Source organism: Ornithodoros turicata, chromosome 5 (genome assembly GCF_037126465.1).
Source record: "Ornithodoros turicata isolate Travis chromosome 5, ASM3712646v1, whole genome shotgun sequence".
Lineage (NCBI taxonomy): Eukaryota > Metazoa > Arthropoda > Arachnida > Ixodida > Argasidae > Ornithodoros > Ornithodoros turicata.
Window position 1 is genome coordinate 20638841 of NC_088205.1, and position 128274 is coordinate 20767114.

General features: G+C 46.4%; 2 protein-coding genes across 2 annotated transcripts; both read left to right on the top strand.

The window, feature by feature from the left end:
- Positions 1-5972: 5972 nt before the first annotated feature.
- LOC135395371 (solute carrier family 2, facilitated glucose transporter member 8-like) lies at positions 5973-7658 on the top strand. The gene has a single exon (XM_064626609.1). It carries the CDS (start codon positions 6058-6060, stop codon positions 7510-7512), a length of 1455 nt encoding a protein of 484 aa, XP_064482679.1. The 5' UTR covers positions 5973-6057; the 3' UTR covers positions 7513-7658.
- Positions 7659-10728: 3070 nt separating this feature from the next.
- On the top strand, positions 10729-118197 carry LOC135395372 (uncharacterized). Its single transcript, XM_064626610.1, has 4 exons — positions 10729-10860; positions 80717-80951; positions 105288-105412; positions 117952-118197. Exons 2-3 carry the CDS (start codon positions 80720-80722, stop codon positions 105395-105397), a joined length of 342 nt encoding a protein of 113 aa, XP_064482680.1. The 5' UTR covers positions 10729-10860; positions 80717-80719; the 3' UTR covers positions 105398-105412; positions 117952-118197.
- Positions 118198-128274: the final 10077 nt, after the last annotated feature.

Consider the following 128274-nt stretch of genomic DNA (forward strand, 5'->3'; position numbering starts at 1 on the left):
AACTTCATTGAAGTAATTAGAAAGTGGGTGCTCCTATATCAGTCATGGCCACATCAGGAAGGTACAGAAAGAAGCGGTCCGAAAGGAGAAGTGTTCTGTAGAGCCAGGACACGTTGTATTTCATTTCGACTTTTCAGAGAATTGGACCGTTATCCTGCCCAAGGAAGTTCAGAGCTACCACTGGCACAAAACTCAAGTTTCGATATTCACATGTGTGGCTACTAGGTCAACTTCAACTCGCTGTTATGCTGTTGTGCCCAACGACACCTTGCACAACAGCGCAGCAGCATTGCTTTCTCTTCTCAAGATCGAAGAACATATGGAGGACCACGAACGCCTGCATGGAAGCGCTGTATACATCTCTGATGGGGCAAGGGCGCATTTCAAAAACAGATTTTAGCACTATGAGCTCGGACGCAACACAACTGTAAAGAGGTGGCTTTTCTCAGCTCCAGGTCATTGAAAGAACGCCTGTGACGGAGTCGGAGGTGTTGTCAAATATGGCAAAAGGGCAAGGGTGCAGGCCAGCTGGTACATGGTGAAAAAATTTGGAACCCGAGAAGGGACAGAGGAGGGACGACACGACACGTTCTCAAGAACGTGTCGTGTCGTCCCTCCTCTGTCCCTTCTCGGGTTCCAAATTTTTTTCACCATTTTGTCAAATATGCTGCAACAATTTTCAACTTGTGCTTTCCATCAACGGAAGCAATACGAAATGTGTTTAAGTTCACTACCGCCGTGTCAAGACATTTCAAAAATGTGACTTTATTGCAACTTCCTTCGAAGATGTGAAAACCTGCAGGCAACAAAAAAGAAAATGAGTGGAAGAATGTACGTCCAGTGCTCGGCCTTCGTTCTCATTACGTGTGGGAAAAGGAAAGTGAGGCTCCCAACAGTGCAAAGTTGAAGAAGACTCAAGCAGATATCCCACCTTTGTTCTCATCCTGTGTTTTCCAGAGTTATACAAATTAAAAGTATGTTGCTCTGAGCCATAACCATGTTTTTAACTTGATCTCTCTGAATCGCGTCCGCCCTTGGCGACCGTATAACGCCGACCAGCTGCAGAAGAGTACCGCCTAGGGGTAGCGCGCAGCGCGCGTGCACACTGTCACTTTAAAAAATCGTAGCATCACCGAAAATCAAATACGAATCTCAAATTTTTTCTTTGTGTTAGGAAAGGGTTTCTGCGCAACATATAAAAAAATCGCGGCGACTTTTTGGTGGCCATTTTTTGCTAGCGCCGGCCGAAATACAGCTAAATCGCTATACCGCCTGTGGGATTGTTGCAATCTGCTTCTAGCAGATTAATACTAGAAGAATGAAAACGGTATCAACACATAGGGCATGCAATGACGAAATGAATGGCGTAGGTTTCATTATTCTCCAATAAACGGCGTCAGTACAAAAAGGCTCCGAAAAATGCCGTTTTTCGCGTTTTCTTGCGACTTTGCCATTTTTTTACGAAAAAAGTTTCAGTTACAAATGAGTAGGAAGAAGACAGCGTGTTGTCCATGTAGCAGTGAGCAGGTGAAAAATATTGTGGCTCTTAGAACCGCATACTTCTCAGTTGAGAAGTCCTCAAAGTAGCTCGAAATGACTAGGTCACATTTCGACCGGTTTCTTTCTCCCCCTCTCCCTCGAAAATGGCTGCAGATTGGGGCTTAAATATAGGCGCATTTGTCATCGTTTCCCGTTCCCTGAAGAATATATTTTTTTCACAAAAAATTGGATATGGTCAGGTTCCTCGCTTGTTCGAAATTCGCTGGAATTAGCCAGCTGCTATTACATTACAAGAGTATTCGGTATCTTGATTCGCACGTGGATATCTTGCTTCATACTCGGGTTGCGAACCCAAGCATATTGATTGCGATAAGAAGAATGCCTTTGAAACATCCTTAAACTGGCAGGATAATTCAGGACCCATGACTGTACAGAGAAATATACAGGGTGTTTGCTCTAACGTGTCCAGAAATTTTATTTAAAGCGAGCGAGAAAAGAGAAACGAGCGCTACTTTTCAGGTACTTGACTAAGAAACAGGGGCTACTGGTGAAGCAGTTCCTGTTTGTTACTCAAGTAGCAGAAACTCGCCTTGTCCTGATCGAGGCTTGTCACAGAGCTGTGAACGTGTGACGGAACAAGGAGCTGCCACATGTGGGAACCGTTCCCGCACAACAACCTGTATAGAAATGACGCACATACACAGGAAAAGGAAGATGCTGGGATAGCTGTTTATAAATAGCAGTGTCAACTGTCTTTCTTTAATTGAAGTGGGCGAGGCATACATGCGGCTTTTGCATTGTATGGCGTTATCAACCTCGTGCAACCTTTCAGTGAAACGGAAAAAATTCATGGCCCACGACGTTAAACGAGCGCCTCAGACGATGTTTATCGATCAACTGCTGGAGACTCAACGAATCGTAACTCAAATAAATACTAACGAAGAATGTCTTCCTCACGTTACGTTATTTTTTTTCTTCTTGTTATTGTTATGAAACGAATTAAGACGTACGCCAACCGAGTGTGTTGTCCGCTTTCTCGGGCAATTAGGCAAAAATCACTGGCGAGCGCCTTCTGCAATGGACAACAACTTTCTTCTAGTGTGGGACTGACACGTCCTGATTGTGAGGAAGGAATGGATAAGAAAAAGAAACAGTTTTTCTGTTAGAATGCTTTCGCGTAACACCGAACAAAACAGTTCAATGTTAGGCCCCCCTTTAAATGACGCCTTCTGTTCACCCATGTGGAGGAACGTAAGATAACAACCATGCATGAGCGACGAACACAAGAGGAGATACAAAGATAAATAAAGGATCAGTCCAATGCAAGATCCAACGCGCGGTGTTGAGCTGGACTTAAAAGTTTCGCCAATGAACTGTTCACGGATCCTCTCCCGCAGGCTCCGATTGAAAATAACTGGTTGATGCAGTGAACTGTTGTGCTTTAGGGCGCTTCCAAATGGAATATAGATTCCACGCTTTCCGCGTTGGGCGCAAACAGTTGTGCGTGAAAACGCAGGGGCTTCTTTGGCGTCTTGTATACATGAATGCGATACCTGTGCGTGCCATTTTGAGGGGCGCCTAGAGGTGGCTGTAAAACGGCCTTCCCGGTTTCCATGTCTGGGACCGATTAAAATGGAAGCACTATATAATATGGACAATACACAAGTTACCGCCGTTAGTTTTCATCAGTAAACCACCCCGATGCATTTCTCACACCACTTTTCTGTGGCTCCTCAATTATTAACCCGGTAAGCCACTACCACTTGCTGTTCGACTAATACGTACTGCGAGTATCATAAGCGTTTTTTCCCCATCATAAATGATGATAACCAGCGGCGTAAGCAAGCAATAGTTGCGGCGCCGAGAGGACCATGGAAGCTAGAGAGAGGTTTACTTTCTGCTCGTCGAGGCGACGCCATTTTAATAAGCCGCATCTACAGCTTATGGCCTTATTCCTTACGGGTGCGTTAGAAATGCAAAACTACAGTCGTGTTCAACCATCAAGTTAAACACCATTGCCGGCGCATTATTAATAACTGGACAGCATATAACGTTTCAAACGTAGCGCACGTAAATCCTCGTGTTATACTTATGTGCTCACGAGTGTGGTTTTCAAAAGTTAAATGTCATAACGAAATATAAAGCACGCCAGCTTCTTAGTTTGGATACGACTATACAATGGTCCGCACAAAATAAACGGGAACTGAAATTATAGAAAAAGCGGCCTTGATGATAGAACGTGTTTGTGTTTTCGATGTTGTTTTCGATGAAAATGTTTTCGAGAGGGTTTTCCCGAACACTATGGGGATGTTCTTTCTCTCTTTTTTAAGGAAAGGCTTGAGAACACTTCCAAATTATTTTTTGTGAACGTCAGCAGATTCCATTTCTTTTTAAGTGCATTAGAAAAATGTATCTCGACCCAGCCGAGTAAATACAATTCCAATGAGGCTTTATCTCGCGATTTTGCTCTGAAGAGCAAAAGACGACCTTTCCTTGCTGAACGAAAGTGGCGAAAACACTCTTCAGTCGTCATTTCTAAGATGCAAAGACGGAAGCAATGAAGCCACCAAAAAGTCAATCTAAGGAGTTATCGAATCGGTTGTAGAATAGAAAATGTTTTTAGATACCGTCGCACGAGCCTCATGAAACGTGACTTTATGGGAAAACTAATCAAAACGAGATGTGTGTCTCCACTATATAAGGATTCAAGTTGACCACTCAATTACTAATTAATAGCTCGGGGCTTTACGTCGCGAGACAACTGCGATCATGAGCGTCTCCACAGTGGTCGGGTCTGTCGATTAATTTTGCCATCCTGAGGGTTCTTTAACGTGCACCACATTTAACGTGCCTCGCGGAAGACGGCGTGTCTGAGCAACTTGTACCCTTCCACCAAGTTGCCACCGCCCTCGGCCGGGTTCGAACCCGCGATCTTGGCATCAGCAGGCGGACACGCTACGGACTGAGCCACCAAGGCCGGCTATACACTCTAAGAAAAAAAGGAGTAAAACGGGGAGTAATTGCAGCTTCTACTCCCCTAGTCTGCAATTACTCCCTATTTTAGTCCCCTAACCCGACATTTAATCCCGACATTTACTCCCCGGGAATGGTCTCTTGAATGCAACAGTCTACGTAAATATGTGCCCTTGGTCAATCTGAACGGCATGAGGCTGTATAACTCAGACAACGTAGCAATTTTCCAGCCACACAGAGTAAGAAACACCGAATCTTTCTTCGCAAATTGTGCCCTATGTATGGCGCAAGATTTTATATCACTCGATATATCACGGTTGACGGTTTGCTTCAAAGTATTTTCATGCATGCACACGAATGATGTACTTGGGACTCTTACAACAGCGCGTGAAATGCAGTCTCCCCTCTGTGACATTCATTTACTCCCGAAAGGGACTATTTTTGTGGCAACGCATTTAGTCTCCAAAAGGAGTAAAAGTACCCCTTTTTTTCTTAGAGTGTATAGTTAAACGCTCAAGACGTCGTATGTACAACTAATAATATTATCGAAACGGGGCTGAGAACGAAGAGCAATCCCTAGTCACAGAGTGACATTGCTATTACAAGAGAACATATTTGGGTATACTCAACTAAATCGGCCTTAGACGAGTTCGAACCACGTTGCTACAAATGTTCGCCGCTGCGAAATCGAGATCCGGTGTAGCAAATTTACTCCCCTGTGGGAGCAGCGGTCTCGAAAGGGCGATTGTTTACCTTTCTTTCTTCGCGAGAAAGCCCGTCTTCCGTGCTTACTCCTGGAGTATTAGAGAAAGAGCTTTCTATCGAGAGGTTTGCATTTCCTCACAGAGAAAGGATTTGCAACCCGGGTGACAGAGCGGCAAACAAACAACTTTCACTCTGTGTGTGAAGTGCTTGTACTTCTGTGAACCAGTTTATTTTTACTTTCCCTATTCTTGTCAGCCCATTTACATTTTGCTCCGTGTTAGCACCCCGAAGCAACTGTAGCCATGACGGGAAGTTTAAGATGCGTCTTTTACCGGGGGCCAGAAGACAGCCATCCGCTCCGATAGCATGACGTTGGAGCAAGGAGCCACTCGGTCACTGGTATCGTTAGTCACGTTGTTATCATTTCACAAGCTGTCTCATGTTTGATTACGTGTTACACGGCATCCATCCATCTCAAATACCCGCTTGCCCTTGCTTGTTAGCGACGCGACAGAAATAGAAGTGAGCATTTAAGAAAAGCCCGGATTTTAACTTGAATTTGTTGACAACGACGACGACGCTGTTGAGAGTATTGTGGGCCTCGCAGAGGTTGGCAACGTCACGACTGACGCCCTGGGGGAATGTGTGTCCTGGACCGACTTCTAAGGAAACGACGAATCAATCGCATGCTACATCTATTCGCATCCATTCTACATAGTTCAGTGTCCACGTAGCCAATTGCCAGTGAGCTATGCGCCACTTGTTTGAAGAAGAAAAAACAGAAGAAGTTGCACCCTTCGTGGATGACGGCCACTGCGCGTGTCAAGAAGAACCGACGTCATCCATTCAGAAAGAACTGAAGAACCATACCCAGACGACATGCCAGCGACAGAAAAAAGCAGGGGGGGCTTTGAGCTGTTCTACACAGCTACCTCCTCTGCATGGCTGGGTTCTGTGGCGATGGGCACATGCCTGGGATACTCCTCGCCAGCCATTCCCAGTCTACGCGAAGCCAATGGAACCAGCTCCATAATGCTCAGCGAAAGCGAAGAAAGCTGGTTCGGGTCCATCATGACGCTGGGAGCCCTGATCTGCAGCCCACTGGCCGGAATGTTGGTCGATTGGACGGGTCGAAGATGGGCAATGCTCATCACCTCGGCGGGCTTCCTCGTGGCGTGGCTGTTGATCGGATTCGCCGGCAACCTGGCTCTGCTCTACCTGGGCAGATTCCTGACTGGCTGCTTCACTGGCGTCATATCCCTGGCGGTGCCAGTTTACGTGTCCGAAATCAGCCGCCCCGAAGTGCGTGGTATCCTTGGTGCGGGTATCCAACTGTCCGTCACCCTAGGCATTCTGATGGTGTACATTTCTGGCAAGTACTTCGAGTGGAATGCGCTCGCTTTCATCTGCATTGGACCCCCTGGTGCCATGGCCTTGCTCATGACATTCATGGCGGAGTCCCCTCGGTGGCTTCTGCGGAAGGGCAGGCGTCAAGAAGCTCTGAAAGCCCTGCAGTTCCTCTACAGCAAGGATACGGATTACGAAGCTGAATGCCACCTCATCGAAGAGAACATAAGGATGAGTCCTAAGGAGCGATTTCATATTCGCGAACTTGGCCAACCGTACATATTCAAACCAATTCTGCTCAGTCTGTTTCTCATGTTCTCACAGCAGTACTCCGGGATCAATGCCATCATGTTTTACGCCGTGTCCATCTTCGAAGCGACGGGCGTTAACATTGATCCCAAAAACTGCATGATCATCATTGGCGTAGTGCAAGTAGGCGCTACCTTGGCAGCGACGCTGGTCATGGACTGTGTTGGCCGCCGGTTGTTGCTCCAATGCTCCCTGGGCTTGATTGGTGCCAGCCTTCTGGTACTGGGTGCCTTTCACTGGGAGAAATATACAAAAGGCGACGAAGCCGTCGCCGGCGTCACCTGGTTGCCTTTGTTATGTGTGTCCATATTTATTGTGGGATTTTCCTGTGGCATGGGCCCCGTACCTTGGCTCATGATGGGGGAACTTCTTCCTCTACGAGTGAGGGGATTTGCCACAGGCATCGCCACTTTCTTCAACTGGAGTATGGCGTTCCTCGTCACCAAAGGCTTCAACGACATGAGGCGTATCCTGCACGTTCATGGAACTTACTGGTTCTTTTTCGCCATCATGACGGTCTCCTTCGTAGTGGTCACTTTATTTTTGCCGGAAACCAAAGGAAAGACGCTGGAAGAAATCGAGCTGGCGTTTCGTGGGGACACCGTGGCTCTTCAAGCAGCCGTTGAGCCTCCGTTGGACTCTTTGCACGAAGAGCCAGTCAACCAGCCGGTTGCATGATGCTTACCACTACATGCCACTATTGACTTTTTCTTTTATGAAATTAATAATGTTACCAATAAAACCTGCCTGTTCTGCGCAGTTCATGTAAACAGATGGGAGTGTGAACTAGAACATAACCTCGCACCTAGGAAACCAGAACAGTGACGACGTGGGGATATTTGGTATCATATTGGTGCGATTTTTTGAAGCCACCCTCAAGCTTGTGGCGCTGTCTTGTCCTGGTCACACGCATTGTAATACAATTAAATGGACGTATTTTGATGGACGTTTCTTCATAATCGAAATTATATATTCCAGAAGCACCGGTATCGTTTAGTTGAGTGGCTATTTGCGTCTTTTATCTGCAAGGGGATCGGATAAAACTAGCGCGATCGAAAGGCGCAACAAAACGAAGCTCCCAAACAGAGTTGTTTCCAAAGGGTTCGGCCGTCATTTTTATGGCCAAGCACATGTGACCGTTTCAAGTGACGTGTCGATACGACTGGAGACAATGCTTAATCTCTCAAGTACGATTGCCCTGGAGCCGGTTCGTTCTGCGAGACGTTATATTTATTGAGACAACCGGTAGATGTTGACGCTCTTTACTAGAATTACTTGGTCGTATAACTAGAAGACAACAGCTTAGCTTAGTGTCGCCGTGCATACAGGATATCCAAGTGAGGACGCGAGAACCTCACTCATGAAAACAAAACAATGCAGCGCCCTAAAATGATCTCGTTCCAAAGGAGTTAAATAGACCCCTTGTCAGCGTGTATCCCGTGAAGACTAATGTCACTATTAATAACGTCTCGTTTTTGTATGACAGAGGAGATGTTGCTGAACCGAAAGGAGACGAGAGAATTTAAACCAAGAGCCGAAGTTACTGATGACGAGGACTGTCTTGCGGAGAAAGTTGACCCGACGACATGTTTGGGGCCGACGCTCCACTGTGCGAGCCGTGTGCCAGCCCAGCGTATGGAGGCACCCAGTCAAGAAGCGAGAGGAAGGAGGAACCTCCCAAGCAGCACAACATGTTGGTCCAATATTGAACTAATATTGGTCCAACCTTGTACCAATATTGGGACAACATGTTGTGCTGCTTGTGCTCATTTTGATCGTGCCAGTTTCCCTCAAATGAGAGAAACTTTTCTGGGGAAATTTCATAGCCGCTCTCGCAGCTGCGGCCTGCTAATATTGACACGTTACACTTTCATCTTGTGATCAGATCGCCTTCCTCCTGCAAGTACAGTCCCGTACCTTCCTTTCTAATCAATGATTATGACCGACAACACAATGGAACATTCATCTTGCTCGTCCGATGGTCAGCACACAGTCCCTTGAGCAAGAGGAGGTTCGACATTGGGATGAGTATACATGGTGAACCACAGCATGAGTAGGTGGATTGCCGGTCTTCCCGCTCTCTTTCTTTCACGAGCAGTGTTGCTACTTATTAACCACCTCAAGTCACCAAATTCTTGCAAAAAAGTCGCTGAATCTGAAATAGACGCGTAATTGTGCCAATATTATCGTCGTCCAACAAAACCTTGAGCTTGAGGACACGTAAGAGACGACACAATACGAACGGCTTCGTGTTGCGTCGTCTCTTATGTGTCCTCAAGCGCGAGGTTTTCTTACGCTACACCAGCCCCTCAGTTCTCTCAAGATTATCGACACCTATTTATTTATTGGTTTACCACATTACATGGTGGGACAGCAAAGCTAAAAGTTACCGAAAGTAACTTGACGAAGCTCTACCGCCCTATAGCTTCAGCTAATGGCTGTGATAACAATTTGATCAACGTCGTAGGCGGTGATCATAGCTTTCGTCACTATTTCGCAGAATGCCGTAAGTCATCATCTTTTTTTCAGCGCTAGGCACAAAGGTTGATGTTGCACTGTAATTATGGAGTCAAGAATTCCACACGAGGAATGTGTTACCAATAACTGTTTCGTTGATTGTGTTCGTTTACTCAGGGAACTGCTAATGGGGCCAGGTAAGGTACAGTATAATGACACAAATTCCCAGGAACCAGGATTTATGTAAAGGAAAACCAGCAACCTGTTAAGATCAGTGGGTTTCATCCAGTGCTTCCGCTTGGAGCGTGCAGTAATATCGATAGCATAAGTAGACCGTGTTAGTTAACATGATACATACTTAAGCGGAGAAGACACAACACTTGAACAGTGATTCTACGTTGTTTCAGCGTCTCATGGTGCAGGCCGATCCCGCTCGTCATTGAAATCCCCCAATGAGTTCCGGAAAGTTGCTAAACGAGTCGCAAATCCCGGTATTCGGAAACAAAGCCGTTAAGCACAGCCAAAACCACTAAATTTAGCGACGAAATCGCTAAAATCGCAGCCCTGTTCACATCCAATACGAGCGAATTCACCTGAAGCTCGGCGACAGGTCCCGCTGACAGGTTTCGTACGTTCATATCTCAAGTGAGAATCGGCTCGACGAATGATCGTCTCGTGACACCATCAATTATCAGCTATTTAACGATGACGCAGGAAGAAACACTAGACCGACATCTAAGTTCAATAATTAGCCTCATCGTATGGGCTCATCATATCACATTTCATATCATTATCTCGTATCTCATTGCTCCTGCAGTGAGAAAGGCTCCATCCTCCAGTCTTCAACAGAATATTATCAGGCTAGTTTTCAAAAGTGACCAAGCTTTCGAAATCTTTGGTCGATATCTGTCGATAAAATAATGGAGCCGATATGTAACGATCCATGTACCTTCCAATGATACTCGCTACGGCAATGAAGTTGGGCTAAACATAGACACCGACATTATTGGTTAACTTTGTTTCGTGCACGAATAACAAATATATATTTGCCCTAGTTTTATGCGCCGTCTTTATGGGCCAGTCATTCTTTACATATTATTGTTTACTAATTTAGTATAATCACAAAGCAAACAAACTGCACCGACTTCCCACTCTAACAGTCAATATAATAACGCGCCCACAAACAGTCAAAATAATGGATACATTTGTGAAGGAAAGGAGCAGGCGTCTTTGTACGAAAAACAAGAAATACATAACTCCAATTCTGTTACCTCGTACGCTCTTAGTCATCATGCATCAGTAGGCCGGAGCTTCTTGGCGCGACGCATCCGATTGGCCAGGACGGCGTCACGTGGGAGGGAGGGACGCAACATGGCGGAATGCTCCCACGCGTCGGCCTACAAAAAGAGTGGCCGGCGCGCAGTTGTGGTCTTTCGCCCTGCGACACAAGAAAGTTTCTTGCGCCGAGCACAAGTTTTGTTTTTGGCGCGGCGTTCTTCGGTGTGCGCACAATCCCGTCCCTGAGTTCTCCCCTTCGATTGCTACCGACTGAAAGATTCGCCCAAAGCAGTAAGTACATTGCTTCTCTCATTGCTTCCCTCAACCTCGACGTGGTGGGAATATATTGTGCGTCTTTTCTAATAGTAGGTAGCTCCTAATATTTGCTACAATGTCAGTAACTGAGTTGAACGGGACGAATTTTTGCGTGCGATGTCTACCTTCGAGAAGTGGGTCATGGTTGATATGGCAACCAGTACAGAGTTGGACGGCGTTATTATTCAGGAGCGTAGACGAACGGTAAGGCAGGCTTCTTACTGTTTTAGTACCAACGTAAGTGTTATTATCGTAGAGACGCTATATTTTTACACTTACTAAGATAGGAAGACGTAGATTCATTTGACAAACGCAACACAAAAGTAAAACATGCAGCCCACAGCGTGAAATCTTGTACCTAATAAAGGAAAGATTCGGCTTTATTCTTGTGTTCTATTACAACGGTAGAAAAGTGGCGGTGCATGTAAAAGACATAACTGGGAAACAGCTCCAACGAGAGATGTACTCCGTGGAAGGGTCATAAGACGCGTTTGTAAAGGACGCTTACCTGAGCAAAGTGAAACATCCTGGAATGGGAAAGTGGGAACGCAGGTAGAGGACACTACACGAGCTTCTATGAAAGCGCAAGCGAGATTCTTCCAAATTCAAATTCATTCTAATAACGCTCAACCAATGAAATAGGAAACATATCAATCCATCACCAAATAGACTACCACAGCGAGCTCAGTTAAGATATTTACTTGGTTACGTTTACAACGATTATTCGACAAGACTGGTATTTTCTGTTAGATTAGTTGCGCCATAACTGATGAATACGTGACTTGATCGAGAAATATAACGTAAATTAGCGAAGGTGTACTCACTAACTCAACGAGTACTGATTATTACAAGTTCCTCTCGATTACGCTGACTAATACACCGGACGCAAACCAAAATCGAGATTTGCAGGTTCACACGTATAGCGGATTAATTTTATTCACCTCTTGAGCAAGAAATTGAAGCGTATCAAGGACATCTTTAAAGCTGTGGCCGAGATGTGGTCGTAACTGTAAAGGTGGTTTCTCTGCGCACCGATCACAGCTGAGTCAGAGTAAACTTTACAGGAGATTGTTTTTAGCGGCCTTTTCGCTGTCTCTTCCGTCCGCGGGTGATTCGTTTTCACTTCTTTCCACTTTTTTGCAGTTTCAAGAATATACGAGGGGCAGTTTAAAAGTAACCTTAATGTTTTTTTTTTATTTAGAGAAAACACAAAATTAGATAAAAATAATTCGATCACTTTTCAATATAGTCCCCTTCGCGTTCACTGCACGTTTGCCATCAATTGACTAACGCACGAATTCAGGGAGAAAAGCATTCTTATTACTTTCGGTGGATGGATGGACGTGCGACCAGCTATGCACGGCTGCCGAGCGGTACGTTTCGGCGACAATGAAAGGCGCTGCAGTTTTCTGGCTCGCTTCGTCTCTACCTGAAAATAACGGGTCCAGCACTTGTCACTAGACTGTCGGCCTCACTGACGTCCACGCGACGTTGTTTTTTGTTCGGCGTGTCGAGCTGCCTTGGTACCCATCTGGCGAAGACTTTGCGGTAGTGCAGCTCGTCGTGAACGTTCTGGTGGGCCTAGCTATGACTAACCATAAATTCTTGAACAAGTTCGTAAATAGCCACCCGTCGGTTCCCGCCGGTTTTCGCGCACGATGGCCTCTATACTGCGGCGATAACTTCTGCTGCATCAAGTCGTCCGGAGCGACGTGCAGCAGTCAAAGTTCAGAACCCATACTTAAACGTTCTGCAATATCCATAAATCTGCTGGAGCGAAATACAGGCTGCGTTCCAGAACTCACCCGGGTCGACCCGAGAGTAGGGCGTAGCTACTCTTCGCGTTCCAAAACCTACTCGATGACGTCGCGACCCCCGTTCCAAAGGCGGGTTGCCTACTCGAGGTCGACTCGCTGTACCCCCTATCAGACGGGAGTAGGTACGGGTAGTGACGTCAGAGCTGTCGTCTGCATTGAAATCTACGGTCGTCTGCTTTTGCTGCTGCTTGTCTCGACAGCATCACAAAGGATGCAGGAAAGTTCCAGGGCCGATTTTGCGACCTGATGTTTTCTTCAGTGCAACATGCACGGAACCATACATATAACACACATCAGATCGTCGCATGTGAGGGTCGAAACCTGTTTCTATGCATTTTAGAGCTAGCTGCGGACGAGAACAGCGCTACCCTTTCTCGGAACGTGCGGTAAATACCCCTAATTCGTGGCGTGAATGCTTTACGAACCCACGCAGGTGACCAAAGTCAACAGCGTCACACTAAGGCGAAGCAGCCGACAGCGGTTCTTATGTCGCGGGGCCCAAATGTCAATGTCGTCTGCTGTCGCCATGTTGAGAATCGTACTCGCGCCCGTTCCACAACCTACCCGAGGGTTACCCTACCCCCATGGTCACGTGGTACAACTCTGTCACGTGACCAACTCCTACTCGAGGGTTAGTTGTGGAACGCACCCACAGTGTCGTCATCTTCCAATAAATGTTGTTTTTTTTTGGGGGGGGGGGGATATGTGTATTAAGAAAAAAAAAAAAAAAGAAAATGTTTTCAGGCTTTTCTCAGGTGCAAACCTCCAAGGGGACGGACAAAATTTTGTGACGTCACACTTTGCTTCCACGTGCTCTTCCGTCTAGTGTGACGTTTGAACATATTTAAAGATCCGCCGCGTACTACGCAATCTCACTTTTTCTTTGTCGCCATGTTAAGGGTACTTTTTGACTGCCCCTCTTACCTTAACGGAAACTACACCCTAAGAAAAGAGGTAGGCGCCACGACACGCTTTTGGGGTGTAGTCGATAGTCCCGTACGTGACGCCCAATAAGCGTCAAAGAACACCCCAGAACGAAGGGCACTCTTGTACACCCTCCATGAGGGAGTGCTAGTACACCTCCGTTTACCGGAGAATGTTCTTGTACACCCTCCCTGAGGAAGTGCTAGTACACCCCTGTTTCCCGGAGGCTGTTCTTGTACACCTTCATTCAGAGAGTGGCAGTACACCCCGTCTTACTGAAGGGTGTCTTTGTACACCATCCCCGAGGGAGTACTAGTACATCCCTTTTACTGAAGGGTGTTAGTACGCACCCCCAACCCTCCACAGGAGTGGTGGTTCACTACACCCATCAAAATTCAATCTACGTTGTGTAAACGAAACAGTACTTCATGCAAGTGAGTGTTTTCTGATACATGCAAAAAACGCAACAAGAAGCCACAACAAATGCAATGCTCATTGCAAAGAGTTTACTGCATATATTTGTACATTTGGTGGAATGTAGGACTGGAATACCGGAAGCTTTACGAAACAAAGAACTAAAACTGTTCTTTAATGTAATGTGTGGGTTGTGAGCAAATTATTGATTCGGAGTACGACAGTGGGGAGCATGAAAGTTTACCCTTATCGTCACGCCATACTCACCAATTGCTTGACACAGGTGAAATATTTTTGTGGTCACCTGTAGAGCATAAGGGTACATTTTGATCATGGTAAATTTCGCTCGACTATGGCAGTGCAGAGTTACAACGCAATATGTGCGAAGTCCATGGGCTAAATAATCACGTGGCAGCACTCCCATTAACAGATGATAGCCGATCAAACGCAGCACTCCAGGTGGCGATAGCTAGTCTACGGCTTCTGCTTTTGCCAAAGGCAAAAGAAAGACGTTTATTATACAAAATGATAACAAATAACATAATTATCAATCAAGATGCTATTGGATGCGCGCTCTTTGATACAGATACATCTCGTGAGCAACACCTCATCTGCTGTTATCAACGCTGCTACTTTGGTTTTTCTGCCATGAGACTTTGTGCGTTCTGCATTGTAACTCTGCATTGCGATGCTCGACTGGTTTGAAACTTAACACAATCAAAATAGAATAGGCCTTGCACAGGTGCACGCAAGTTCTCCATCTGCATCAAATAATTCGTGGGTATAGCATGCCGATAAGGGCCAAGTGTGCTATAGGTAGCTACGCCGTATGTCAGTGACCTTTAAAGGGACAGTCCGAGAAAACCGGAAGTTGATTTTTTCCAACTGCCACGGATGCTTACATGCTGGGTGGAAAGTGTCAGCTCACAAAATGGCGTGGTTTTCGAGATATCGAATAAAAAATACTCCTCTGAAGACATCCGGTTTCGTTTTTCTCCCTCGCATACTCCTCTATCCCCAAGGATCCTCTATGTACGTCAGCCGTCACGAGGGAATGACGTCCCCAATGGACAAAGTGGAGCGGAGGACTGTGCCGTTGCTGGGAACGCAGAGAGGTGTTTTTGTCCATGAGTGTACTGAACAGAAGGCTGCGTCGTGATACCTGTGTTTACATTGACGCTGCTCTGCATTTTAGTCTACATAACGCGTGATTGCTACTCAAAAACATCATAATGGACAAATGCTAGCACGCGACAATCAACTATCGCGCAAACAGGCATGCGCAGGTCACGTGCGGCATTGCTCTTATGCACGTCACGCGAGAGCTCGCTGCGGCCTTTACTCAGGACCAACTGCGGCATAGAAAAAAGTCGATTATAAATCGTGCGATACGATTTCTTCTGAAATATTTCGCACAGTTGTTGTGAGGAGTATTAGAAATCATAAGGCGGTGTTTCCCAGACCTATGTTTTCGACCGGACTGTCACTTTAATGTGCACGGAGTCCAGTTACCAGCAGTAGATGAATACAAGTTAGTGGCGTACGCTACACGCCCATCATTCTCTCTAACGTGGTAAGCGTATTTTACGGGGGATGTATGCTGAACGTTGAATACCCAATTAAAAATGGAAATTAATGGAATGGAAATTAACGAAGAAACTGCAGAAGTGACGTCTGGTACCTCAATTGTGGATCCCCGTGCTGTTACACTGACGCTTTGGCTTGTATGAGGGTCTTCTCCAGTGTATACTGCTGCTGGATATGGTTGTGCTTGGCCTAAGTCCTGAAATAGGAAACAACAAGACCTACATTATCGGCACGTAGAAAACTATATCACAGAGAAATTGGATTGCTTTCTGACACATTCTTCTACAGTTCCATAGTGCTGTCCTCGGTGGTTGAACAGCATTTAAACAAATCAAGGACTGTCTCGTGTTCAAAAAGCAGTACTGCAAAAGGGGGCTAGATGGGATCTGTGTGTTGTTGCTTACGTGCGGGACGGATCTTAGCTTGTTGGGTGCCCGCTGTTGTCGGATCTTTAACAGTGGCACACATTTTACTGTTAGGTCGACAAGCCAGTGCTGCTCAACGATGTTATAGTTTATTAATTGTCAGTTAATTATGGGATTCTTTGTCATACAGCTGGGATGAGTACAGATCCTTGAACCACGTCATGACTGTGTGCTGCGATGCTCAGTAACTTCACTCTTAAAAATGAACTTCACCGCATAGCACGCTCTTAGCCAACCATTATCTCGAATGATATCGCTATGTGCCCTGATTTGTTCAAAGCGGTAGGCGTACGCCTTTTCTGTGACACTTATGCGGTTCATAATTGTCACAAAAATGGCGTACGCCTCCCGTTTTCAACAAATCAGGGCAGATAACGATATCATTCGAGATAATGGTTGGCTAGGAGCGTGCTATGAGGTGAAGTTCATTTTTAAGAGTGTTGAAAACTCGCATGGAGGAAGCATAGCCATTAGAAATATATGCAGACACATGTGTTTTTCAACTGTATTTCATAATTAGTAAGCGCGATATGCCAATGTGGAGCACGTTTGTAGCACACCACACTTTTGGTAAGCCACTGCGAAACAATGAAAAGAAAAAGAACAGAAGGAAATAGAAAACCTGATGAGATAATGCAGAGGACGCAGAGGAGCAAGCAGTATGTGCTTCAATTTAAATTAGGGAGCTGTCTACACTGCAACACAAGCTCACTTGTAACGTCCTTTTTGTCTCAAAATTTCAATCAGTAACTTGGGCTCTTTAGTTTTTCTGATACTGTTACTGTTGTCCAGTTTCAAATTACGAGTAACTTCCCTCGCCATTATTTTCTTAGCGAAAATGAATAGAAGTACTGTTGGGGACGCGGTTAGCTAAAATCACCTTTCAGTACTTCGCCATCCCATATTACCTCTGTTGCGCTTGAAAGTGTTGTACCGATACTGTATTTGAAGGTGGACCATGTGCTGCGCGTGTTTATTACTCAAAAGAAATAGTCTTGCACCACCTGGAGATTTGAGATAAGATAAACCACGGAGTGCTGATTTTAGACAACCATGTCCCCCACAGTACATACTCTTTTGGAGACGTTTCGTAATATAGCTAGTATAGAAACAAATACGACAAACGAAGCATATAAATAACAACCGGGGTTGGACAGAACTGTTTTGAAACATCATCAATCTATTCTGACTTCAGTAATTGTAATAGGGCCGAAATTGGGAAAATCTGTAGCAGCAGAAACGCATGGGACGCAAATGCGAAAGCACACCGCACACACAGTTTTCTGGTCGACACTGGTGAAATGCTACTTCACGATGAACAGTTAATGTAAATACCACATTATGACACATGAAGTGTAGTACATGCCTAATGAGGCTGTCGGTTACGAGATCGACAAAAACGCAATTGCCTGTGCGCTTCGAAGACATAGCCACGTTTCCGTTCTCCGCGAATGATTATTTTCTTTCTGGCCATTCCGGTGTCACAAGGCAGACGACTTCCATTATTGCGATATGGTAAGTATATGGAAGCAAATAACATTGTTCATGCACTCTGCTGAACGCTAACACAGCTACCTTATCTGTGCGCTGCCGCGGCCAGTATCACACGAACGCTGTCAACCCCTGATGCTGCCACCCAGATTTACCTTGACTGAAACACGCATGACCTGCAACACTCACTCACGATAAGCTTTGTATGCGATTGAACGCGCAGTGTGAAAATAAACTTTCAAGCTTACCTGGCCGTTTACAAGGATAGTGAAGTTTGAACGCTGGACAATCTGAAGCCGTCAGCCATTTGCACTCAAATGTCACGCACGTCCCAAACTGCGTAATTGCCTTTTGCGCGTACCCACGTACTCCGCATGTTCTGCGCATGTCCACGTACTGCGCTTACGGGTGTAGCTGACAGGACATACACCCCATACTCATAAATTTTTCGAAAGGAAAAAACAGGTTCTACAGCGGTGTTCTCTGACACCACCGGGAGTACAGAGCAAGCGTGGGGTGTAAGTGGTGCTCTTTGCATCCAGAAAACACTTTTCTTAGAGTGTATTTTGGGTACTCGTTGGGCGAATATCTTGCAAGTTATCCATACCACGACATGAAACGCGACCTCCTTCCAGTAAATTCTTCCAGTAAATTCCGTTGGAAAGCGATCATGTCTCAAAGTCTCAAACACGGTTCACTACATCACTTTTCAACGAAGCAAACAAAAAGCTCAACCGTGTGCGATCCTAAATAGGGATGAAACCAATTTCAATAATTTCTATAACCGCCAGGCTCTCTTAGTAATTTCCGTAACACCTAAGATGGAATTGGTGTAGGTTTTACGTAAGATGGGGCTCCTCCGCTCTATCATGAAGTACGTATTGCAATTGAACGTATATAATAGGCTCTCATAATCGTAATATATTCTACGATCAATATCATAAAAGATTCTGACAAAGCGTTTCTCAATTTTTTTTTCACTGTTATTCCTCGAAATGATATTCCAAGACACGGAAGCAACCAAACGAAACTCTCCCTTTCAATAATATGCCCAAAGGATGTTAGCCATCTAAACAGTAGATTTTAACGTATCTTTAGTCCGGCTTTTGTAATGCCAACGAGGGTACGAGGACTGATCTATTTGTATTCAAAGCCTCCAATTATCTTTGGCCGGCGGGTGTTTCACTTTTCTTACAATAGGGGCGTTTAAATTGCCCTATGAGTGTGGAAACAAGTCCGTTTTACACCTGTTTCATCTGGGCTACGTCCGGACATTTGGCTTTCGAGAATACCGCATAATTTTCTCTTTCAGGAAACCTTGAGTTGAGTTTAGGCTTTTTCGCTAATTTTGAAGTCGAATCACCGACCTCGTGAGACTGACGGCAGGTTCCCAACCAATGTTACAAGCAAAACATAGAAGGCTTAACGTGGCTACTTTGTACTTTAACGATGCCAGACCGAGAGAGAGAGAGAGATACATGATGACGATGATATGGGGATGACTTCCACTCATTGAGCAGAATGCTACCCCATCGCTATGGGGGGAAAATGAGAGGATGGTGGTGAGGATGATGCTGACGACGCTGACGGGGTCTTAGAGGGAGTCGATCAGGCCGGTAGTTTCAACGAATTTGATAAAGGGTCGCAAGACGGACATCTTCTTTCATTTGTCCCATGGTCACGAAATGAGCCTGAGGTCAAGGGGTCGGCTGTCAATCCGCGTAAAGGCGTTTGCCAACAAGTGATGCTCCCTCCTGTAAGTGTCACATGCGATGATCACATGGTCCGCGGTCGCTGGCACACCGCACTCCGGGCACAGGTGGCTACTGGCACACCCTATCTTTAACGGCAGTACGGCGTAAAGGCAACATTCAGCCGTAAGCGGTGTAGGAGGGACTTAATGACGCGCGGTAAAGATGACGGGAAGCAGCACGAGAATGTTAGGTTCACCATTCCCAGTATCGTACTGACAAGGACATCTCGGCGCCATTTCTTGATGGATAAGGAGGCAGCCAAGTCACGAAGAAGGGACCGTCTGTCCCCCCTTTGGGAGTACAATCGGGACGCACTTGCGCTGGTGGTGAGCGTCCGCTGCCGCAGCGTCCGCAACGTGGTTGCCAGAGATTCCGCAATGACCATTGACCGCAATGGCCGCAACCATTCCGAATGACCGCAATCCATTGAAAAGCGATGGTGTGGTCGTGGGCAGTTATGGACTTCAGTAGGCGTAGAATATTTATCACAAGTGTGGCCAGTGAGCCGCGGAGACCTACGGTTTTCAGGCATCGAAGAGCTGACTTGGAGTCCGTATACAGACTACCCATCGCCGTGGGTCGCAGTTGGCCGCATATTGTAAAAACAGAAGGATTCCGTACAGCTCGGCTGAGGTCGAAGAGGTGCGATGGGACAACCGGCAGCCCCGGGTGAGCGGTATCGAGGGTATCACAAAAGATGAGGATGACGAAGTTTCGTTGGGGAGCCATCCGTGAAGACAGTGCAGAACCCGTCATATGCGGTGCCGATGAAATCCATAGTCAGTTGCTGTAGTACAGGCGGAATAAAGAGTATACCGTGAATCTGACGGTGCGTGCTTCTCATCATATGCCAAGCAACACAACAGGAAGTGTCCACGGGGCCGTGATATGAGCCGCGGGGCTGATCACGAATTTCGGAAGACGTGATTTGAATGACATTATACATCCGTGGATCGGCGTGCTTCGCCTTAACCGAAGTTTCCGGATGAGCGGGTGGTGGCGATGGTGTGCAATCAGGCGGAGATACTGGCGTACAGTTTCTGTGTTTCGGAGAACTTCAAAAGGGATGCACGGGCTTCCGCAACCACTAACCTTGTCTCGGCCCCGCGGGGGACGCCGAGGCACACCCGTAGGCTCCGTGCCAGCATAGCGCGGATTCTCTGTGCTAAGGTGCTGGGGAGATCGTGAAGCACAGGAAGACTGTAGGCGACTGTGGCCCGGATCAAGGCGTTATGCAGCATCAGGAGGTCCTTTTCATCGCGTCCGCGCCTCATTCCAGCGAAGTGACGGATGACAGCGGTCCAGCGCTTAAATTTCTTCTCCGTGCCATCGATGTGACGTTTCCAAGAAAGGCTAGTGGTTAGAGTCACGCTGAGTAATTTGTGATGCTGGACATTTATAAGTGGCCTGTCCCCAATGTGCAGACGGCATTGCTGCATGGGTTTGCGGGAGTAGGCGAGCGTCGCACTTTTCTCCGCGGATATTTCCATCCCTGCTCGGGGCAGGTAAATGTGAATGTCGTCCAGTGTAGCCTGGAGGCGTTGTCGAATGGCAGGGCGAGATGTACCAGTGGACCAGACGCATATGTCGTCGGCGTAATGGGACAAATTGACCTTACTTCGAATGCAACCCTTAATGCCCGCTATTACAACATTAAATAAGAGCGGGCTCAGGACGAATACCCTGAGGGACCGGGAACAAATCGGTGTCGCCTTGTGTTGTGCGGGCGAAGACGGAACATTTTTGGAGAAAGTCCTTAAGCCAACGGAGAGTACGACACGAGAGGCCGGCTTGGTACATATTATGCAAGATGGATGATATGTACTGACTGACTGTTAGTGATGATGTGACTGATAGTGTCATACGTCCTTTTGGCATCAAGAAAAACGGCGACGGAAATCTTCCTGCGCTGTTTACCAACTTGCACAGCTGTGACGAGGTCAACGACAGGGTCCATTGAGTTACGGTAACGGCGAACGGCCGCTCTGCTCCTGGGGAAACAATCCATGGCCCTCAAGCCACCAGTCTAGTCTCCGCAGGACCATTCGTTCCAGGACTTTGCCCAAACAACTGGTGAGGGTAACCGGGCGAAATGAAGACAGCTGAGACGGGTGCTTTCCTGGTTTCAACAGCGGCACCACGTGGTCTACTTTCCACTCCAAAGGTACCTGTCCGCTTCTCCACGAATGGTTGTACATGACTAACACAGCCTTGAGGGACAGAGTGTCCAGGTTCCTAATAGCAGCGTGGGTGATACCGTCCGGGCTAGGAGATGACTATCTACTCGAAGATGATATCGCCGTGAGTAATTCCTCCATGGTGAAATCCATGTCGAGAAAGGGTATTGACGGCATGGTCGCATGTTCGAGGGTAGACGTCAAGCAATCTGTGCCGGCCCGGTACTCAGCGCAACGACATACGTCCGCAGCTTTCGTAATCAGATGACAAAATTCCGAGGCAACCAGCTTCTCTGAAGAGGATGTGAATAATGCCTAGGCCCCTAAAGAATTCCTAACTGGATGAATTTCCTTCAGGCTACGTGCAAGCGGGATACGGGCAGGGCTCGCAAATGGGGACAGTGTCATGAAAATTGGCGCCAACGCTGACGGTCAATGTCCCGGAGTGCCTTCTGTACCTGTTTGTTTGCGCGTCTTGCTTCCTGGATGTCATGAATGTCGCTAGTCCGCCTAGCTCTACGCTCTGCCCGTTGCCGGAGAGCTCGGAGCTGTTCCACACGGGGGTTAGTGCCTAGGCGACCAGGGATCAAGCGGACTGACTTGGTAGAGAGCGCCAAAGAGCGAACAATCAGCTTTCCGACGTCGTTTACCGAACGTAAAGATTCAGTGTGTTCCGCACAGGGTGTCCGGAAAGCGTGACAGTCTGTTATCTTCACCATTCTGCAGCCAGATGCCGGGGGATAACGGTTATATGTTATGTAAATGGGGATATGATCGCTGCCTCTTAGAATCTAGGACGGTGTACCAGTGTAAGTCCCGACAAATATCTTTAGAGCAAAGAGAGACATCCAGGACGTCAGTATAGAGAACGATCTACCGATGAATGTTGGGGAGCCGTCGTTAAGTAGATGAAGGTCAAATCTCTCAATGATATCCAGCCAGATCTTCTCTATGCGATCGGTCTTCGGGCGGCTCCATGCAGGGTGATGCGCGTTTATGTCACCAACCACCAGAAAATGCGGATCTAAGTCGTCCAAGATGGTCATCAGATCAGTCTTCGAAAGCGGGACCGATGGTGGTATGTAGAGGCCAACAACGGTAAGAGTGATCTTGCCGAGACGAACCTTACACTTTACGCAGTCAAAAGGCAGACACTGTGACATTGGCACAACTGTAGACACGACCACCGACCGACCGACCAGACCGACTTTTAACTTGAGCACCTAAGAAATAGAACTTAATTTTTATCCCCGCGTTCAACCAAAGCAGCGGTTTACTTACACTATACTTACTTACTTATGCACAGCGTGATTGTTCGCACCTAATTTTGTTCATGGCAGTTTCAATAACACGATAAAGTTGCACGATATAGGTTTTATGACATAGTTGTATAAAGGTGGATTCCCACCACTTTACAGCAATACATTATTACTTTATACACAAGGATTGCAACGTGAACGGGTTGCAACACACAAATGTTCTCCAACATAATACGTTTGGACGAGGCACTGGGGCTGTCGTTCGATCGATAAATTAGTATCGGTACAACTTTACATTAACTCAACTCGGAAGGTGTATGTCCAGAGGCATGTCGCAAACGCGTAGTTCCAAATAAAGTGGTCTCGTGTAATTACGCTCTTTCGGAGATATTTCGTTACTGCGGCGGATTTTCAAACACACCACGTTTGCTACCTACTAATGAAACAACGATGACATGATTTACACCACAGTTGCCTAGAATTACGTCGTAGGAACCCTCTTAGTGGTGTCCAACTTTGATCATGGGCGTTGCGCTGGGCAGACTTAAAACGGCCAAAACAGCTTGCCGCGATAACGACGGATCCATTCATCCACTTTGCTTTGGGGTTGAGTGCCTTTCACAAAACAGGTGTGGAAATATAATTGCTATTTGCTAATTTATATCTGAGGTGAAACGGTAATCATCCCTAAATTTTTTTTTCCTTTTCATTTTTGTTTACATTTTCCTTTTCGGTTAACAAGAACAACAATAGATGCTGACGGTGACATGGGGTGTTTTCAGTCAACATATATGCAACGCACGTATGGGAAAATGCGTGTGTACAACTACGCTTTGTGCTGTACAATATGTTGCACGCTCGTACAGCAACAGTAAGATCTGTCAGAACTTTTCAGATTAATATACGGCGCAAATTGGTCCAGTGCTTTAGTATTTCTTCCAAATTGGGGAAAAAAAGATATATTTAATTGAATTAAGGCCAAAGCCTGTCCAAGGACTAAAAATCTGTAGAATCATGTCCCATCTAATCCCGTATTGTTTCCAGCAAAAAGAAAAGCGTCAGTCGTAATCCGATGGTGTCAATTAGAGCAATAACAACAACAACAACAACCAATAAGTAATGATGATGTAATGTGTAGAAACAGATTAGAGAAAGTACTAACGCACACAAAATGCCGTTCTACCATTCGTAGCACCCTAGATGCACGTGCGGCACAGTCATGAAAGTTATAGGATCCATTGACGTCATTATAGCGCTGTTGAGACAGCGCCTGGAACGAATTTTAAACGATGTAAGTAACAGTTTTTTCTTTCTTTTTTTTTTCTCGGTGAGAGTGATCGTTTAGTGATCTACGAGCGGTTCGTACGCAGTAATAACATTCCCTTTTCAGTCCAGTTGAAAAATGTGCTCGTATTGTGGCGAAGCTCGTACTTGTGGAAGGAGAATCGGTTCGCCAAGCAAGGAGAGCAATTCCAGTTTTGCCCAAGTTAAATTTATCAAAAATCATACCACTACTGGCGTCTCGGTACAATTGTGATCATAAGTGGATTAATTTTACCCACCTTTTTTAGCATCTCAACACACCATATTAACGTCCCTACTGCCACCAAGTTGCTGCTTGCCTCCACGGCTGCGATCGAACCCGTAATCTTGGGTTCAGTAAGTGGCAAACTCCGCCACCGGAAAGATGAGGCCGTTATATGTGGCTAGTGCCGTTAACTTTCCATGTAAATTATAGAGCTCGCTGTGCATTGTTTTCAGGGAGCAAAAACTAATATGTAACCAGGGGCTTGGCATATGGGCAGGAAGTTTTAGCAGGTGACAAGCTCCCCACGATAAAGCAAGCATCAAAGATGAGCCACTCCAAAGGCTTATCGCGTTTTTGAAACGAACGTACCGTTATCGCGAATACCTTCCAATCTACTAAAGCTCGTCTGAACGCAGTACTGCGCTCGAACGATGAAAAAAATTGGTGGGCACCAAGTTTAATCGTTTGTGGTATATGCTGGAGATGACACGTGATGTGTTTTGGTTTTTAGTTTTTTATTTATTACGTACAATTACACCACTAACATCAGAAACATAAAGCGGAGCACGGGAAATGATCCGTTTTGAAGGGTCCTCCATGAGGATAACTTAACATATAGTACTTGATGCACAAGGATAACCAGCAATAACAATATTAAGAAAAGTCAGGGGTATTACAACAATATGACAAAGTAAACCATATTGTGTAACTTGAATTACCTACGCAAAAGAAAATCCTTAATCTTACTCTCGAACAGATTCAGGTTCACACACTCATTCAATGCAGAAGGAAGACCATTCTATTCATTCACACTACGAAACCAAAATATTCATTTTACAGGTATTAGTTTTCAACATGGGTAGATGTAAAATGCCAGTTGTCTATGCCTGACTAACCTTTCCTCGCTTTTTTTTTTTTTTTTTCTTCAATAAACATATCCCTTCCCCCCTCAGTTGTTCGTGCTCGAGAAACTCCGTTTGGCCTAAGTTGAACGTAATTCAATAGTGGGAAGAGGGTAGTTGACTTTCGAGAAATATGATATCTACCTGATGGACGTATAGCGGGGTGAAATCGATCCAGAGGGCAACACTACTGATTGCACCCGTATGAGAGCCGGCTGAATTCTGTCGTCGAATCATCCCGTGTGAACAGAGCAGTACGGCAAAAATACCACTTTGATAACAATACACGACGTTCATGCAGTAAAAATGCCGTCCACAACGAAGGATCTTCCAGTGAGCTCTTACATTAGCTATACTGCATTCATCTTTCTCCTTGGCCAAGAAATAGGTCCCCAACAACTCTACACGAGGCACCATTAACGCATACCCGAGTACGGTCCAGAAGCTCTCGAGGAACGTCCACTATACGCATCTTTCCGTAATTTACGGTGTTTGCGTTCCTTGCATAATGCAATACGTACTGTGCCAGGTCTGGGTTAAGTAATAATAAATATTCGATGGTGGCGATCGACGTCGTTACCTGCATTCTATAGGTTTAGAGCCTGGTGCTCATCAAGGCCTTTCGTGGTCATATCGGGCCCATTTCCAATGCATAAGGGAACCTATACTGAGAAAGTCATTCCATTTTTGGCACGTACATTTATACAACCGGAACGGCTTTTCCCAAGTTTCCCGCAGCAGCCCGCTGTGGCGTCAGTACCCTTTATGACACAAAAACAACTTGTCGGCACGCGAAAAATATTACGAGAAATGGCGTGTCCGATCTACACAGCATTTCTCTTGCGCTGGAAACAACTCGCGCGAAGTAATACCAAAGACTATATAAACGGGGAAAGAAGGAAGAAGACACCGTTCAATGGATCTTTCAGTTTAAGAACATGTCCTGCGAGGCTGCGACTAAAGCACTTTTATTACGCGTCTGTAGAGCGTTGCGACCAGTCGCTGCAAAACAACTGCTGTGGCCACTATGTTTTCTCAGACGGCCATATAGAACATTCTCAACTGCCGGGACAGTAAACGAAGAAGCAGTCCAAAGAAGACACACGACGTCCGTTATCCGACATATACTCGGTCCAAGATGATGTAGTTACGAAAGGTTGCCAGCCTGATGGGGACGATGCGGCCATTATTTTTTAGTTCCGTGTTTGCGCCGCGAAGCAACTGTGGCTATGAGCGGCGTACACACGTTGACAGATGGAGAGAGGACGACAGGAACGAATGGGCGGCAGTGTTGTTAGTATGTGTCCTGGGCCGACTTCAGGGAGAACTGTGCTGACCTTCGTCTATGGAAAGTCCGCTGGAAAACCCAGGGAAAACCTGAGACAGCACAGCCGGTGCGGGGATTCGAACCCGCGTCACCTCCCAGTCTCGGTGTGGAAAGCGGTCATCCATCCTAACCGCTACGCCACGGGAGCATTAAATTGCTGCCATTCTCGGCGCCAACTTTGGAAGATGAGATTTAGCCTTTTTTGTGTTTCCAGGGGTCCGCGTGCTCACAATCCAATGGCGTTCGGCTCCTTCTTTGAGGCTTGAGGCTTCAGCAACTCTTCGCTCCTAAGTCAGTGCCCAATTTAAATATGATATAATTGGTGGCTTCACGTCGCGGACAACTACGATCGTGAGGATTAATTCTGCCCACCCAAGGGAACTCTTTCTACAGGCAGTGGATCCTCACGGACGGCTATAGTGCACAAAATTATAGAACCAGACGTCTGAGCCTTTTTTTCCTACCTCCTTTTATCCCTCCCCAGAGCAACGTGCCGCCAATCTAGGCAGACCGCCCGAACCACTACGTCTCCCCCCCCCCCTCCCCCAAGTGTTCTTTTTTTTTTTTACCTGCACCGAAATCTGAGCACACCCTCGCAGAAGCAACCTACACCCTGTCACCAAATTGCTATAGCGTCCGCGTTGGGGTTCGTACCCGCATTAGTAGGCGGAGCAACTGATCCGCCGAGGCATTTTCATCATTCCAAGCCATTCATTGGGCGGTACTTCTTACATAATTTGGATCAAAAAGAAAGCAATCGTAGCATAAATCTTCCTAATCATGTATCAAATCCTTATGCTTACCTTAAATTTCCTGCATGACATTCGACGTGACGCATTTCATTCTTGAGCTGGGAGAGCTACTAGGAGAAGCCATTCCTGTTCATCAGCACAACAGCAAGACTGACTCATTCCAGTACGGCGGTCCCTTCATGTCCCGAAAAGGAGTCTTCCCTGACAACAGCTAATGACACGCCTGACCGAAACACAAGACCACGTAACCAGCGAGAGAAATACAATAAAGGCACACCGGGGAAAATAACCAATACGAGGGAATTGTTGGGGGGTACGAATAAAATGCATTGTCTCTCGCCCTAACAAGAGAAACTGGGAGCGACGCCAGGAATGGATGAATATATTCCGACCGGGCCTAGTCGAGTTATCGCGAGTGGAAAAAACCATTTCCATTTCTTGCTTTACAGCAAAGGGGGTAACACTTGTCCAGCACCACGTCACGTGACCTCCGACAGAGGTCACGTGCTTACGAGGACCCATAGGAATGACCGAAGCTCCTGTGACGTCATATCTCGACCAGAGAGCGTGCTCCGCATCGCCCAAACTGCGACATGTACAAAAATATTCTTTCTTCCTCGTGCAGTGCAAGCGCTCATTCACGATAACCCATTGAAAGAAGCAGACTTTTATAGCCCTGGTATTTTGCTTCGCAAAATATATCAACACGTGCGCAGTCAATTCGAAATAGAACTTGAAATATTTAGGTTAGATCAGTTAAGGTTATGCTAGATTCGATTAGATGTAAAAAAAATATAACGTACGTATGATATTTTTCTTTTGTATATAATCTCATGTAACATTTAGCTTGCCCGAACCACGAATTATTGTTGACTTGATATTTGTCTTAGAGTCACCGTTCGTTCAGTGAAAACGTTGTGCATATTGCACCGCGAAGTCAACACCGATTAATGCCGATTTCACACTAACGTGACATTTTTCGCTTTTTCTCGGCGATCATCCGTGTGCTCACCGTGTTTGATACGTTTGCGTGTTTTGTCACTTTTCACAGGCTCCATTCAAGTTCATGTAGGTCATACACACTACCGTATTTCATCGCGAGTGGCGTATTCGCGAAGATAAATGTCCTCCACGTCCCATTCTAAGCGATTTTCACGGAACAAACTCGTCTTTATCTCCGGGAATTTTCAGACTACAGAGCTTTTTCCTCCGTCTCATATCGAAATTTGTAGTGGGTAGAAAACGGGCCAACATTGCTCAAGGCTGCTATTCAAACTGTCCGAGCCCGTGTGCCCGCTCCGTGAAAATTACTGCATGTCCGTGTTTCTCTGGCACCACACCCCCTTTCGATACATCTTCTGTGTTCTCCAGCTCCACAACGATATCAGGACGTTGGGGTCATGGGGTAACTTCGACAATAATCCTCGCGGTTACCGTGGCATAGGGGGCATCCCAATGAAGACTACTGAGGGATTCTCGCATGTTTTCTGTGGTGGGTAGTCCTCTTGGACTACCCAAATCCCAGAGCAAGAAGGTTTAGCACCCTCTCCCATGCCACCATCAACTCTCCCTTCCCTCTTCCTCCCTTCTCCCTCACCTGGGTGTACCGAGCATCCACTTCAGAGCAGGCTGATCGCACTTTCACCCTACAGCCCCCCCACCCCCCCACCCCCAGGTCGTTGGAATTTTGGTACCTCCCTGTTTTAAGTACGTATTGCTGTTGCTCCATTAGCGTTCATATCATGGATATTACGATATTTTGGGTATTTTTTACATATATTTTTATATGTACAAGTTATACTTTTGTCAATTGACAATAGACTGCAACATTTCTTTTCGTGAATCATTCGTCACAGAAACGGCAGGCATGACGCGGTATGAAGGTCTGAGAGTCACAGCTTGAAATCACGGAATGGCGAAACGGCACGCCAAGTAGACGGACCTTACACTCTACAGAAATTAAATTCTACAGAAACAGTAGGAACTGGTGCCTCGCCTAAGGCCGCTGTCCTTGAGGATGGCCTACGACAAATAACACTCTCTTCCCCTTCTTCATTTATCTCTTATTTTCATCTGTACCAGGATGCACACGGACGAGGAATTCGGTTGTGTTAAAGGACCCACCTACACGGCGAGCCGAATGCGTGAAAAAACGGGCCAGAATAGGACACGCTGTGAGTTTCTCGGCACTACGACCATCACCATCATTATTATCACCTCTGTTCTTCCTAGTCATCATCTCTTTATTTTCTTATCATCTCGTTATCTGTTTGTACTTTCTGTGTGTAAGCGTACTGGGGTAGCCAAGCCAGTTCGACTTCGTCGAAACTCGCATCCCCAATTTTTTTCTTTATCGTATCACATCACATCACATCACACTACTACCATACTAACTGCGTGGTTTCCATCTTTGGCTCTGCAGGAATGGCACCGAAACATCACGGCTCAATCTCTCATGTATTCGATAGATCCAAAGTTTTCGTTTTCTTTCCCTGCCCGTTTATTACGCCATGTTACCTCCCTCTGCGTAGAACTCCGCTTCAATGTGGCTTCCACCCCACAATTCAAGTGCATGCTCAGATGCTGTGACACAAGCGTCTGTTCCACCTGCGGAGTCATGGCGACCACCCAGCACATTCTTATAGAATGCGCACTCTACTGCCCGCAAAGGCGGATACTGTGTGACGAGCTTGCCCGTGTCAGCAAGAGGCGCCGCTCAATTTAGCTGCACCCATTGGCCCCTATGAGGATCCTGTGCTCCATCGTCATGTGCTTCACCTGTTCATGGACTTCCTGTCGTCCACCGGATTGCTCCAGACGCGTACTTCCTCGTATTTTCATCCTTCCTTCATCATCTTCATACAATGTTCCACGTGCAGTGGGGTAGGGTACCGCACCACCGCGGTGAAACATCCCATCTCAGCGTCATCTATTGTTGTTGTTGATGATGAACAACAACAACAACAACAACAACATTGTTGTTGTTGTGTCCTCGGTACGAATACACGGTCCGGGAACAAACGTGCATGTGTGAACAGCTGCATCAGAGACTTTAATGGGTCCGTTTCTCGCCCCTGATAAACACGGACAAGAAAACGTTAGTGTGAAACCGACCTAACATTTTTCCTTCAACCCATCGGAGTCAGGTGAACATTCTGCTACCAAAATCTTCAGCCTACTTTTCCTTTCTTCGGTGTTCAGGGTAGCTCCTCTTGAAACGGTAATTGAATTTCGGGTCACACGTAACAAGACGACGGTATTTTGAGGGGGAGGGGGGGCAGGGGGAGACCGCGCAGGAGGGACTTCTTTATAGCCGACTCTTTTGAAACGATCCTTAAAAGACTTTTACGACGCTGAGCTTCCTGTTTTTCCCGCTTCACGGCGCTGTCGATTGCCCACTCAGTGAAGCTCGTTGGCTCAGAAGGGGTTTATTAAGACGATTAGGAGTCGCATTTGTTAAGGTAAGTTTGGGGAGTTGCTTGCTCCGATAATGAAACTGTGGTTCGATTTCTTGTCGATTAGAGGCCGCGCGTAACAAGGAAAAGCCCACGCGTCAGCTAAGTAAGGACTGGATTTCGCTAGGATCTTGCAGGTTTTCCTCGCCCTTAATTATCGCTAAACTCTGTTAGAAAGAAATCTCCGTGACAAGCCAGAAAATTGTTTCAATACTCTCTATAATCTTTCCAACTTGGATGACAAAAACTTGTCTTTAAAACAGGGATATAAAATGACATTTTTACAATCATGGTAGTAACACAAGGTACTTAACTGCAACTGGTTAGTTTTTCATAAGCTAGTTACTTTTCTGCGAAAGTAACTTGTAAGGGTACGCAATCACTACTTTTCCTTACTCTTAAATTAACTGGAAAATGTAGCTGAATTACTCAGGTAGATATAAAGCATAAAGGAAGCATAAAGGAAAAATGGGAAAAGGAAAGGGGGAGACGTTAGGCACCGAGAAACACTCACTGGTTCATAATGTCAGAGTGTTTTTCCCTCTCTCTCTCTTTTCTGGCTCTATATTGTTCAACCCACAAACGGCACAAACGCCACAAACGGCAGGAGCGACCGTGGATGACGTGCACTATTCGATGTGTTCGTGGCACGGCACAACACCCGTTGGCAGAAACTGTTGATGAGCAGGGCAGATGATGGGTGATATCGTTGGGCGTCAGAGTCGAGCGTCGGAGCCGTGGCCTGGGGTGCCGCAACCGGCACGGGAGCGAGGGCTCGTAGAGTCGATCCCAGGAATAGTGAGGCTGCGTTAGCCGTGTCGGCTGCCGAGACGCCGGCTGAAAACGTGCCGTGGCGTCGGCTGCCGCGACTGCCGAAACCGGCAGGCGAGCACGTTGCTCTGGTGTCGCGGCCGGCAGGGGATGAGGAGAGTCGAGATGCATGAAATGAAGCGGTGGGTCGTGAGTGTGCCGGAGGCCGTGGATAGCGGTCCCTGGAAGCCCTGAATCGATGGTCTGTGGGCGGATGCGATGATCAGTGAGCGGCCGGGTCGTCGCGTGGTCGGTCGGGTCGAGCGGTGCGGGTCGGTGGGTCGTTGCGTGTCGGTCGGTCGGGTCGGCAGCGGATCGGAAGCGTGGACGGAAGTGGTCGGCGTGTTGATCGAGGGGCGAGCAGCGGTCGTGATGTCGTCGTGATGAGTCGAGTAATGGCGGGGGCTTCCAGGGAGAGCGTGCCGTGGTAGTGCTAGTCGATGGTGTTGTCAGAAATTTGGGATGGTCAAGGGCCTATTTGCGCCGAACGTGGTGTTCATAGTTCGGGTCACCAAATGTAGAGGAGGTAGAGTTCCTCTACATGAGTCCCGACCGACGATGATGGTATACCACGGAGAGGCGATGACGGTGGCCTATCTCAATGGCCGCGCCGGTGGAACTGAAGCCGGTGCTCCAGGCGCGTGGCCATCTTCGTTGTTGTCCACGGCCCGCTACAGCGTTTTGGTATAGCCAGTCCTGACTGGGTCGAGACTAACCTCTCCATATTTTTCTTTCATATCCTATCCAATCCAATTACTCAGGTATTACAACTTTTTTTTGCACGCGTCAGTTTGCTAAAGTCGTTTTGTCGTACAACGTTACATAGAGAATTATTTTATGATCTAATGGCATAATGTTTACAACCCTTTTCCCAGAAATTGCACAGAGTTTATCATATTATGCGAACACGGATTGTGTGGCCCATCCTCATACTGTTATGGGAATTCTGTGTTTATAATACGGCTTAACTATGATTGGACAGCACGGGTGCTAAAATAAAGTTTTGGAGAGTTGCGTTTGCTCGGCATTTTCATAAAAGATAACTGTAAAGTAAGTAAGTTATTTTAATGTGATCACTCCAAATATTTACATTTCGAAAAGAGTAACGTACCCACTGAGTGACATTTTGGAGCAAGCAGAGTCTGGTTCTGTTATAAGAAAATTTATTAACGTCACCGATTGGCTGGTTGCGCTGAACGTGGTCTGGTTGGTGTGAATTGGGGCTAGGTCTCGCTTCCTTCGGTACCTACGCTTTGTGCGTCTCTCTGCCTTCCCTTATTACTAAAACTTAGTCGTTTTGGCGTTTTCAAGGACAAACCCAAGTTAGTACGTTAAAAAATGATGCGGTACGATGAGTAAAGGTTGTTGAACTTGAGGAAGAGTCTGCAAAGCAACGTTCCAACATTGGGAGTCCAACTTTTTCTACTTTGTCAATTCACTGCTACTTTAGTTTTGCCTCTCCTGCTCGGGCGTCCTAACTAGGAGTCGGGTATGCAGGAATAAAATCATTTGACAGCTTCGAATTATCTCCAACAAGTTTTGGCTCTATCGTCATGATTCATGTTTTCCTTAGATAACACCAATATATATACAGGGTGCGCCAGCTAAATGCGAACATATCTTTTAAATATATATATATCTACGAGGGGTGTTCAAGTCAAACCGGGACTTTTCATTTTCCGCAAAAGTAAAATGAACTTACAGGCGAGAAATTAGTTTTATTTTTCAACGTAATCTCCAGCTGCACTGATGCACTTGTCACAGTGTTTCACGAGGGCTAGGATGCCAGCAGCGTAGTAATCCTTACCGGCGCGTAGCGGCCATGATCGGACCGCATTACTGACCTCGTCGTCGCAGCTGTGGCGGCCCCCAAGGAACGCCTTCAGTGGCCCGTAGAGATGGAAATCGCTGGAGGCGAGGTCTGGACTGTAAGGGGGATGTGGCAGCAACCCCCAGCCAAGTTCCTGTAGGGTGCGTGTCGTGAGATGCGCGGTATGCGGGCGTGCATTGTCCTGTACGAGGAGGACTCCTTTGGTGATGAGACCCGGCCGCTTTTGCTTCAGCGCCTTATGCACATCCTCTAGAACCTGGCAGTGATATGCACTATTGATGGTGGTGCCACTGGGCAGAAAATCAACATGAACAACGCCAGCCTTGTCCCAGAACACCATGGCCATGACCTTATCCGCAGACGGGGTGCTTCGGAACTTTTTGGGAGCTGGCGAGGCCGGATGCTTCCACTGTTTGATGCGCGTTTAGACTCAGGAGTGAAATAGTGCAACCACGTTTCATCGCACGTGATGCTCCGATCAAGGAACTGCTCTCCTTCAGTGTCGAAACGGTACCTTTGCTCTTGGGAGATTTCCAGTCTTCTCTGCCGGTCAAACACGGAGAGCTGCCTCGGGACCCAACGGGCACTAACTTTCCGAAACTGGAGGTGTTCATGAATGATAGTGTTCAACGTTCCCACAGAAAGGTCCGCCTTTCGAGTCAGTTCGAGACATGTTGTCCGTTGGTCCTTGAGGATCAGGCGCTCCACAAGTTGGATGTTCTCAGGAACTCTGACACTGGATTCTGAGCCACCCCGGCCGGTATCGTCCTGCAGTGATGTATGGCAGTCTCTGAACCGTTTGCACCACTCAAACGCTTTGCTGCGGCTAAGTGTATCGTGGCCAGCCTGAGCCTGAAGTCTTCTGTGAATTTCAGATGAGTTTACGCCTTCATTCACAAGAAACATCATGACAATTCGCTGTTCGGTGTGCGCGCTCACCTCATTGTCGGCCATCTTGTCCAGCACGTGTCTTCTGTTTTGCACAAACTTTGGACCACCACGTGGTGAACGCGGAGGCCTGTCGCGTGTGAAAATGACGAAAAACAAGTAGCGCGAGCCATTTGTACACTCATGAGACGGAAAGTCCCGGTTTGAGTTGAACACCCCTCGTATATCACTTTTTCGGAGATGAAATCAATTGTATTATAGCATAACTGAAAGGCACTCCTTAGGAGCCGGTCCTTCATATTTCGAGAAGGGCCCCTTGATAACGCGGTCCGCCCCCGGGTGTGCCGTGTCTTGGAATGCGCGGCCCGTAAAACGGTCGTCGGGGCAACATCGCTTGCGGTGTTGTTTCCGGGAAGATTTTTTCTAAAGAACTCCTTAGGAGGGCATTAGCAAACTCCTAAGGCAATGTCTTAATTAACTTTCAATAATTAACTTTTTAATTATAAAAGCTACGAAGTTGTCTCAATGAGAACATCTGGTCCCTTTGGTCACCTGATACCGGAGCCGTTCAAAGAGATACCGGAGCCGTTTTCAGAACAAAAATTCGTGAAGGATCACCTTTTTTTTGTTCATTGCGCACCTTCAGAGACGCGTCTTACCTTCACCCCCAATGTGAGAGGGCGAAAGAGCACACTAACGCCTCTTGCATCCTGGAAAAGGATTGAAAGAAAACAGAAAATGCAACCCAAGATAAGGCAGTTCCGATAGAGTCACCCGATACATTTGTTTTTGTTTTGTTTCCGCAAGTTAAAGCTAATCTTCGACGCATGAGGCGGCACTGTGCTCCTTCACCCTCTCATATTGGGGGTGAAGGAAAGACGCGTCTCCGAAGGTGCGCAATGAACAAAATAAAGAGAGAATAGTGTTTCTTCACGAATTTTTTGCGAACGATTTATCGAACGGATTTTTGTTCTGAAAACGGCTCCGGTATCAGATGACCAAAGGGACCAGATGTTCTCATTGGGACAACTTCGTAGCTTTTATAATTACAAAGTTAATTGTTGAAAGTTAATTAAGACATTGACTTAGGAGTTTGCTAATGCCCTCCTAAGGAGTGCCCTTCAGCCTATGCTATAATGCAATTGATTTCATCTCGGAAAAAGTGATATATATATATATATATTTTTTTAATATGTTCGCATTTAGCTGGGACACCCTATATATATAAGCAAAATAATAAGACGTGGACAACTGATTACAGGGAGGTTAACAAAAACTAGTTTGTTATGAGAATTTAACGCGAAAACTATAACATGCTATGAGACATTTAAGAAAACTGTCGATGTTTCGACAGTGGCACTGTCTGCGTCAGGTCCTGACGAAAAACATATAAAACACATTGTAGAGACATATATTCTACATGCTGCCAAAGAGCTTCGGCTACTTTTCTTCCCGATGTATACATATCAATCTTATAGCTCTCCTTCGAAGGCGCTTTTACTTTACACTACATCTTTGTTCGGTAGCTTAGTTTTTTTTTTTTTAACGTAGTAACAGGGGAGGCAATTAATGAAGGGCTGTTTATGACAGGGCGACCTCTGTTCAAGTAACCATCGTTCTTTAATGGCGATGAATATACCATACGTAATACCATCATCGTGTACCTTCTGTTGTTCCAGAGAGAGACTTTCTTTCTCCTCTCGGAGATACATTCCAATGCAAAAACAAAAATAAGCCAAACAGGAAACAGAAATGTCACATATGTTTTGTATTCCACGTTAGCGGCAATGCAGGAAAGGGGATAAAATTACAGCCTAAATTTATGATGTCCCCAAGAAGAGAGGAGAGCCCGTCCCAACATAGGATCGATGGGTGACCCAATCACCTGTTCGTATCAAGGGCCTCATGAGTAAACATCTCTCTCTCTCTCTCTCCTTACCAACACAGATCAAGTTCCTTTCTTGAAGGGACGGCGAAAACACGGTGTTGTACCCGAAACTAAGTAACCACTGGTCCAATCAGAGATAGCGCTATATTAGCGTCGCTACACATTTCAAAAGCAACGCGATATATCCGTTGCTGCAACATGGTCGTTTTGGGACCTTGTTGCCCAAAGTAGGTGGTTTCAAATATTATATTCAAAGAGTAATCGAGTGTAGAATTTTGGACCGATATATAATGGTCAAGAACGCGAAGCACTGACATGGTCATGTGGGCGATACCGAACTGCATTGTGGGTAGCATCTCGATTCCCAGTTTAATTCAAGACCACGCTGCAAAGCAGTCCTTCCGCTGCCGAAATGGATGTGATGAGAGACACAGGAATGTTCGTTCACCTGAACCTAATATCTAACGACGGCGTAATACCCCTGTCACACGGCAAATTGAATGTCATTCCCAGCGAATGACATTCGCACTGAATGACATTATTCGCCCAGCGAATGAGAATGGGAACTCATTCGATTTCCCCTCTCGCACCGGGGAGAGCGTAGCCTCGCAGTACAGAGCTGGCAAAAACAACAATGATAAACCGTTTGAAGAAATGAAAGACGTATGAAAAGTTGTACTCCAATATTTTATCACGAATTTCATAACTTTTGACACGAAGGAGGGAAGGCTAAACACTGTTTTTCGAAGAACTACCCTCGTTCCCAGTCACCACGTTGCCAAGTGTGGTGCACATATAGGCTTCTTAGTTGCCTTACCTTGTGGTACTTAGCCAATTAAGTGACTTTGAAAATGCAACGATTTTGTGAACTAATCTAATGCTTAGCTAGTTTCGAGCAAGAGAAATAAGTATAACTAATGTACCTGTATAATGCTTCATACGTTCTCCCCTGGTGTCTTAATTATCGACATTGACATCATTTGCGAATGACATTCTGTTACTTCGTGTAACTCGGTGCAAGGAAAACGAATGACATTCGGTGCGACTGTCATTCGCTTGGAATGCCATTCGGTTTGCCGTGTGACAGGGGCATAAGGCGCCTTTACATTGTCTGTTATCTTGAGCTTTAAGAGTGCTGTTCTGCAAAGGCACAGTTCGAAATATCCGCTGTCCCCAAATTTTCCTTAAGGTATACTCCCACACTCTATATTCTTCTTGCGTCAGCACAAGTAGGCCTTTTTTCGCGCGCTCCCAAAAAAAATGCTCTTCTCTCCTGCCACCCCTAATGGTTCAAAGATTCTTCATTGAAAAATGCACAAAGAACTAGTACAAAACGGGACAGTGAGGGCAAGCGCTAACGACTGAGAACATACGCTAGGCAATCTAGCAAACACTCACGACCTCTGCTTGGCTAACCTTTCCTTTTTGGTTTGAGCAACTTCCAGCAGATACAGCAGGCAGCCCGCTCAGTATCAACTTCACTCTGCTCTGCTAACTCGTGCCATTCCTGTGGAATTGATTTAAACGGATCAAATTTTTTTTATGACGAATTCCGTTGGTCGTCGTAGTGCAGAAAAAGTTACACTGGCTCGAACGTCACACGGCCGCTTCAATCCAACGCCGCGTTGCGCTTCATTCGTCCTTCCGTTCGCCCTTCGTTTGTTTCTAGGCTCCGCCGGCACTGTGGCTCAGTGGCTAGCTGCTTGCCATGTCACGTCGAGACCGGGAGGTACCCGGGTTCGAATCCCTTTGTCGGCTGTTCTGTCTGGGATTTTTCCTGGATTCTCCTCAGACGCTGTCAGACATATGTCGGCACAGTTTATTTATTTATTATTTACTAGATACTACAGGTTATTTTTTTTTTAATAATTGGGAGTTTACGTCGCGAGACAACTGAGATCATGAGCGACGCCACAGCGGTCGGTCTGATACTACAAGTCCACAGGGGCCCAAGCAGGAGGGCGATATGCAAGACAAATTATGTTACACGTGGCAACAGAATAACAGATCGATATGGTAACAAATATGGTAGATTTAATCGATATAGATTATTCAAATAGATATGGCCTCGTCAGGCATTAAGTGCTTTTAGCTGTGCCTCCCAAGACAATCCGTCTTAAATATAAGATAACAGGCTTGGTCAATAATTTAGTGCAGAGTTAACAATATCCACAATGACAACAGTACTAATTAGCAACAATATCTAGCATCAAGACATAAGTTAAATGCACTTTCAGAACCAAAGCTTGTTGTAGGCAGATGATTCCATTCCTCAATTGTCCTTGAAAAATAAGAATATTTTAAGCTATATTTGTCTTCGCAAAAATAGGGTTCACTGCATGACAATTAGTATGTCTGCTTTGACGGTTGGACTTCGAAATGTATTTATGCGGATTTAATCTTAACTTATCGAAATAAAGAGCGTACATGAACTTCAGACGAGTACTCTTTCCCCGGTTAATTGGGGGAGGGGGGGGGGGAGTTCGGCTTGAAGCAACAATTGTGTTGGTGAGTTATGTCCGTTGTACTTGTCGTATATATAAATCGAACAGATAGCCCTTTGAATTTTCTCTAGCTTTATTATTTGCTTTTGAGTATAGGGATCCCATAGTATACAGGCATATTCCAGGACGGGTCCTACAAGTGGTACAAGTGTTTTGTGCGCTGTGTGCCTGAGTTGTGGACAAGCGTTTCTGAGGCGCCGTCTGAGAACTCCCAGCTTGCTGCGTGCCGAACAACATAGCATAGAGTATCAATATGCTTCGACCATGCCAAGTCCAGTGTCAGTGTCACTTCCAGGTATTTATATAGAAAAACACTATTGGGACATGATCGATTTCATAGGGGTATGTTAGGGGTTCTTTTTTGGCCGTCATACACATGAAAACAGTTTTTTCTAAGTTGACTATATCCCATATGTCACATCATCTCTTTAAGCGACATAATCCATGATTCAAATATTCCTGGTCAGCGATAGAGTTTACAGTTGAGAACAAAATGTAGTCATCTGCAAATAAGCGGAGAGAGAACGCGGGACTTTGGTGTTGGGCGAGGTCGCGTTGATATAAATCAAGGACAACAGGAGACCCAAAACGTATCGCTGGGGAACACCTGAGGTGTCCTCTAACGTTCGAGAGCAAGCCTCGTCTATTTCACCAAACTGCTTGCGGGTTCGCAGGTAAGAATGAATCCATTTAAGCAACTTGACGAGTGTTCCAACGGAGTAAAGCTTATGAAGTAATTTACTGTGAGAAACCTTATCAAATGTCTTGCACAGGTCAAGGAATATTACGTCAACCTGTCCGCCCTTATCGAGGGTCATCTGCAATTCATGGTCTGTGGTCACTAACTGATTCACTGTTGCCTCTCCTGTATCCATGTTGTACATTACTTTTAAGGTGGTTTTGGGCCAAGAAATGAGACGGTAGTGTGTTCCACGAACCTGCAAGGGATATACACGTGATCGAGATGTGGCGGTACTTGCTCACAGAAAGACGATCACCCTTTTTGAAAATTGGAATGATGCGTCCTGCTCTCCAATTTCGTGGTATACCTCGAACATCGATAGGGATCTGTCCCTAGATTTTTGTGAAACGCCCGGTATGAAGCCCAGATCCAAAATGTTAGACTCGAAACGTTCGGTCCACATTGGAGCGTTTGGCAAAGCAACAATACGTACGAGAGTAGTTCAATAAGGTGTCACGCGCAAAATGTTTACGCATTGTATTCTAAATACATACGGGTTCTGAGAAGCAATAAACTAACACGAAATAGAAATACAATATTAAAGGAATAAAAAAAAACACTAGGAAGGATACTTGTTGAGCTTTAGCTCGCGATTTTTTCTACAAAAACAAGCTACATATCTGACCTTTTGACTTGGAGACCCTCCAGGGAATTGTCAAACTGTCATGAGGTTACCTCAATTATGAATAGTTTGAAGAAATAATATAGAGAAAAAAAAAGAAACATAAAAAACCGTCAACGCTATAAAAAAAACACACAGAGTACAATACTACAAGGTCTCTAAAAATACGCACAGGTAACCCGACGACAGAGTGCAAAGAAAATAAGAGCCAAAACCAAAGTGAGCAGTTTGGTTGACGCAGAAGGGCGTTCGGGTCAAACTTAATTCGTGACAGTCTATTGACACATCGTCTCAACTCGTCGTCTCATTCAAACTCATCTGCTCCGTTTAATGCAGACAGAACTCTTATCCTATTCATACTCACGCGTAATCCCTCACATCGCACATAATAACGGCCAAACTTTGGGAAACATGCTCTTTGATGCACTGTCAGACATTTCCTCCCGTTGCTTAGCATCCTCCCGAATACGCAATAATGTGAGGCAAATCGTATAACGGATATTGGCTGACACAAGCAGACCCCATCAAAGGGGATCCTCTAAGTCGGCATAAAAGTTGACCACGTTCGCGTGCAATCGAAGGTACAAAGAGAGAGAGAGAGAGTCTGTGTGTGGACCTGTTGTTCATGTAGTCGATTATTGAAGCGAAATGTGTTATCCTAAAAACGGAATCTTCGTCCTTTTAACATACGAGGGGTGTTCAAGTCAAACCGGGACTTTTCATTTTTCGCAAAAGTAAAGTGAACTTACAGGCGAGAAACTAGTTTTATTTTTCAACGTAATCTCCAGCTGCACTAATGCACTTGTCCCAGCGTTTCACGAAGGCTTGGATGCCAGCAGCGTAGTAATCCTTACCGGCGCGTAGCAGCCATGGTCGGACCGCATTCTTGACCTCGTCGTCGCAGCTGAAGTGGTGGCCTCCAAGGAACGCCTTCAGTGGCCCGAAGAGATGGAAATCGCTGAGGGCGAGATCTGGACTGTAAGGTGGATGTGGCAGCAACTCCCAGCCAAGTTCCTGTAAGGTGCGTGTCGTGAGATGCGCGGTATGCGGGCGTGCATTGTCCTGTAAGAGGATGATTCCTTTGGTGATGAGGCCCGGCCGCTTTTGCTTCAGCGTCTTATGCACATCCCTGACAACCTTGCAGTAATATGCGCTATTGATTGTGGTACCACTGGGCAGAAAATCAACATAAACAACGCCAGCCTTGTCCAAGAAAACCGTGGAAAAACGTAGGATGTTCTCAGGAACTCTGACACTGGGCTCTGAGCCGCCCCGGCAGGGATCGTCCTGCACTGATGTACGGCCGTCTCGGAACCGTTTGCGCAACTCAAGCGCTTTGCTGCGGCTAAGTGTATCGTGGCCATACTGAGCCTGAAGTCTTCTGTGAATTTCAGATGACTTTGCGTCTTCATTCACGAGAAACTTCATGACAATTCGCTGTTCCATGTGCGCGCTCACGTCGTTGTCGGCCATCTTGTCCAGCACGTGTCTTCTGTTTTGCATAAACTTTGGACCACCACATGGTGAACGCGGAGGCCTGTCGTGTGTGAAAATGACGAAAAAAGAAGTAGCGCGAGCCATTTGTACACTCAAGAGACAGAAAGTCCCGGTTTGACTTGAACGCCCCTCGTAGGTTATCTCACCAGAAAATCCGTGCCATAATGGCTTTTGCTAGTAATTTCCCTTTATTAAAACAGCCAACGGCAATGTACAGATTAACTATATAGGTAGGGTTCCGCGTTTTCGGTTTTTCGGTTAAAACCGAAAAACACCGAAAAACGTACGCCGGTAACTTTTCTCTTCGTTCGGTTTTAACGGAAAAACGCCGAATACAAATGAATGTCTGGGGAAAAGTTAGGGGGATTATAAAGCGATAAGAACCGGGCTGTTTGGTGGTACATTTTAAAAGCGATAAAACTCCAGTGCAGGGGACACAAAAAGAACACACGCACGTGTGTGTGTGTGTGTGTGTGTGTGTGTGTGTGTGTGTGTGTGTGTGTGTGTGTGTGTGTGTGTGTGTGTGCGTGTGTGTGTGTGTGTGTGTGTGTGTGTGTGTGTGTGTGTGTGTGTGTGTGTGTGTGTGTGTGTGTGTGTGTGTGTGTGTGTGTGTGTGTGTGTGTGTGTGTGTGTGTGTGTGTGTGTGTGTGTGTGTGTGTGTGTGTGTGTGTGTGTGTGTGTGTGTGTGTGTGTGTGTGTGTGTGTGTGTGTGTGTGTGTGTGTGTGTGTGTGTGTGTGTGTGTGTGTGTGTGTGTGTGTGTGTGTGTGTGTGTGTGTGTGTGTGTGTGTGTGTGTGTGTGTGTGTGTGTGTGTGTGTGTGTGTGTGTGTGTGTGTGTGTGTGTGTGTGTGTGTGTGTGTGTGTGTGTGTGTGTGTGTGTGTGTGTGTGTGTGTGTGTGTGTGTGTGTGTGTGTGTGTGTGTGTGTCCTCTGCACTGGGGTTTTATCGCTTTTAAAATAGGGGGATTAACCGCTGCACACGTCAAGTTTTGTGCAGCAGACTAGAATCCGGGCAAATACGCCTGCATCTATTACAATGAGCTTAAATGTGCCTAAAAGAGTAGCAAGCCAAGTACTGGCTGACCTCTCATAATACGTAACGAGAAGAAGAGCTCTGCTTTGTCAATTGCTCTGCTAATTTTGTATTGGTTCTAAGACTGCGCTGAGACGCACAGTTTTGAAATTACGCTGGGTTTCTCTATTCGCCTATAACTGTAGGGTAAACCATGTATACGGCCAGAAAAATCACCGAAAAACACCGATTTCACGAAAATAAATAAATGCCGAAAAACATACGCCGAACCCACACTAAAATAAAAACCGAAATCGCGGTTTTTATTTTAGCGCACATATTTGAACACAAGCGCATAACAGGGAGTTTTAGTGCATCGTACGCTATCGCCTTTGCGTACGTAAGGGATAGCGTTGAGTGTCCTGCGCACGCGCAAAACATAAAGAACGTTTCGCGCAATGCCCAGAACCAACAAGCTATTCCTTACGCAAAGGCGATTGCGTACGATGCACTACTGCTCACTAATGCCAGGGACAAACGTAAAAATTCTTATGGACTTCCGCTGGTGTTCTTTTTAGTCCTTCGTGTCGCCTTTTTCGCGTCCAAACGGTCCTGTTCTCTGAATAGAAATGTATATCTGTCCATTCTATAGCCGCAGCCTTTGGCAACGCAGGTTTTGAGTCAGTCAGTGATCTCGTCTTGGCTGTGTTCTTCGACTGACCATGTTGAACCATGAGCGGCTCAGCATGCTTTTCCATGAAATAAAAACACTGCGGCAAAGGCAGACACGTATTAGCATGACGGATGAGCTCGGGAAATGAAAGCTGGCAGGAATAAAACGTTCCGCGCGTGCTTTTTTTTACGTAAATTTGTGTCCTATGTAATTACGCGGCTCAAGAAATTTCACTGTGTAGCGGTTCTAGAGTTGGGGACCATAGCGTATCCGTGAACGCCAGAAAACCTGCAGATCAACCTTAGACGCCTGCGAGTTGTTCTCCAGATGCTTGAAAGTGATTAACATGACGAACCTGAAGGACCTTTCCATAAGGGAGGTAATTTTTCTCTCTGGGAAATATATTCGCTACCAGTCAATCGTTCTTTCTTTTCAATTTTTTCTTCCAAATTTCATTTTTAGCTACATTTCACTGCTCTTTTAATTTAATTTAAGGGAATCTCAACTTTCTGAAAAAAAAAAAGAACATCCCTCGTTTCGACTGCCAGGACCTGCACGATAACAAAAAGACTGACACACATAAATGGGATGATGATGTGGTGGGTCATTCTCTGCCGTTATGGCGGTACACTGCCCCACTGCGCTTGTGGAAGGGATGAGAAAGTTATGATGGGAAAGGTGTCCTATTAGAGTTCGTCCATTAGTCCAGTGCGGGAGAGGAACTCAGCAACAGCTCGTAGGCCTTGCGTCAGATGTGAGGGGTCCGACCATGGTGCGAGAATTTTGGCTATGTCGAACTTGCATTGATCGACGCGTTGGAGAGCAGTTTCCATGAAGGAGTGCTTGCGATCGTCATTTGAGAAGGCGTACATAAAAATATGACAATTGTGACATTAAAATCATTCGGCAATCCCACAGGAAGCATGACCGCCAAAATCATTTTGGTTAAGCTCCGCACGCGCGCGTAAAACAAAGCTCGTGAAAGGCGGGAAAAGAAAAGGAAGGCCACTCGGAGTCAATGCACGCGGATAGGACATGCGTAGGACATGCGTAGGACATGCATGTTTATAAGCACGGGGCTGACACTCGAGCACCTTCCGGTCTTTGCCACCAGTGACGACACAGTTGGTGGATGTGACATTCCGTCTCTTGTGTCCTGTCTACAGCCGTGCCCATTGTGCGCAAACGCTCCTCTTTTTCTTTCGTTGTATTTTCTTTTAGAAGAAAAGTTTCGATTAATCTTACTAGACTTGAGGAAAACTATCGCCACTTTTGGAGATCCTATTTACCGGAGGAATCGACACTCCAATACCTTGCGTTTCATTTCCTCTAAAATGCGTAAAAACGATGGCTCCCAAATCGCAAAAGGATTCCGAAATCCCCCTTCGATTTTTCCATGTCATCTCCTTTCTTCTCAAGCTAGGAACAGAACAGAAAGTAGAAAAGACTTTATTCCCGTGAGATTATACTCGAGCATTCGAGGAAGTCTATATTTGCAGCTTCCTGTATTCCAACTGACTTCCCCGCGACTTATATGCATTTGAGGAACATTTATTTACCACCGAAGAACTAATGGGTGCGTACACACGCACACACACAAAAAAAGAGTTGAATAATGCGTTAGACTTATTTTGACTTGCATTATATGTACTCGCTACCAGATTTTTGGGTTGGAATCCTGCGTGGAACTAAGTTACAGTTAGTCCACTTGGAAACGTAACTATAGTTATGGGTGATCGACGCTGACGGAAGATGTGCGCTTCTCAACACGCCTGACTCAAATCATTGTCACTCAGATGTTGGCGAGACGTCACAACAGAACGCCAGTGTCTGATGAATTTTGGGACAACGGGTGACCAAATGTTCAACAGAGAGGAGATGATATATTATGGGCAATTTTAGAGTTATCCACACGCACCGCCTCCGCAATTCCATCACCATGCTCGTTGCTTTACAATCTTCTCGTCTGAAAGCTTCCATCATGCAGTCCAAAAGAGACTTCTCGAGCGCTTCTCTCGTAATGACGTTCGAAAACTCAGAAAAAAGAAAAAGTACTTGATAACGAAGGGTTCATTGCTTCAATTAACCGATTATTAATTAATTTAAGACTTTCGAGTGCCTAACACTAGAAAATTCTCACACATATCAACTTTCAAACCAATACTGGCGAGTAGCGGTGCTTCTTCCCATACCGTTGTGCGTCCAATAGTCAGCGTGAAAAATTGTTTTGCAAGCAAGAAGACCAGATTGAGACGCTCACTTGTGACTTGAAAACTCCTCCGAAATGCCGCCACGAACACTGACACAAAGTAACAGACAGTCTTGATTCAAAGCAAAATATTTTCCTTCTGTCTGTCTGTCTGTTTGTTTGTTTGTTTCCTCCTATTTTTCTGCTTACAATTGACGGCGCGGTTCCAGGACTGCCCAATTTAGAGCGACCTTCACCTAAACACTCATAGCCATCGATGTTTACGGTTGGGAGTGCCTTTCCGTCGTTTTCTGCTGTGCATCAACTTGTTTTTAACGAGTGCGTCTGTCTCGAAGACATGTAAAGGCAAGGCATGAAGCCACGTCTAAAAGTCCCTGGTCGTTATGACCGGGAACCAGATTTTAATCAGGTTGTTACGGTAGGTCGGTATCGAAACTTCCCCGTGTAAGAGTCACATAAGAGATCCGGTCCAGACGGTAGTCCATTAGACCCTTCCTTTCTTCTACTACTTCTTGGTATTGCTTCTTCCTTTTGGCGTCCCTCTTTTAAAGGAGCACGGAAGGCACTTGGAACATATACCAGGTGATATTCAGCACACTACCGTCAAGGGGGGGGGGGCGGATATGTTGAATGCTGATGAAAAAAAAAAGAGAAAACAAAAGGGAAAGATTAACCATGATGTAGGCTCGCTATTCCCAAAAGCAAACAAACATACTAACTAACACTAACTATTTCCAGTGCCAATTTCTAGAGATTTTCCTCTAGAATTATAGATTTATAGATAGAATTATATATTATTATATATATAATTATAGAATTATAGATTTATCTCTTTTTGAGAATTACAAGAGTGGTGTCAATTTATAGAGAAAATTAGTTCACAAGAATGCGATCTCACCCATGCTATATACGTATACCCCTGGTGTATGGTGACACGAGCATTTTTTATTGGCTGGCGAGAATCGTCTGCTTAGCGAGAACGACCAGTCTCACGTCGAGACTGGGAGGTACCCGGGTTCGAATCACGGTGCCGGCTGTGTTGTCTGGGGTTTTTCCTGGGTTTTCCTCGGACGCTTTCAGACATATGTCGGCACAGTTCCCCTAGAAGTCGGCCCAGGACGCACATTTCCTCAGGGCGTCAGTCGTGACGTTGCCCACATACGTGAGGCCGACAACGGCAAGCCCTTTCAACATCACCACCACCACGGCACCACCACCACCAGCCGAGGCACGGAAAGAAAAAGAAGTCCCCCCATTTGGTGACTCACATGACGCAGCAGAGTGGCATCCTGACGCTGATTTAATTCTCACTTGCGCACCGAGGCTTCGGTCTGCTCGTCCTGACATATTTTACTTGAATGTTTGAGCATACGTCCTTCCGGTTCCAACTTGTTACTCGCAGAGTGTGTCCTGGCTGAGCACGAAATCTTGCCTCGTTACAGATACTATAGGTTACATACTACTATCCATTGCAACATGTGGAGGAGGAGAATTTATTGGCAGAAAGAAAGCAGAAAAAGGAAAGAAAATGAAGAAAGGTCAGCCATGCAGCACGCTGGCTCGCTATTAAAAAAAAAAAAAAAAACATGGGGGATATATTTATTAGAATAAAAAAGGGAGTAGAGGTCAACCAAACGGGACGTCGGCTTGCTATTCCGCAAAGAAAAAAGAAAAATAAATGAGAGAAAAATAAAATAAAGAAAGAATTAGGACATAAAGGCTAAACTAACAAACGGTGAAAGAAGGATGAGATGGATTCGAGAAAAATACGGCTTAAAAAAGATTAGGTTAATGCGTTGAGGGTGAGGGGTGGGGCACTGAAGGATGAGACTTGAGTTCACAGGCTGTTCATGATACCTGTGTCGCTCAGGAACGTCAAAACTGCTTTGGTCAGAGACAGCTGTGCAGAGGTGGGCACCCTCGCGAGGGCTTGTGAGGGTGAGGGCTCCCTCACCCTCACCTCACGGAATTTGAGGTGAGGTGAGGTGAGGAGCATCTTTTGGAGCAATGGTTGAGGTGAGGTGAGGAAAAATCTTCCTAGAAGACGCTGAGGTGAGGTGAGGGACATTTTCCTTGGGAAAGACTGAGGTGAGGTGAGGTGAGGAAAATTTTCTGAAATAATTTTGAGGTGAGGTGAGGTGAGGAAAATTTTCTGAAAAACTTTTTGAGGTGAGGTGAGGTGAGGAAATTTTTTCTCCAGAAAGCCTGAGGTGAGGTGGGATGAGATACATTTTCTGAAAAATTTTTGAGGTGAGGTGAGGGAAATTTTGTTAAAATTTTCTGAGGTGAGGATTCCTTTTTCATGTGAGATGAGGACTTTTTTTCGTGTGTCGAGAGAAGAAAAGGGAAAATTTGTCCGAAAATTTTTAGGTGATATGAGGCAAGTTGGCAAAAGGTAGTTGTTAGGGCTATCTTCTTTACTTTATTTGTTTTTTCGGTGACTGTTGTAAACCAAACGACGCGAGCCGTTGCACTTCACTATCAATAATCGCTGCTTATTGGCTGGTCCTGAGTCCTGACGATGGGTCTAGAGACTCTGGCTGCACATCCCACAAAAAGTAGGGGGCACGACATTGGGTGCACTGATGACGTGACACTCATACGATTATGATTCACAAAGCTGCGCTTCGACTCGACCACCACTGTAGCGCTCAAACTATCGGATGCCATGCGAAGGCGGTGAACGAGACAATTAGCAATGCACCTGCCATCCCACTAGCTGATGGCGAGCGGCCATGATATAATGCGTAGGACATGATCCGTAAATAATTTTAGCTATCATCGCCATTCATCAGGTACTCACCGCAGTCGTGGCGCTTTCTGGCCTTTGTTGCGCTTGCGCCACAAACACCTACAGTCACAATCTACCGCTGAAGCAGAGAGTCGGGACCTGATGCTTTAGTCTCGATACTTGCTTTACGCTGCGTACTTTCGTCATTTAAAAAAGTGAGAAGCGTCGACCTTGAGCAGGGAGGGGCACCCTCCTAACTGCAAGTGAGGTGAAGGCGCCTTGAACCCCCTCACCTCACGGAATTTGAGGTGAGGTGAGGGAAAATTTTTATGCAAGGCTGAGGTGAGGTGAGGTGAGGTGAGGGAAATTCTCTGAAAAGGTTTTGAGGTGAGGTCAGGTGAGGAAAGATTTTTTCAGGAAAGGCTGAGGTGAGGTGAGGTGAGGAAATGTTTCGGATAATGTTTTGAGGTGAGGTGAGGCGAGGAAAATTTTCTGAAAAATTATTTGAGGTGAGGGCAGGCGAGGAAAAATCTGTGAAATCGAGGTGAGGTGAGGTGAGGGAACTTCTCCGAAAAGTAGTTGAGGTGAGGTGAGGTGAGGACAAAGCTCCGTCCAGGAAAATTGAGGTGAGGACAAAGACCGTGAGGAGTTTTGCCCACCTCTGCTGCTGTGTGGGATGCCGTACTGAGCCGAGCAGGGTGGCCACTTGAAAGGTGTGTGCACCGCAGCTCGAGTAGGCGTCGTCTGAGTGTGGCTCGAGGGGTGTCGAATCTGTGACAGTTGAGGAGAAGATCTGGAATACCAGCTTCAACAGCGCAAGTAGGGCATTTGGGCGAGTGGAGAAGACTCATTTTAGAAGCAGAGGTATCCAGGCAACATTAAGTCGTAGTCGGTGTAGAATGGACGCTTCTCGACGCGAGCAGTGGTGTGCGGCAACAAAACGATAATCGTTCATTCGGGCAGCGTCCTCATGAGACTGTCGGGTGCCGCTCTGGCGGATTCGGCGTATCTGTAATCGACATGCTGAGGCTGAACGTGGTAGTTAACAGTTATTGAGGGTGACGTTCCTACGTGCACGACGTGCTAAGGCATCTGCGCGGGTGTTCCCGTGCAGGCCGGTGTGACTGGGTACCCATTAAGAAACATGGGTTGCATTACGAGATAGGCTTTTATAGGCTCCTCTGAGCTTCACACGCGACGGAAAAAATTGGCTTACGAAATGTCCTGAAGGATGTCAACTCTGTTTCATAGGTACTCATGACATGTCAGGTGTTTCCAAATGTAGGTTGTTATCCCATGCAGTAGTCTACCTGGCCGCCCATGCGCAAACCCTCCCTGGTGGTAGTGCTGGTGAAAGGGTTCGAGAGTCCCTGGGGAAATGTGCGCGGCGTCTAAGGGAACTGTGCCGACATACGTCTGAGACCGTCTGAGGAAAGCCCAGGAAAAAACCCAGACAGCACAGCCGGCACCAGCATTCGAACCCGGGTACCTCTCAGTCTCGACATGATGTGGCCAGCACGCTAACCACTGAGCCACCCGAGCTGACGGATGCCAAGTCCGCTCAATGAATGCTCCACTGAGAAGCTCACATAATCGAAGACAGCTTTGTTGCGTGTCTTCACTCCGCGCTGTCATTGGACGGGTTTTCAACCAAGAAGGAAGATGATCAATCAGTCGGAGCCTGTAGGAACATCAGAGGGAACAATCGCCAGTCAATAAGTCAGACGAAAATATGTAGCGAGAAACGCTACAATAATGGGATCGAATGCGACGGACGATTGATGGGAGACATAAATAAATACGCTCCACTTGGATCGCCTCTGTACAATGGAAAATGTATGCTTTCAAAGCCCCCTCAATGGGTATTTTCATGAACAAGAGCGGACTCGAAGTGAAGCGTGTCATCTTATCACTTTTATCCGCCAACTGAAGGTTACGTAATAACACGTTCCGTCTCCATATGAGCATTGTTCATAAGACTAGGATTACCTGCAACTTGTGCTCTCCGTTCCTTACCATGTTTGTGACCCAACACGTTCTATACGCGCGCTCTCTGTACGGTATTCACATCACTCTCTTTTTGAAAACACGCAGCGCCCCTTGCGGCGGATGTTTTCGACATAAGCGTTTCATGAGAGAAATGCGTCGTGTTCTACACGAGTGAGGGTTAATTCCCTGATGAGGACTCTGTGTACTTCCATGCATGTCATCCTTCACGATGACCTATGTCAAAGAATTAGTAATTGGCTCGCTTTGAAATATTATTAATTAAGACGCGCCTTCTGGGGCTACGACCGAGAATGATAGCAAAAATGCTCCATCACCTCGCTATGTGATGGGAGTTGGTGGTTTTTCCGCATACCAGTTATACACAATTACCACACGGTAGACGCCGCTAGGTGTGACATGACGGCTCTGTAATCTTCGACGTAATCCCTTTAAAGAGACAGTCTGGAGAACATCGGGATAAAGATGCGGTTTTGTCGCTTGCCGGAAAAGTGAGGTCACGGGAGCCAAAGAAGATGCAATCGCAAATTTCATTGCAATTAGAATTGTGAACGTGAAACTATGAAATAGCGTGCACAGCGTTTCGAACTGTGGCTTTTATATTACCAGGCCAACCATGCTTACGTATATACGGAGTGTTGCTTTTTATCCTTTACACATTTTGTGTAAAGGATAATTTATTAATTTAACAATTATAAATAATTTATTAATTTAATAATTTTAATTTTTATCCTTTACATATTTTTGTTTCAAAAACGCTATGAGAGCAGCATTAGCCTCGTTTACATGCACTCGACAGGAGCGGGTCCATTTGACTTGCTGGTCGAGTCGAACCCGACCCGACGCTGTTTACATGAACTCACTTCAACCGGAGGCGATCGCAGCGGTGCCTAGCGAGTCGAGTCAACCTACCCCCTGCTGTCGAGTTGACTCAAATCGTCCCGACAGTGTTTACATGAGCGAGTCGAAGCGCTTCTGTCGCGGCAGCTGATGCCGTTTTTACAGACGGGTCATGCCGCCAGGGGGACCTCCTGTGGGAAAGCGCATGCAACTAGTGGACTACTAATCACCTAAAATAGATTAGTTATAACGGTTTAATTAGACGTTTTCGGGAAACTTCGAGACGCAATCGTTGTTTGAGTCCACCCGCTTTCTATAAAATCCTAAAACGAGCACGTACTTTGAGATATCAATCGCCAAATTTTGCTATGATGTGAGCCGCAACCTGCGCACTTCTCGAGCGCAGAAACAACGCGACCTCCGGCTTATCAGAGTCGGAAAATGCTCTAGAGGGGGGGGGGGATAATGGCAGGATAGGCCCGCCGTTGTTCGCCACACAGAAGAGGGCGTCGTCACGACTATAGCAAAAAAAAAAAAGAACAAAAAAAGGACTGACGGATCGAGGACACAGGAGGATGAAGGATGGGGATGCGGTGTGAGGGTGCACGAGTTCGTCGGGGAGAGCAGAGTATTAGATGGGTCGTTGAGCAAGGCCTGCCTTCTGCAGAAAGAGAATGAGGTTTCTTGCTCTGAGAAAAATGCTGGTCGTCAGATCAACGCCTACTCCAATCAGCTTCATGGCTACAAAACATCCGAGCGTGGTTTCGGTTTCGGTTCATTTGCATAGCAAAAGTTATCAATTTATATCTCAAAGTGCGTGCTAATTAATAAGTTAATCATTGAGTCGTCCAGTAGTTACGTACGGTTTCAGACAGGATGTTCGCAAAATCCACCTGTGAAAACTGCATCTGAGTAGCTCTCGTAGTTTTATTATTTAAAAAAAATATGTAAAAGACAAAAAGATAAAGCGCCCTTTATGTAAGAATTGAGAGTAGATTAACAAGTAATGTGAGTCTACCCATATTTGTGCGGCTAGATGCTGCAGCCGGCCTCGGTGGCTCAGTCGGTAGCGTGTCCGCCTGCTGCTCCCAAGATCGCGGGTTCAAACCCGGCCGAGGGCAGTGACCACTTGGTGGAAGGGTACAAGTTGCTCAGACACGCCATCTTCCGCGAGGGACGTTAAATGTGGTGTGCCGTGTGTAGAGATTTCGGCGCACGCTGAGGAACCCTTAGGTGGGGAAAATGAATCCACAGACCCAACCACTGTGGCGTCGCTCGTGATCACAGTTGTGTCGCTACTTAAAGCCCCGAATTATTATTATCGTTGTAAGATTATCGTGGTATCAGGGTAAGATTGCGGATAATTTGGACCACCTGGTGCTCGTTTGACGTGCGCCAGAAATCTCGTATGGACACGGCACTGGAAGCAATGTTTACCACGGTCGAGATCGAAGCCAGCACCGGCGGAGATACCGAGGCCGGCAGCCATGCTTGCGTGTGGAGTATGTTGATGCGCGCCAAGCACAGACGCAAATGCATCAACACTTCATGTTTTCCTCTGGAGTCTTTTTATGCGTCTCCGCCTGTGCTCGACGCGCATATCGTTAACGAATCAACAACGCCATGCCGTATTTTCAAACGTCCAGAGGAAGCGACGTTACTGCGTGCCAGCAGAACGCACCTGTCATTTCCAGTTGGTGGCATCCAGCCGTGTCAATAAAGAGCCGTGTATGGATGTTGCGCAGCGACAGAATACTGGAGTGGTGTCAAAAAACCGCCAGAGATATGACAAAGAAAACTTCGCTCTACCGCGAAACGAAATCGCCTCGAAGAAAGGCGCTAAATATTTGCTGAACACTAAATGGCCTCGTCGGCCGGAAAACCCAGCCGGTAGCACGTACAGCTCCCGTCAACCTTAATAATAACACTGGAAAAAAATATGGTCTCGTCCCCCAGCGCGATTACAGCAACCCTTTGGGCCATGAGGAAATTTTAATTGAACAAAATCATTCTACCCCCAGTGCCCAGTGCACCCAGGGTGGCTGTAATCGCGCTCGGAAACGAGACCGAATTTTTTCTAGACTAGGAAAGGACCTAATAGACAATAGGAGAAACAATAACACACGAAGGCACAATTATCGCCCGATTTCTCCCCGAATTACAGATTTAAAAATACCGCCCGATTTTTACCCCCCCCCCCCCCCCCAATGTGAGAAAGGCATGTCACCCGAAAAGTCACTCCCTATACATATTCTATCGCCAAAATTTAAACACATTCTAATGAAAATTAAACCTTCAACTTATGAACGCGGAAGGCAGTAACGGAAAAATCAAGATCTGAACTATACCGACCAAAAACGCTCCATCGAAGCAAATCGGATTTGCCTAAAAATGATAGTAAACGTAATTTTCTCTCACGGACATTTGAAAAGGTTTGACATTCGGTGGTTGCTGCTGTGTTGCAACCTTGAGGGAGACAGTCACTAGCAATTTTCTCCCATATTACGCGCCAAGAGGAAGGATGTCTTCTAGCACATGTTCTTGTTTCTCGAGCACGTTTATCCGAATGGACAGCTATGAAGAACGCGTATAGCCAATACATTGGACCCAAGCGACCTTTCCCCTTTCTTTCTTTCTGTTTCTTTTTTCTGCCAATAAATCCCCTCACCCGCCCAAGCGACATTAAAGCACAGCCACAAAGTGGAACGCTTCAATCGTCCCCTAAAGTTACTGAATATCTTATGAAAGGAGACGTTCACTTATTTTATAAGACGGTAGCGTTCGTAAACGTGTAACGTTTGTAAACGTCGCGCATACCAGGGCTGGGCAGATGCTTCTGTCGCCATCGTCAGCAGTGTTTAGGGAGGTCCCCTATACCTGCTGCCAAGAAGTGAGCTGCTTTTCATCAAGCTGTTTTTTGTACGGAAAGCGAGTTTATTAATTACCCCTGAGGCTAACACGTTCTTCGGTCATTCATTTTCGCTGTGCAGTAAGAGGGTGCACTAAAACAACTTGTCATTTTGCTTAGCGCTTGTGTTTGACACCATATTTGGTGGCCCGGCCAATGAGGTCCTCAAGAACCGTCCGGTCTCCCCGTCTGTTAGATCGTCATCGGTAAGACTCCGACGCAACGTTTCTCTCGAGCCATTTCCTTTATAGTTGAAAGTATTTTTTTTAAGCGAACCCATCTTCTGCGACCAACTCGCTTGGCATAGTGGACTGGGAGGTGACGCGGGTTCGAGTCCCAGCACCGGCTGTGCTGGAAGTTTTCCGGCAGACCTTCCAGAAGAACTTTGGCACAATTCCCCCGAAGTCGTCCCAGGACGCATATACTAACCTTTCTGTCCCCCACTCCCTCTTGGTGTCCTCTCTCGCCATCTGTCCACGTTTGTACGTCGCTCATAGCCACAGTTGCTTCGCGGCGCTAGCACGAAATTTGAAGAAAATCAAAATCTTGTACGCAGTGCAGTGCAGCTTCCCCGTCAAGTGAACCGCGGGACAAGAAAGAGGATTTTCAACTGGGATGTTTTTGGTGTCGAACAACATTGTTCGTTCGCATCCCATTCACATTATTCTTCTATTCCGAAAGTAGAAAGCTTTCAGAGTAGAAATGAGAAACCAGCGACGCAACAAAGAACGGTTATCATCCCTGCACACATATTCGGTGCACGCACGCCCTTCAAATATTTGCATCTAATCTAATCTCTGTTTCTCCAATTCGTGCAAGTATAGTTGAGACACGTAAGGCCTCGAACAAACAAACTCACAGCAACGCGAATACCTTTCCGTGTTTTTGGATTACCTCATAAACCAGATAAGCCGCTTTGCAAAGTTTCTAAATGCAAGAGCGTTTTTCGCAAGGCACGACTATATTGTAATAGCTCCTACGCAATCCCAACTGCTAAGGTTTTATTTACTCGGAGTATATTTAATGTCTTCAAACAACTCAGGGAACAGAGTTGATCAGATACGCTAACCGCTGCACTCTAAGAAAAAAGGAGTACTTTTACTCCTTTTGGGGACTAAATGCATTGCCACAAAAAATAGTCCCTTTCGGGAGTAAATGCACGGGAGTAAATGAATGTCACAGCGTGGAGACTACATTTCACGCGCTGTTGTAAGAGTCCCAGGACCCAGGTACATAATTGGTGTGCATGCATGAAAATACATTGAAGCAAACTGTCAACCGTGATATATCGAGTTATATAAAATCTTACGCCGTACTAGGGCACATTTTGCGAAGAAAGGTGCGCTAACTGTTTCTTACTCTGTGTGGCTGGAAAATTGCTACGTTGTCTGAGTTATACAGCCTTATGTCGTTCAAATTGACCAAGGGCACATATTTACCTAGACTGTTGCATCCAGGAGACCAGTCGCGAAGTTTAGTGACAATTTGCAGTCCTGGGGAGTAAATGTCGGGACTAAATGTCGGGTTAGGAGACTAAAATGGGGAGTAATTGCAGACTAGGGGAGTAGAAGCTGCAATTACTCCCCGTTTTACTCCTTTTTTTCTTAGAGTGTGCACCACACATGCAGGCACGCCTTTCCCTTGTGCTATAGAGTGCCTCAAGTACAAGGGAAGGACGGACAACCAACCACACTCTAATACCCCAGTCAGACGGACTAATTTAGTGTCATTTTCAGCGGGTGACACTTGCACTTAGTGTCATTCCTATATGCTGTCACACGACATCTTTTAGTGACACCTGGCAGAAAGTGCACTAACGATTTAGTGAGTTCCTCAAACTCACTTCACTTGTCTTCGGCGGACAAAGTGTGTAGCCTCGACGGCAGGCTTTGTGGTACAGGTAAAAATATTGAGAAAATGCGAGGGGTCCCGACACCACATATTTTCAACAGCGTGTTTATTTCATTTAAGTACAGTGTGAGACGTTTTCTCACGAATTTCTTGGCGTTTGTGACTTACGTGTCTGTGTCGTCCCTAATTGTGGTCAATTCTCGTTGTTTACGTCATATTTAATGCCGCTTTAAAAAAAAAAGAAAAAGAAAAACTGTCATCTAGAGCAGTCGGATTCAATTGGAATATAGTTGACCTCTCGATAGTAATGTGAGCATACGGTAGGTCTCACATTTAGGTAGCTGTGATTAAGTTTAACACGTACCAGTTCAAATGGTCGCTCCTAATTGTTTGGACTGATAGAAATTTACTGACGACAACTACGAGCGTGTCATGTAATTGCGATTGTGGCGAAATAAAGTTTGTACGGGTTCCATTTCCTCCTTAAGGCAACCGCAATTAAAATACTTTAACTCGGTAACTGCCCCTGTAACACATTTCCAATGTTTATTGCCACAAAAGCAACCCTAGCAATAGGGGCGGCTAACTCCCCGATCTGTAGCTGTAACTCAGTCCCTTCTTCCAAGTACTTTACGGCAAGCGGAAGACCGCGAGAACATTTTAACCACTATGTACCTGGACCCATGCGCTGACAATCATTTTGAGCCTCAATTTCAGCAGTACGATCACGTCTCCATTGGAAATTCATAACGCCAAGCGCACAAAAAGAGGGAGATACATAAAAGAGGGCTTTTCCATTGGAAAGCGGATTTCCTATCCAAATCAGGCACTCTGCATGCAGCTCCTGATGTAGGAGGCATCAGGAAGCCATCTTCAAGTTGATCTCGGGGAGTGGGTTCCGTTTTTCCCTCGCAGTTTGTTTGTTCTGTCTGGGTGGCGTGAAACCTGATCGAGCTTCTTCGTTCTCCCTTCACTTTAGCTTTTTCTTTTTTTCTAGCCCGCAAAGCAACTAGTCTCACCTTGTCTCGAAAGTTGTTGCGTAGATAGACAAATGGATGTAAAATGAAAAGTACTCTTAGCTTTGGTTTATGCCGGGTCTGCGCGTCACAGATAGCTGTTTACATCCATGCGAACTTGCAAATGGGGGGGGGGGGGAAAGACACGCTCTGTGGTGTCCTCGCGAGAGAGGTCACGTGCACAGAAGAATGACTCCTTCGACGCGACGTCCAAGTTGTATATCGCCAACTACAACGCCTAGAAACATCAACAAAATATCCTAGTATTCCGGCGTGAAGTACCACATACCGTGGTGTCACAACCCCCCTGTACACGATGCTCGTAATCTGGTCATCATCTAGCTCGTCCCGTCCTACCGATTTTCATAACGCTACGTGCACATGACAGCAAGAAAAACGACATCCAAGAGGTCCGCAATTCATAACGGAACAATGGGCACGACTTCTTCTACGACCTTGTTGCAGCATATAGTTGTCCAAAAGTGTGCATCGATTCTTCATAGCGAGGCGCTCGACGGCATTGATTCCTTTGCTTTTTCAACATTTTGCTGTCAACGGGGTAATCAGATAAACAACCATCTGGTACCTCGTTCTCTCAAGACATTCAACTGATATTTTTTACGGATGATATTCTCCCATTTCTGTAGTTTCTTTTTCTTTTTTCAAAGTGTCTCCAAGGCCCGACCCCCCTCAGTGACGTCTGTACGGGTGCTTCGGTGTGCCAACACCGAATCGAAACAACGACAACGACGTATAAATCGAGACTATGGCGTGGGCCGATTCACCGCTGGAGAGCAGTACAGTATACCCCAGTACATTCATTCTCCCCCTTCACTTCCCCCCTCATTCTTCAGTGCCCCACTCTCACCCTCAACGCATTAACTTTATGCTTTTCTTTTAAAATCATCTTCTTCTGCAATCCATCTCATCCTTCTTTCATCGTTTGTTAGTCATCCTTTTTTTTTTGTCATATTTGTCTTTAATCTATCTCATCCTTCTTTCCCGTTTGTTAGTTTATCCTTTATTTCCTGATTTTTTATTTATTTCATTCGTCTTTCATTTATTTTTATTTTTCCTTTGCGGAGTAGCAAGCCGACGTCCCGTTTGGCTGACCTTTCCCCCTTTTTTTCCTTTGGTCTAATAAGTATATCTCCCCCCCACCCCCGCCCTGGCACACGCCAAACATTACATGTGAGAGAACTGATGTTCTGAGGCTGGAACAACATAGAAGGGACACATACATACAAAGCCCATTTTGTATTTATTTGTATGTAGCTTTGTATGTATTTGTCCCTTCTATGTTGTTCCAGCCTCAGAACATCATTTCTTTCATGTTCATCAGTTGCCGCCTGCGTCGATCCCGTCGTATGAGTGTGTGTGTGAGTGCGCACGAAAAAATGTAAGGGTGAAAAGAGGATGAGTGAGAGAGAGTGGCTGGTTTGTCCCTTCAGATGACGCACCCTGGAAGTCGCTGAGAAGGCGTGTTAGCTTAGCTCAATTGGTAGAGCCGTGAACCGGCAATCCAGAAGATGTGGGTTCGAGTCCTACAGCTGGCTAACCTTTTCAGTGGCTTTCATCTTTCATCATTAGATGTGAAATACGGGAGTGAAGTTAAAGTTACGTACAAGCACAACAATTGAGCTGTGCTACGCCGCTCAAAAGGGAGATGACGAAGAAAAGAAATGGTGACAGTGAGGGCTTGCGTTCCAAGTGAAGTTCATTGCGTGACTCCCATTTTGCTTCTTTATCACATCACATCTTTATCACATCACCATCGCGTGTTAAAAATTTAGTGGCGATTTTGCCGTAAATGCGAGAGAAATGTGTTAGCATTAAGCGCCTTTTCCGGTCCATACTTGACTTCCGGGTATCCACTTCCGGTGTAAAACCGACTTCCGGTTGTCCACTTCCCGTCTATACTCCACTTCCGGTATGTCCTGACTTCCAGTTGTTCACCTCCGGTCTATGCTTGACTTCCGGTTCGACACTTTCAATTAAGTCCATTTAATTTACCTTTAATTAGCCTCAATTACTCTCAATTCACTCGTAATTACCTTTAATTACCGAAGGTAACCGCAGGTTACACGAGGTTAATTTTGAATTCCATTCAATTCCCTTTAATGACGTTTGCTTAATTACTCTCAATTCCCCTTTTGTTGACGTTGATTGTATTTAATTAGCCCCGTATCCTGCCGTTACCTTCATTACACTTTAATTTAATTTAATTACATATACGCCGCCCTCGGCGGCTCAGCCGGTAGCATGTCCGCCTGCTGATCTCAAGATCGCGGGTTCGAACCCGGCCGAGGGCGGTGGCAACTTGATGGCACAGGGTACAAGTTGCTCAGACACGCTGTCTGAGGGACGTTAAATGTGGTGTATCGTGCGTTGAGATTTGGGCGCACGTTAAAGAAGCCTCAGGTGGCCAAAATTAATCCACAGACGTCCCCCGCTCATGTTCTCACTGTTCTCTCGCGACGTATGAAGCCCCGAATTATATTAATTATCCTAATTACGTATATCTTACATTTATTACCTTTAAACTCAACTCTTTTCTCGCTTTAATTACCTGTAATTACCTTACCCCTGTATCCTCCTGTAATTACCTGTATCCCCTATACAGTTCCACTTATACCGCTGCCTCGGTGAGGCTTCACCATCTCATACACCGACACACACACACACACACACATACATACATTCTAAGAAAAAAATGAGTAAAATAGGAAGTAATTGCAGCTTCTAGTCCCCTAGACTGCAGTTACTTCCTATTTTAGTCCCCTAACCCCGACATTTACTCCCCACGACTGCAAATACTCACTGAACTTCGCGAATGGTCTTCCGCACGCAACAGTCTACGTAACTATGTGCTCTCGGGCAGTTTGATGGCATAAGGCTGTATAACTCAGCCAACTTAGCAATTTTCCACCCACACAGAGCAAGAAACAGTTAGCTCTTCTTTCTTCGCAAATTGTGCCCTATGCATGTCGCAAGATTTTATATCAATCGATATATCACTGTTGATGGTTTGATTCAAAGTATTTTCATGCATACACACAAGTTATGTACTGGAAGTCTTAGTACAGAGCGTGAAATGCACTCTCCGCTCGGTGACATTCTCCCGTGCATTTACATCCGAGGGACTATTTTTTGTGGCAATGCATTTAGTCCCCAAAGTGAGTAAAGTTACTCATTTTTCGCAGAGTGTACAGCTTTTTGCGTTTTGACACTCCCAATGCTTACGCATTAATAACGGCACTGCATCGATAATAGCTCACACCATCACAATAGGGGCTTTCTTGCCAGGAGGTCAGCCATGGTCATGGCTATATAGTCAGCAATTCCGTAGCATAAAACGAGTTTCATTTTATTTCATCGAAAAACAGAGGCAAAACGGGACAACGAAGAGCTCGGAAATCTGTCCAAGGATTAAAACCTATCGCTTCTTGTGGGACTCACTCCAAAACATTATTGTACAATGAAAAAACGGCTAGGAAGCAAGCGAGCTGGTGAAGATGATGCATAATGTAAAACCCCGAGACTAGGGAACACGAAAGGACAGACACAAACACGAAGTCTCAAACACAGCTGAAAATTTTACTTCACATACAAAAATTATATACAGCCAGAGGGAAGGGAACAACCAGTTGAGGACAAAAAGGGTCAGTTCGGGGGTACAAGAAGTCTGCTCAAGGCCGGACCAAGGATTCTTGTGCAGCCTGTAAGAATTGAAAACGCGAGAAGCCAAGTAAGACCAATAGTATTTGGGAAAGCGCACCTGCCGACCGCAAATATTCCACATTAAACTTTTATCTCGCGTATAATACGAGAGTCAAGGAAGGAAGGAGAGGAAGGAGGGTTCTCGTTGTTTTCGGCCCGTTTAAACTTTCAAATGATGCCCTATTTATTTAAAGACTCACCTCGAATTTGCCAGCAAACAGGGTGAAAGGGAATTTATGTTACGAGAAAGAGAGATTGAAAAGAGAATTCCTCTCCGTTTGACTCTTTTTTTTTTAAGGTACGCGTTCGAGTATTCTACACCAAGCCTGATATGCTCTCCAATGTTCAAGCCAGAAATTGTGTCTTTTATATGAATAACGTTTTTCCCGATATTTTTTTTTTATTCCGTGTTTGCGCTGCGAAGCAACTGTGGCTATGAGCGGCGTACAGATGTGGACAGATGGAGAGAGAGGACAGTATGAAGGAGTGGGGAACAGGGGGTATAGTTTGCGTTCTGGGTCGACTTCAGGGGTAATTGTTTCCGACATTCGTCTTTTCCCGATATCAAAGCTAATTGAGCGGTCATTTAATGCTGCAAAGGGAGCACAAACAATACTGCATCAAGGGTAATATATGTGTTTATTTAGAAAATTGGGTGACATCTGTAGTACATGAAGAACCCGTTTGCGAGGCCCATTCTTGGACGATATTTGAGCGCTTCGAGTGCAAAAATCCAAGATGTTTTTATTTCATTTTATTTTATTGGGTGCACGTCCCAATTACGATGTTCCTGAAACGTTTCTTTGGCACGGAGTACATGAACAAAACAGTTTATTGAAATCGTAGAAAGCGCTTACTTACACTCCTAATACAGAATTTCAACGCATAGCACGCTAAAGGCCAACCATTACACAAAATGATAGCTTTATATATGTTGACTTGTTGAAACCGGGAGGCCTTTATACGACATTTGAGCAGTTATGTTAAAGGAGCAATGAGGTGATATTTGACGGCACCCGAAATCCCGCCTCATCTGCAAAGCTGTCCACCAAGAGTCACTATGCAAGTATTTTCGCTCTGAGATGCGTTATAGCTGTGCAGTCGAATTTACAAAAAAAGAAACGAAAGGAAAAGGAAATAGAAAGTAAAGAAGAAAAAAAAAACTGTCAGAGGAAGCAGCCGCAGACGGCCTATACACCATTCGCGCGTGACGTATTGAAGTCTCCGTGCCTTGTTTCTTTGTTTTTGCTTCGCAGCTCACGCGCCGCTTATGCACGTTTGAGCTGTGCCGCTTCACGTCACTAGTGACGTGAATACCGAAACTCGTGCGGCTCTGACATCACAGCTCCCGCCGCCCCCAGTGAGGCAGCGCACGAGAAGTCACGTGCATACGGCTGCCAACGGGAATGCACGCAACTCCGAAATCTCTGACGTCTGCGCTTTACTCGGGGAGTGTGTGTTCAAGGGCTTGTATCTCCCTAAGTACGACACGTAGAAGAATCATTATTTTTTTCTCAGTATTGTGGCGTGCATTACAATACGTCCATGATATAATGAACCACATCTACGAAAGTGTCCCAACCGCTTTCATAGTCATAACGAGAGCGCGGATTTTAATGCGAGTACATGTTCTTTTTCTTTTTTTTCTCGGTGATATGGTTTCGTATCTGGCAGGCTAATTTCGTCCAGTGTAGAGGTAATGCGATGCGTCGAGAAAAAATATTGGACATTGTCTATTGGACAACGAGCAGCACCGTACGCAGCGTTGTCCAGTAGGCGATGTCAAACAGCTCTTGTGGCTCAGTGGTTAGCGCAGTGGCCATGTCACGTCGAGACTGGCATGGCCAACAACCCGGGTTCGAATTCTCGTGCCGGCTGTGCTACATGGGGTTTTTCCTGGGTTTTCCTCAAACGGTGTCGGCACAGCTTTCTCGGAAGTCGGCCCAACATGCACATTACCCCAGAGTCGTGACGTTCCCCACTTCTGTGAGGCCGGCAACGGCGAGCTCTTTGAGAAGCACCACCACCAATAGGCATGTTCTGATCACTTAACTTGACGCATCCAGTTATCTCTACACTGAACAAACTTAGCAGCCCTGGACGATGAAAAAATACTTTTGGTCTTGGTTTGGAGCCGATCACAATAGTTGTATTTTGCATATAAATTCATGTTTTGCACGTTGTGGCATATTTCGCATGAAAGTGCACATTTTTGCCATATTTGCAGATGGTAGAGCTTACTTCTTTTTTCATGGATGCTTTTGCTGATTTCGCGACGGCGTTGGGTCATCTTTCGCGAAAATTTTGGTCGGAATCGAATATTTTCTATGTTTCGGTGGAGTGAGGTGCGGTGTTCAGTTCGCACCCTGGGCCCCTGGCTGCTCCATCCTCCACTGCGTGCATGGTCGATGGGCCGTGCTTCCCCACATTACCGTTACGAAGACGGGCGGCGTTCGCATTTTAATCGGCATGATGCAGTGCCAAACGCAAAGTCATGACGAACATCCGTGTATGTTCGTGTTTTCTGTGTTTCTTGGTGCCTAACGTCTCTCCCTTTCCTTTTCCCCGTTTTCTTTTATGCTTAATCCTGCTTCACCCACTCTACCCCTTTCCTGTTTTTGTTTGTTTGTTCTTCTCTTTTTTCTGGCTCTATTTTTTCACCCACAAACGCAGTTTGAAGTAGCCAGTTCTGACTGGGTCGGGACTAACCTCTCCACATTTTTCTTTCTTTTCCAATCCAATCCAATTCAATGCATGTTGCCATTGCTCAGCTTCCTTTCAAACTTCGGAGTCATTTTCTTTTCTCAATTGAAAAATCGAATCAATATGAAACGTGATTTAGAGCACGATTAAAATGGATGATCGAGTTAGTCAGTTGACCATGCATTGGAAGGCCATCCTGAATATAGGACGTGATCTCCAGTGCCCTAAATTTACTAAGAGTAAATATTTTCGACAAGCATCCGTTCCTTATCGGCATCCATCTCAATGGAAGGGTCGAAAGGACCCTGTTCTCAGGCATTCGTGTGCTAGCATTGGTGAGCCCACCAAGTGGGAATGTCATCCAGCTCACGGGGGAAGACACATAAATTGCTAGTCTTGCTTGGCGCAGCGGCCTTCCAGAATGGTCGTTTTCCTTAGACGGGCAAATGTCCATACCCCGAGCAACACGTCGCTGCACCGGAAGGTAGAGCAATATTGTGTCAACCGCTATGTCAAAGAACCAACAAGGATCCAACTGGGCATAAAAACCGGGACTACGCTGGGCATTTCTTCGGTGGCTTTCTTCATCTGCTTGCCCATAACATGCGGGGGAGGTCCCAAAGTCATCAGATGGAGGCGTTGCCGTTACACTGCTAGTGCTGAGAATAAATCGAGACATGTTGGATATTTCCGGTCTTTAGCGGGTTCCAAGTAGCTCCGCCTGTCGGCCTCACAGAGGTGGGCAACGTTAAGACGGGCGCCCTGGGGGAATGTGCGTCCTGTGCCGACTTCTAAGAGAACTGTGTTGACATGTCTGAAAGCGCCTGAGGAAAACCCAGGGAAAACACTAGACAGCACAGCCGGCACCGGGATTCGAACCCGGGTTAACGCACGTTAAATGCATCACTTCGGCCCGTGATTCGCCACGAACTCTTGCGCGCGCGCGTGCGAACTTCAAATATAACGATAACGATCGCTATGTGAAAGTTCAAGATCGGGGCACCGGCCAACCGCTACGCATGTAAAATCGGTTACCACATTTAGTGCCGAATCAGCAGCCAAAGTCATGCTGAAGACTGGGCTGGTGGTGGGTTCGAATCGTACCACCGGCTGTGCCGTCCGAAGTTTCCCCTGGTTTCCCGGGAGACTTTCCAGACAAATGTCGGTATACGGTTCCCCCTGAAGGGGTCAGGGGTCTTCAGAGCTTTATGTGTAAAGGACACAATGTTCCACTTGCATTGAGTAATCTATAGGAGCACAGCACGCTGGCACGGGTGGACCTTTATTGGGTAACACCCTGTATAACATGTCAATAAACAAGTTACACGTTATAGTAAGAGTATCTTCATTATTTTCTTCTTTTAAATTTTCGAGAAAAAAAAAATAACACGAAAGGAACCTGTTTTTTTATAGGCTAAAATTTTCCCTACTACTGAAGATTGCGAGAATTGCTCGTAGAGCGATCCGTTCTGCAACTCCTGCAACCGGGTTACGCAACCCGTTCTCTTCTTCTTTTAACTGGATGTTTGCTGGAGCTATGTGGTAACCTCATATGTCGCCTGCAGCTCCATTTCTTGTCGGGGGTATAAGTGATATCCACAGAAAAGTGTTTAGCATGTGTCACTCTTGAGTGAATGACACGTGACACTTTTGCTTTGGGTCTCATGTTTTTGAGTCCAGGTTTAGAAGCGGCCTGCGATGCCGCTCTCTTTAAGAAAAACGAAGAGGGCTTTCTCCGCTTTATTTTGCAATTTTGAGCACCTAGCAGCTTACAAAAACTGAAGGGGCGCGAGTCGGGCTTGCTTAGGACAGCTTCCAGCCTTTCTCGCTGCTGTTTGAAGGCGGGGCATTGAACGATCACGTGGAGCGTATCTTCCCGCGTCTTACATGTTGCGCATAGTGGCGATGCTGATCTCCTCATTCGGTAAAGAGTCGCCTGAGTGTAGAGCTGTCCCAGGCGAATTCTGTGGACGGCTGTTTGGATAGACCTATGCTGATTTCTAGGGCTCACGGCACAACCTAACTGCGCGCCACTGAAGTTGCGTCGTGCGAATAATTGCTTGTTGTTTCGCGCAACTCTGCGCTCAACTCCGTAGTGTTCACGGTGGGGGAAAACCATTCCTTGTCTCTAACACTCGTGTCCTTCGTTCACGGGTGTGAATACCGACATAAGGTGGCATAGTGGTGAAATTTTCCGCAGTTATGTACTGCCACATGTTACGAGGTGCGTGGTACGAAGTTGACTGTCGCTGCTGGAAAGTTACAATGGTGGTCTGCGGCTCTTTAGGCTCGTGCTGTCGAAAGTTATTTTGACGTACTTTAAGTTCATCCACAGCCACATCCTGGAGAGATGTCACTGCTGCTTTGATATTTCTGCAGATTTGCATATCGTGATAATGTTGCCCAGAGACATGCTCGGCTCACAAAACAAGCATTCTTTCGGGACGATATCTGGTCCTGTCGCCGGCAGGTCCTTCTTTATTGTCCACAAAATTACGTTGGTCAGCCTAACGTTCGGTTACAAAATAATGCATACACTCACCATGCTGTTGAAGATTGCAGCAGACTTCCAGTATGGCATGTATTTCATGCCATGAGCCCTTTGATTTTCGAGCTGGGACGGAAACATTTCAATATAACGTCGCGCTGTTGGCCTAGTATCTGAACTGCCTCTGATTTAGACGTACATTCTGTAACTGCCTATAGTAGAGCTGGTAGACGAATGCTGGGTTCTCGACGTGAACCTGGAGAGACCATATTGAAGCTCTGTTGCTGGTATCTGGGATACTGCTGCCGCTGTTGGTTCAGTGCTGGTGGTGAAGGAGCTCGATCGCCGTTGTTCTTGACGTTGCCCACCCCTGTGAGGCCGACAACGGCGAGCCCTGTCACCAACCACTACCAGCTCGCCGTTGTCGGCCTCATGGAGGTGGGTAACGGTACGACGAACGCTCCTGCCATTATTACGTCGAAGGTTATGATGGCATCATGACGACCAACAAGAACGTGCTTAATCGAACTGGGAACTTAAAAAAAGACCGTTCCAAGGGGAGGGCAGCAAAGCGCCCAGCCAACAGATTGAAGACAATCGATATCTGAGTAGAAATCATGAGGACGCATGCGAATAAAGGTGACACCCTTGCCCCGCTTTCAATCTGGCTCCGGAAAACGTTGAGGAAAGCAATACAGGAGCGGCCCCTCGCATGGTTTTCTATGGAAAGTCGGCGTAGCCACCGCTCGCAGCCGGCGCTTACGATTGTGGGATAGCCCTATCTCCCACGTGATCGCACACGTTACTCAAATAACATGGCGGCCTCCAAGGATGAAGGAGGATGGATCCGGGTGAATGTAGTATTATATTCGGAGGTCAACATACGAGGGCCGGGTGTTCAAGTCAAACCGGGACTTTTTGTCTCCTGAGTGTACAAATTGCTCGCGCTACTTCTTTTTCGTCATTTTCACACGCGACAGGCCTCCGCTTGCAAAGTTTGTGCAAAACAGAAGACACGTGCTGGACAAGATGGCCGACAACGAGGTGAGCGCGCATATAGAACAGCGAATTGTCATGAAGTTTCTCGTGAATGAAGGCGTAAAGTCATCTGAAGTTCACAGAAGACTTCAGGCTCAGTATGGCAACGATACACTTAGACGCAGCAAAGCGTTTGAGTGGGGCAAACGGTTCCGAGACGGCCGTACATCAGTGTAGGACGATCCCGGCCGGTGCGGCTCAGAGCCCAGTGTCAGAGTTCCTGAAAACATCCAACTTGTGGAGCGCCTGATCCTCAAGGACCGACGGATAACATGTCTCGAACTGGATCGAAAGACGGACCTTTCTGTGGGAACGTTGAACACTATCATTCATGAACACCTCCAGTTTCGGAAAGTTAGTGCCCGTTGGGCCCCGAGGCAGCTCTCCGTGTTTGACCGGCAGAGAGGACTGGAAATCTCCCAGCTAAGGTACCGTTTCGACACTGAAGGACAGCCGTTCCTTGATCGGATCATGACGACCATATCACTCCTGAGTCTAACCGCGCATCAAAACAGTGGAAGCATCTGGGCTCGCCAGCTCCCAAGGAGTTCCGAAGTACCCCGTCTGCGGGTAAGGTCATGGCCACGGTTTTCTGGGGCAAGCTTGGCATTGTTCATGTTGATTCTCGGCCCAGTGGTACCACCATCAATAGTGCATATCACTGCCAGGTTCTCAGGGTGTGCATAAGGCGATGTGCATAAGGCGATGTGCATAAGGCGCTGAAGCAAAAGCGGCCGGGCCTCATCACCAAAGGAGTCCTCCTCCTACAGGACAATGAACGCCCGCATACCGCGCATCTCACGACACGCGTCTTACAGGAACTTGGCTGGGAGTTGCTGCCACATCCCCCTTACAGTCCAGACCTCGCCCCCAGCGATTTCCATCTCTTCGGGCCACTGAAGGCGTTCCTTGGGGGCCGCCACTTCAGCTGCGACGACGAGGTCAAGAATGCGGTCCGATCATGGCTGCTACGCGCCGGTAAGGATTTCTACGCTGCTGGCATCCAAGCCGTCGTGAAACGCTGGGACAAGTGCATTAGTGCAGCTGGAGATTACGTTGAAAAATAAAACTAATTTCTCGCCTGTAAGTTCATTTTACTTTTGCGAAAAATGAAAAGTCCCGGTTTGACTTGAACACCCCCGAAGAAGAATAAGCATGTAAAAGGTGGCATAGAATTAATTACGCGGACACCGACACATATAACAAAGAGATGTAAGCCGAAACTGAAAAAAAAAAAAAAAAAGTCACGTGTTGGACAGGAAGTAATGGCAGTTTTGACTCGAGCGACCACCAAGGGGGTCCCACGCACATCTGTTGCAAAGATCTGATCTGTTGGAAACGGCCATTCCTGTGTTTCCTTCCCCCATGCCGGAAGGGGAGAAAAAGGGTCTTCGAGCTGTCCAGTTGGCGAAAGAACAAGCAGATGGAATGATAGTTCACGCGGATCCGAAAGGACGTTTTGACAACGAAAGGCAAGTTTTTCACATCGAATAAATACGTGCTCAAAGAGCTCCTCTGAGGATTCAATTGCCCACAATTCATTCGATGCTTTTGAACGAGCCGTACGGTATAAAAGCACCACGCTTCCATACTTTCCTCTTTTATGGCGCTACTATAAGCACTCACGTATGATATCGACAGTATACGGAGGAAATTGCGAGATTCCATGGGCAAAAAGAAAAAAAAAGGGTCTATGCCCTCAAGGTACGGTGCAGGATATTTTATGTAAACTTGGAAGAACGTTGGGTTATACGTACGCTCTCATTTTTCCTGAGTGGATTACCCTATGACTTTAGGGCGCAAACGACCGACATACAAGAAATGATTTCCATCACAAAAAAGAAAAAAAAGAAACAGCGTATTTTGTGTCGTATTCGCGTACCGTTACACTCATGTGTTACTTGCCCATAGACAGCACGAGCTCCTTATTAACAGTGTAGAAACAAGTAATGACCATTATTCAACTGACACTTAGCAAATGCTTTCAACTTACTCATGCGAAAGTGTTATTGGACTTACGGAACTGAACGTTGCTAAACCTGAAATTCTCGGAATGTCTCTGCCGGGTGCGCTAAAGCAGATGTCTATAACCACACGCTGCACGAAAAAAAAAAAAAAAAAAGAAGTGAAAAGAAAAACACCGCCCTAAATACAGTCTATCAAAGCCACAACCATCTCTATAATACACGACCACAACACTCGCACCTAGCCCCAGCGCCACTGATGTAGTTTCGCCAAGCGGCCGCCGCGCGTTTGTGGCGCTGAATACGGGACCCTCGGCAGACGACGCATGCTATGCGGATACCGTTGCTGCCGTCATTCGCGTTTGGCTTTTGCTATTTTTCACGCGGTGGACAGTGTTTGTCTCTAGTGCGTGGTTTGTGATGGTTTGTGCATGGTGCGCACGTGATGGTGTACTGCACCGTCCCGCTTTGCAAGCCGAAGAAAGCAGTGTCGAACACAAGTATTTCATTCCACGAGTTCCGCTCAAATGCTGTCTTACGGGAGAAGTGGCTCGAAATATATCGCGGCGTCTTGACACAAGTAACTTCATTGCGAATTGAGATTGTTTCATCTCATATAGGGTGCACTTTATGGATGGCAGTGTGTACCATAAATAGTTTTATCTAATATAGCTGAGTACCTTTTACTCATCTCTCTCTGAAAAGACGAATAATGAACCGTGGCCTCCGACCAGGGGTGGACATAAATACATTCTTTGAGTTTTTAAATATAAATACAAAATACTTTGTTGAAAGGGGTGTTTAAATACTCTTCATAATACTTTTCGATAGGAGTATTTAAATATAAAATATACAGTATTTAAATGCCGTAACTAGTGCTATAACTACTGTGATGAAGATGTCATCTGGAATTACAGAAATAACGATGATCATAACAAGTCAGCAAGGAAAAATAGCATTTATTTGTTAGATTAGCACGGTAATTTTAATATTACAAGTTTTTGACTGCATCACTTAAGATTCTTGTGTTCGGCCGTACAATCAGATTTGTAAAGGAGAACAGCTTCTTCACTGGTGCCGATGAGCAAAGGCTTGCATTAAATTTGATGATGCTTCGTACAACAAAGTTATCAGCCGCGACCATTGTCTGCAACAACAGCGTAAAACTCTCCATCTAAAACCGGTTGCATGCATCGTGCATGCGTGCAATCGCCTGCATGCTAAGCTCGAACCCTGCGTGTTCTCGGCATTTCAAGGCGGAAGACTTTAGCATCAGCGCAAAGCGGAAAATTCTCAGACGTGGGTGGCACCGTGGCTACGGTACCAACGTTTAGTGATCACGAAGTTTACACAGCCTTGCATCTCCCAGGAGTGCAAAACGAACACAAAAAAGGCACCACGAGGTAGCGTCGCAGAAAAGGCACCATCAAGAAAAATTCTCAGAGTGGCTTCTATCCGAACAGCATAATAAAGGTTAGCAGAGCATTGTAATGGCAAACCGCAAAAGAAAGAAAAAAAAAGTGTAAAAGTAAAATAAAAAGGGACCAATAAGTAGGAAAACAAAACAAGCAACTGCTGATTTAAAACTGAAGTGCTTGCTTATACAGCAAATTGTGTTGGACGTCGTAACTGGTGTCAGTCATCTTTTTTGCCAGGAACAGTTTCTTCTTACGGTCGCATTCACCCATTCTCTGTAACTGCCCGATGCTGGTCAATGCTGTCCCGACTGTCCGACTGTCCGACTGCCCGATGCTGGTCAATGCTGTCCCGACTGTCCAATGCTGGTGTGGCGACGTTTGCGACTTATAAACATATGTTCAACGTGCAGCCAAAGAGCGTATGCTATTTTTCTTCATTCTGTAACTGCCCTGTATGTTAACACGGAACGCCTCTCACGTGAAACGTAAAGTCTGAACGCGCTTGCGTCTGACAATCATAAACGCATGATAACTGGCCCAACACACAAGGTGCTGCTGTATATGTGTACGATGTACGGCACTTAGTGCGCGAGTTTCACAGTTTTACATGCCACCTACGCTTCAGAGCACAGCCTATTTCTGAGTATTTAGTTTCAGAACTCTTAGCGCTACATGAACAGAGAACCCGCGACAATACACAAACGTGTACGCACGAAGAATTAACCATAAGGACCACTCATATTCCACACAGCTGAGCTACAACAGGCGCTGTTCTGGGTACCGCAAGTGGCGCCCCTGGCGGGCGCTCCGCGCGTAAATACGGCACTTCCGCTCCTCGAGGCGCGGACGGGAGTCCCATATGCGAACGGGCGAGTGTTATGGTCGTGTATTATAGAGATGGTCGTGATCAAAGCATATTCAAATACATATACCTTATACATCCTCAGTTCTCGATGAGAGAACAATATGTTATTCCAAGGCTCAGGGTAACACCCGAGCTCCGACGTCCCGTTTGGCTGACTTTTCCCCACGGTTTTTTTCTTCTTTGGTCTAATAAATATATCACCCCCCCTCCCCGAGCTTTGTCACAACTAAGAAACAATGTGTGATAGGACCCAATAGTGAGACGAAACAATTTACAATACATTTTACATGTTCTACAAATTCTAGCTTGTTACGCACACAAAACGTCAAGATCACCTCCACTTTCTTTCCACCTCCTATAGTTATGCTCCGGAGTTAATATTCGAAATTCAGAGACAAGGCGACGGCTGTGAGAGGCTGCCCTGCAGAGGCTGCACACAACTTTAACTTCATTCCCATATCTAATGTTTTGCGTGTAATGGGGTAGTGTACACTCTAAAAACAGAGGGGGGGGGGGTAATGGCAGGATAGGTTCGCCGTTGTTGGCCACACAGAAATGGGCGTAGTCACGACTATAGCAAAAAAAAAAAAGAACACAAAACACAAAAAAAGGACGGACGGATGAAGGATAGAGGAGGATGGGGATGTGGTGAGGGTGCACGAGTTCGTCGCGGAGAGCAAAGTATTAGATGGGTCGTAGAGCAAGGCCTGCCTTCTGCAGAAAGAGAATGAGGTTTCTTGCTTTGGCGGAACGTTCGGCAGAAGAACCAGCGGGGTAGAGGATGTCCGCTAGCGTGCCCGAGGTGGAGCGAGGGAGATGGGCTTCGCGCGCAGAATGGTATGCTCGGCAGTCGCGCAAGATGCGCTCTATTGTTTCGGGTCCAAATTGCCTCAAAAAGGCGTGCGCCCCCGTCTCTCTTCGAATCAGAAGCGATAACCCTATGATTCGTGGCAATGATTGGCTCACAGCGTGCTATGCTGTGAAGCTCTGTTTTTGGCTGGCCATGTCACGTCGAGACTGGGAGGTACCTGGGTTCGAATCCCGGTGCCGGCTGTGCTGTCTGGGTGTTTTTCCTGGGTTTTCCTCAGACGCTTTCAGACATATGTCGGCACAGTTCCATTAGAAGTCGGCCCAGGACGCACATCCCCCCAGGGCGTCAGTCGTGACGTTGCCCACCTATGTGAGGCCGACAACGGCAAGCCCTTCCACCACCCACCACCACCATCTGTTTTTAGAGTGTAGTACTCTCCAGTGGTGAATCACCCCAGGTCATAGTCACGACTTATCTGTTGTTGTTGTTGTTGCCCTGCAGAAACGCCCACTGCGTTAGGCACCCTAGGCGTAAGACATAGGAAATGAGCACAAAATACATTTAGGTTTTGGGAAACACGAGAAGCAGTAGTTCCACCGACAGGCGAAGTCATCACAGCGCACTGATAACGGGGGCGTTTCCGCTCTGTGCCGGTTCGCCCCTCCTTAGGCAACCAGAGAAGGGAGGCACAGGACTCCTCTAGGACCCCGATGTTGACGTCCATCTGAATGAGGACACCCAATCAACATGGGCAAGCGCGAGACACTGAGACACGCTGGCATTTGTGGCGTGCTCCTGTAATCCGGCTACTTGGAGGCCAGGGGTCGGATTCACAAACGCGATCGCGATTTTGTAAGCGGTGTGTGGCACCCAGTTTTGCAACTTTTATGGCTTCTTTTGCCTTTCTTGCAGACAATTTGGAGGGGTGTTGGGGGTGTCTTAGCGGGGTGTAGGGGATGCTTGAAAAATCCCTGCGACTCGATTTTACGGACCGCAAAGTCGAAGCATTTGTTGACGGTTACCAGGCAAAAAAGTGCCTCAATGTCACTTCGGGGATGGTCTCGAAGGTTCTGTGGCAAAGTGCAATGCGTTGGCGCGTATTACGGAGTCTTTGTTTGCCGGCTCCAAATCCACCGCTGCCAAATAACGCCGCCATCTTTCTTCGTAAGACTGCTCGGGAGCTCTCACAGGATTCCGCCGTAAGGTGCGAAGATTTTGCGACGCGCGCCCTTCGTGAATCGACACTTCGTCGTAACTTTCCCATACCACGGCGATACGACAGATTCCATCGCGCGAGCTCGTTGTGAATCCGACCCCAGATTTTTTTAACAACCAAAAAGCTATTTAATTAATTTTTGAACTTCTTTTTTACTTTTTTACTTTACTTTACTTTACTTTTTTTAAAATTACTATTTTTGAAGCGGAAGCAAGATGGGAATGGACTCCGGAAACAGAAAGCGACTTTCTCGAAAAAAATGTTTGGGCTTGGCCATATCTAAGTGTAAACCAAATTTTACAACATTCCACTCTGAAGAGCAAATATACACAGTTGACCTCTATAAGATCAGAACGAGGCTAATGCTGGACGCCTCGTGTGTCGCCCGGATGTGACGTAACCGTTAAGAGTTCCTCCAACCAAATGACGCGACCGTAGCCATGGCGATGAGCCACCTTTGGGCCACACGGAGTCGTCCAGTTGCTGCGTTGCTGTATTCATTTCCGTGTTTACGTCCGCGACGGTTTATTGAAGCAGACAACACCGTGACTTTATTTGTAAAGTCATGATGTCGTCTGCGTGCTGTATCGTGTTCGTGACTTTACTGGAGCCGTAACTGAACAGCGATATAGGAACTACAAAGGCAACTTGCACTTAGTCATAGTCTGCTGCTCGTACGGCCACAAATGCGTCATTAATCTGTGTTCTGAAACGGCCCGATACCATACTAGAATATGAATTAGTAATAGCGCGGGCAACGTGAAAGACAAGCTATAGCTATTCCATTATGCATGGTGTTAGCGAGGGCAAGGATTCCGCCCCTAAGAACTTCAAAGGGTTCACCTCTTGAGTCTCTTTATACACAGAAGCGTCACGTACGCAGGAGGGCACATTACTTTGTGGTCTATATCACACGAGATCCCATGTCTGCAGTCTTCTAACGTATGCGCCTTACTGTGGACTAGCTTCACTGAACCATCGAGACTAACAATTTTAGTTTCACAAGCAGCTTACGAACGTGTTCTACTCGTACCGGTTTCGACGCCAGAACCGATTCTTCTCCTCATTTTGCTATTCTATAGGAAAGCGAGATATGGGAGGAGAACTAAACAGGGTACTTAGGAGACAGTGTTTCAACGTTCAAGTCCAACTGCTGACCACATCAGCAGGAATAGAAAATGTTTACTCCATCATGGTAAATACTACCTTTGACCGCACGTTGAGTTGAGTTGAGATCAAGAGGGTAAAATGATACACTGTCCAGCTTGTTGAAATGTCGTCAAGAAAAATAATAACGAAAGAATGAAACACGAAGTCAGAGAAACTATTTAATACGTGAGCTTTCTGGCAGAGCCTGCCTTTCTTCAGAAGGGCAGGCACTACCGATTGAACAAATCGTTTGCGGAGACCAACAACAACATCTTTATTTTATGATGATGAATGGGGAGTTTCATCGCCAGAGGCGATACTCTACCCCATTGCAGGTGGTGATGTGGGGAATAATATAATGATGCCCTTCATAATAAGGATCGAAGTCCGATTGTGTCCAGAAAGGTCAAAAGAGCGTTCAGCGCAGAGCGTTGGTAGGCTGGATTCTGCCAGGGACCCAGTTTTGATAGGCAGATGGGGCGAGAGTCCAGCTGACTAAGAGACCCGGAGAGTGCGGTTTGGGAATGTTGGTAGTGGGGGCAATGTAGAAGAATGTGCTCCAGATCCTCTCGAGAAGGGCAAGGCTCTGCCCGAAAGCTCACGTATTAAATAGTTACTCTGACTTCGTGCTTCATTCTTTCGTTATTATTTTTCTTGAGTTGAGTCGATAAGGAAAAAAATGGAGAAATAGGCACTCATTACGAGAGCCGGCTACTCCAGATCACTTAGAAAAACAAAAATGGCTAACTACAATAAGAACAATGAGTAACCAAGACACTCAGACAGTCACTCACACACACTGTGAACACACTGCCAGTCACACTGTGCCCACCAACTTGGAGTCTGCGCAAAATCGCACAAACGCCTGCATGGCGTGGAACTCATGGTCGGGTGTCCAAGGGCCCATAACTTTAACAACATCGAAGGGTCTGCCGTCCAGTCGAGCTAAAAAAGCTTCAGGATACAGTCGGTGCTCCTGATACCGTCGACAGGATAATAGGATGAGTTCAGTCTCACAGCTGCCACAGTTATGGGAATCTGCCTTTCCAAGCTCGTGAAGACATCGGCTGTAGGGCACATTGAGGCACGTATTTCTGCACACTTCGCACACGAAGCAGGTCAATAGTGACAAAAACGTATTCTATGTATTACGGCCAAATGTGGAAAGTGGACTGTTCTGCCAAGTGGATCATCCCACACAGCTACCCAATACTCACTTCGGTTACATAAAAACTACTTGACGGAAGGTATAATTTACCAGGCGTCACGAGCGGTCTGTGCCGTCTAGACTTCGTCGCTCACACTGGCCGTTGTCATAGTAATTACTATGGTCAGTACTTCATGCCCGCTAATACGTGTCGCCGATTACAGCAAGCAGTGTCGTCATCATCATCATCACCACAACCACCACCACCAGTACTTGATGTCTGTAATGAAATTGGTGGATCCTAGCTAATGTAATACATTCAATGAAACACAGTTTAATGAAAATAGACACCGTCGTGCTAATCTCAGTTAGAGAGAGAGAGAGAGAAATACATGATGACGATGATATGGGGATGACTTCCGCTCATTGAGCAGAATGCTACCCCATTGCTATTGGGGGAAAATGAGAGGATGGTGATGAGGATGATGCTGACGACGCTGACAGGGTTTTAGAGAGAGTCGATCAGGCCGGTGGTTTGCAGGAATTTGATGAAGGGTCGTAAGACGGACATCTGCGTTCGTGTGTCCCATGGTCCCAAAATGAGTCTGAGGTCAAGGGGTCGGCTGTCAACCCGCGCAAGGTCGTTTGCCAACAAGTGACGCTCCCTCCTATAGGTGGCACATGCGATGATCACATGGTCCGCGGTCGCTGGCACACCACACTCCGGGCACAAGGGACTACTGGCACACCCTATCTGGTAACGGTAGTACGGCGAAAAGGCAACATTCAGCCGTAAGCGATGTAGGAGGGACTTGATGACGCGCGGTAGAGATGTCGGTAAGCGACACGAGAATGTTGGGTCTACAATTCCCATGGTACTGGCCGGGACATCCCGACGCCATTGTTCGACGGATGAGGAGGCAGCCCAGTCACGAAGAAGGGACCGTCTGTCCCCCCTTGGGAGAACAATCGGGACACACTTGCCCTGGTGGTGAGCGGCCGCTGCGGCAGCGTCGGCAACATGATTGCCAGAGATTCCGCAGTGACCCGGAATCCATTGAAAAGCGATGGTGTGGCCGTGGGCAGTTATGGACTTCAGTAGGCGTAGAATGTTTATCACAAGTGTGGCCAGTGAGCCGCGGAGACCTGAGGTTTTCAGGCATCGAAGAGCTGACTTGGAGTCCGTACAGACTACCCATCGCCGTGGATCGCAGGTGGCCGCATATTGTAAGAACAGCAGGATTCCGTACAGCTCGGCTGAGGTCGAAGAGGTGCGATGGGACAACCGGCAACCTCGGGTGAGCGGTATCGAGGGTACCACAAAAGATGAGGATGACGAAGTTTTCGTTGAGGAGCCATCCGTGAAGACCGTGCAGAACCCATCATATGCGGTGCCGATGAAATCCATAGTCAGTTGCTGTAGTACGAGGTCGGGGTTGCTCCTTTTGTTGTCCGTGATCCCTGGGACAGAGGCGGTGACGCTTGGCGACGGAAGTGTCCACGGGGCCGTGCTTTCAGCGGTGGGGCTGATCACGAATTTCGGAACGCGGGATTTGAATGACATTATACATCCGTGGATCGGCGTGCTGCGCCTTGCCCGAAGTTTCCGGATGAGCGGGTGGTGGCGATGGTGTGCAATCAGGCGGAGATACTGGCGCACAGTTTCTGTGTTTCGGAGAACTTCAAAAGGGATGTCGCGGGCTTCCGCAACCACTAGCCTTGTCTCAGTTAGAAATCACTGCAGATGTACCGCAATCGTGAGAAGCGTCATATACGTGAAATCATAATTTCAACCAGTCACTAAATTACAGCTTACCCGTGAGTCACAGGTAACAGTTACGAGTTAAAGCTACTTAGTGTAGAAACGATATCCCAATTAATGTCTTAGCATTCGTGGAGGTTAAGTTGCGTGTCTACGCCAATATTTCATCGAACGTAGTTTTTGAGGTAAACGAGAAAACAAAAAAACGGCAAATATGGTTTTAACGGTGACCGCTGACAACGTTGACGGACTTGACAACGGTGTGCGACTGGCTGTTCCGAGATATGGTAATACATAATCAGCAAGTTTTCTCTTCCCAAGCAGCACAATGTACTGAAAGTCGAGTGCAATAGGGATGGACGGTATGTGTCTTATCAATGTTCTTTAGTTTCACGAGTGTGTTCAATGCCTTTCACGTACCCGTCCACCCTTATTGCACTCGACTTTCAGTACATTGAGCCGCTTGGGTCGAGTCGGTGGCACAGAAACAGAGAGTTACAAATATTTTTACCCTGCGAGCATGATAAGGAAACACCTTGACTTGGTAATTGGTTTGAGTCTGGACTAGAGCACTGCACGGGCTCGGGCTTATCCGAAAGCCGGGTAAAGCATTCTTTTAGCGTGCTCGGTTTTGACAATTATGGGCCCGGGCCCGTACATTTCGGGCCCTAGGTTTGGCTCAGCCTGTGTTACCTCACTGTAAGTTAGCCATGGTGAACTTTTACAGCTTGCTACACTGGACACGGTTCGAGTAGCCTATAAATTTCTCGGGCTCGGACCGGGCCTGAGCCGGAAACCTAGAAATTCTTCGGACTCGGGGCCGGGCCGAGCCGGGCCTAAGAATATGGCCCGTGCAGTGCTCGACTCCAAGACAGACCCTTTCCACCCTAAAATGTCATTCAAGACGGGCGCCTTCTCACTATATAGCGTTCTAAAGAGAGACAAAACAGCGTTTGGAAACTGATAGGCGGGAAAATATGACCTTATGGCTACTTTCACCAAAGATGCTAACAAATCTTCAAGTCCACTTCCTTCCCTTGTTTTCGTTGTCGCTGACGATCAGAAAGCATCGTCTGCCACTTGAAAAGAAATTGAGATTCCATTTCAAAAGAAGGCGTACACAAGGAATGGCCCTCGATGAAAGCCTTATATTAAAGCAGTTACTGGCGTCATACAATGGTTGGATCACTTCGGAAGGCACCTTAAAATTGTTGTACCGAAAGATAAGTGAAATCAAAGAAATTTGTAATTCGCGAAATTTCTCTTCTACGAACAAAACGAAGGCATCGTTGACCCTCGCTTTTCATTGGTCTGTTTCAAGCACGGCCGTCACTTGTGTGTTCCTTCATCCTCCATCCGTTCTATTTTCTTTTCGTTTTTTTGCTATAGTCGTGACGCCAACACTTCTGTGTGGCCAACAGCGGCGAGCCGATTCTGTCATTTCCCTCCCCCCCCCCCATCCCGTGCGTTCCTTAAATACGATTGCGTTATAAAGCTGGCGACACACTTGCACATACATATTTGCTAAGTACGAGCATGAAGCCTAAAAAGGCTCCATTTTACGCCAGCCAAAGTTACAAGAAGCAAATGCGTGACGCATCAAGAAAAAGATGGCACTTTTTTTTTTTTCTCTCATACCAAATCAAACAACAGATAGTCGATGAACAAACCTCGTGACATTCTTGACCAACCTTGTAATAACTGGCCCTATTATCCTCTTCGTTTTTTCTTATTTTTGTAATAAATTGTACTCGTTGCTGGTCTGTGAGTCCCTCTGGCCACTTCCCCTCGGAGTCCAGGAAGTGTTGCCCGTTCCACACAAATGACGGTGCGCGCTGAAATAAGTAGTGGTGTTGATGGTAGAAGGACTCGCCGTTGTCAGCCTCACAGAGGAGGGCAACGTCACGACTGACGACCTGGGGAATGTGCGTCCTGGGTCGGCTTCTAAGGGCTAACTGTGCCGACATATGCCTGAAAGCGTCGGTCAAAAACCACAGACAGCACAGCCGGCACCAGGATTCGAACACGCGTACCTCCTTGTCTCGACGTTCCATGAGGGTACCCGAGTCCACCAATCAGAGCCATGCTAACGTCTTTGAAATGAGCACACTATTATAGTATAGGTACATAGTACCTGGGCGCATCCCTTCGCCACGAAGGAGTGAAAAGAAAAATGGTAAAGTAACCATTTTCAGGGGGTGTCCCTCAGGGGATGAACCCGGGTCCCCCAGTCCCCAGTCTCGACGTAACATGACCAGCACGCTAACCACTGAGCCACGCGAGCTGGTAGGGGAGAGGGGTGCACAGCTTCGATCGCAGAAACAGATAGCGCCATCGCATAATCAATGCACGTGCAAGCTGTGTATTGTGAACTTTGTTCTGTAAGTTCTGATACCTCGTTACTTTATCGGGAAGCGGCACTCCAGCGACAACAAATACCTTCCGCGCTGTTCGTACCAACACCACCTATAGATACAGAAAGCCTGCTTAATGCCTACTCTTACTCCGTTGCAAGTCCACATATAAAGTTAGCCAATCCCGTATCTAGCCAAGATATGTTAGCCAATCGCCGAAGACGATTTTGAGGCTTCACGTGCGGCTGATGGCGAGTAACCCTGGACATCAGTGCCGTGCACTTGGCGCTTTTCTTTCCTTTCTGGGAGCCACCGGCCTCCTTCACGAACTGCAGGGATTTCCTTCCCTCGTCATCCTTTCACGTGAACCTTTTTGGAATGGGGTAGGGTCCTGCACTCAACGCAGGGAAACATCCCACATCATCATCATCCATTCATCTATGTTGTTGTTGGCGGGTCGTCTCTGTAGCTACGGCCGCTGAAAGCACGACCGTCATAGGCGCACTCGTAACTGTTACGTCACGTCGGTCAGCCTTTGCCTGTAGTTTATTATTCCGCGCTAGCGCCGCGAAGCAACTGTGGCCATGAGTGGCGGACAGATTGAGAGAAGACTGCAAGAAGGAGGAGGAGGGACAGCGGGGTTTGTATGCGTCCTGGGCCGGTTTCAAGGGAAACTGTGCCGATATTAGTCTGGAAAGTCTGTCTGAAAACCCGGGAAAAACCTCGACAGCACAGGCGTTGGGAGGATTCGCACCCTCCACTTCCCGGTCTTCAGCACAGCCTCGGCTACCACCACCGAGTAGACGCTTTAACCCGCTTGGCCATGCCGTTGGTTTGGTCTCTAGGTGGTGTTGGTTATACGAGGTGCGCCGGTCTACGTCATGAGTCACGTGCCGGGGGAATAGGCTGCGTCACGACTACCCTGCTTCTTTTCTCATTCTCCGATACGCTCTTTCAAGGAGTGGTTGATTTTTTTTTTTTTTTTTTTTTGTAAGAGGTGCGAGCACACGTCGTTCTTTCGTTCAGAACACGAAGCAGACACACCAAAAATGACCTCAGTGTTCTTTAATATACGGCTGTAGCTTACGCTTCTATAGGCTGTGGAGGCCACATTCACTGAACGGTCGTCGAGCAAAGTACGTGAGTCTGGCCTGGTGAGTTCGTAGTGGTAGACGACCTTGTCACCACTAGTGGTCGACCTTGTTTCCCAGGATTTTCCTGGCTAAAGTGTTTTTGTTAACGCTGTTCGTCTCTTGTCTCTCTGCAATCCCACCACGTTCGGTGTCCACCTTCTTGTACCCTTAGCTTAATATGCGTCTGTTTACCCAACCCGGATGAATTTACTTCTCTTAACTTAGGACATGGTGCTTGCCCTGAAGAGAGGTTCCTTGCTGTTGGCTGTGCTCTCGCTCATCGCTGGAGTGTCATCGGCGTACTTCCCAAAGGAGGATGATTATCGAGAGCCACCACAGCAGCAGCAGCAGCAGCAGCAGGACTTTGCGGGACAGGACCTGACAGGATTCTTACTTCCTTTTAAAGAGGCTCCTGTTTCACGCTACGACGAAACGCCTCTCAACTTCATCAAACGAGGAGGTAAGAGACCACGTTTTTACTACCTAACTCAGCTACGCATAGCCAATTTTCGAACAAGCTTATCGTAGTTGTAGGCAACATATTTCTCGAACCATCGTGTGTTGCTATACTGAGTGAACATGTTGCCATCCGTTATATCAGCACGCTTGCCTTGCTCTCGTCGAACCCTTCTGACGGTGGCGCAACAACTGAAATGTCGCTGCATTGGACAGCTGTTTCGACCTTATTGGCTCAGTAGTGCACGGGCACGCAACGTTTCAGGGGTCCGACGTGAAACATATGACAAAGTATCTAGCTATTCTGAGGCACAGCAGTTTTCCCATGTGTGTTCCAGTGAGTTTGTAAGAGCAGCACCCTCAGTGTCGCCTGCAATCGATCGCTGCCACACCATTCACATTGACAACCATCCTCGGCCTTTGGTCTAACATGATCGAACATCGCCATGCGCTGTATTTCCTGATTTTTCTTCGTGACACCGATCTCCTCTCTATCCTATGATGTGCCTGCGTACCTGTGTGCTGTGTGTGTGTGTTTTTCTCTGTGTGTGTGTGCTGTGTTTTTGCCTAGCGTTTTGTTGATGTTCTCGCCGCCGCCCCTTATGTTGTCTCACCGACTCCGCTGATTATCGACCACTCACTTCAGCGTCGTTCATCATCTCATCATCAGGATACATCTCATTCCATTCATTGTGCCTCGGGGTAGAGGGTCGCACCTGACGTGGCGAATTTCCCCATTCATCACCATTACTTTACCTGTTGTTGTTGTTGTAAAAACACATTCTCCATGAGATCAAACACGTTCAGAAAGGGCTTCGACTTGTTTGTTTTTCTTCCATATTTCACTGACTTTGCTGTTGGTGAGGCTCTAACCCTGAAGATAGGACCTGATGACGACACCCACTCAAACGTTGCCTTACCTGCGCACTGCTGATGACCCAATAAGGCCCAAAGAGCTGTCCAGTGCAGCTATGACGGCGCTTGACTCATACACTCACGGCTCTGAAAGAGGTCATTTCAAGAAACTAAATGTAAAACGCTATCCAAACTCTCTGACGTCTGTGCTATTATATGACCTTCTTTCTTTTCCGCTTTTTTTGCAATGCCTCGAAATCTGCGTTCAAGAGATTGGCGAAGCACTCTTGTGCTCGTGTCATTTCAGATGTCAATCTCAGTAAGATAACTGAGCTAGGGTGTTCATCAATAGAGAACCGCGTGCGTTCCGTGTCTTTGTTTTAGCAACGTAAATCGAGTGACGATGAATGAAGAAATTTCCCTGTTGACTCAGAATGCACTTACTCAACGTCAAACGTACGATTATAGAGTTTGCTCAATCTACGATGGCCCCACTGCCGGGTGGCCGGGACAGTACCATCATGATGACGTCCTTTCTATTGCCATTCTCCGTTGTTGAACAATATTTTCAGCTAGCGGCCTTTGAAGCACGCAAAAGAGAACAAAAACGTCGGGTGAACTCTGTTGTGGAGATTAGATGTTTAGAAAGGACGACGATTCGTGGAACGATGACGCGTAAAAAACAATCAACAGGAAGACTTTGAGAAGGGAGGATGACTACGGGCCTCAGATGGAGTCACGTTCCTCCCATTCATGAGGAAACCTTACTTGTTCGGGACACAAACTATATGTCAGTTCAGGGAGGCACGAAGATCCCCCGCTGAAACCATATTTAGACGATAAAAGTTGTTCCTTTGCAGGATTCTCTTCAGGTAGCTACAACTAAGCTTCTACTATCTATGGCCGTCAACAGGGAACTTGTTTCCTAAATCTTGTTGCTACGTCGAGACGAATCTGCGAGCGAGGTGGTCCTCAAAGTCAACGCATCGACACAGCATAGACTCTCGAAAATAAATGGTTCCCGCGATGAAATTCACGCATTGTGAAATGACTGAGAAACGTGAAACACTCTGAAATTCACGCAATTCTGATATTTCTACATTTCCTTTACGTGACCCGCATGGATACCTTTCTTGGTATTATGAGAAGGAGGCCACGTTGTACGAACAAATGTGAAGAATTATTTTCCCTGCTTGGGGGGGGGGGGGGGGACATGTTTAATAGAAAGAAAATTAAGAAGACGGGAAATGTCAGCGGGGCTAACACGGGCTTGCTATTTCACGTACAAAAAAAAACGCAAAACAAAACAAGAAAGAGGAAACAAAAACGAAAGAAGAAGAGTTAGTGCGGAACAGGCACGAGATGGCGCGAGAAGGCCCGGTGAGAGTGTCCGAAGCAGGGCTGTGGTGACGGACCACTAGGTAGGTCGAGGGACGGGACCAAGGAGCGTGGCCATGGACATCGTGCTGCGGCCAAGCTGCATTAGACGACGACGGAGGGCTTGCCGTTGGGGAAGGTGCTGCTGGCAGTACACAAGATAATGACAGATATCGGCCACCTCGCCACAGCTGGGATATAAGGGGGAGATGGGTTGGCCCATTTTGTATAGCAACAATCAGTGGACTGCGGGCAAAGTTGAGACGGAGGCGGTGCGGAAGTGATTCCTCGCGGCGGCTGCAGTGACACGCGATGAACAAGGCAGCCGAGGGGTCGATGGACTACATGTGACTTTTGTACGAAGCAGCCTTAGATCTGAATGCTTGGGCACGGGCAGCACACCGGCGGCGAATAGATAGACGGCAAGCCAAAACTGTAAGGGGTAGACGTACAGTGACAGGAACGGCAGCGTTTTGCAGCCGCGTATGTGCGTGCGTTGCCGGTCAAGTCCAGGTGACCGGGCACCCATTGGAGGGACAAAACATGACCATTGGTGCGGAGTCCGTTGTACGTCTGTATCATCAGGCTGGGCATACCCTCTATGGGGTTGGGACGACATCAGGAGGAGGAGGGACGCCTTGCTGTCGGTAAGCACTCTCAAAACAGAACTTCACCGCATTGCACGTAGCCAATCATATCATTGTCGCGAACGATAGGGTTATCGCTTTTGATTCGAGTATAGACTGGGAGGCGTACGCCTTTTTCTGGCAATTTTGCATATATCCAAATTGCCACAAAAAAGCGTACGTCCCGCCCCCCTCTCTCTCTCTCCTCGGATCAGAAGCGATAACCCTATCATTCGTGGCAATGGTTGGCGCACAGCGTGCTATGCGGTGAAGCTCTGTCTTTAGAGTGTAGGACGACCCATTTCGCAGGTGGCAAGTCAGCAATGTATTCCAAGGCGGTTAGGATGCCGAAGAGTTCAGACTCGGTTCCTTCGTGGCTTTTATAGGCTGTGGCCCAGTAATGGCCATTGTGGAAAAAATTTCCATGTCAGTGACAACGTGAACCTTATTAAATGAACAGTGTAATCGTCCTATTGGATAAATGCAATTCCCTCTAGCGACCTGGAACACCGTGGACATCTTAATCGTCTAGAAGGGGCGTTGAAACACGCGGGACAGACATACAGCTCCACAATGCCACGCACACATTTGTAAAAAAAATATTAAAGAAATAAACACGAGTTGTATACGTCTAAAATCCAAAAATTCAACTATACAGCGATTTATAATTTTATACTCGCAGTAGAACGGCCTACCTAAATACCCGTGATAATATACTTGAGCTAATCCACGTTGTGCATCCTCCACTTCGAATGTGAGAACTACACCGATACTATTCCGCACAAGAGAGCAATATTCCATTCCATTCATGGGATAGCAAGGGAACGGAGCAATCTAATAAAGCCACGAGTGATTCGTGTGATGAGGTCCAGTATGGAGAAAGAACAGCGCACATGTTCTGGGAATTTTAGCCTGCAACCCAGATAAACCCCGAGCTGCATCCAATTTTGAAAGGAAATACTCCCTACTGTGTGTATACTGGGTGTCTCAGTTAAATCCCCGGGCTAAATAATTCGCGAACGGGTGCACGAATCGAAGAACGAAGAATCGAATCGAAGAACGTACTTTTTTACAAGTATCTGTCGGATACCGCCTACAGGCTGTGCACCACGTGAATGAGTGGGAGGCGCTCATTATTTAAATAAAAAGTCAAATGAGTTTCGTGAAAAACAACTTCTAAAGCAGGGCGCCGTCGGCATTAAAATGCGTACTACCCCTTTTGGGACCTTCAGTGGACACCTTTTAGAGAAAAATCTGCCACCGAAGTGGTCATTGGTGCGGTAATTAATTGGTTTAGGTTTTCATTTTTTTTGTCGCGGCTGGTCGCGGTGAAGCGCAAATGACGCTCTTCCACTCCCTTATCCATCAATGAATTACGTGTTCTAGAGCTTACTTCGCAATGGGGAGTGCTGAAGAAAAAATGGGAAGCATGTGATACCAAGATACTATGTGATTAACTGTGTTTCGTCCATGCGATCATAACAGAGAAAGGGCGCATATCAGTCAGATAAGCGGGGCGGGGACTGGCGTAGCCTGTTTGACGTTGTTATTTTTTCTCCAGCACTCCCCGTTGCGAAGTAAGCTCACGAACACGTAATTCATTCGTGGATAAGGGAGTGGAAGAACGTCCTTTTTCGCTTCACCGCTACCAGCCGCGACAAAAATATGTAAACCGAAACCAATTAATTACTGCAACAAATGACCCGCTTCGGTAGCAGATTTTTCTGTAAATGGTGTCCACTGAAGGCCCCAAAAGGCGCAGTACCCACTTTAATGCCGACCGCGCCCTGCTTTAGAAGTTATGTTTTTCAAGCAACTCATTTGAATTTTTATTTAAATAATGAGCGCCTCCCACTCATTCACGCGGTTCCCATCTTGTAGGTGGTATCGGACAGATACTTGTAAAAAATAAAGTTCTTCGATTGGTGCACCCGTTCGCGAAATATTTAGCCCGGGGATTTAACTGAGACACCATGTATATATACAGGGTGTTTCACGAAAATCCCCCGGCTGAATAATTCGAAAACGGCGCCACCTATCAGGAAACTGTTTTCTTTTTGTTAACATCCGTGATGCGCCGGCAACAAACTGGCCGCTGAGTTTCCCATTTGCATGGGTTCGTTGATTATATAAACATCCTGGCTTTTTTGTTTTACTTCGCCGGGCTTTGGTTCCTGTGCCGTTGGTCACTCTGAGATAGTGCCAAACCAGTACAAAAATAGATTCGACTTTTAGTGATTTTGTCGAGTAATTAACTGGTTTCGGTTTACAAATTTCTTGCGCGGAGCAGTGCAGAAATGCGCTCTTTCGCTCAACTATCCTGCTCTCAAATTCGTGTTCATCCGCTTGCATTGGTGGTGGAGGCGTCGCAAGGAACTGCCGCGAGCGAGGGTTTGATATGGGTTCTCGCGTTCTACTAAACTCGTAAACAGGGTTGCAATCGTGCCATTGGATGGGCCAGACAGTGCGCCTTTATCGGCATAATGACAAGCACTTGCAAATGAGTGATAAAGCTAATTGTGGTTTTATAAATATAAATTATTTCTACCTAGCCATCCTTCTGGAGATAGTACACTGCACTGTAATGATTATGGATTGCGCATTTCGCTACAAAAGGCCGCATCCAATGGCAATGCTACCTACGTTAACAGCAGCCCACTACCGCCCCGCGCGAAATAGCTTTATCGCCATTGGCAAGTAATTGTCATTATGACGATAAAGGCACACTGTCTGGCCCATCCAATGACACGACTGCAATCCTGTTTACGAGTTTAGTAGAAAACGAGAAGCCATGTCAAACCCTCGCTCGCGGTTGTTCCTTATCTTGCGGCTCTCCCACCACCAATGCAAGAGGATGAACTCGAATTTGAGCGCAGGATAGTTGAGCAAAAGAGCGCATTCCTGCACTGCTCCGCGCAAGAAATTCGTAAACCGGAACCAGTTAATTACTCGAAGGAATCACTAAAAGTCGAAACTAATTTTTTACTGGTTTTGGCACTGTCTCGGAGTGACCATTGCTATGGCACAGGTACCAAAGCCCGGAGAAGTAAAACAAAAAAGTAAGGATGTTTATTTAATTAACTAGCGCATACAAATGAGAAACTGAGCGGCCAGTTTGTGGCCGGCACATCAAGGATGCTAACCGAAAAAAAAGTTTCCCGATTGGTGGCGCCCTTTTCGAATTATTCAGCTGGGGGATTTTCGTAAAACACCCTGTCTGTACATTGTGTATACAGTGTGTGTGTGTAAAAATAAAATCAATAAGTTGGTCGTGCACTCCCAGCTGAGGACAGCTGTTTCAGTCTACTTGGAACTCGTCAGCCCGGCGCACGGAAGTGATACGATCTTGGGTCGGCGCTAACAGTGTGTCTCAACGAGACATCAGTGTTCCGCGGTGACGGTGCCACCTGTGGAGGCCGCAGTGCAGGGTACCAAGTACACATAGCCGAAGCTCTGTGGCTGCACGTTGAGCATATGTTTATAAGTTGATCGTGCACTCCCAGCCGAGGACAACTGTTTCGTTCTGCTTGGAACTCGTCAGTCCAGCGCAGGGAAGTGACACGATCTCGGGTCGGCGCTAACAGTGCGTCCCAGCGACACATCAGTGTGCCACGGTGACGGTGCCACCTGTGGAGGCCGCAGTGCAGGCTAGCAAGTACACATACAAAGGAAAAAGAGCCGAAGCTCTATGGCTGCACGTTGAGCATATGTTTATCGTGCACTCCCAGCCGAGGACAGCTGTTTCGTTCTACTTGGAACTCGTCAGCCCAGCGCAGGGAAGTGACACGATCTCGGGTCGGCGCTAACAGTGCGTCTCAGCGAGACATCAGTGTGCCACGGTGACGGTGCCACCTGTGGAGGCCGCAGTGCAGGCCAGCAAGGACACATAAAAAGGAGAAAGAGCCGAAGCTCTGTGGCTGCACGTTGAGCATATGTTTATAAGTTGATCGTGCACTCCAAGCCGAGGACAGCTGCTTCGTTCTACTTGGAACTCGTCAGCCCAGCGCAAGGAAGTGGCACGATCTCGGGTCGGCGCTAACAGTGTGTCTCAGCGAGACATCAGTGTTCCACGGTGACGGTGCCACCTGTGGAGGCCGCAGTGCAGGCCAGCAAGTACACATAAAAAGGAGAAAGAGCCGAAGCTCTGTGGCTGCACGTTGAGCATATGTTTATAAGTTGGTCGTGCACTCCCAGCCGAGGACAGCTGCTTCGTTCTACTTGGAACTCGTCAGCCCAGCGCAAGGAAGTGACACGATCTTGGGTCGACGCTAACAGTGTGTCTCAGCGAGACATCAGTGTTCCACAGTGACGGTGCCACCTACCATGTGCAACTACACGGGTAATCATAAGTGGTGTCGAGTACAATCATAAATACACAGTTTTCAAATACGTGCTTGGACCAGCGGCATGGCCGAGCGGATTAAGGCGTCCCACTCGTTGGTGGTAGCCAAGGTGGTGCTGAAGACTGGGAGGTGCTGCGTTCGAATCCTAGCACCGGCTGAGCTATCTGAGATTTTCCCTGGGTTTTCCGAAGTCTTTCTAGACGAATGTCGGCACAGTGCCCCCTGAAATCGGCCCAGGACGCATACTACCCCCCACCCCTCCCCCTGTTCTCCATTTCTACTGCTGTCTTCTCTTCATCTGTCCACATCTGTACGCCGCTCGTAGCCACAGGAATAAAAAAAAAAATTTGAAACGTGTTGTTAATGGATAGTATCATTATCAAAGGCCTCTACCCAAGCAGCACCACATCTTGGCCCAATATTGGACTAATGCTGGCAATGCCGGCCAAGATGCTGTGCTGCTTGGGTTAATAACGGAGAAGAAATTCGTATTCGTAAAATCGTCGGACTACTAAGGTCGTCGTTACCTTAGTTTACAATATTGAGCGCACGTCAAAAGAAGCTCTGGTCAGGTCGACAGTTACATGACCCTCAGTGCATATCTCAGTGCGGCTTCATCTACACTCTTAAAAATGAACTTCACCTCATAGCACGCTCCTAACCAACCATAATCTCAAATGATATCGTTATCTGCCCTGGTTCGTTGAAAACGGGAGGCGTACGCCTTTTTTGTGACAATTATGAACCACATAAGTGTCACAAAAAGGCGTACGCCTCCCGTTTTTAACAAATCAGGGCAGATAACGATATCATAGAGATAGTGGTTGGCTAGGAGCGTGCTATGAGGTGAAGTTCATTTTTAAGAGTGTACTGTGTGCGTTCCCTGACATAATTTGCTGTCGTTTTTTTTATTATTATTAGCGTTGCTGTAACCTCACAAAAAAAGTTATTAATATCTTGCGTGTCCTCTCTCGCTACGGTTTTCGGCCTGGTCTTCTATCATGCCCCTCAATGGTTTAGCAGCGTACCCTTGAGGACAACACATCGCCTCATGCATGTTGCAAGGCTCGAGACACTGCACCTTTCACGAGAGGGACGTGGATGTCCTTAATATCTCAGACCCTAAAGCATATGTACAGCACAAACCGCAATGCAGAGACAAAAGAGAATCTTTCGCTCGACAATCCGTGTCACGCAGAAGTATCTTCCAAGTAACTTGCAAAATGAGTACAAGTCATTGAAAAACGTATTTAAGTTAAGCAACTAAGTACTGACCTTTGAAAGTATTTGCAATATACCATACTCTACTCAAGTCAGTACACAGTCTCTCATCTTCTGTGGGATGGTAAAGCATACGAAGACTAGACACAAGCAAACATGTTGCGTAAAGCGCAGTTGAAAGTGTAGCTCTCGTCCTGACATGTTCTTCGCTTGCGCCGATCACCACCCAACAGTGCACGCCCTTGAGTTTCATTCCTATGGGTCGTCGTTGACACACGGCAGCGACAATCGGTGAAAAGTTATCGTCCTCCGACTGGCTCTCGAAATCACCCCTCCTTCTCGAACCTAAGCCATTTGTTTCTTCTGCTGCATTTCACACAAAGCGTCCACACGAACGACTCGTCCAACAAAAGATTTGGGGAAAATGACGAGGGGCAGCGAAAAAAGGATCCTTCGCGTCTCGAAGATGAGCTTTTAGAAGTGAGCGCTTTTTTTTTTTTTTTCGATCCCTGTAAGGCACCCCGAAGCACAGCTGGGCACTAATTATATTAATCATTTACTTATTATTTTTCTCGCTGCCAAAGTTTAAAGCGGACAGTTTGGAGCTGTCGGCTGGTTTCGAGGTTAAAAATGGGAGAGTTACGTACGTGTAGATGAAAAACTTTCGTTCAACATACCCTCGGAATTTTGGAGATGAAGTTGAACAACAAACACGAATCCGAAACGTCCACGTGTCGGTTTTACAGAGTACGTAGGCGTGAGCTGACAGGTCGGGTATCGGTTCTAGAAGACGTCACAGCAGCACTGCCTACAAAATGAATCGATATATTTCGCGTCGTAAGAAAGACGTTTTCCCCAGCTTTCGTTTCGGTCATCAAAGAAGCCGATATGAAGGCCGAAGCCGAAATATATGAAGCCGGAATATGCAACAGATCGTGAAACCCCATATTTATACACACTGAACTTCATCACTTTGACTCGTTCGTCTGTTTGTGTTTTCTGTGTGTAAGCGTCCTGGCGTAGCCAAGTTCGACATCGTCGTGACTCACATCCAGACTTGTACATGTTACTCGAAAAAGGTAATTGATTACCGTTACTACTACTCTGGCAAAAGTAATTTTTTACCGTTGCAAATTACTCGGCTAAAATGTAATAAAGTAAAGGCTAAAAAGTAACGCGTTACATTTGCTGTTACTTTCGATAATAATGACATATTAAAGTCCGTGAAATTCCACATACCTCATCCACTTAATGAGAATTAATTTCGTCGCCTTTTCACAGGATAGGAGCTTTCCTTATGTAAACGCATTATGCATTTAAACAGCACATTGTTTTCCTCTTTTCTTTCCATCATCATGAACACTGTGGAAAGGCTGAAGCCACGGAGATAAATTAGGACAGATACTCAACATGGCAGTGTCGAAGACGAAGGACAATCGCAGCTACGAACTACCTCCCCGTGGAGGTAGTTCCAGAGTCCAATTTCCATTCAATTCATTCAATTTTCAGAGTTCGAATGCGTTGTGTGTGTCCCCAGGCACCCGAAACGCATGTGCGGAATACTATTACAATGTCGTGGCAGTGGAAAGCAAAGCATATAGGAAAGGCTGTGATGGTGCCTGTGGGTTGGTTTCGTTTATGAGTAAAGCTTAGTCAAAAAGTAATCGATTGCTTGTAACCGATTACTCAAAATTGTATTGGGATTGCTTGAAAAATTACTTGCTCGGAAAACTACTCGATTACTCTCAAAATTACTAGTAACGCAATTACTTGTAACGCGTTACGTACAAGTCTGCGTCACATCACCATTTTTTCTTTATCACATCACCCTCACCAATATTTATAGTCACAAGTATAAATGTAGTAATGAAATTACAGCAATATGCTGGTTTTGATTGATTGATTGATTGATTGCAGAGTTCGAGGTAACTCGTTACAAGTAACTCGTTACTGTAACTAAGTTCCTTTTTTTGGTAACTTGTAACTTAACTCGGTACTTTTGCGCCGTGGTAACTTTCAGAGGAACTCGTTCCTTTTTCAAGTAACTTTGCCAAAGTAAGTTAAGTTAAGTTCCAAGTTACTTTAAATTCGCTTTTTACTGAGGTGCACATATTTTCTTGCTTTCTCTCCGGTTCCTTCATGGCAGTTTTTGCCATAAAACGTGATACTGAATCAATTAGAGTATTTTATTCAGGAAGTAAGAACCGCTGCCATTGAAATGAAGCTGAACCATTGTGCGCCCACAGGGAGTAAGATGCAAAGCGTTCGAATAGACCTCTACCAGAGAAACGTCATCATGACGTTGGTAGACAGTCTGAGACCCAAACAAAGCCGAAGGAGAGGGCTTGGTTCCAGGAACGGGCACTTGTTCGCTGCCCCTTATTGAAAGAAAAGTAAGACTGAAGGTCGCGTCCCTTTCAGGGACCATCGTAATCCCCTCAAGACCGTGGCTTACGGGTGCGACCTTCTTCACCTCTAGCTCCTTGTTCATCTCTTGTTCAACTCTACCAAATTTGTGGCGCTGTCGAACGCAATGACGTCATTTGTTTACAAACAGGGAGAGGTCTATTGTTGGATATAAACGAAGACGATCTAAGGGGGCGTTCACACGGGCCGATTTTCAGCACCAACTCAGACCAACTCGAAGCAACGTCTTTGCACCAACTTCAAGACGGTACCGTCTCCACTTTCACACGTACCAACTCGTTAGCTCCGCCCACAACCAACCTTACGGCAATCGGGGTGTATGGGTTCAAGTCCAACCGCTGGTGACTTTTTTTAAACTGTCATTAATCAGAACGAAGTCCTTTTTTTGGTCAGAAGGTCACCAGTATCTCAAAAAATGCCTATTGATATGTTTATATGGCGCTAGCAACCAAAAAAAAATTTAAAAATGATCATGTACCCTTGTAGGATTTGAACCCATGCCAGGCAGTACGACAGGAACGAAATCGCTTGACGCCCTCGAGGGTCACGTGGCAATGCTCCTCGCGTTGATTGGTTAGACCACCACCAACTCTCCGAAGTTGTCGCTCGGCGACCGATTCCCACCAACTCGAGTTGGTCATGGTCGATGATGTCGGCCGACTGCCACCAACTCCAAAGTTGGTCCGAGTTGGTGCAGAAAGTTGGCCCGTGTGAACGCCCGCTAAGCGTGTTGCATTCCTCCAAAGGGAACTCTATGTCTAACTCATCTGCTCACACGCGCTGCACCTGCGTAATGCTATTTTGTGTCCGAAGTAACTTGGAAGTAACTCGTTCTTTTTTTTAAGTAACTCAGTAACTACGAGTTACATTTCAGGCTGAAGAACTTCGTTATTAACTTAGTTACATTTTTCACAGGGTAACTTAACTTATAACGAGTTCTTTTCGACGGGTAACTTCTCAATCTATTGATTGAAAGAAAGAAAAAATGGGGATCACGAGGGCCGGCTACCCCAGATCACCTAAGGAAAGGAATTCCAGACACGTCCACCATCGCCCACTGGAGATGTCGCGAAGCGGCGACGAACGCCACAGACAGGTCATAGCCCATCTAACAGCTTGGTGTCCCTTAAAAACTGTGTAACGGCTCGCAAAGCTTGCAGTTGAGTGCTCATTGGCCATGGGCCCAGCACCTTCTGCACTCCGAAGGGTCGATTGTCAACCCGGCCTAACGCGGCTACAAGTCTGTCACGACACTCAGAGTATCTTGGGCACGTAACTATAATATGTTCGACGTCTTCGATTGAGCCACAGACTGGACAATTAGGAGACAATTGCTGGTTTTGAAATTGCAATGCAACGTGCTACTTTTCCAGAACTGGGATTTTGCTTTTAATCGCGGGTGTCCTTTCCATGCGTGCGTGTGTGTGTGTGTGCACTTTGATACTACATTATGCCAGATAATGAATTCGAAATGTCAATAATGTCGTTAAGTCGAAATGGTCACATAACGTCGTTACGTTTCTTTATACGTAATGGAATGCGGCTGAGTAGATGGGATTTAGCGACATATGCGGGGCTCCACAGAAGCACGGCAAGATTGCTCGGGAAGAAGGCTCGATCAGGATAGATAGACTGAACGCAACTTGGCAAACTATCGAGATTAACTCCACCGCTGGGCGTTAAAAAGAGAGACTGACCTGTAGGTAGCGGAACTACCTTCGAGGCATCCGTCTAGCTAAAACACGTGTTTAGGGAAAGTAATGTTCATCTTTTTATCTGGAGAGAGAGGAAGAAAGGGACGGCCGTGCAGGTGTGGACTTCTTTCAAGTATTGTAAGGGTCACGTTACCTGAGAGAACCAGTGAGAGAACAGGGCTCCTCCTCTCATTCCTTCTTCCATTCTTTTTAAGTTTCCAATCGCAAACGTTAAAAAAAAATATAGGAACAAACAACGCGTCAACTTGCGTAAAGATTTCCAAGCTAATAATTGTCCTGACAGGTTCTGTTTTTATTTATTTATCTATTTAGAGAGGGAGAGAGAGAGAGAGTCGAGGAAGTGGCCTTTTTGAACTTATAGGACAGTCATGCACTTAGGCGTACAGCTTGTCAAAGAACATCATTGTAACGTTCTCGTTTTTCATGTAGGTACTACGTCTGCGGCAAGGGGCAGGTGAAGACCGTTGATCGACTTGTCAGTAACGGAATACTTTGGTTGATTCTCGCTAGCGATATCGACAGGCATAGTACTAACTAACTAATAGTAATAGTACTAACTAGCTAATAGTACTAACTAATGGTAACAAAACATTATATTGTGTAAGATTTATACTGCGTAAATATAGTATAAGGTAATTGGAGTATGGCTGGGCCTATCAGGACATGAAGAAAGAAGCTTTGTTCGTACCATTTCCCTGTGTCCGAGGAGATATGAGGATTTATAAGGAGAGACGCGTCTATCGTCCGGTTCCTACATTATGTGCGTCTTTGTAACTAGCTCTAATGAATTACCTGCTATTCCGTATATTTTGCTTTCACCACGCTTGCCAAGATACAGCGGAGAGAAAGGCGGACAATCTGTGAACACACGGATGAAAATCATAAGAAGGGCATTTAATATTAATGTACAGTGCAATGCTATCCAACGCCATTGAGAGGAACGGCTCGTGCACTCGAGACTATGTACGAGCAGCCAATGCCAATGAAAAATAACGGATAGGTACCTTCAAGTGCTATCGTTCTTCTATTAAGAATGTTACGTGCGGAGTACCCCATAGGGAAGCATAATAGCGCCTTTATTATTCAATATTTATATAAACGACGTCGTTAACTATGCCCAGTAACGACGTTTATTATTTACGCTGATGACACTAGTATGCTTTTTGTTGCTGATAATTGTCAATAAATTGTACATAAAGCCAATGATGTTTTGTACCGATTATTTGTACCTGGTCTGAAACTAATAAGCTGAAAATCAATGTGCCTAAAACTAAATGAATTCTATTACTACCCGAAAATAAGAATGCAAGTCTGTGCTCCCAAATTCTTCTGGAAGGCCACTACGTAGAGTTGGTCGAATCTGTTAAAGCATTAGATTAACTTTTTTTGAGCTGGCGACAACATATTGAATTCGTACGTTGAAAAACAATCTTCTGTCTGTCTGTCTGTCTGTCTCTGTGTCTGTCTGTGTGTGCGGGGGGGGGGAGGGGGCGCAAATGCTGAAACATACTCTTCCTGCACTTTTAAATACAATCACTCTAGAACTGTCACAATGTTTCAGGCACGCCATTTTTAAACACTTTCTCGATCACTGCAATTAGCTTTTGTCAATATTTCAAATAGAGTAACTATTTTTTCCTCTCCACGTACTAACTGCATAACATGTGAGCTGTTTTATAGTGGATTATAATTTCATAATTGATTATGAGTTGCCAAGTTGCCAATAGATTTTTCTTGGCTCTTCTGTTTCTTTTATGCTTTGTTTTTCTCTTCTTTTATTTTGAAAAGTGATATTAAACGGCAGGAGCAACCTATTTATTTACACATGGTAAACTAGACTTTCGTGCACGAGACTACACTTCTTCAGTTACAAAAATATGAACATGGTACAGGCACATGTGTACAGTTGACGGGGTAGTTTTGGCATGAGAGGGTAACAGGGTGATGGAAAGGATGCGAATACATGTAAAAATCAAAAGAACGTAAATACAAAAGCAGGGATATCAGAAGCGCAACATAACGCGAGCCCAAGGGATGACACAGGAAGCGAGAACGCATGTAGGTGACGTTAGAGGAATTAATGATAAAAATAAATAAAGGGTAATAATAAGAAGGTGGTTATGGCGACGGAATGAGGACACAGGTGCGGAGTACAAAGGTGTCCAGTGGACCGTGAGAACGTGAAGACAGATGTTTCAGAGATGTTTCAGCATTTGCTCGCCATACACACACACACAGACACCAATCTGGTGGGCAGCGTTCGACCACGGTTCGAAGATCTTCGCGAGGATCTTCGCGGGGTGAGGTGGTCTCAGGAGAGAGACAAACGAAGAAAATATGGAAAGAAAAATGGAGAGTTGTTTTGCAGTTTGTGTGTGTGTGTTTATCGTTCTTTTATTTTATTTTATGCGAAAACGATATTAATGTACTTTATTTATTTTTGTAACCTGAAGAGCAGTCTCGTGCACGAAAGTCTTGCTTACCATGCGTAAATAAATAAGTTGGTCCTACCGTTTGATATCACCCTTCGATTTATTCACCACCGGCAACTTGACATCGCCTATTTTTCTGCTTTCGTATCTTCTTTTATTTTGGTGAGATGTTTATAGTGTATCATAGTTCACTATTGTTTCTGATTTGTTTAGTCGTACTTGTTTTTATTATCATTATTATTAAAGTGCACGTGACGCTGCATCTCCTGTATGGGACCAGTTTCCCCGGTTGCTGGTTCCAGCCACTTACGTAGGCTAAAATTACATGTACATATATATACTTGGAAAATTTTCCGGATAAGCTCTGACGATCATTTTCGGCAACACATTTCTAGCTTGCACTAAAACATACTGACAACATATAGGACGAGTTTCCTACTCAAAGCACGACAGTATCCCTCTTAAAAATGAGGGGGGGGGGGGGAGAGAGAGAAATGACAGAATCGGCTCGCCGTTGTTGACCACACAGAAGTGAGCGTCGTCACGACTATAGCAAAAGAAGAAAAAAAAAAAAAAAAAACACCACACCACAACTTCACCACACAGCATGCTCCTAGCCAACCATCATCCGAAATGACATCGTCCTCTCCCCTGATTAGTTGAGAGAGAGAGAGAGAGATACATGATGACGATGATATGGGGATGTCTTCCGCTCATTGAGCAGAATGCTACCCCTTCGCTGCTGATTCGTTGAAAACGGGAGGCGTATACGCCTTTTTGTGACACTTATGCAGAAATGTTAATTGTCACAAAAAGGCGTACACTCTAAAAACTGAACTTCACCGCATAGCACGCTCTGCGCCAACCGCTGCCACAAATGATAGGGTTATCGCTCCGATTCGAAGAGAGAGAGGGGACGTACGCCTTTTTGTGTTTTTTTTTTGTCAATTTGGGTATATGATAATTGACACAAAAAGGCGTAGAAGCGATAATTCTATCTTTCGTTTCCTTTTCGTATCATTCATTTTTCTTTCTTTTTTTTGCTATAGTCGTGACGACGCCCACTTCTGTGTGGCCAACAACGGCGAGCCTACACTCTTAAAAATGAACTTCACCGCATAGCACGCTCCTAGCCAACCATCATCTCGAATGATATCGTTATCTGCCCTGATTTGTTGAAAACAGGAGGCGTACGCCTTTTTTGTGACAATTATGAACAGCATAAGTGTCACAAAAAGGCGTACGCCTCCCGTATTTCAACAAATCAGGGCAGATAACGATATCATTCGAGATTATGGTTAGCTAGGAGCGTGCTATGCGGTGAAGTTCATTTTTAAGAGTGTATCCTGCCATTACCCCCCCCCCCCCCCCTCAGCTTTTAGAGTGTACGACCCGCGCTTTCCACAAATCGAGATTGATAGAGGGATCACTCTGAACGATGGTTGGCTTTCACTGTGCTATGTGGTAAATCCTTGATTGATTTTTAAAACAAAAAAATTGACATGTTAGTTTCGAGCCTGGTAAATCCTTAGTCATGGCTCACTGAGTGAAACACAGAATATAGACAAGATCCGTGAGCTTTGGCACACAACTGTAATGACGTAAACACCTTTCTCAAACACCCCTTTCTTCATTTCCTTGACAACGTCATACTCCACATGAATGTTCCGTGCCCCACACGAGGAAGTACACTGGAGTTATACAGAGAAATTTGAAATGGGGGGACAGCAGAGTTCATGTGACAATACGAATGCCGGCTGAAGAACCATGTCCCTGAGTTTGGGGGACGTAAAAATATGAGAACCGCACACGCACAACTCAGTACCAGCGCTGAATTTTTAATCAAAACATGGAAATCAGAGGAAAAATGTGTACAACAGAAGAGCGGAGATCAAACGAAGGCTCGCATTCACATGATGTCAAACGAACGCATTTTGCCGCCATGGTTGTGGTCAGTTTTTCGGCGCAGCTGCCGAGATTATCTAGCATTTGCTGGAAAACGAAGCCTTCAATGGTGCTTTGAAATCCGGTCGCGTACGTACCCTTCTTACGGAGGAGCTTACGAGCGTGCCGCGTCGCTCCCACGTCACAGTGTGACTTGGTGAAAACTCCCTATAGCTTCATATACGTTCGGCATTCGTGTCTTAATCATTGACAGTGACATCATTTGCGAATGACGCTCTTTTTCTTCGTGTAGCTCGATGAAACGCAAAGAAGGATATTCGGCGAAAACGTAATTCGCTGGGAATGCCATTCAAATTGCCCTGTGACACAGATATAACTTGAATAACTTGCCTAATCTTCTTTTCTAATCCAAATGCTGTTGCAGCTCACACTAGAGGGAAGCGTGGATAATATTGACAGTATCCCGGCGCGTCCACTAGTTGACATAGGTGTATCCGCACCGCGCGGATATATCCGCACATCTGCGATTATTGTATTTGTAGGGAAAAATCTACATGACGAAAATGTTTCCACTTTTCAGCATGCAAGCTACTCAGGAACATTGTCACCCACCATTTTCCAATACTGTGCAGGAACATTGCGTGTTCTCAATTATGGGTCTTTCTTTAACAAATCAATCGATCAATTATGGGTCTACCTGGACGACGTCGACAGAGACTCTGATGCTTATTTGCATATAACGCGCTGATATCCGCGCGCGGCGAAGAGATGAGCGGTTTCATCCGCGCGGATTGCAAAACGTTATATTTCTGTATCCGCAAATTAGGATGTAGCGCGAATATCTGACAATGTCAAGTGGTTCCAGAATGCGGGTGCTTGGATGAAGACGTTCTTCCAGTTTCGGAAAGTCTCTTCAATTGGAATTTGAAATGATAGGAAAATATAGATATGTTAGTCCCGACCAGAGTCCCTCCTCGACCTCTAGCTCGCCGCTTTCTCGTGTTTCTTGTGCACGGGGACTGGAGAAGTTAAAATATGAGCGTATACTAGAAGGATGACATCGTTTTATCTCGAAGGGGCGGCAACCGTTTAATACACACGTTCGAGATTTTTCAGCAGTATCGGAAGCTGTCACGAGCCCATAGATATAGTTCATGTTCGGTCATCTCGGTCATGTTATGCGCATTACGTAAGCAAGTGCAATAAATATTCTATTCAGCTCACCTCTACATACCTCACGATAACAAAAGAAGAAAAGAGAGAAACAAAAACACACTGGCATTCTGATAAGGACGAAGTATTTTCAATATTCACACCATGCATAGGGCGTAAATTATGAATGAAATACAATTTGGTTGCCTCAATTAAATGAACAGCGTTCAACCTCCCAAACAAAGGGCGACCAAAACATACTTTGTACGAGCATTCAGCATACCTATTGTGTAGACGTTGCTTGGAGCGTTTCGGGTGCGTAGCCAATTTGGATGCGTTTTTAGACGTCAAATATGCCTCAGAGGCCCTGACGTAGCTGCAGCAGACACCCCGGTTACTATTTTCTGGGCCCTCAAATTGAACACTGAGCGGGGCTTGACCCAGTCAACACAGAAATTTGAAATGTGACAATGCGCAGAAGTGTTGCAGTAATGTTGCTGAAATGTTGTGTGTTGCAGCAATGTTTCACAACCGTTACTACATTTTCTCAATGTGAAACAATGTTGTGGAGGTTATGTTCAGGAAACATTGTTAGTTTGCTTCTGCAACAATGTTACCAATGCAACTGTGACGGAACACTGCAGCACGGTTGCTGATACAATGTGGTGGGGACAATGTTGTGACAGTGTTACAGGAGCATTGCTGACGCTCGATATGAAAAAGGACAGAGTAATGAGAAAGGAGCAAAATAACGCAGAAAAGCAGATCGACGGGTTTCTTTCGTGTTTTCAGTGCAGATGCACTGCACATGTATACAACGTTGAATTCTAGACAGTAGGATATGAGGGTGTGATTACCGGTGAATGTTGTTCCTGGAATGTTGGTGCAATATGTCAATGCAGTGTTCCTGCAATGTTGTTTCTATAATGTTGCTACAATATAACAAAGATGAACATTAGCGATATAACACCAAGATGACATGGCAACATTGTTGCAATATTACTGCAACAAATTTTGTTGACTGGGGAAGGTGCATGGCTCCGTCTATAGCATGGTTCGCTCATCACCTAGTGCTCTCCCTCCCTTCAGCAAATGTTCTAAAGGCCCCGCTTTCATCTACCCTACACCTCAGAGTGGTTGTGCTATTTTCCTCAGAATGGTACATGAACTGCCACAGTTATCTTTTACAGTAACAAGCCTCGTTCCCAGCGCAACTAGAAACAGTGTAAATTACAGTGTAAATGTTACCTGATATTTGTCGAAAGGACTCGCACAGCAGAATGTTTCTCTCGCAACCTACTTGACGCCGACGGACAGTAAAACTTGCCTTCCAATAAACTGGAATGGCCAACAATGTGCAGGCAGGGTGCAAGCTGCTTAGAACCATCGTCTTCCGCGATGAACATTAAAGACGGTGGCGCGCATTAAAGAAGAAGGGCAGAATTAGTGTGGCCTCGCACTACTGTTTATCACTACCTAACGGGCATACTGCTAGCCGCTTAGACCGTTATCTGAATTACCTTTCAATATTGAAAATACGTGGCTATTGGGAGTTATACGAAAGCCTACCTTATCAGGAGGCAGGAGCTTCTTAGTCCGATACATCTTGACGGATACCAGAACAAAAATACATCTGTGTTCCAATATATATTTTTTTTTTTTTTTCATTTTCGCAGTTGCAGGGTGCGTATTTTTATCCGTTGCAGATTTTTTAAATAAAAAAGCTATGGAAGCTACACATATGCCTTTTTCGCAGGTGGGTGATGCCGAAAGCGCATCTAAGTACAGAATGACTAATTACCTAAAATTCATTGATTAATTCATTAATTAGCTCTTTAATTATGTGCTTTCAGGCAAAAGTGAGACAATCATGGTTGTTGGTTCGTTCTTTTAATCCTGGAACAAGGACGTGCCGAGCTTTGCCGATGAGCCAAATTAGCCCAAACCAAAAGCTCCAGGAGCTCATGACATTCGCCACCGCGGGCTCGTCTGGGCCGAACTCCAATCATCTCAATCGCTCCAAAGCACGTGGCCCTCCGACGCGGGTCTTTTTGCGCTTGGGAAGTGTATTGTTCTGGTGTCGGTTCATTTGCGGAGCAAAATTTTTAGGCAATTGATATTTCAAAAAACGTGCTCGTCTCAGGATATTTAACGAGGACAATGGATTCAAATAACTTCCAATTCTGATACCTCGCTTTTGCAAAAAGAAAAAGAAAACAAAACAAAAATGTCGAATTAAGAGGTTCACTAATGAATTTCATAACCAGTGGCATGGCCGAGTTCTTAAAATGACGCCTTATTCATAAGTGCGCGCCATCTATGTGTGGAGACGGAGACTGCGTTTACGCGCCATGTTTGAGTATAGCTGCCGGTGGTTTCGGTTTTCGCCACATCGCCTATCGCCAACAACGCAGCGTCCGGGGAGGTTGAGCGGCAACTCCCCATTACTGCTCGTGCCACTGTGCATCCAAAGGGGCAAAATTGGCCCGAATACCGAGAAGGTAAATCCTCAGTTCGCTATTATGGCCTCTAAAATAATTAAAAAGGCACGTGACACGTTCACGGTCAGAACATCCTTAGATTGAGGTTGTTTGGCGCGTCACAGGACGGCAGCTTCTTTCAGATGTAGGTTTATACTAAACGGGAGCTACAGAGGACTTCATTCAAGTGCAGGAGTGTTGAATTTCCAGTGGAAGGGAGCTGCCAGACCAGCATTTAGAAGATTATTGGGAAAATTAGCTTTGGTGCACTGTCTCTCTTAGTGGTGCATCTCCGTTTGGGACATTGTTACTGTAATTGTTTTAAAAAAGGAACTGACCAAGCGGATAACCAAGTACGACACAGCAGATTTCAGAGCAAAACCAATGTGCTCCTTCTGGTGTGCCGTTGCCAAGAAAACGGCATCACATGCGAGGAAATCGTCAAGTCATCACAGAAAGTCTGGTTTTCTGTGTCTCCAAGAAAGGGGCTCTTCCTCTTTCTTTGTGTGAACCGTCAGCCCCACAAAACTTCCGTCTCAAAAAGTATGTATCCGTTCACCTTTTGTTGGGTTTCTGGTACCAAACAGCTACATGTGCGAGTATGAAAGTACATCCGATATTTTACTGAAGGTACACAAAAATGTGTCTAGTCACAGGTGCTCAAATGCTTTTTTTATTCAATTACTGTACAGGACCAGCAACTAAGCAGAGAGTTCTGTAGTAAGATCATGCATCGCCACTCCGTGCTGCACAAACGCCCATATAGGAGAAGAGCGAACCTTTGGGCTTGTTGGTATAGCATATAGGGACCCGCTACGTAGCTGCGTAACACGCCGCATCAAAACACTGTTCTAACTTCGGGCAAGTAGTTGAGTATTCACATGTACAAAAGTGACAGAGTCCAAAAGTGCGCAATTCGACATGAGATTCAGTCACGAAGTTGCAGCTACGCCGAGCGTGCTTATCCGATGCTGTTTACCCACTGTAGAAGGCAATAACGGAGTTGTCCGAAAGAAACGTTAGTATAACGTTAGGTTCGTGAGCTCGGCTGTGCATTCTTCCAGCTCGCTTGCCATCCTAAAAAGCTTGAATCGCAATTTTCCCGACTCTCCAGCTGGTCCCGTTACAGGAAATCGCATAAAGCACGACCGCCCGAATACTCAAACATGGCGCAGCCGCCAGCCGCCGCCACGAGATGGCAGCACTTATGAATAAGTCAGCCCTATTATACATGAAGACTTGTCTTTGGCATCGAGCATTCATAATATTATAGCAAACCCTCAAGTAGTAGTTGTAATTAACTGCTAAAAAGAAAGGAAAGAAAAGAAATAATTATACAGTCGTGATCAGATATATCGGGCGAAACCAAAACCCCGGAGATAATTTCACCTTGATTACACGATAACAAGTCAAAAATATTTTCACCGCGGGTTGGCACGAGAACACATTGCTCAAAACAATAATCGCACTGGAGAATTATTTAACCTGACTTTTCCTGTGGTGTCCCATTTGTAATCAGGAAGGTTCAAGTCACCAGAATTTTTTACAATATCATCAGGTATCAGAGATACTTGCTCATGTAATTTGGTTGTCGGGTGATAATAACTGTTTGGCGGGCGATAGAACAAGGTGCAATTGATGTTCCCTTCACTAACAAGCGGCACCACACAGACTCGCAGATTTTTTAACGTAATGTAATTTCCACTGATTGTATCAGCTCCGCACACAGATAAAATTCCCTCCACCATGACTATTTTTATAATGTCTATATCCAGTATACATCGAGGGGAAGATTTCGGAGTTATCCATATGCTGGTCGAGACAAGACTGATTTCCCATAACAATATCAGGGCTTTCTCCATTCATCGTAAAAGTCGTCCAGCTTATTTTTCAGACTTCTAGCGTTCAGCCAAGGAAGAGATAAGCCACATTCCTTTCCTACACTCTTAAAAATGAACTTCACCACATAGCACGCTCCTAGCCAACCATCATCCCGAATGACAGCGTTCTCGCCCCTGATTTGTTGAAAACGGGAGGAGGAGCCTATTTTGTGCCATTATGCACGGCACAAAATAGGCTCCTCCTCCAGTTTTCAACAAATCTATGGCGAGAACGTTGTCATTCGGGGTGATGGTTGGCTAGGAGCGTGCTATGTGGTGAAGTTCATTTTTAAGAGTGTAGGGACCTCGAAGTCCTTCTCGATATACTCGAACTATACTAGTATCAAAAGACCGTGCTTGAGCCCTGCTTTTGACGACCCCCTGCTAGAAACTGACCTAGTTTCTCGACTGACTGCACCAGAAGAAACACCATCAGGTTCTCCTCGTTAGCAAGACGTTCTGAGGTGTTACAAACTGAGTTTCAATTGGCCGTTCGCTCATGATCGCAGTTGTCTCGCGACGGAAAGCCCCGAATTATTATTGAATTATTATCAATTGGCCGTCTGCGCTCGCTTATTCGAGCCCGTTCAAACATTTCACTATATACAAATATAGTTTGACCAGCGGCATAGCCGAGCGGGTGAAGGCGTCCCGCTCATTGGTGGTAGCCAAGGTTGCGCTGAAGACTGGGAGGTGGTCGGTTCGAGTCCTATACCACCGCCTGTGCTGTCTGAGGTTTTCCCTGGTTTTCCCAAGACTTTCCAGACGAATGTCAGCACAGTTCCCCCTTTCATGTCGGCCCAGGACGCATACCAACTCCGCGCCCTGTCCCCCGCTCCTTCCTGCTGTCCTCTCACCATCTGTCCACATCTGTACGCCGCTCATAATAGCCACAGTTGCTTCGCGGCGCTAACACAGAATTTAAAAAAAAAGTTTTGGCTAGTCAGTCTTCCACTATTCTTATACGCGTTCCGGGAGGACGTCCGCCTAGGCGCACTACTCACCCGCAAAAAAGGTATCTGTGTAGCTTCCAGAGGTTTTTTTAAACAAAAAATCAAATAACGGATGAACATAAGCATATATGTAACGTCGTATCTGTGCGCCGTGTTTACAGGCACACGCGACTAACAACAATGGATGAATCCGTATCAGAAAATGGTACAGTACGGGACAAAAGTTTACGGAACACCGGAACGTCGCCATCGAGGCGATACCCTGGAAGCAAACAAGAGCCGATATATACAGAGTGTTTGCTCTAACGTGTCCAGAAATTTTATATAAATCGAGCGATAAAAGAGAAACGAACTCTACTGTTCAGCTACTTGACTAAGAAACAGGTGCTACTGGTGAAGCACGTACCTGTTTCTTACTCAAGTAGCAGAAAAGTACCACTTGCTTTGCTTTTATCAGTAGCTTTGAATAGAATTTCTGGACACGTTAGAGCAAACACCCTGTATACTGAGAGATGGACAGAATGGGCGTTGATCCGATTCTTATGCCATCTCTTCCTGATAGCTAGCAGGGGGGCGTTCGGATGAAGAAATGCGGCAGTGCCGTGTTCCGTGAACTTTTGTCCAAAGCTGTAGTACGTCCGGCGTCTCTGCTTAAGATCATCCTGTTGAGAGGGCTATTTTTAATTTTCTATTTCTGTGCATTCCGTCTTTGAAGATATGCGCAAGCAAAAAGTTGAGCTAATAATATAATATATTGTTGAAGTGGGCTTACGCGTGAAGCGAGAAAAATAGAAGAGGTCGGTAGAGTGAGTCCGGCGAGCAATGTCTCCCATGAAATGCTTCTGCGGTGTAATCAATTTAATTAACGAATGACGATGAGCTTCGTGCAGAGTCATGTGAAGCTGGTCACTCATACCTTGTATAGTTTTTGTTGTCATATGGAGAAAAAAAAAAGGTTGTCTTTTTGTTGGCAGTGATGATGGGAGTTGACCTTCCCGACTTCATCCTCAATCGTAACCACGCGGGCAATAAGCACTTGCAAGCTCTGAGGCAGCGTCTTTTCGAGAGCGGCCGGAGGAGGTGATTCCCAGGACCACAGGTGAGTTGTTTCCAATATCTCTCCGAAAACACCATCTCCTGCAGCATCCTTTGTATGTTCTGAGCGGCTACGAAATGCCTGTCGATGGCCGCTCTAACTTGAAAGTGACTGAGAACCAAAGGGACACGGACAGACAGCGCTACCAACCTTCCATCAGGTCCCGCAAGAGCATATGACGACCTCAGAGATGCCCTTATCTGAAAGGGCTATTCATAGGGACGGAACGATATCGATATTACTGGAAAACGTTGCTATCGATGTAGATATGGGCACTAATATCGATATTGTATCGATTTTTGTACCTACGAGTCAACCTGGTTGAAGGTCTGAGTGCGCATATCAGTTACATTTTTACGGTGTAGCAAGGCCGATCCTCTCCTTGCATAATGTATGTGTCATCCTATCCTTCTGGAGTCTGGACATTAAATTGCTAGAAACATCCAACGGGACCAACACCGCGATAGAGTCTACAATCACCGATTTCATAGATTTCACAGATCCATAGTTTCAGCTTAAATAGGTTGTCTACAAGAACGTTTTAGCCGGAAATTTTATAAAAATTTAACCACGAATCTCGAAGTTTGTGCCGTCTGACGTTCCTTCGATTTGAAATTCCCATCTCATCAAAGCTAATTCGAGAGATGTATCTAGATGGAAACATAATCTGTAACAGGACCGCCCCTTCGACGGCAAAGCCATAGAGAAATGCATTCGTTTATGCGAGCGGCGTTGTTTTAAAGAATAATCGAAATTCTCGTAAATCAGAAAATCAGCACCGTGGAGAAACGGGGTTTGATTAAAGAGTAACAGTAATAATTGGGAGTAGATTTGCATGCACGGTGAGTCCGTCCGCATTTGTGCGACTATATACACATGCTGCACCTGCCGCGGGGTAGGACAGCTGGTGTCACCTTCCGACCACCTGGGGAAACACGTTGCTGGAAGGTATACCTCCCCCACATTGCTACCATCCTCGGCCGGCGATAAAAGACAAGTGATAAGAGAAACGAACATTAATGTTGAATGTCCCATTATTACAACTCCGGGTCCAAAAAAATACGCCAGTCAAACTTGGAGTTATTCGTATTTATTGGAAAAACTCCACTTTGGGATGTCCCTGTAACCGAGAGCTCAACAAGAAGAGCCATTTCCGTTTCCCTTTGCGTCGAGAGGGTTAGCAGCCCCCGCGACAAATACGGCTGGCTCGCTCAACCGTTGCGCATTATCAGAGCAATCCGGGCCAACTCCATGAAGAACGAAGCCTAAGCCACTATCACATCACACCACAGACACAGGGACAGACACGGGGCTATGTGTCTGTCCCTTCTGTGTTGCTACGCACAGGCTTAGTTCTTCACCGATTTCGTCCACCAGCTTGCCTGTGTCTATACGCCACTTTATCAATCAATTCCATCCTTTCAATTAAATTCAATTCAATTTAATTTCCTATCCAAATAAATAGATCCCCCTCCATCCTACCCTGATGGACAATGCAATCACTGAAGAGGGTCCTATTTAGTGAATCCACTGGACGTGACGGTCGGGTCAACGGTCGGTTTCAATCATTACCCTGTCCGACCACATTTGTGGGGCTACACGTCGCTAGGACTGCGGATAACCATCCTCGGCCGGGATCGAACCCTCCATCTTCAGTTCAGCATGCCAGCATAAAACCGAGCTACAGGGTCATAGACGTGCCACACAAAGGTTAGCGTTTGTCAAGGTAGCTTCTCATCGTTGCAAATAATAAACGACGAAAAACTCCGAATCATAGGAAAATAATAAACACCGAAAAACACCCACCGAATATGCCAAAAAACAAAATCTGAAAACCCGGAACCCCACATATAAACCAGCATTTGCTGATTCTGCTAATGCACCAGCCACATGGCAGGGTGAACATTTTTTGAAAATGTTTCCTGGTATCAGTGACGTGCCAAACCGGGAGTAGCCTGAAAGAAAAAGTGGTCCCAACTTGAACGGTCACACATAATTTAATAGTAGACATAAAGCGGGAAACTGTTCCAGTATGCCACAGTGCATGAAATAAATATCGATATTTCCCTTCCAAATGTCGGTGTACCAGTAAGATATCGATATTTATCGAGATTTCCGGCGCACGTCAAAAGAACCCTAATTGGTCGAAATTATGCGCAGTCCTACCCTGCCATGTATGTCCACCGCCCAGCATGTCGCACCGGCACTTCCGATTACTAGTCCGTCTCGGCTGCCGGTCGAGAGGCGATACCGTTTGCCGGGGTTTCTGTTTCTTTCTTTCTTTGTTTTTTCTTTCCTTTTCTTCTTTCTTTCTTCTTTCTCCCTTTTTTTTTTTTTTTTTTTCATAGAATGAGTTTTATGAATAGGTTCACCTCGAAGGAATTTAGAACTCCCGAGTCCAACTCCAGTGTAGTTCGTTCTTTCGCTTCAAAGCCTGGTTTCTATGTCCATTGCAACACGAACAGTCCAAACGGAACCATCACAGTTTTCGAGAAACCGCGCGGCGCATAGGGTCTGTCGGAAAGAAACCGTCGGAGCCACGAGGAAAGTGTTTTCGGGAACCGGAGTAGAACACCGCCACGGTACATGTGGCGCCATCTTTCGTGAACAATACAAGACGTTATTTCCGGGGACACTGTAAATATTCTCTCACGGATCAGTGGCACGGGTGTTCGGCTATTTTTCCCGATGAGATAGCTCCTCAACATCCATGTCAATTATTATGAACTTGAGTAAATTCGGCATGCGCTTCACAATGGTGAGGTACAAAAATCTACCTTTTGTTGACGAATTTCAGATTTCAGTTCGTAAAAACTGGCATAATATCACTCTAGAAACAGAACTTCACCGCATAGCACGCTCTGCGGAAACCATTGCCACGAATAACAGGGTTGTCGATTCTGATTCGAAGGGAGAGGGGGCGTACGCCTTTTTGTGTCAATTTGGATATATGTAGGGTTCCGCGTTTTCGATTTTAATGGAAAAACGTACGCCGGTTAAATTTTCCCTCATTCGGTTTTAATCGAATACAGAGGAACATTCCAGGAACCATGACAGATAAATTGCTGCACATGCCCAGCTTAGGATTCCAACATGCCAAGCAGGCTTTCCTTTATTACTCTTCTTTTCTTGGTATTTGCTATGGTTGGATGACCTGCGACCACATTGAGTGTTCAGGGGTCAATCCCTTTGTCCCGGATTGGGTGCGCTGGTCGCAATCTCATTCTTCTGCCATTGTAGGTGCCCCACGTACCGCGCTTGTGAGCCTTTTAGGGACGTGACGTCAAGTATAGAACCTCGCTCACCGGCTTTTAGTTGTTTAGTGGAGAGGTTACGACGGTACATACACTTCCACTTCCCACGTACGGCGGCCCCGCCTTTCCGCGGCACCCGAGATGGGAAGAAAAAGGAAGAGGGTCTCGGACTACGTTTGCTAAAATCAAGATTTTGAACTCTCAGGCAAGGAAGATGTTGCCGTATGCAAGTATTGTCGCGTGACAGTTAATGTGGGCTGTGGAAGAGGTGCGGTGCGCATGTCGGAGCACGTGCAATCGCGGCGCCACGTGAATCTGAAGAATCCCCGTACGAACAAGGTGAGCAAACGCCTTCCGGTCATTTCTTGCAGCACTTGTAGAAATCGCGAACTAAGGAGCGCGCAGCAATGTCTGACAAGAACCTCGGCAGGTATGCTTGCATTTATTACAATAAGCTTAACTGAGTTGTGCTTTCGTTGGTTTCGTGAATGCGTCATCACCTCGCTGTGGAGCAATAAAGTTCCTTTTGTGATTTCACAAAACTGGTAATTCGCATAGGTTGTTGTTGTTGTTAAGGCTGCGTTAAACGCGCACAGCACTGAAATTACATTGTAATTGCTATTCGCCGATAACTGTCGGGTAAACCATGTACACGCAAGGAAAAACATCGAAAAAAAAACAAACTCTGATTTCGCGAAAATCAATAAACATCGAAAACAACAACAACAACAACTAAATCATGACTATGGCCTGGGGTGATTCACCGCTTGAGAGCAGTACCCTACCCCATTACACGAGAAGCATGAGATGTGAAATATGAAAATGAAGTTATGTGCAAGTCCAACTCGAACTCCCGTCGTCTGGTTGCGCAACGCTATACGTCGCACAAAAGGAAGAAGCACATGAAAGAAGCGCCAATGGTCCTTGAGATGCAGGGGTGGACCCTACAGCGTCTGGAGCAAGCCGGTAGCCAAGAGGAACTCCAAGAACATCAGAAGTCCTCGACGGTGTTGGACATGGCTCTGACATGGGCCAAGAATTGCAGCCAGGTTGAACGTCTGCCGGCTAGCACCACTCAGCTGAGCACAGAGTTGCCGCCTCTCCGTTTCGTAGAGCTTACATTCTATTAGGACGTGCTCAATGTTCGCTTCAACGCCACATTTGGAGCATAGGCAGCTGTCACAGTATCCGATTCGGCACTTGAATTGGGGAGTGAAGGCAACGTTGAGACGAAGCCTGTGCAGGAGGGACGTGAAACAGCGTGGTAAACGGTCAGGAACTGAGAAGGACATAGTGGGATCCACAGAATACATGAGAGACCTGTCAGTGATGTCCCGACTCCACTGCTGGCGAGCTAGTGGCTGAATGAGCTCATTCAGAAGTGATCTCCTGTCTCCTCTTGATAACACCGTTGGTATAACAGCCGGAGACTGTTGGGCAGCCGTTGCCGCTCTGTCGGCTTCTTCGTTTCCGCTCAAACCACAGTGACCCGGGACCCACTGCAGGGATATATGATGACCGTGATCGCTTAGAAGCTGAACCTGATGGAGGATATCAGTGACAACTGGGGCGAGCGATCCACGTATTCCCATGTTGGCTATGCATTGAAGAGCAGCCTTTGAATCTGAGTAGATGACCCAGGCCCGCGGATCGTCACAGGGCGTCTTACGTAGAAACAACAGGATAGCATATAACTCAGCCGACGTTGATGATGTGCGGTGTGAGAGACGGTATCCATGTGACACACCGTCAGTTGGAATAACAAATGCAGACGATGAACATTCATGACTGGAGGATCCGTCAGTGAAAACTGCAGTGTGGTCAGAATAGCGATTGTGCATCATATCCGCTGCAAGCTGTTTCAGAACTGATGTAGGCACTTGGTTTCGTTTGACATTAAGACCAGGAATTGACAATGCGATCGATGGTACTGGAAGCGACCACGGAGGCGTCGTGGGCACCAGTGATCTTGCAGAAAACGGGGGAACCTTAGGTTTCACTTCCATGAAACAGTTGTATGCGTTACATTGCTTCCGGCGACAAACTTTTGCTATTAGTGGATGGCGGCGGTGGTGTGCTCTGAGGCGCAAGTAATGGCGAATGGTCTCCCTCTGCCGTAAGACTTCAATAGGTATTTCGCGGGCTTCTGCTATCACCATCCGCGTTTCCGCGGCTCTCGGGACGCCAAGACATACCCTTAAGCTCCGTGCTAGAATACACCGCAGTCGATGTTCTTGCGTCTGTGAAATTCCGTGCAAGACTGGTAGGCTATATAGCAGGGTCCCTCGGACTAGGGCTTTGTGGATGGCCAGAAGAGACTTCTCATTCATTCCCCACTTCGGCCCAGCAAAGTGGCGAATGACGGAAATCCACCGGTGTGCCTTTGTGTCCAGGTGATCGATGTGTTTCTTCCAGGACAAGTTGGAGTCTAGGATGACACCCAGGAATCTATGGTGTGCTACCAGCCTAAGAGGCGTATCGCCAAGGAAGAGCTGATACCGATGCATATGCTTCCGAGTAAAAGCCATGACTGCTGTTTTCTCAGTTGATATATCCATGCCTGCCTCCGTTAGGTACCGCAAGATGTTATCCAGGGAATGCTGAAGACGGCGTAGGATTGCAGGCCTCGATTTCCCAACAGTCCAAATGCAGACGTCATCAGCATAGATAGATATATTGACTTTAGGGGCGATACAGGACTTTAGGCCTGCCATTACAAGGTTGAAAAGGATAGGACTTAAAACGCTGCCTTGTGGTACGCCCTGAGTCAAGACAACTTTCGAAGTGACTCCTTCTTTTGTGCGAACAGAGAGTGTTCTATGGCGCAAAAAATCAGCCAGCCAGAAGAACATTCTGTCGGGAACGCCTGCTTGCAACAAAAGATGCAGAACGTTGGCATGACTGACGGTGTCGTAGGCTCTCTTGACGTCCAGGAATACTGCCATGACTATTTTCTTCTGGCTCCTCGCTTGCTCGACGGTGGTGACGAGATCGAGAACAGAGTCTATGGAGCTACGATTCCGACGGAAGCCTGCCATCTCTTCGGGGAAGGTACGATGACCCTCAAGCCACCACTCCAGTCTATGCAAGACCATTCGCTCCAAGACTTTACCAAGACAACTCGTCAGGCTAACTGGACGAAAGGATGACAGGTCAGATGGGTGCTTGCCAGGCTTTAACAGCGGGACTACTACGGCATCTTTCCAAGACCGCGGCACTTCACCGCTTCTCCATGATGTATTGAAGACATGGATCACACAGGAAACACAGCCGTCGCTAAGGTTTCGGATGGCTCGATAGGAGATTCCGTCTCCACCTGGCGTCGATTGTACTCGTGACAGGCACACCGCGGCTCTGAATTCACCCAATGTGAAGTCCATATCCATCTGTTCGTTCACCACTGGTTCTCTTCGTGAGATCGCCTCCTGTATCTCGGAAGTGGAAGCGCGGAATACGTCAGTGTTTGAAGCTTGCGAATTTGCGGATATAATCTTGCAGAAGTCCAGCGCAACAGAGTTCTCGGACCGCATGAGAGACAGCGCTAGCACTCCCAAAGGATTTTTGGGCGGGAGGGTCTCTCTCAGACTCCGGGCCACGCTCCACACTCTGGCAGCGCGGGTAAAAGGCGACAGCGTTGCGCAGAATTGACGCCAGCGCTCTCTGTCAACATTCTTTAGTTCCTTCTGTACTACCCTGGCAGTATGCCGGGCTTCTATGATGTCTTGAAACAGCCCCGATCGTCTAGCCTTTCGTTCAGCTCTCCGCCTTTGCGCTCGTAGTTGTTCCACGCGAGGATTTGTTCCCATATGTCCTGTCGCGACCTTTACGGTTCGCGAACAGCATCGAAGAGAAGTAGTCAGCGTTTCGGTTAGCTGCTCTGCTGACATGTTCGGCTGCGCCAATTCTGAACAAGACGATCGAAAGTCCTTCCAGTTAATTAACCTAACAAATTTGGTCCTGGGTTGGCCAGTATACCTGTCGCATGAAATGTAGATGGGCAAATGGTCACTTCCTTTCCCATCGACATCAGTCGACCACGAGAGACTCCTGGAAACATCTTTTGAGCAGATGGACACGTCCAGGACGTCAGTTGAGAAATCTCTACGCAGGAACGTTGGTGAACCATCATTGAGCAGACACAGGTCCATTTCGTCGATGACGTCAACCCATCTTATGCCCCTCCTGTCTGTACGTGCACTTCCCCACCGTGGATGGTGGGCATTGATGTCCCCCACTACCAGGAACGGCGGTGGTAGCCCAAGAAATATGTCCCGTATGCTCTGCTGCGACAAGGTAATAGAGGGCGGGAGATACAAACTTAAACATCGAAAAACATACGCCGAATCTGCCCAAAAATAAACATCGAAAACGCGGAACCCCAGATATATTATAACTAACATAAAAAGGCGTACGCCTCCATCTCTCTTTGAATCAGAACCGATAACCCTATCATTCGCGGCAATGGTTGGCGCATAGCGTACTGTATGCGGTGAAGTTCTGTTTTTACACTCTTAAAAATGAACTTCACCACATAGCACGCTCCTAGCCAACCATCATCTCAAATGATATCGTTATCTGCCCTGATTTGTTGAAAACGGGAGGCGTACGCCTTTTTGTGACACTTATGCTGTTCATAATTGTCACAAAAAAGGCGTACGCCTCCCGTTTTCAACAAATCAGGACAGATAACGATATCATTTGAGATGATGGTTGGCTAGGAGCGTGCTATGTGGTGAAGTTCATTGTTAAGAGTGTAGAGTGATAAAACTTAACGAGGTACAAAAAACCTACACTGTTAAAACAGAACTTCACCACATGGCACTCTCCTCGCCAACCGTCATTCCGAATGATATCATTCTGTGTCCTTATTTACTGCAAATGGGAGGAGGCGCCTGTCTGGGACACATTATGCTTGTCCTAGATAGGCTCCTCCCCCTGTTTTGAACGAATCACGACACAGAATTCGTTCGGTATGGTGGTTGGCTAGGAGCGTGCTACGTGGTGAAGTTCTATTTTAACAGCTATAGTCGTGACGACGCCCACTTCTGTGTGGCCAACAACGGCGAGCCTATCCTGCCATCACCCCCCATCTATTTTAACAGTGTAGAAAGAATAAATGCCGTTGACCGCTTGGTTCTAAGTGGAGTAGTTTTTTATTATAATTTAGTTACACGTTTTCTTGGACATCCTGTATGTGTACTCGACCGCGAAGACATTGTATTGTTCGGGCTGACTCGGTTAACTAAAATCGCCTGTCAGTACTTCGCCGTCTCATATTACCTCCGTTAGGCTTGAAAGTGTTGTGCCAATATTGTATTTGAAGATGGACAATGTGCTACACGCGTTTGTTACTCAAAAGAAATACTCTTGCAAACACTTGGAGATTTGAGATGAGATAAGCAACGGAGTGCTGATTTTAAACAGCCGTATCCCCTACAGTACAATTAAACGGAACAAAACACGTTTGAACAGTTGTAAATCACCACAGCATCCCCACATTGAATGACATTCAAAATGGCAGTCTTTTCTACGGCAAGTTTCTGACTTTAGTCCGAATGATGATGAACCAGAATACCCCGCGAGGTTTTCGAGAACGGAACTTAATGAGGAACACCATCCACGGAATACTTGAGAGAGAGAGAAAGAGAGAGTGCATCCCGACCCGGAAGCAGAACGATCGGAAGTGAACCGATGGCGGCCAGGAGGATCGCCCTCCTCCATTTATTTATTTATTTATTTACTTATGATGATACCTCGAGGGCCTGCGTTCGGGAGTTGCAACTGATCTCTTCCCCCAAGTGCGCGTACCGGACGTGCTCAACCGGTTTCCGAAAGGCGCCTCTTTTTCACCCTGTATTTAATAAGCAGTGTTTGAAAGTAGGATTTCATCGGGAGCAAGTTTGAGCAAACTTATTTTCATAGTTCAATTTTAAAAAGAATGTATTATAAAGTTGAACACCCGAGATGTCGTTCTTATACGTTGAACTGCGACTTGTGCAACCTACTGAACGATCGCCTCTCTCTTTCACGTTCTCGCCTATTTCCCAACTTTCCTCCCTCAGCACTGGCACTGTTCCAGATAGGGAACTGGCTGAGGTCCTGAGGACATGGCATGCTCTTCCGGGATTCACATAGAGGGTAGAATGTTGGCCGATCTCGTACTCTCTCTTTTTCTCTTTGTCGCGCGTTTCGCCATACACTATAACAGTGTGTTTGTTCTCTGTTTAGTGAGCTCTTCCTGGGTAACATACGGATCAACACTTCTGTATTGTACCAAACACACACACACACGAGTATTTTTCCCGTTTTAAACTCTTCCTTTTACACAAAGCCGACAATAGCAACGCCAGCTTAAAATCCTCATTTTTATTCACCGAATACCTGCCCTTGTTTCACACACACCACGTTTTGAAGGCTCCAAAAGTCTCGTCGATTGCTGAGACCTTTCGGATGGGCGGACACACTCAAACACACAATGTTGGCATATAGCTCACTTACGACGTCATAAAATACAGGCTGAACCCAACATTGGCGAACCTTTTGCCAAAGATAGAATTGATAGCCTTACAATCTCCCTTCTTCTGACGTCATGAGATAGATTTTCCTTTTTTTTTTTTTTTTTTCTTTGCTGCGGCTACTTTACACCAAGCAAGATTCACGGAAGGAAGCTCGGCCACAACACAATTTCCGGAATCCAGTGGAAGAAGACATTTCCTCCGGTCATAAAAGTGGCCTCGAGTGGAGCTCTAGATTTGTTTAGATTTGGAGGAAAAGGCGCTAAGACATCGTTTTGCGACAATTTCTGCGAGTCGTACAACGGTGCTGCTATGGTCTACGGGCAACCACAGACAGCCGATCAGAGATCCTTCTTTCAGTGTTATGACAGCACATGACGCGAGTGTAAACGACGACTTTCTACGTCAAGTGTTGCGCGAAAATGCTTTCGAAAAACGTTGTTTAAGGACTTAGTAAGTCCGAAATAGTACACGTTTTTCTTCTGTCAGATGGCAAATCATAATGGTAATGCATTCATTTTCTGAAGGAATAATGTAATGATATTATACCCCTGTCACACGGCAAATTGAATGCCATTCCCAGCGAATGACATTCGTTTCGTGTCACAGTGTGAAATCAAATGGCAATACATGCGAATGATATTCGCCCAGCGAACAAGTTTGGGGAACTCGTTCGCTTTTCCCTCTCACACCGACAGAGTATCCTCGCAGTAGAGAGTCGTCAAAAACAACGAAGATAAACCATTCGAAGAAATGAAAGACGAATGAAAAGTTGTACTCCAATATTTTATCACGAATTTGATAACTTTTGACACGAAGAAACGAAGGCTAAACACTGTTTTTCAGAGAACTACACTCTTAAAAATGAACTTCACCGCATAGCACGCTCTTAGCCAACCATTATCTCGCATGATATCGCTATGTGCCCTGATTTGTTCAAAGTGGTAGGCGTACGCCTTTTCTGTGACACTTATGCGGTTCATAATTGTCACAAAAATGGCGTACGCCTCCCGTTTTCAACAAATCAGGGCAGATAACGATATCATTCGAGATGATGGTTGGCTAGGAGCGCGCTATGCGGTGAAGTTCATTTTTAAGAGTGTACCCTATTTCCCAGTCGCCACGTTGCCAAGTAAGGTGCAGATAGGCTCCTTATTTGTCTTTGCTTGTGGTATTTAGCCAATAGACGAGTTCAGAAAATCCCAGTGCTCTTTGCGCACGCATTGCATCCTGGGCACTTGCTGGGCGGCGGAACCAAGAATAATCCTTCACATTTCGCTGACCTTGACACGTCGTGGACAATGGACCGGTAGGGGAGAAATCGGAACAGTTTGGAGGTCACCCGTTCCTTTCGTATTAGTAAACTCCCACAGTTCAAAGCGGCGCTAAGCACTCTGGGATTTTATGAACTCGTCTATTAAGTGTCTTTGAAAAGGCAACTGTTTTGTGAAATAACCTAATGTTTCGCTAGTTTCGTGCAAAAGAAATAAAGATATAAGTGATGTACCTGCATAATGCTTCATATGTTCGACCCTGGTGTCTTAATTAGCGACACTGACATCATTTGCCAATGACATTCATTTTCTTCGTGTAGCTCGATGTAAGACAAACGAATGACATTCGATGCGATTACCATTCTCTGGGGAATTCCATTCGGTTTGCAGTCACAGTGGTATTACATGTTGGTCGAGATATGCATAATGCCATTACTTGATACTTATGTGGAACGTTGACGCATTGTATAAGGCGAGCAGTTATGAATAGAAAATCCCCGTGCTCGTTTTCCGACACCAAGGACTGAGGAGCTCGAGTGGAGTCTTTGAACAGCAACATCTCCTACGCTGCAACCAGTCTTATTTATCTCTAGATGAAATCACCCTTATTGTTATTAGGGCTGGTAGTCTCTTTATAACGTGAGCTTCAAACGCAAAGAAGGACGGAAAAACCGAATGCCAAAGTAATGAACACGACAACGTAATACATTACTTACCAAAGCTATAATGGTAATGCATCACAAAATAAAAGTAATTTGTCCAGCTCTGGATGGTGTTCATGCTATGGAGTGGTTCTCCTAAAAGTATTTTTCTGCGTCACGTCACGCAAACCTGAATCGTCTTAATCGCCTTACCTAACGTGCCACAATTCCACGAATGTGTATACGTGTGCCAACTTTTGCGTCACTTACGAGCAGTTTGATAAATTTTGTGACACGTTACGTGAAACAGCATTCTTGGATCGTTTCGAAAGGCCACACGCGTGGCTACTGATGAAAAAAATGTCTCATCGTCCAAGCCGTCAGGACCCGGCCGAGGACGGTGGCGACAGGTGCTGGAAGGGTACAAGTTGCTCAAGGGTACGGTTGTTCCTGTGTACGTGTGTCGAGACTTCGGCGCACGTTAAAGAGGTGGCCAAAATGAAATGAATGGGAATGAATCTTCATTCCATAATAAATCATTCAGTGCTTTCACACATCAAGCGTCATGGAACAGCTGGTCGCACCAGTGAGACCTACGTTTCCATTTTTTTTCTACTTTTATTCTATTCTATTCCATAATATACACTTTTAAAAATGAGAGAGGTAATGAAGAGGGAGGTGTGCATACGGGGGCGTACGCCATTTTTGTGACATTGTGCAGTTCATATAGTTCCCACAAAAATGGCGTCGTTTTCATCAAATCAAGGGAGAGAACGTTGTCATTCGGGATGATGGGTTGCTAGGAGCATGCTATGCGGTGAACCTTTGTTTTTAGACTGTGGCTTCATTGTTTTTCAGGTGTAACTCGAGGAAAGAAACTTCCGCAGTAGAATACGACCCATGTATAGGATCGACCGGCCATAGACGATGTAAACGAAGACACCCACCGAGGACAATCGAAAGAAACGGGGCCCCGAGTACTGCTAGGAATTGCTGCGGACAAGTTAAAAAAAACGCCCGCGATATATGAACAGGAAACTTGCTGTTACAGCGTACGCTGCACTGTGTATTAAAAGATAATAAAAGTATACTTAAATGCCGTTATTTTTTGTGACAGTTGGCTTATTTCTTTGCATGTTTGCGTTCAGTCACGTCATATATAAATAGAAGAAAGGAGGCTCCACGTCGTATCCGAGGAACCTATAGGGTTCTTCCTATAAAACCAGATTCCCTCTCAAAATAATTTTGAGTTAACTCGCGCAACGCTTTTTTACGGTGTTAGTTGCGCTCTATAAGATCTTGTGAAAGGCGTTTAAGCCGAAAAAAATCGTGTAGTTATTTTTATAACCGCAATGGTGATACAATTGTTTTATTCTTTTCTTTATTGTTTTTTTGCTTTCGAGTTAGCGCCGCGAAGCAACTGTGGCTATGAGCGGCGTACAGATGTCAACAGATGGAGAGAGGACAGCAGGAAGGAATGGGATACAAGGGAGGGTGGTTAGTATGCGTCCTGGGCCGACTTCGAGGGAACTGTGCAGACATTCGTCTGGAACCCCCAGACAGCACAGCCGGTGCGGGGATTCGAACCACGTCACCTCCCAGTCTCGGCATGAAAAGCGGCCATCTTAATTCCTAACGACTATGCCACGGGAGCTGGATTTTATTCATTTATTTTCCATCGAAAAGCGACTTTGAATCTTGAGCATGAGCCACCTTGTTGTAGGCAAGTAATAAGAGTATAATTTACTTATCCAGCATTCACGAAAATCTGGAACAAATGATTTATCTTCCTCGAGAAAGTTCTTGCAGATTGCCGGTCATGATCATTCGTCAAGACACTCGTACGGCACGCTTACGTGACTCCCCCATTTTGCAAATCGATGACAGGAAGCACGGCGACCAACCGACCAAGAATTGAATGATGGCAGTTGGAGCAAAGGCGGGATCCGAACACACACCCACTGATTGCTGGCAATCGAAGGATGTGGGTTCGAATCTCACTGCTGGTGCCTTTTTTTTTTTTTTTTTGCCCATATTACATTTTGCCCTCCTCCTATTTCTCCTTCGGGAAAACGATCTGGAGGGCAGACAATCAAGGGCGCATTATGTTACTGTCTATTGATGCCATCTCCAACTGCAAATTGGATGTCCTTATATATTCTCTTCAGGAAGGTCACTTTCTCATTCACGCTGTATGAAAGATGCTAGCAAAACTATTCGAAAAGCCGCGAAGCAGAATGTGCAGGAAAAAAAAAAGGGGGGGGGTATATGTTTATTATGTAAAAAAATAGGAGGGAATGGTTAGCCACCGCTACGGCGGCGGCTTGCTATTCCCAGGAAAGAAAGGAAAAAAGAAAGACAAACAAAAAGGAAAACAAACACAAAATTGACCACAGTTCACCCACAACAACAACAACAACAACAATAAATGGTGACGATGAGATGGGGTGTTTGACCGCGGTGGTGCGGTACCTTACCCCATTGACAGAATGGCGTAGATGCAGGCTAGTTGGTAGATAAGTTCCATGATAGGCAAGCCTGAGCGATGGGCAAGACACCTTCGTGTTTGTGTTTGTTTACGTGTCTTGCCCATCGCTCAGGCTTGCCTGCCATGGAACTTACCCCATTGCACGGGAACATTATGTGAAGATGATGAAGGAAGGATGAAAACACAAGAAAGAACTAAGGCGTCTGAAGCAATCCAGTGGACGACAGGAAGTCCATGAACAGGTGAAGAACCCGACGATGATGGAGCACAGGATCTTCATAGGGGCCAATGAGTGCAGCTAAGGTGAGCGGCCTCTTGCTGATGCGGGCAAGCTCACCACACAATGTCCGCCTTTGCGGGCAGTAGAGTGAACATTCCATCAGAATGTGCTGGGCGGTCGCCACGACACCGCAGGTGGAACAGAGGCCCGTGTCACAGCATCGGATCATACACTTGAATTGTGGGGCGAAAGCAACATTGAGCCGGACTCTACGCAGGAGGGAGGTGAAACGGCGTAGGAGACGGACAGGGAAAGAAAACGACAGATTTGAGTCTACCGAATGCATTAGAGGTCGAGCCGTGATGTCCCGGCGTCACTGCTGCAGAGCCAGGGGTGACCATGAAACCATGCAGTTAGTAAGGCCTTTCTGTCGCCTCTCGAGAGCACAATGACAGTTCACCCAGAAGGCCATAGATCCTCAACAAGTGCCTCAACTCAACTAGTCAACAACAACAAGAAACTCAACAACTGCCTTTGTCACCTGACTATGTTGTGTGAAGCCTAGCAGCGTAGCTAGGGAAAAGTCCGAAATCCTGAGGCTAGCGATGCGCGACCGTAGGAGATGATGATGTTGGCAGTAACGGGTGCAGTGGAGCAGCAAGTGCGGGATGTGTCATTCCACATGACAGGTGAGGCAGCTGGGTGACGAAAGGTGGCCCATCGTAAAGGTACTGTAAAGCAGCACCGATCAAATGTCATTTAGTGTGGCTATTCGATAGTCCAAGCCACCTGGACAAAAAACTTTCATTCCAATCGACGGTGCAATTAATTAGAAAACTACGATTAAAGATTACGGGCAACACTGTACTAGGTATTCGAAATGAATCCGTACTCCTGCCACATACGGCGGCAACCACATTGCATGCGTATAACACTGGGGCCGACATAACAATCCACCATAAAATCCGCCCCTGCAATCCACCCAACGATCCACATCGAGGATAAACGGATACACGAACTGAAATGAAAAGCTGAGCTGTTGAAAAAAATGTGCCAGATGCCAGACGTTCAAGAAGCCAGACAGCGTCGGGACTTGCTTGTTCACAGAGAGAGTTTGTTCGTTGAAAAGAGGCCGCGAACAGAAGGAGCGCGCAGGCGCAGCAGAGAAGTATAGGGAGAGCCTCCATCGAACAGCGGCCAGCGCTGGGTTACTTCGCAAAAAAAAAAACACTGTTAACATGGGTTTCAGAATGAATAGGTAAACAGGGAAACTAATAATATGGTTACTAAAATAACGAAGTTCCGATGTAATACTGTATAATACCAATTTTCAGTGTTGCCCGCTGTACAGGGGGTTGTTTGACACCAGGCGTCGCACCGCTCCACTACGCCGCATTTTTCATGGCAAATTAAAAATATTTATAGCGCGTTGTCGGTCGTATGGTTCCGCATATGGTATTTAGAAGCAACAAAGTCTCTACAAACATCACCGGCATATCATGCTTGTCTACTGCAGTGGAGTCCGCGCCACATTCAGTCGACACCTGTGGAGCAAGTACTCTTCCTCCCTGGGGTAGCATCCTACCAGCGTGCGGGTCATCGTAGGGTCAATCGAGCGCAGAAAAAGGTTCGTCCTGGCAGCGGTTCCCATACGGCAGTTGTTCCCAAACTTCGTCGCCTCGCAGCTAATAAAAATATAGACGACCACGTCGCGATGCCAGATGTGTCTTCCGATCTCAGCGCATGAACGTTAGCCAAAACGATACACCGACGTTTTATTGGAGCGACATTCAGAGTCAGTTCTCTGGGCAAAAAATTATTGCACGACGGCATGCTACACAAGTGCGCGCTTGTACAGCTGCATGCTTCGCGCACCGACAACACACGCGAAACGTTTTTCAGGTTTTTTGTGGTCCGTTCTAATTCGAGAAGACGCCACTGCGCGGTGCACCGTCCGTGTATGCCGCGATAGACGCAGACGCTGTGGCCTTTAGTGGGAGCGAGTGGACCTCACGACGTAGATTTTGGCCCTCGTGCGCAAGTGAAAGCAGGCGTGAACGCGTGGCTGCCTGATGCATCGAAAGCGGTCGCTTACCCTGCATGCAGGTGCATTTATGAGACACCTCCGGGTCCGCCGCCACGGCATTCCTGGTAAGCAGAATAGAGTGCACGGTGTAGCATTCCTTTTTTTTTTTTTTTTTTTCTTGGGGGTCGCGACCCACAATTTGGGAAACGCTACCGTACGGGACACGTCATCAGTGTAAGGTAGAATGAGGAGAGCCACAAACCAGCTCGGCTATCTGAGGAGGTCAGGGTACACATCGAGGAGGGGGACGCGATTCCCACCGGATGTGCCACGACTCCAGGAACTTCCGTGGTTCACCACCTTTGCTCCTGTGCTAAGGTTACAGCATTCTTCCAACGGTGGTCGAAAAGGTGATGTTCTTTGCCCCGTCGACATCAGGTTTATGTTCTTTGAGGCGAGTGCTGCGCTTCCGAACGGTCCCACCTACGTATATGACACATCGCAGTCGTGGCATTTCAACTTATACACAATACTGCTTCGCGATTCTGGGTGTACCTCGTCTTTGGGCTTGGAGATAAGGTCGGCGAGCTTGATATGTGATTTGAAGACGTTTTTTACTCCCAAAGGGCAGGAGAGCCCTCCAGTAGTCTCTGAGACACAGCTCCCCGTGATGTCGGCCCAGGAAGCACATTAACCCCCTCTCCATCTGTCCACGTCTGTACGCTGCTCATGGCCACAGTTGCTTCGCGGCGCTAACACAGAACTTTAAAAAACTAACTTAGGGTAACGTTATTTTTAAGTCATTTATCCTCCTGCCTGCATTCGATTGCGGGTACTTTCGATGAAGTGTTGTGGGTAACCACGTTTGGAAGGTAACTGGTTCATGTCAGTGTTCTTGGAAGTGTGGGAGTCGCGACTTTAGAAAAAGATCTTTCCGTGAACAGTCACCACAAATTATACTGCCCCGACGACCGTTTTATAGGCCTCGCATTCAAAGACACGGACCTCCCGGGGGCGGACCGCCTCAGTCGGGATAAAAGCAAGGTCATCTGGACGGTCTTGTAGAGTTCTTACAACGGAATGCTTATGTTCAGTAGGGTGGTGAGAGTCATAACTTAGGAAACGGCCGGTGTCATATGGCTTGCTGTACTTGTCATAATACGGTCGATCGTGTCTCCCCGTATTGTCACATCTAGTAAGTAAGTTAGTAAATTAACAAAATAGGATAAACCTTGGAGCTTTCAGCAACCCACCATGGGTGTTACTTACTCCATTGCAAGAGCTGTATTGCTATTGCAAACTCTGTCAAAGCTCTGAACTCAAACTCAATAGAGTGGGAAAACAAAATAGCAGGCTACAGAAGTACAAAATACATTGTCAGCAGTTCACACTAAAAGGGAGTGTGCACTCATTATTCACAGTAGAGCTGTGAGACCGGTCTCACTCATGAAGGCTACCAGCAGACTGATTGCCTTCCGTTGACTGCACGGAGTATCCCAAGGACCCAATAAATGAGCCAGCTCCACTAGACGGTCAGTCATGCGTAAAATGCCGGCAAGGAGTGACTCTCTGTCCAGAAGCAGCAGCACTACAGTAAAACGTGACCGACGTCGTCCACCACATCACACTCGGCACACAACGGAAACTGAACCAGTCCCATCCTGTACAGTGAAGAACGGCAGAACGGGACGCCAGCTCGAAGACGGTGAATAAGAGTCTCGGCAGATCGGGGTACGCCGTGAGGCATGAAAAATCATCTTAGGTTCGGGTCCATCTGTCGCAGAACATTCAGGTTATGGCTATTGTCTGCAAACCACAGTCGACGACAAACGTCGTACGTGATACTGCTAGTAGTCTGCGGGCGTCGTGCGCTGTGAATGGAATAGCACGACATGGGCGCATACTATGTGCCTCTGTAGCGAGACAGTCTGCTTTTTCATTGCCAGGGATACCGCAGTGGCTGGGTAGCCACTGGAACCTCATTCCGGGACCGTCCTTGTCAACAGCGTCATGAACAAGAAGGGCGTCATACACCATCGAAGCGCACGATGGGTATTGGTCGCGGCTGGGTAGCGCAGATAGAGCGACTTTCCTGTCACAGTACACGACCCAACGATTGCGATTTGCTATCTTAATGTGTCGAAGACCTTCGATAATTGCGTGAACCTACGCAGCAGCAGACGATGACATAGGCAATAACGCCTTTCAATGCCTATCTCGGGGGGTGGTGGTGGTGAAAGGGCTCGCCGTTGTCGGCCTCACAGAGGTGGGCAACGTCACGACTGACGGCCTGGGAGAATGTGAGTCCTGGTACCACAAAGGCGGACGAAGAAATGTCCAATGTGCATGACCCATCCGTGTAAACATGACAGTGGTCGCTGTAGAGCTCTGCTATCATCTCCACGACTCGCTGTTTAATGACATCCATAGTGGCGACTTGCTTACTTGGTCATTCAGCACAGTGAGAGATACGCAGCTGGGTCCCGTAATATCCATGGTGCAGCCATTGGGGGTGCAGGCGGCTCAAAGTTTGTAGGTAGCTGGTCTCGGTGTTGGGCGACGAGCGAGTGAAACGTGGAGTGGCGCCGGTCACTAAGCTTCCGGACCAATGGATGTTTTTCATGACGGGTCAGCAAGCGCACGTAATGTCGTAGTGTCTCCACTGCACGTCCTCCTCGTCCCTGATTGCGGGGATTTCCTTACAGTGGTTCTAGAAAGGGTGAAAGGTGCCACGTTTTACCTCCGTTGTCGCGTCTCAGTGGGAGGTGGGGAGTCTGATGGTACTGTACTAGCACGGCGGATGTACGCGCATGCGCTGCTGGTGCTCGATGCGGTGGGTTATGCTATGCTGCTCGCGCGCTGGGGTTGTTGCTCAGTGTTGCGCCGGCTGTTGAGAGCTAAGTGCTTGAAAGCGCGCATAGCGGATCTAGCATTCATGTGGCGTTGTACGGCCGCCTTTTTCTTTTTTTTTTTTGATGCGCCACTGTTCATGGGCGACGCATGAGGCTTCAACATCGCACTGACTTCAACCTCACATCATCTCCATGATGTGATGGCGAGTGAGGTCGGTGAAGGTCATCATGAATCAATTCGCCGACCTATGGCTCCATCACGAAGGTGGTCATGGTCACGATATCGGACTGCCCATTGGGCGGCCTTCGATCTGGTAGTACACTTGATCGGGAAAAATGAAGTGGGACTGATTCAAGCAAAAACGCAGCAAAATGAGGATGTCTTCAACAGTCAAAGACGTACGTGACGCGAGGGTATAGTCGCATTGTTCGCGTGCTTCGGCGACTTCTGTCGCGAGCGCGGTAGCCCAGTAAGGGCGTTTGTGAACACAGCTAACAGAGCTAATGCAGCTCACCGTAGCTATAAGGAAACCATTACGTCGTCTTCCTCCAGAACCTGATCCCGAACTAGCTTAACAAATTCTCGGGAGGTGCGAACGGTCCGGTTGTTCTTTCCAGTGATAGGGGTAATGATTTCCACGAGGTATTTGGATAGACTGTAAGTTGGCGACCCGACGAAGGAAAACAATGGGGGCGTAATGGGCACTGAGGTTTGTGTACCTTTGGAGGCCCGTACAGGGCCTGGGGGTGGCGCCAGCGGAGCAAAAGAGTCAACGGTAGGTCGTCTCATCGAGGTGTCCTTTCTCATTCAGCGAACGGAGGTGGTCAACAAATGAACGCTCAGACCCCGTTTGTCTGCAGGAAGGGCCACGAATGACGTGGCATTGATGACGTTACTGAGGTAGCATCCGATCGCGATATTGTCCAGGCCCTTGGCTCTCGGACAGACATCAGTCGAAAAGAACGACAGGAATTTCCTGAGTGCATGCTTCGCTTGATGATCCATGTCGAATTTGTCAGCTCAAATGAAAGCCATAGGTGCTTCGGCAAATAACCAAATGACCGTGGGATATGTAAAAAAATGTCTAGTTTTTCAGGTATCTTTCTCGATGTAAACTGGGGAAAAAATGTTAAAATAAGTTAGGGTGGCAAACGATTAGTTTAGTGGGTGCAAATGCAAATTTACTCACACTACCCACGGACGCATTGTGGGTACACCAGCATTTTACCCGCAGGGACACTTGCGCGGCTATCTGTGGATACCCGCGCTGTACGTGAGTCTAGGTGCGTGTCTGGAGTTTCGTGGCAGCGAAGGTACACACGGAGCTTGGCAAGAAATGCGTCCGTGAGGTCGGAAGGAACGGTACGTTCAAATAACTCGGATGGAAGGCGCAGACGTGCTCTACATGCGCCAATGTCTTGCTTGAAGGCAGTACGGATTTCGAGGAGGACAGTTGGAAGAGCGTCAAACCAAGGTCCTGAGCGGCGCCTTCTTCTCGCGGCACCTGTGGGCGATAAGCGGTATCGCGTGTCCCCAGGAAGTGCAAGAGGTACATTCCATCCGGGACATTCCATCATCGCTGATCAGGAGAAACACCGTCTCGTCTACACCCCAATAGGTGGCCGGTACTTTCTAAGAATCATGGGAAAAGGGTCGACTTCCGTGTCTACGCTAGCTGAAGACGCACGCTATGGGGGCTGCAGGTGAGTGTGCTAGGCTCTAGAAACATCTTTAGGAAATGGTAAAGCGTGAATGTCAGAACCGGACTGCGTTTTTATGTGTGTTAAAAAAAAACAGACTAATTTACCGACGGTAAACGCGCACGTAATGTAACATTGAGTATAACGGCTTCAACTTTAAGCGTACGTCATGTGTGTAAGCCGCGATTTTCAGCTGCAGCTGAAAATAAAAAATGTGTTAAAATCAAAATGTCAAAAATTCGTTTTTGATGTTGTGGGTTTCATATTCTTCCATACGTTCATATGTAGGAGAAGTACGCAGTATTACCGTCGCTGTGCCAATACCTGTCGTTGTAGTCCTGAAGGGAATAGTCAGCCCTTCACGACAGCGCAAGAGCCACCCATACTGCTTCACAAGCGACAGGGAAAACCAATTTTCAACACGCAGCGATCACAAAGCACCTTGCCTATCGGAACCTGTCAGGCGCTCTACACGGAAGCGTGACACTGACGTCATTTCAGCACGAAATTACGGGTGACCTATTGTTCGGTAACGCCCCCACCCAATTCCCTGTTTGCTTTAAAACACATAAAAGAAAAGCGCTAAAGCTAGCAGCGCCAACATGGATGTTACTAATTTTCAAAAACTCAAGTAACAACAACTTTATTTTATGATGATGAATCGGGAGTTTCATCGCCAGAGGCAATACCCCATTGCTGATGGTGATGTGGGGAATGAGATAATGAGCCCCTTCATGATAGGGATCGAAGCACGATTGTGTCTGGAAAGGTCAAAACAGCTTTGACCGCAGAGCGTTCGTGGGCTGGATTCGGCCAGGGACCAAGCAATTTTGATAGAGAGGAGGAGCGAGAGTTCAGCTGACTAAGAGACCCGGAGAGTGTGGTTCGGGAAGGTTGGTAGTGTGGGCAATGAAGAAGAATGTGCTCCAGATCCTCTAGAGCACCGCAGTGACAACATCTGGGAGAGTCAAGCGGTAAAGCCACATCGAGTCGTATTCAAAGACAAACTCACAGTCAAAAACTCAACTTGAAAACAGTGACATTTTTTTCGTGTATACGTATTGGAACGTTAGGTCAGGTGACCTCGTACTGTATAAATAACCACGATGAAGAGCGTGGGCTATACACAAGCACGATTTGTAGCTCACGCTTATAGGCTTCTTCATTACGCGTTTGCCTGTGCTATTTTTATCAGATGCGTAAAGATTTGCAATTGTGGAACAGCAATAGATTTTTAGCCCACAATTTGTGAGAAGAAATCGAACCGCACATATCTACACGAACAATACTATATAAGACGCTGAGATGCTCCATACCCACTGGTCTGTTTGTGTAACCGGTCGCCAAATCATCGTCTCTTGCGCAGGGTGGAGACGAGTTCAGAAAATCCCAGAGTGCTTAGCGTTGCTTTGAGCTGTGGGAGTTTACTAATACGAAAGAAACGGGTGAGGTTCTTGAGGCTGCGTGTGTAGACGCAAGTTCAAGTTAAACGCGCTGGCTGTAGAGTTCGATCAGTTGCTTGCTAGAACCTCCATTCACGTTTATACTCATACAATGTATGTGGGGTACAAAGGTGCGTATCACTTTATTTTTTCTACCATGCCATCAACGTCTGTACCGAAATCAAGCTGAGTCGTTATCCAATCGTTCAGAAATCTCATTTTCTCCCCGTTAAGATTCGCGTGCAAAGCAGGGAAGCCACCTGTGGAAGGAACAAAGTGCCGCATCGATCGTGAAAGAGCTTTTCGTTTTTCAAGGGATGGCGCAGTTCACTCTATCCGGCCTCTGAGCACTACCGATTGGTTGAGTTCCGGGCTCCCTTATCATGCCACGGTAAAAGCGTTATGTTTCAACCCCTGGCCGTCACGGGAGCAAGACATTCCGGATCCTTGTC

Coding starts and splice junctions, on each gene's coding strand:
- LOC135395371 (XM_064626609.1), top strand. CDS start 6,058: ATGCCAGCGACAGAAAAAAGCAGGGGGGGCTTTGAGCTGTTCTACACA.
- LOC135395372 (XM_064626610.1), top strand. CDS start 80,720: ATGGTGCTTGCCCTGAAGAGAGGTTCCTTGCTGTTGGCTGTGCTCTCG. Junction 80,952..105,287: donor CAACTTCATCAAACGAGGAG/GTAAGAGACCAC, acceptor TTTTGTTGGCAG/TGATGATGGGAGTTGACCTT.